This window comes from Phodopus roborovskii, unplaced genomic scaffold, assembly GCF_943737965.1.
Source record: "Phodopus roborovskii unplaced genomic scaffold, PHOROB, whole genome shotgun sequence".
Lineage (NCBI taxonomy): Eukaryota > Metazoa > Chordata > Mammalia > Rodentia > Cricetidae > Phodopus > Phodopus roborovskii.
Window position 1 is genome coordinate 12,981,783 of NW_026126482.1, and position 142,941 is coordinate 13,124,723.

Below are 142,941 nucleotides of genomic sequence, written 5' to 3' on the forward strand. Positions count from 1 at the left end.
TGGGAAGTAGCCTGGGCCTTCAGTTTGTTCTAGTTTTTAAGGGCAAAAAGAAAATGTAATTGTGACATATACAGAAAGCCAGGCTGGACATTTGCAACAGGCAAGTACTATTTACTGACGCCGAGAGATAACCCTTACATGGTCAACCAGTTAATCTTTAGCTCAGGGTCACATTCTATAGGAATTACACCAGTTTGCCTTAGGAATTTAGGGCTGTTTTAAGTGACCCGAGACCAGTTTTACTCAAGATAGTTTTAGCACTTAAAGTATTCATAGGAATACTTTCATGAAATGGCATAACTATAGTTCAGTAGCCAACTACAATATTACAGGATATAGAGTAACTTGGAAAAAGAAAGCAAAAGGGCCAAATATCTTGTAATATCTTTTTATTATTATTATTATTATTTTTAGCAGGCTTTCTCTTGACCCACCAATCAGCTTCCAAATCATGACATGGAGATTTGTTATTAGTTATGAATGATCAGCTTTATCTTATGCTTGCCCCACTATCTCTTATAACTTAATTTAACATGTTTCTTTTCATCTATGTTTTTACCTTAGGACTTTTTACCTTTCATTCTGTATGTTATGCTTTCCTGTTTCCTCTGTTTTTATCTGTCTGACTGGCCCCTGGTGTCTCCCTAGCATGTCTCCTTCTGAGCCTAGATTCCTCCTCCTACTTACTCTCCCTGTCCACCAGCCCAGCCTATTCCACTACTGCCTAGCTGTTTTTTATTAGACAAATCAGGTACCTTAGGTAGTCCCTTAGGTAGTCGAAGCAACATATCTTTTCATAGTTAAACAAATGTAGCATAAACAAATGTAGCACATCTTTACATAGTTAAACAAAAGCAACATAAGCAAATGTAATACAACTTTGCCTAGTTAAAGTAATATTCTACAACAATTATTGTAAGTTATTATTATTATTATTATTATTATTACTGTGTGTGTGTGTGTGTGTGTGTGTGTGTGTGATATGTGTGGGTGTTTACAAAGGTCAAAGGGCATTGGATCCCCTGGGGCTGGAGTTGCAGAGTTGAGCAACCTGAGTGACTTCTGGGAAACAGTAACAATGCACTCTCTTAAGCACTGGACCATCTCTCCCCCACCTGCAACTTTTCTTGTGGGTTTGAAACTCTTCTAAATGAAAGTCGAGGAAAATGGAAACAAAACATCAATACTGTGGCTAACAGTACAGAATCTTGTTAGGGGTGCTGTGTCATGAGGGGGCCTTTGGTGGGTAGGAGCCAAGAGGTCCCAGGCAGTGGGTAAGAGACAAGACACACCATGCAGACAGAGCTCATGTGGGGAGTTTTATTGGAAAAAAGAAAGAGAGAGAGGAACGAGAGAGAGAGAGACAGAGACACACAGAGAGAGAGATGGAGTAGAAAAGGAAGAGGAAGGAGGAGGAGGAGAAGAGGAGAGCAGATGGGTTCCCTTTTTAAAGGGAGCGGTGTAGTGTATGTGCACAGAGACCACACAGCAGACCAGGGTACTGAGCATGTGCATAAGGGTGATGCCAGGTCTCCAGGGGTGGGCCAGGTGTACCTGGATGCTAACAAGCTGCAGGACTGCTGTTTCAGGAACCCTGCCCTACACTGAGAGCCATCCTGGAACAGCCCTGGCTTGTCAGAGCTTAGTTCCCTAACCTGTGAGGCCCAAGGAGCTAGGTGACCTATAGAGCCTGGCCCAGAGCCATGCCCTAAGCTTTTGTCTGCTTCCTGGGTGCCAGCATGTGACCTGAATGGTGATGGGTTGTGACATAATTGGGCTTTGTTGTGACATCTAGAATGCAGGTCTACTTCATGTGGGTTTTGTGGAACTTTAGGTCAGCCCAGGGACCAGATCTGGACTGCCCTGGGCCAGACAGTACTGGTCAGGACCTGCTGGATATTATAAGAACACCCACTAAGATCTGGAATTTGACTGAGACCTCCGGGTTAAGTAGCAGAGCACCTGTGTGAATTCTCCCTGATATGCATGCTAGGAGGGAGGAGTTGGATCCTATCACTCTGCATTTTGGTTGGGAGAGAGCACACCCTACTCTGGCCTCAGGGCAATGAGCTCATAATGAAAAAAGCCCCTTTCTAGAACCAGTCCCTCCCCCACACCTGTAAGTTCCCTCTGGGTCATTGGACACCCCCCCACACACACACTCCAGTAGAGATTCCCAGATGGGTGGGGCAAGGCTGCCTGAGGGTAATGTGTTGGCCCCACCCCAGTAGTCAAACGCTGGGGACCTCGATGCCCAGACACCAAAGTTAACACTTGTCCCCAAAGTCTGTGAGCTGGAAGCTTAGTCTCCAGTGCAGCAGGAAGAATGGGCCTTCAGGATGGAATGGGTCCTGTGGGCTCTGGTTTACATGAGGTTTAATCACTCAGGGATTAATGGAGACTGGGTTGCTAAGGGTGTGGCTTTGTTAGAAAAGTGCTCATGTCTTTTGCTAGCTTGCTTAGTCTTGCCACATGTTATGACACAGCAAGGCCAGCACCTGTGAATGGCATGCCCTCTGATATCCCTGCCTCCAAAGCTATGAGGCAAGTATACTTCTTTTTAAAATACCCCAACTTGGGTATTTTGTTACAGCCATTGAAAATGGAGCAGAGCATGGGAAGTGAGCTATGGAGACCATAAAAGCCCCACACATAGAACTCAAAGAACAAGATGAGGCCCCAGGGCAAGATGAGGCAGGGGAAGATTTGGAGTGGAATACTCCACTGGGCCCAGATACACAGATTCCAGAACACACGTTTAAATGACGGGAACCTTGAAGGCCAGGTGCATTTGTGACTTTCAACATTCACGGGTGACTTCTGCCTCTCCCCACTCCCAGCAAAGGCTGGGCATCTCCCAGAGAAGTCTCCCAGTGTGTCCTCGTTCTGCACAATGCTGCAGTTACAACATAGCACCATGGAGAAACCGCTAAAGTTTTAGTGCAAAACTTTCTATTCATGATTGAAGTTGTGCATCCACATTTAGGAGCCTTTCATATCCAGTCAATTCTCTCTCTACATCCTCTCTATCTCTCTGAGACAGCGTTTATCCCACTGAGTGAGAATAAGACCACCATCACAAGTTTTGAGCCCAAATTTGAAGCAAGCTTCATCAAACACTGGCTAGGATGATGGACACTGGCCAAGCCCATACCAGGAATTCCCAGAGAATGGCCTCAAATTACATTAGTCTGGTGCTTATAAAGGTAAAACCCACTAGGCTATGTATTTCCTGCCTTTGTCCAATCAGGAGCAAGCAAACATCCTGACATACTTCCTGCCTATGCGCCTCCTTCCATGTGATCAAGCACATCCTATGCAGTTGGGGCAACCAACCTTGTTTACAGAAGTGAAAACGTGTGACTTTTATCTTACATGAACAACAGCCCCCCAACATTGCAAGAAGTTACCTGTTCTTTGTCAAGTGGGGCTTACAGGTTAGAGGCATTTTTATTTATGGATCTCTTAAGTACAGTAACTAAAACTTAACACATAACTTTGGTCCTCTAAGCATAGCCCATGTTTACTCTCCAGGGCAGTTTTGCCCAGTGCTACAGACAAGAGCTATGAGGCTGACTCAGACCTGTGCCAGCAGGGATCCTTCATCCCAACTTTCCAATTTGCATCCAGCAGGGCCCTGGGCTGTCTAAAGTCCCCTGTCAGCCTCGAAGGGTTGCACCCTCCTCCTTAAGGAACCAGAGGGGTTTTTCCACTTAGCATGTGTGCAGTTTGCCTGGCTTCTGGTGTTTTTCCAGCAGGCTCAGTCTGAATGCCTATGCCTGTCTTTGGAAGCAACCAGCATACTAAGCTAAAGATGTGTGAACATGAGGTCCTTGTTGGACACCAATAGGTCTCCTATGCACATGACCCACAGCTCACAAAAGTAAATGAATGGGCCATATGACTGATCACTTGCTAGGCATCCTTTGCCTGAGGCAGGAGAGATGCTGCCCAGATAAGACCTTGGAGCCCCAGATTAGGAGACAATGAAAATATAAAAAGTTGTCTTTTTCTAAAGGATTCAGTGGGAGGATAGAGGAAATGGCTTCGCAGTTAAGAACACTGGCTGCTCTTCCAGAGGACCTGACACCCACATGGCAATGCACAACCGTTTGTAACTCCAGTTCTAAGGAACCCATCTTCTCTAGCCTACAGGGGCACTGAATACTTGTGATGTACAGGCATACATGCAGGCAAATACTAATAAAATAAATGATAAATTAAAAACTAGGCAAATGGGGTGGAGGATGTGATTCACTCCATAGAATGTTTTATTAGCACATGAGAAGTTCTGAGTTTGATCCCTGGGCAAATGAACAGGGTAAATGGGGGTAGCACATACCCATCATATAGCATTTGAGAGATGAAAGCAGAAGGATCAAGAATTCAAGATCTTCCTCAGCTACACAGGTAGTTTTAGGCCAATCTGGACCATGGCTAAAGTTATATGCTAAGTTTTAGTTACTGTGCTTAAGAGATCCATAAAACAAAAATGCCTTTAACCTGTAAGCCCCACTTGCCCAAGGACAGGTAACTTCCTGCAATGTTGGATGATGGGAGATGTCATTCTGTAAATATGTCTCTCTTATTGGTTAATGAATAAAGCACTGTTGGCCAATAGGAAAGCAAGATAGGCGAGACTAGGAGACAAGGAGGAGAGAGGAAGTAGTAGGGAGGAGATCCAAGATAGAGTACGGAGAGAGAACGCCAGCCTCTCTCTCCGGTAAGATAAGACTACATGGAAGTACTTAGATTAATAGAAGTGGGTTAATAATTAAGACAGAGCTAGCTGATAAGAAACTAGTAACAGTCCAACAGCTTTATATCTAATACAGTGTCTCTCTGTGTGTTATTTGGGACTGGTGCAGCGCTGTCCAGGCTGCTGGAAAAACCTACTCATAACAGTTGGGGGCTGTTGTTCATGTAAGATAACAAGTCACACGTTTTCACTTCTGTAAACAAGATTGGTTGCCCCAGCTGCACAGGATGTGTTTGATTACATGGAGGGAGGTACTTAGGCAGGAAGTATGTCAGAATGTATGCTTGTCCCTGATTGGACAAAGGCAGGAAATATATAGCCTAGTGGGCTTTACCTTTATAAGCACCATACTAATGTAATTTGTGACCATTCTCTGGGGATTCTGGGAATGGACCTGGCCAGTGTCCATCATTCTGGCCAGATTTTAATAAAGTTGGTTCAAATCTGGCTTAAAACTTGTAACAGGAGTCTTATTCTTGTCCAGTAGGATTAACAGACCTTGTCAGAGCCATCTAGTATTGGTAGCCTGAAAGACCAGCTCCCAAGGTTCAAAGAAAAGTTCCACAGCATAATAGAACTGAACTGAAGGTTTGTCTGTCTGAGGGGGTGTGAAATAAATTCACACACATGCTGTACGTGTCATGTTCTTTATTTTTCTGTCCTTTTATTTTCTTCTAAGTTATAATTCTTTCTAGTTCGCCTTTGTTATTTCAATTTTCCCTTGTTTCTTTGTTCACCTAGATTAAACACACTTTTTATAGGAGGCTTGTGGTAATAAGAAAAAAAGTTACAAGAGTTACATCTCACTGGTCATAGCCCAATCCTTGGGCAAATGATAAGGACAGAACCATTTACCATGGCAACGCAAGGTTTCGAGGTCTCTGGTGTAAGACTGTGACCAGAGGTCGGGGGCACAGTGCTCGGTGAGACATGCTGTGTGACACAGGACTTTATCAGTCAGACTGGGCAAGCGAAGAATTGGCATGATTTTTTAGGTTGCTTTGTGTTGATAACCTTGGTTAGACATCTGTAACTCTGACCTTGTGCAGACCAGTAAAGTTTTTAACTTATGATCCATTTACAGAAACATTCAGTCTAGTTTGAACTTGGTGTGATATGAAAATGAGCTAATTGTGTGTAGCTTGTCTTAGACTGGGGGAGATTGTTGTTTTCTTCTGTTAGTTTGAGTGAAAGGAACAAAGCAGGCTCTTAAGTATCTCACAGTCCTCGTGGGACAATAGATCTTGTTATGAAACATATCCTAGTGTATTTTCTGTACATCAAAATTACACAGTAATAAGAATTCATCTTCCTGACCATCCATGGATATATGTGCCCATCAGATTGAGATGCAATCATGACATTACAATACATATCTTATGGAATTACACACCACAGTGCAGGTGTCAGGGGGACACCAAACCTGCTTTGCACATGTGAAATTACAGACAGGAGCAACAGTTTCCAGCATTGGTCCCACAGGCTTTGCCTGGATGGGATCTTCTTCCATCAGAGAATCATTCTTCTGGTGTGCTGACATGTGAACACTAGTTGTCACCTGCTGCAACTCCCGTGGCTTCCAACAGTCTAAAAGGTGCCAAGACTAGCTGCTGCCTGGCATTGTCTGCATTGACATATACTCTGCTAGTTTTGTGATGACCACATCTACCATTGAGTCCCCGTGGACCTCCACATCTTCTAGAAACAGGGAGATAAAGGTTTGTCCCTGGTACACTGGATAGCTCTTCTGAATTGGTGACTAATCCTTTGTGAGTAGACCTGGCCAACAAGAAGAGAACCAGTATGTCTTGGCCAAGGTAGAGTTTGATCAGACACAAATGAGGTCAACTCAGTAAGCATGGCCTGTTGTGGAATATTACTTTAACTCTGTAAATGCACGTTACATTTGTTTATGCTGCATTTGTTTAATTGTGTAAAGGTGTGTTGCTGTTTTACCTTGCCTGCTTAAGGCACCTGATTGGTCTAATGAAAAGCTGAATGACAGCTAGGCAGGAGGGGGTAGGTGAGGCTGGCTGACTGGCAGAGAGAGGACGTAGGAGGAGGAAGCTAGGCTTGGAAGAGAACAAGATGGGACAGAAAGAATGAGGACGAAAGAGAGGGAGACGCTTAGGCCAGAAGCCAAGCAGCCACCAGCACCCCAGCAAGTTAGACATGGAGGAAACAGGAAAGTAAGATACACAGAATGGAAGAAAGACAAAAAGCCCTGAGGCAAAATGTAGATAAAGAGAAACATTAAAACAAGAGCGAATATAAGCCTGAGCATTCGTAAGAATAACAAGAGCTGGTTGGTGCCCCAAAGAAAGCTGCTACAGTGGCCCTCCATGCTGTCCCCATCACATGGGATGCCTTCTCAATAGCAGTAAACAAACAAACAAACAAAAAAACATTATTTTTTATTTTGTGTGTAGGGGGCTGCAGATGAGTGCACACGTGTGTGTTTGCACATGTGGAGATCAGAGATACAACACTGAAGAAACCCTGCCTACCTCTTTAGGAAGGGTCTCTCACTGGCCTGAAGCTGACTGTGTGGCCAGTGAGTTCCAGGGATCCTTCTCTCTCCACCTCCCAGCACTGGTATAATAAACCACCATGTCAGGCATTTTATGGGGCTGCTGGGGAGTTGAACTAAGGTCCTTCTGCTTGCAAGGTAAGCACTTAGCAACAGAGCCACACACCCCTCACCCCCAGCCAGCCCCTCCTTTTCGAGCTGCTCAGAATTCCAGGAGGTTGGGGTAGGATCACTCACAACTCTGTAAGGCAGGTACCTCAACTGTCCTGTTGATTAATGAGAAAACAGAAGTTCAGAGAAATTAATGAATATATTCAGAATCATGGCCTGTGGGAGGTGACCCATGAACCTTTACTCCAGGCTTATGTGCATCTGCTGCTGGTTGCAGACCTTCCTACTTAATCTCCCATCCAGTGAGACGCCAAATCCTTCTTAAGACACAGACTAGTGCTGCTTCGGTTCAAAGTGTGGAATGCTGCAGTGATCGGAAGCATTGGTGGGCAGTGCCCTGTTGTAATCCCTCCTAGCTCCCCATCCCACACTGGTCACGTCTTGGTTTCTCTTGCATCGCAAAACTCCACAGATGTGTGGCTTGGACATACTTGATTGTGTAGAAATAATGTAGCTTCCTTAACCATTTTCTAGTTGTTAGCATCCTGGCGACTTCTAGTGCTAATTATAAATAATCTTCCAGTGAATACCTTCATACATCACTGTGCATCACTGGCCAGTCCATTGGAGGAAATTCTGCAAAAGGAATTACTGACTTAAACGGTAAGAGCTGTGTTCGGATGGACCGCTGCCCCGGCTATAAACTGTTTTCCAGAAAGCCTGTGCCAGTCTGCACGGCTGCCTCCATTTAAGGGCAGTGGGACAAGACAGAGGCCACATGACAAGCTAGGTCTGCTTAAGGCATAAGGGACAAGGGAAACTTACACAAAATCAATGCTTTGCTCTCAAGGGCAGTGAGCAGGGGCAGGGTGGGACTGAAGGAGGGTCATGGTTCATCTGCCTGTCTACAGGACAGAGCACCAAAACTAACGCCTCCAGGGAGCTAATGGCCTCTCTCAGAGGTTTGGGGATGGCCCAGTGGCAGCTTCAGAGTGGTGTGGCAAGCCCTCAGCCCTCACATCCAGGTACACACCTGCTGGGTGGTGTGCTTCGTACATGGGTACCTATTCAATGCCTTGCTCCTTCTTTATACTGTGTCATCTCTAAGTGACCTTTAGGGTGACATGAGGGATTTCCTGAGGCAAAACAAAACAAAACAAACAAACAAACAAAAAAACAAAACAAACAAACAAACAAACAAAAAACTAAACCAAAACAAGGTCATCTGGTATGTCTGAGTGCCCGGGGAGTTTGGCTGTATTTGTGGTAACCGTTCATTCCCTGCAGGAAGGCTTACTGGATTCTCCATACTCCCCTGTGCTCAAGATCTCTGATTCAGTTCCTGGGAAAAGAAGCTGCCTCGGTGCATCCTGGGAACAGTAAGTGGAGGATGGGCCGTGTTACCTACCACACTTCAGGTGCCCCTTCGGCGGGGCTGCATGTAGGAACCTCATACATTTGCTCATTCCATGTCATTTAGGGGCTAAGGCCTTTCATTCTGGGCTGTGGGGGTGGGGCCTGTACAATTCTAAATCTAATGTGTGTCCCATCAGCTTAAATTAAATAAATTAATTACATTTGCTTGTTTGATAGGCACTTGCTGAGCATCTCCCATGGGGACAAGCTGTCTGTAGCTAGAGTGTGGCCACCGGAGCCTGTGCAGTGGGAGTCACTTTGGTTAGTGACACTGTGCGCAACTTAAATGGCATTTTATTTTGGGAAGTGCTGGGAATGGAGATCAGAACTTCATGCATGCTGATAGTCTAGCATTGTGCTTCACCCCCCAGTACCCCCAACAATTTTACTTTATTTTCTATAAAAAGTCTAGACAAGGGCTGGAGAGGTGTCTCATTGACCTTCCCAGCATCCTTGTGGGGTTGCTTGCCAGCTCCAGGGGATCTGACATCCTCTTTTGACCTCTGAGAGCACACTCACTCAAGTGTATATGCTCCCATATGGACATACATGCATATATTAAAAATATCAGAAACACTTACTTTGAATTTGAAAAATTAACACAAGAAGCTGGTGAGATGGCTCGGTAGACACTTGTGGAACAACCCTGGGGACCCGAGTTCCATCTCTGGGACTCATATAGTGGAAGAAGAGAAGTGCCTTCCATAAATGGTTCCCTGACCCTCGCGTGCGTGCCGTGGTGGGTGCACACATGTTCATGAACACACAAACATAATAAGCTTTTAAGGAAATCAATAGAGGGCCATTGAGGTGGCTCAGTGGGTAGAAATGCTGCCACCAATTCTGACAACCGCACTCCATCTTTGGAAGGGTTACCAGGGTGGAAGGAGAGAAGGACATGTGCTCTGGCTCGTGAGCCTCTTCCACACACACTGCGTGTTCCTAGATAATGCCACCCCGGATGTTTTTCTAGCAGGAAGGAAGGCGGTGCCCATGAGGAGCACTGTGAGTCTGATGACTATGCTCAGTGAAGGAAGACAAGAAGCCAAGGGCTGTGATTCCATTTAAAGTACCCAGAGTGGAGAAGCCCCTTGAGACAGCCTTTGCTGAGGTCGATGAGGAATGGGGGCAGCATAGGACAGGGTACTACTAACAGCCTGTGGCTTCTTTGCGTGCAGTGAGTGATATTTTTCTGGAATCAGTGGTGATGGCTACACCATAGTGTAAATGTACTAAAAGCTACCGAAGTATAAGCACGAATAGACTTTATAGTATCTGAATATCTCAGTAATGCTATTGTAAAATTATTTATGTATTTACTTTTGCTTATTTTATATGTGCATTTGCCTGCATGTATGCATATGTACTAAATGTGTGTCAATGATGCTATTTTCTTAATAGAATCTTTTATGTCTTTACAATTTCATATATGTAAACAATGCAGCTTGATCATATGTACCCTAAAGCCCCTTCCAACTCCCCTAGGACTCCCAACACTCTCTCCCACTCTTCTTCTCAGGCACCCCTAACCTTCTCCTCTCCCCTTCACCCCCCCCCCCCGAATAATACTATTACTTTAAAAAAATAATGTGTTACCATCTATAATGAGATCTGGTGTCCTCTTCTGGGGTATAGACATGCATGCAGGCAGAACACTATATATATAATAAATAAATAAATCTTAAAAATTGCTGTGTTAAGGGGATTTTTTTTTTTTAGATTTATTTATTTGATGTGTGGGTCTTCTGCCTGAACACCTGCGGCCCACAGAGATCCATAAGAGGGCATCAGGTTCCCTAGAACTGGAGTTACAGTAAGTGCTGGGAACTGAACTTGGGTCCTCTGCAAGAAGAACAAATGCTTTTAACCACTGAGATATGTTCCCAGCTCCCATGATATTTATTTTTTTGGGGGGTGTGGATAGCAGGGTCTTCAGCAGCCTAGATGGCCTCCAACTCATTATGTAGTAGAGGATGACCTTGAACTACTGATCCTCCTGTAGGCTGGGATTCCAGATGTGCACAACTACACCCAGTCCATGCCGTGGGGGTCAGACCTGTGCATAGTAGACAAATACTCTACCCCAACCCTTCGGTTTTCTTTTTAGATTACATTTGAAGAAAGAAAAATAAGTCCCTGTTCTAGAATGCTCTCTAGCCTCAGTGACTGGCTCCACCCAAGGGTTGCCCTAGCCACAAGAACCAGTCCAAGCCAGGTTCACATCCTTTCCACTACAGTACACCTAGAACTTCCTCTCTTCTGGGCTCACTCTTTCCTCCAGGCTCAGACATAGGTCTTCTGCCTCAGCCTCTGGAATGCTGGGATTATAGATAGGCATGTATCATGCTTGGCTCATGCTTGTATCGGGAAGTGCTTTTCATAGTCTTTCCAGTAGTAGTTTCAGAATTTCACATCTCAGAGAAAGGTCTTCAATCCATTTTGAGTTTTTTGTTTTTGTTTTTGTTTTTTTATGCAGCATGAATGAACTAGCTTTATTCTTTTCCAGGTGGCTATCCAGTTTTTCCAGCATCATTTGTTGAAGAGACTGTTTCTCTCTCTAGTGCATGCCTTTGATAACTTTATACATGATTGCCTGACTGTGGCTGTGAGGGTTTGTTTCTTGGTCCTGTATTCTGTCCCATTGGTCTGATGTCTGGCTTTATGTCATCAGTATGCTCTTCCTTCCTTCCTTCCTTCCTTCCTTCCTTCCTTCTTTCCTTCCTTTCTGTTACTCTGGCTCCATAGGGTGGTTTGAAATCAAGTCTGATGATATCCCCACTATTATTATTTTTGTGTAGGATTGCTTGGATTGTGTGTGTGCTTCTATATGAACTTTAAGATTGTTTCTTCTACTTCTATGAAGAAAGAATGTCATTGGAACCTTGATGAGGATCATGTTGGCTCTGTAGATGTCTCTATACAATACAGTCATTTTCAATGTTTTAAAGCTTTCATTATAGACATCTTTCACCTCCTTGGTTGGGTTTATTTCTAGGTATTTTATTTCTTTGGGGCCACTGTGAATGGGATTCTTTTTCTGCTTCGTTCTCAGCATGCTCAATGCACTTCATTGTTTATTTTTGCAGTGCTAGAGGGCAAGCCCAAGTCCCTGTGCTTATTAACAAAGCATTCTACCACTGAGCTCCACCCCATGCCTAGCAGTTACATTTTAAACAGTATCATCTGCCTTCCCAGAACTGCCACCTGAAATTCACTTGCCCCCAGGATCACAAAGAGAGCTCTACCATGTAATCAGTATTTACTCAGAAGACTCGAGGCCCTTTTCTGGGTTTATGTATCTTATCCTAGAACTTGATTTTTCTTTGTCTCAGTTTCTTTTTGGGGTTTTGAAGAGTCTCATCTAGCCCAGGCTGCTCTCCATTTGCTATGCTAGTTAAGGATAGCCTTGAGCTTCTGATGGCCTGTCCCTCCATCTCCTGAGTGCTAGGATTATGTCTATGTATCACCACACCTGGTCAATGCAATACTGGTTTGCTTTCTACAGCTGTCAGGGGAGAATCGGTTTATTTGGCTTACATTGTTATAGTCCAACATTGAGGGAAGACAAGGCAAGAGCTCAAGGTAGGAACCTGGAGGTAGGAATGTAAGCAGATGTCACAGAGGAGCACTTCCTGCTTACTCAGCCTGCTTTCTTATACAACCCAGGACTACTGGCCCAGGAGTGGCGCTGCCCACTGCGGAATACTAAATGAGCCATCACCTCTTTGTTTCCTGTTGGGTGAGCATTCTACCAGCCGAGCTACATCCTCAGTCCAAGGATCAGAGAATTCTAAGGGTGGATGCATGATTCCTCAGTCCTTCCTGTAGCATGGAAAGGCCACTCCAGAAATGTTAGGTCACCCTGTGCCATCCAGCTCCTGTCCCAAGGCTCTTCCTAGGAAGAATGTCTATCACAGAAAGTGACATGCAGGGCTGAACGACACCATGGCTTGGCATTGCCCCTGATATCGTCTCCCAGGACTGAAGCTCAGGCCTGTACCTGCACCCGTCTTAGGACACTCAATGTTGGCTCTTCCTTGTCCTGCCTCATCCCTCCTTGGGTCTCGGGGAGATTTCCTGTGACCCCCTGGCCACATGCCCTGCCTCTCTGGGATCTGTTCTCCAGAAATGTCTCTTCCCATCTGCTGCAACTACCAGGGCGTCCTCTGAGGGGGGCCCAGGGAAGACTTAGTGATGAGAATTGGCTGTGCTAGACCTGAATTCTAGACAGACTGTTACATCTGCAAGGTGAGACCCACCCAGACAGCAGTACCTGGGGATCAGCTTCCTACCAGCAATATCAACTCCTCTTTCTAACTAAGGCTTCATGTGCTCTGGCGTGAAAGGGGCAGCAGGATTGCCCTGTTCTCCTACACCCATTCCCTCTTCAAAGTTTGTTGAGCACTTACTGTCTGCTGACACTGCAGGGCATGACCCCTGCACTCATCCATGGGTGAGCAAACCGCATGTTCTCTGCATGGAGCAGATGTATCTTCAGGTGCCTGACTGTGGGGACTCTTGTCACATGGAGGGCTCTTAGGCACTGAGTCGGTGAGGGCTGAGGAGGCTTAGGTGATAATTACAGAGAGGACTCGCTACTGGGTCTTGAGCAGTGACTAAAGATGGAATACTGCCTGGTATCAGCCTCTGCATCTTCATCTCCAAGTGGAGGGAACCTTGGATACAGTTCTATTGAGAACTGAAAGCAGATGCTGTATCTCGGGTCCCAGGTTGATGCTTTTGCATCGTGTCCTCATGGCCTTGGCTTGTGAGCCTTAGGAAACCCAGCAATGCAGTGGGAAGTGCTTAGAAGATCAGGGAGTCAGAGACTTGGGAATGTCTAGTGACCTGAGTAAGGGCACAAAGAGAGTCTCTGGCTTCTAAATTCTATACAAGGGACCCCTTGAATTCATGTGTTGGAATTCTTGGGTCTGTTAGTGATGCCAGTCTGAGATTCTTAGCAAAGAGATCAGTGGCTCTCCCATAGTTTCATAGCTATGGACTCTGAAGACCAAGGGCTGGCATAGGGAGTGAGTTCTTCATCATAGGAGGTATATAAGCAGGGTTGTGTAGACACTCCCAGGAGTTAGACACAGGATCTCCCTGATCAATCTCAGCCAGGATTGTGTGCTACATTTGTGGGTAGGGTCATAATTCTTCATGCACACCTATGAGTATGTGGGGGCAGCAGCTGTAGGTATGGCCAACATCTGTCTGTGTAGCCCAGGCTAGCCTCAAACTTGCAGCGATCTTCCTGCCTCTGCCTTCTGAGTGCTGGGGATATAGGCATGCACCACCATGCTTCTCCTGTATGTTGTAAGTAGCTGGTTGCTTTCATCACTAGTTACGCAGCAGATGTCTGCCACAGGCTTTCACTGTGTTCTGTTGGAAGCAGGAGACAGGCAGACTAGTGAGCATTGACCCTGGCATGTGCTGAGCTCCTTCTACCATAATTTCCCTTATACAGTCCTTGCATTTGCCTTCTATACATAGGCCAGGACCCAGAGAGCCTTTGCTGGATAAACCTAGTCCAGGAGGAATTGGCCAGTCCATTCTATAGGCTCAGGTTAGGAGAGGCAATGCTGGGGTCTTTAGACTCCTCAGGGAAGATGCAAAGGTCCTCCCTCACCCTCTTCCCCAGCCTGGGAGGTGAAGCTTGGATCTCCATCTCCAGGGACACTCAGACCTGCAGACCTTTCACCTGCTGCTCTACTTCCACTTGGCTTGAGTGGGCTTTGTATTCATGCCTGACTCCCAAGGTAGATGAGAAATGAGATAATATAAATTAACAGGCATCTGCCAAATGCCTAGTCTAGTGCCAAGCACAGGATTTAACCAGTGGCTCTCTGGGGTATATGTGTGTATGTGTGGAGTCCTGACTTTAGATGGCTCTCAGTTTTCATAGTGTAAGTACTCCCAGCATTTCCCATTTTGGGAGACAGTGTGCCACCAGCCAACTCAGCTAAGATTTGAACATCAGCCTTTCTAAGTTACTTTCAACTGGTTTCAACACGCACTGCCAGCCCCAAGCAGGACCCAGGAAATCGTGCCACTGGATAGCAGTACTGTCAGCATTTGCTTCCTTCTAATCATGAAGGCTGGTGTTGCCTTATGTCATACGAGTTATTGGTGCCAAAGGTTCTGGGGCCAGCAGCTTTGGAGCATCCTTCATATTTGTAACATGCATCTCTGACAGGGTACCACACCAGCAGGGTGAGGACAGAGGTCTGAACATCCTGGTGTCTTCCTTTGTATTGGTTTCCTCAGGTGAAGTGGGTCCAATGACTGTGAATCACAGGGCTAGAAGAAGGTGGGTTGTGGGTTCAAGGGTGGCTAGTGTGGGCTCATTCTTCTGTGCCCCTACAGTCATGTTTAGAGGTGCCCACGGAAGGAGCTTGTTCTTGAGTAGCTCAGAGGGTTGAGAAAGAAGCAGCATACTCCTCAGGAGAGGTAGCAACCAGCCAGTAAGTCAGGGGTTTCTGGAAACCCCTTCATGTCTGTATCTGAGGCATCTTGGGATGGTTTCTGGATTTCTGAGATTTAGAACAGAGAAAAGCCCTTTCTATTCCTCTATCTGTCTGTCTGTCTATCTATCCATCCATCCATCCATCATCCAGCCATCCATTTTTTATAGGTTTGGTTAGCCACTCTGGTCAGGGTAGAGGACCTTTGTTTTTGGGATCTGGGTTTGCTTAATCGAAAAAAATGGACACAGTGCTACTGGTACCAATCTCCGTCCGTGATACTTGAGGTGCTCCCATATCCTGGTAGTACACAAAGGCCAGGAAGACACTCTAATTTTGTGACCATATTAGCAGAGGTTTGGGCACCTGAGCGTAGGGTACCTTGGAGGCTGACTGTTCTGTCCTGGCGTATGTTCCAGGGATCGAAGCTCTAAGTCATGGTGCCTGTGGCCTGTCACCTCCAGGGGAAATAGGGCCCCTGAAGGCCCACAGTCCTGCGGACAATTTCTAAAGATCTCCTGGGCCAGGCGCCTGCATGGGACAAGAGCCGCAGGTGGAGGCCAAGGGGGAGCATCCCGCAGGTGGCGGCTCTCAGCCACAGCCAGGTGGGCGTGTCAGGCCCCGCCCCGTGCTCTGGTCTTGGGGAGGGTGGGACGAACGGAAGCCCCGCCCTCCCCGCGCTCTTGGTCGGAGCCGGTGCGGGAGCGGAGGCGCGCGGAGCCGGCAGGAGCACGCGGGAGCGCGGCCCCGCAGCGGCCCGGCCCGAGGGAGCAGCACGCAAGAGCAGAGCGGCCTGGCGACCCCCGCCCCAGCAAGGACCCCGCCCCAGCGCAACGCGGCCTTGAGAGCGGACTCCGGCCCCGGAGCGCGGCCTCGCCCGCCTAGCTCGCCCGGGTCCCCGGGCTGCGGGCATGGACAGCGCCCGCTCGCCCTGTGAGTATCGAGCCCTCCCGCCCGCCGCCTTTGTGTGCGCGCTGCGCCGCCGCAGCCCCCTCCCCGCGCGCCCCGGGCCCGCGTCCTTTGTGGAGCCGGCTCTTAGCGGGTGCTTCCCCCTGCTCCGGGCCTCCCTGTCCCCTCTGCAGCCGCCCGCGGGGCAGCCTAGCAGGGTCTCTCCCGGGCTGGCCTTGACCCCTTTCTCCAGCCTCTGTAGGTAGCCCTTCTGTAGCTCCCGTGGGCCCGCAGGGACACCTAGCAGGTCGTCCCTCCTGGAGTCCCCAGGATAGCTGGAGACAGGCCGTGTTCGCGGCTCGGGGCTGAGAAGAGCAGGGTATCCCTTTGCCATCCACGTCTTGGGGTCCGGTCTGCAGTCCCTCTCCCCGGAGCCCGCGGGGGACCGCCCGGCAGGCCACTTCTGCGGCGGGCTGGGCAGGGCGCGGGCCCAGGGGCGGCGCTGTCTCATCCCGCGGCCCAGGCAGGTGCGGCGGGGCTGGCGCTCACGCGGGGCCCGTGTGTCCTTGGCCCGCAGAGATGGACCACGATGGCGGCCGCCGAGACGCCCCCGGCGCGCTGATGGAGGCCGGGCGCGGCACGGGGTCGGCGGGCATGGCGGAGCCGCGGACGAGGGCGGCGCGGCTCGGGCCCCAGCGCTTCCTGCGGCGCAGCGTGGTGGAGTCGGACCAGGAGGAGCCGCCGGGCCTGGAGGCAGCCGAGACGCCGAGCTCGCAGCCCCCACAGCCCCTGCAGCGCCGGGTGCTTCTACTCTGCAAGACGCGCCGCCTCATCGCGGAGCGCGCCCGGGGCCGCCCCGCCGCGCCCGCGCCTGCCGTGCCCGCTGCACCATCCGACTCTCCGGGTGCCCCCTCGGACCCCGGTCCGGAGCGAGCTGCCACGCAGGAGCCCAGCCCGGATCCCACCATCGTCGCAGCTGCAGCGGCAGCCGAGCCAGTCCCCGACCGCGGCCCACGGCAGGAGGAGGCGCCAGCCCCAACCCAGGAGGACGCTGGAGCCACCGAGGCGAAGCCTGAGCCCGGGCGCGCACGCAAGGATGAGCCTGAGGTGGAGGAGGACGATGAGGACGACCTCAAGGCCGTGGCCACCTCCCTGGATGGCCGCTTCCTCAAGTTCGACATTGAGCTGGGCCGAGGCTCCTTCAAGACGGTCTACAAGGGGCTGGACACGGAGACCTGGGTGGAGGTGGCATGGTGTGAACTGCAGGTGAGGGCCTGTGCCCACAGGTGGGCTGCCAGCAAATGCGTCCTTGGGTGTGTCCTTGCTCTTGCGCAGGGCTTTAGGCAGCTCTGGGGATGGTGGTGGCTGGTATGTGTCACCCTCCGTGTGGGTACCGGCAGGACATATGCCGTATGTACGGATACCCTGTTGGTGCTGTTGCTGGACCTGTGCACAGGTTGAGGCTTGTCATCTTGGAGGTCAAGGCTGGCTGTGTGCTATGCCCAATTGTGCCCTCAGTGACAGAGGCACTGGAGTGGGCAATGGAGGTTCGTTCTGTCAGCCCCTGCCCCTCGTAGGTCCTCAGAACCCACTTTTATTGACTCAGTAGAAACTGAAGGTAGGGAGACAGAAGGCTGTGCCTGGGCTCTTTTCTAGGTGGTGTGGAAGCTCTCGGCTGTCCTCAAATTAGCATCTTCCTGTGCCCTGTAAGATGTAGGTGTGATAGCTGCAGATGTCTGCAAGGGCTTCCTCTGACTCAGGAGTGATGCTTGGTGGGCCCTTGGGGCCCTGCTGGCTAAGGCCTAGAAGCCCTGTCAATATCCTCCTTGTGTTCCAAGAGCCTGGTTTGTTCACAATTTAGATGTGTGAGTGAAAACCATGAAAAATGCCTGCTTCCTTCTATCTCTACCTCTGGTTCTGTCTCTTTTCCCCTTTCATTTTGGAAGCAGAGGCTCAGCATGCATTTTTCATAACCTTGCCCTCACGTTAGCTGTGTCAGCCCTGGCCCTGAAGATTATATAAACCGCAACCCTAGCCGTTCTGGGGCCAGTCTTGGAAGAGGAGGCAGCTCCTGTCACAAGGGGTGTTTACAGGCCCTCCCTTTCTGGGAGGGAGGGGCAGCTGTCAGGCAGGGGCCATCAGGGAGAGTGCTGGCTGGAGGTGTAAGCCTACCCTGCTGGCCTGTAAAGTTAGCTGGCCTTCCAGGGCTGATGTATCCCGGGCCAGCCTGGGTGAACTGTGTGCCAGGCTGCCATCCACTGCGGGATGCCTGCACTTTTGGCCCAGAAATGGGATCCAGGTGCCGTGTTCTCAGCACCTGCAGGGTGCTCTGCGTGTGTGCACAAGCTGGGCTCATTTCAGAGGTGTTGACTTGTCATCAGCCATTCTGAGACAGGGAGCTTCAAAGGCCTGATCTCCTCACTGCCCTTTGGTTGTTATGAAAATACTGCTGCATGACAGGGTCAGTGGTGGCCTCTGGCGACTTTCAGCAGGAGTTGAGTTTCTCCCTCATGGTTCCTATGAGAATCACGCCCATCTTTTGCCTGACATGTCCTAGACCTTGCAGAGAGGCAGCCTTGATGGTACGGATTGTGTGTGAATGGTGGGGAGCAAGGACTATGGCCCAGCATCCCGGAGTGTGCCTAGGGCCCCTGCTACCTGAAGAGGCTCAGAGGAGAGGAACCGGGGAGGGGAGATGATCCCCCCTTCTGGAGAATGGCACGATTCTTGGCTCCCCACTTTCCTGCTCCTGCCAGATGACCAGTGTGGCTCTCTGAGCACCTGCTGGTGCTGCTACTATGGAATGTCACTGAGGTAGAGGACAGAGCAGGGGTGCTGGATGTGACACAGACTTCAGTAGTTCAAGCCTGCCTATCTGGCTGAGATGTTGCAGAGGCCTAGGACGCTTGTTAATTCACCTTCCCTTTAAGGCAAGACAAGTCAGTCTGACCTTGTGGCCTGAACAGCAGAGGGTGGGACCTGGCCTGTGGCCAGGGATCTAGGTAAAAATGGGGTAGCTTCTGGGTTTTAGTGTTGTTCCTTGCTTGGGGAGTCTGGACCCCCTCCTCCCAGTAGGCAGGGAAAGTATCCTCACACCTCCTTCAGTGAGAGGTACTGTTTATGTTTGGCTCAGGCTGCAATATGGGGTTACCTTCCTCTATCTGGCCAACCCTGGGAAAGTTCACATGACAGGGCTCTGAACCATCGTAGAGCTCTCCAGGTGTGAGCTTTCACATCACAAGTCATATTGGTGATGGGACAATTGAGTGACTGCTTGAAACCAGCCAGGATGTGACTGGATGTTGCAGGATCTGGGAGGGTGCCAGAAGCCTGACTGGGCCATGGGATAAGCCCACCCTGTGTGGTATCGTGGGCTGAGGAGATAGTGGGGCAGCAGGGATTCTATAGATACCCAGATCAGGAGAGGGGACCCAGAGTCCTTGTCCTGGGTGGGGATGGGATCCCCACCCATCATATTCAGAGGACCCCAGCAGGTTATGGGCTGTAAGTTTCCTGGCTTTGTACCCACCATGTCCTGCTTTCTTCCTGAACCTCTGAAGTCTCCAGTGTTTGCAACTGTTGGGGAGGGTTCCTGGATTCTGGGTGGCATGGTCAAGGGAGGGTTTGCCAGGACTTGGTTTTCCTTTGTTTTCCTCCAGGGAGGTTAGCCTCCACTACCCTCTCTGGACACCCAGAGGGCTTTGGTCTGTTTACTCAGGTGCCTGTTGAGTGGCTGCTTCCTCTGCTCACCCTTGGTGGTGGCCTAGAGTGGCCTCCACAGTGGTAAACTGCTTGAAGTCTCTTCCCAGGCTTCCGTGCCAAGGGATGGAGCCAGCACAGTCACAGGCCTTGTGAGGAGCTTAGAGGACACTGGGTTCCCTTTAGTGACCGTGTTGAGAGATGTGACAGGGAGAGCGGTGTGTGCTTGTTCCACATCAAGGGCGGAAAGATGGCCGGCCTTCTCAACTGTAGACGTGCTCAGCTGGAGTTTGAATTGTTTGTTTTTTTAAAACTGGGGGTGAGAGCCATTTAAAAATATTTCATCCCTTGCTTGGTGGTGGCATATGCCTTTAATCCCAGCACTGGGGAGGCAGAGGCAGGCATATCTCTGTGAGTTCAAGACCAGCCTGGTCTACAGAGCTAGTTCTAGGACAGGCTCCAAAGCTACAGAGAAACCCTATCGAAAAACAAACATTTCATCCCATGTCTATCCTTTGAGTGCACTCTTGCTCCTGCTAGCAGAGCCCCTTACAGTGGCAACAGAGAAAGCAAAAACATGCCCCAAACCCTCCTTGCTCATCCTTTCTCCCTGCATTCAGGGGACTCAGTGTCCCCTGCTCTGTCTGCTACAGAAGTTCTGCCTTGTGCTGCTATTGCAGGGAGGGAACAGTCTCCCAGGTGGGGCCCTGAGCCAGTTGTGGGTCTATCCGTGAGGTGGAGGTGCTCAGTCCTTGGTCCTCGGCAAGCCTGGCTCACCCATAGCAGAACTGTTTGAGTCCTAAGCAGGAAGTGTGGGGGCGGAGACTGTGAGTCTCAGCCCTGCCTGAGCCTTGCTTGCTAAGCATGGAGGAGACAGCCTCAGGGTCCTCCAGTCTCTAAGTGGGTCCTGCTCCTGTGTTATGGGCCACAGTGCACTTCTAGAAGATCTGTGTGGTCCCACCTCATGCTCTAGCCAGATGACCAATGTCCTCAGTTGCCAGTGCTGGGAGCAGGTGTCACCCAAAGGGTCATCCTATGTGCCGTGTGCCTTGGAAGACAACTCAGGAGCCCCTGAGACTTTTCAAAGGGTTCTCTCTGCCTTCATGGCATCTAGATGAGGCAGAAGTCCCAGGCCCAGGGTGGGGAGAGCCCCAGGATCATGCTGTGATAACCTTGTACAGGAGGCCTAGCTGCTACCCGCTCTCATCCCTGGCCCCATGGTGTGGGGACAGGAGGCAGCGAGCCACAATCCCAGCAGACAGGGGTGCTTGTAGGGAGAGGACACTTTGAGACAGCGTGGCCTGATTTGGCTTGCAGTCACCTGGCCTTCTTCCTCTCCGATTTGTTTTTTAATCCCCTGGAGTGCCTAATTTCGTTTGAAGAGCTATAATTGACAACTGGTCTGTGTTAGCGCTGAACTTACTTCCTTCATGCATGCTGACCGCAGTCTTGGTTTGGTTAATGGGAAAGGTTGGTGGCTGCCTTGAAGGGCCTGTGGGTATGGCTTTTCCATCAGGTGTAGAGATGTGGGCTCTGAATGGCCTGTGGGTATGGCTTTTCCATCAGGTGTAGAGATGTGGGCTCCCACACTTGGGCCTCTCCCCCTAGCCTCACTCCTGAGTGGTATCACGAGGTGTGTGTGTGTGGTGAGCCAAGTGGTCAGCTACGGTGAGTAACAGTCCAGGCTGAGGCTGTCATTCCTGTGGTGTGGGGAGGCCCGGCGCCTGTAGAGGCAGCTGCTTCTACAGATGAGTATAAGCCTGAGGGGGGGTTTCAGAGGCTCAGGCCTTTGGAGGTGCCCAACTGAGTCTGATTTAAGATCAGATTGGCATGTGACTCAGACACAGTGGCTGTTTCTCTTCTCAGTCCCCACTGAGGACCATCTCACACATGAGGGTCAAATGGCACATGCCTTTTGTTTGACCTGCTGTCCTGGAGCTGGTGTTTCCAGCTCTGGTTATCCAGGTGCCTGTGAGGCAGCTAGATCCATATCCCATGGCGTTGGCCTGGAGCCTTCTGTGAAGGTAGCCATATCTCTGTCCATGTTCTGTGTGCATGTTCCTTACATGCACTTGCTGAGCGCTCGCACCTAAAGGTAGTTACTGGGGTAGCAGACAGGCCATATGGGGACTGGGGAGAGGGCACTGAGGGCTGGAGTTCAAGGTGACGTGTGATTGACTGCCTGGGTCCTGAACTGAGAACGGTCACAGAGCCTGGGCGCGGTCAGTGACGGTCAGGCAGGTGACTGCAGGGTTGAGCGACATCTGAGACAAGGGTGGCTCCTGAGTACTTGGCCGTGCAAAGACTAGGCAGGGTTTGAAGCTCTGTGTTTCTGGGTACCAGGTAGGGCAGGGCTCTGTGGATGAGTTGCCGCCCAGAAGAGAATCTCAAGAAAAGGGAAGATGATGGTCTAGTTCTCAACCTATGGGTCATGACCTCCTTGGGCCGGTCACATCAGATAGTTACATTACAATTCATATCAGTAGCAAAATTACAGTTGTGAAGTAGCAATGATATAATTTTATGGTTGGAGTCACTACAACGTGAGGAACTGTATTAAAGGGCCACAGCATAGAAAGGTCGAGAGCCACTGTTCCTAAAGGATCTGGCTGACATTGTAGGCTCTCATGCTCACTGGTCAGATGGACTTTTGTTCAGCCTGACTCCTGGTTCCAGGCCTGGGAGGACCCCAGCGGACAGATTAGCTCATGCGCCCAGGAGACACAGAGACACATCTGCAGATCTGAGAATGCTGTGGTGGGGACTTAGCAGACTTGTGGGAGAGAGAGGGGAATCATTTGGACTGGACAGCTGTGTGAAGGCCCTGAGGCTGGAGCCAGAACGGATGGAGGAGCTCTTGTGTGGATGGTGAGGCAGGCAGGTGGGTGGGCCTCAAGGGCAGCCTGGAGGCATGGTCAGGACTTTTGTCTGGGGTGTTCTGAGCAGAGGAGAGGGCAAGAGTACGTGGCGTGGCGGGGAGCACCCGGGAGAGTAGGGTGGGATGCAGGGTCAGCTCTGGTGCTGTCTTGATTGTGTTGGAGACAGAGTGCACACATTGGAGGCGGAGAAGGTGGGAGTGGAGAGCATGGCAGGGATGGGCCAGCAGGACACAGCACAGAGTTTTGCTGGCAGAACCCGCCTTTGGGAGGTTCAGGTATGTGTAGCCAAGGAGCATGAGGCCTTGAGCTCTAGTGGAGGCCAGGCCAGAAGGAGGTTCCTAGAGCTCCGCCCCAGCCTTGCCTGCCTCCCCCCCCCCCACCCCCCCCCCCCCCCCCCCCGGTCAGGTGCAAGTTCTGTCCATCGAGTCATACAGGAAGGGGGTAGTGCTTCCTTGCTCCATGTGCTAAGTCACAATAAGGAAGTATACTGTGGCCTCTGTTGTCATTTTTGTGTCTTCCATTTCGCCAGCCAGGAATCTAAGACGAGTTCGTAGTCTGAGCAGTGCTGGGCTGTTTGGCCTGTTCAGAGCTGGCTGCTCACCTTCCAGAAAGTTCAGTCTTACTTGTGGTTCTTCTGTGCCCTGTGGGTGTCTCTCAGGGCTTGTGGCTTGGGCCTGGCTTTGAGCCGAGGCTGCAATGTGTCCAATGTGAGTGCACAGGGCCCAGGTTACTGTAGTAATGGAGGAGAACTTGACCTGGTCCAGTGGAGATTCAGGCTGTGTGGTCTCCTTTGTGGTCTACCCTGGGCCAAAGGCCGTGGTGAAACTCTTGTCTCTCTGCAGAGCTGAGATGGATCCTAGGGCATCAGTAAGCGCTGCACCGAGCAGTGGTAGAAAAGGGGGCTTTGGGAGTGCACAGCCAGGTAAGATATGACACCGAAGATTCTGGCCCTATACCCACAGGTGCTGTGTGTATATGGGGGGGGGGCTTGCTGTCTGCTTGGGGCCTGCCACTGAGAGAGCCTTAGTGTTTTTACCTTGGGGTAGGGGGATAATGCTGGCCGTCTGTCAGAAATTGCATCCTGTAGATCATATGGATGGACCTGCAGTGGCCCTCTTCCCACTTGCATAGTAAACAACAGTTTGTAGCTGTCACGATGGATCGAGTTGATCCTGGCAGGGCTGAGCCCCAGTCCCCACCTGGGGGGGGGGTTGGGGGAGCAACAGAGCCTGGGGCACTGGGTTGTACCAACCTCATCATCCAAGTTGCAGATAAGGGCCAGGGCATGAAGCACAGCAGCTGGAGTTTCAAAAGGCAAGTCAGGACCTGGATCTGGCCACTGATATCCCAGGGTTGAAGGCTTTTGCCGAAGAGGCGGGATGGCTGGAAACTCCCTGCTTCCCAGTGTTTTGAAGTTCCAGTTTTGTTCCTGGCTCCCAGACTATTGGATTACCCCTTCCAAGCTAGCGTTCATTAAATATATGGAGCATGTCTTTCTCTGTCCTGCCAGCCAGCTTCCAAATGATACGGAGACATTATTAATTATGAAAGCCTGGCTTTAGCTTAGGCTTGTTCCACTAGCTCTTATAAATTAACCTGCCTCTATTAATCTATGTTTTACTTTCTTTCATTCTGTATGTCCAGCTGCCTCCATGTCTTGTTGGAGGCTCACTGACATAATTCATGCACTTAGGTGACTCTTCCCTGTTCCTCTCTCTGCTTGGAAGTCTTGCCTATACCTCCTGCCTAGCTATTGGCCATTCAAAATTTTTGTTACACCAATCACAGCGATGCATCTTCACACAACAAATATATATTAGAACTGTGGAAAATAATGAAAGAGAAGCAATCAGGATAGTGTGGTATTGGGAGAAGGTAGACAGATCAAAAGAACAGGAGAGAGAGCCTAGAAGAAGACCCACACAAAGAAAGGTGATGCTCTGATAAAGGAGCCCTTTTAATGGAGTAGTGAGAGGCTTTTCAGCAAACGGTGCTGGAGCAGGTAGACCTTCGAACCCAGGGCTGCAGCTCAGCATAGTGTACTTGCTGAGTGAGGCGCTAGAGTTCATCTCAGCTCTGCAGAAAGGACACAAACAAAACAAGACAAAAGGTACAGAAAGAACACATCACGTTTCAATAAACCACACAGGACCCAGAGCACTTGCCCTTCTGAAGACTAGCCTAAAAAGGATCACATCTGAGTCTAAAATGCTCAGAAGCTAGGCAGAAATCCAGGTGACCTTGGTTTTGGCAGTGACCTTTTAATTTAGATGCAGCATCTAAGACACAGCCCATGCCAAATAATTGATAAGCTGGGCTCTGTTAAAATTGGAATCTTGTCTGTGAAAGAGGATGAAGAGAGCAGCCACAGACTGGAATAAAATATTGGCCAATACCTTTGATAAAGGAGCCCAAAACACACAAAGAAGTTTCCAAAACACAGCAGTAAGAAAATAACCAGATTAAAAAAAGAACAATAGCCAGGTGTTGGTGGCGCACTCAGGAGGCAGAGGGAGGCTGGTCTCTGTGAGTTCAAGGCCAGCCTGTTCTATAGAGTGAGTTGCAGGACAGTCAAGGCTACCCAGAAAAACTGTGTCTCAATAAACCGAAAAAAAAAAGTAAATGAATGTAAAGAATTAATAAAAATGGAAAAAGTAGGCTAAAAGGCCTAAATAGACACAACACCTTGCCTGAGCGGGTGTCCATATGACCAATAAGCATGAGATTATGCTTAGCATCGTGCATTGCCAGGGAGATGCAAACTTGAGCCCCAATGAGAACACACCAACTCCTATTATAATGGCCAAAGTCAGAACAGCTGACAACACCAGATGCTAATTAGGACATGGAACAACTGGAGGGCTCCCTCATCACAACTGGAAATGCACAGTGGTGGTCCGGCAGTCTTCCCCTTAGTATTTACTCTGTCTCAAAGCATTGTAAGCCACACACCCACATTAAAAACCTGTTCATCAGTGTTGGCAATAGCTTCATTTGTTAGTGTTAAAACACAGAAGCACCCAAGACATTCTTCAGTGGATGAGTGGCTTTTGTGGTACATCCAGAAAACGGAGTATTACTTCACTAAAAAAAACAGAGCTGTCAAGCTGTAAAAGACAGGGGAGAATCCTAAAGGTACATGGGTAATGAAGGAACTGCCCCGTGCTGAGTACACCACACCAGTGTGCTAAATGAAACAGCTGCGTGCATGCTCTAAAAGGCAAAACAAAGGCTGACCAGATGGCTCAGCAGGTGAAGGCATCCAGATATAGGGAGAAAACTGACCCCTGAAGCTTCTGACCTCTGACCTCTTCCCGTGTGCCGCCTCCTAGTAAATAAGTAAATATAATTAAAAAAGTAAACTTAGCCAGGAAGGCAAGTCATGGAGGTAAAATAACGACATAAAGCAGGGATGGAGAGGGGCAGCCAGAACACAGTGAGGCTGTTCTGAGTGACAGGGATGATTGCGGGTGGCTTTCACTTGTCTGAGGGTACAGGGTGTACGGCACTGAGTGAACTGGCAGCCTTGACCGTTGTCCCCAGGGAATAATGACATGTCTATTTTGGCTTGTTGCTTGTAATAAGTGTGCCATACCTGTGGAAATTTTCCAGCACAGGGAACTCTATCCTTCCATAACCCAGAACTTCTCCATGAAACAGGGCTTGTGAAGAGAGAGGAACCCCACTCGACCAAAAATGTCCCAGAAATAAAAAGCCACTTACTATCCAGCAGTCCCAGCTGCCTTGATTGTGTGTTTTACCGTATAGTGGGTTTCATGTATGCACTTGACAGGTGTCAAGTCTCTCTTGATTTGTTGCTGGTGAAGGCTTCTGCTGCTCTGTGGTTCCACTTGGCTCAGGGATGCTGTCCTGGTCCTGAGGAGATGTTTCTAGAGAGTGTAGCTCAGCTCTTCTCTGGGGAGGTAGGGAAGGGCAGGATTGGGCCCCTTGGAACAGCAGGCAGCCCTGGGTTGGGGGGCTCTCTCAAGCAGCTGTGACCCTCACCCTGGTGTTTGAGGGCCAGCTCTGTCCTAAGAGGCTCTGGACATCAATGTTGTGATAGCCAGGGTCACGGTCCCCAGCGGAGGTAGACGGGAGAGTCTCAGTGCCTACAGCCTTAGAAGCTTTGCTCAGGGTGGCTCCAGGGGTTTCGTCAGCAGGAAGCCCTTGGCCCAAGCCTCTGCCCTACAGGACCTGGACATATCAACTAGGCTGAGTATGGTCACAGACAGGAAGGAAAGGGAAGAGGCTTGAGTTTGGTGAGAACTTCCTTGGGTGCTGAGACCCACCTATGAACCCATCTATCATGAAAACTATTTTCAGAGACAAGAAAGGCTCAGCTGGAAGGATCCTGTGAAAGGTCATTTGGCAGAGCAGTTGGATGGTAGTATCTCTGTTGCTTGGATGTCTTGCATGTGTTCAAAGTGTGGCTGCAGAGAGGCCTGGGAGGTGTTGGGTCAGCCAGACATTCCTTTAAAATGCCTACAGTGCTGTGAAGTGCTGGGCCCAATGGGGGAGTGTGGCTTGTCTCCAGCTTTCCTCTCTGCAGGGTGTCCTGTGGCCAGGGCAGGGAGGTATGCACTGGTGGAGGGGGCTGGCATTGGAGGTATTCTCATGATAGTTCCCTGCATTTCTGCAAGTGTGGCTTGTCCTGAAGCTAGATGTGGCAAGCTGGTCTTGGCCCTGTGACCCCTGTGTGTCTCAGGCCAGATGTCCTGAAAGGACCACCTCCCTCCCTCCGTCCCTTCCTCCCTCTCTCCCCTGTCCCTTCGTGTGCCTGGCTCCCAGTGTGTGCTTGTGAAAGGGCTGGGAAGACTTTCAACTGTGAGCCACCCTCATGCCAATCCTAGGTCATGCCCAGAATTGGAAAGCTAGAGATAGCCATATTAAGAGCCCCAGGGGCAGCTCGTCAGTGTTGGTAGGGGGCATAAGACATTTCTTTTCTCTTTAGCTCTCTTCATCCACATTGACATTTGACCCTATTCATTTTTGGATTGGGGGGAGGGGGAGATTTCTCTGCCTAACAACCCTGGCTGTCTTTGAACTCGGCTTTATAGATCAGGTTGTTCTCGAACTCACAGAGATCCACCTGCCTCTGCCTCCCAAGTTCTGAGATTAAAGCTGTGTGCCACTACACAGGACACTATACCTGGCTTGTCTTTTAATTCTTTTTTGTTTTTGTTTTTTGCTTTTTTTCCAGACAGGGTTTCTCTGTGTAGCTTTAGTATTTTAATTCTTAAAGGAAAACCTTTATAGGTATCTTCTTTGATCTTCCTGGCTGCTGGAGGATCTGTGGCCTTCACTGCTACAGGGGTGTCTGGGAAAGGCTTGATTTGCATAACTGTTTTTGATCTGTAACTTTGAGGCTGAGTACCCTGGATGCCCAGGATGGGGTAGAGGCTGTGGAGTAATTTCTCTTTCTAGGGGAGGGTCGGTGCTGTGTGCAAAGGAGCCCTCATCTGCCCGGGTAGGTCCCACCTGCTAGCTTGCCTGTCTGGCTTTACCCACACCTGTCCCCTGTGGTCATCCGCAGGCACTGAGGCTGCTGGCTCTCCTCCAAGTGCCCTGCTCCTTGCTCTTCACCCCCATCTGTGCCCCATTACAGCCTTTCTCTCCTCCCAGCAGTCCAGTTTCCATTTCCCTCAAACTTTAATGTTTGAAAATCCCTAGCTACTGGCAGAGGGGAGTTAGGAGCTGGGTGCTCGAGTCCCCACCCCGCATTTGTGTGCGCTTTACCTGACCCACTTTGGGTCCCTCCCTGAGTACGTCAGCAAGCATTTTCTGACAGAACAGGGACAGGTCCCCACAGAGCCGCTGCAGGCCACACCCAGGGCCCAGGCGGGTGGGTCTGTTAGATGCAGCTGGTGTGTGGCTTTGTGATTCCCATGATTGTTCTCTCTGGGTTCTCTGTTTGCGCCTGGAACCTCGTCAGTGAGGGAACTGGTGTAGTATTTGTGTGTACATCTATTTTAATCTAGAACAGTGGTTCTCAGCCTTCCTAATTCTGTGATCCTTTAATACAGCTCCTCATGTGGTGACCCCCAACATACAATTATTTTGTTGCTACTTGATAACTGTAATTTTGTCACTGATATGAATTATAGTGTAAATAGTTGATATGCAGGATATCTGATATGCAACCCCCGAGAAAGGGTCATTTGATCCTCAAAGGGTCAAGACGCACAGGTTGCGAACTGCTAGAAAAACCCTTTGCCCCTTTGTATTACCACCAAAACCCTTTGCCCCTTTGTATTACCACCGGTCAGCCTTTCAGTGCTGTCTTCCAAGAGTCTGGGCAGTGGTCTGTATAGAGACTCTGCTGGTTCTGCCTGGCGTTTTCTGCCAGTGGGATTGGATTGTATGTCTCTGGAGCAGCTGCCACGGGATGCTGCACGTGCAGGTCACAGGACTGGCCAAGCTACTGTCCCTGTGGAGACATGAGTACTTCTAGCCCAGAAATAGCTGCGCTGACACTCGTGGACGGCCTGTACTCTGGATACTGAGCAGCTCCCATCAGGGAGGGCTTCCATTTTCCCTTCTGAGGAGGAAGCAGAGGGATGTCAGGATGGTTGTTCAGACTTAATTCAGGCACTTGCCTTGAGCCCAGGACCGTGACGAAGCCTGAAGATACTGAGCAGTAGGCTGCTCTGTCTGGGGCTACTTTGTTCTAAGTTGACTTGTTGCTGCTAGGGACTCCCTAGCCTCCTGGCACTCTGAGCTCCTGGTTAGGAGACCTGGATAAGAGATCCGCCTATCATCATCCTCTGACTATGGGTAGAACCCCTGTGACTTCACAGGATGCCTGGGCCTGCCTGAATCGGGGCAGAGTATGTCTGTGCTGTTCCTCTTCTGTCCTCCCTGGACCCGCTTCTTTGGGATGACACCCTAATAGAGAGTGACGACCAAGAAGGGCTCTCTCTAGGGAAGGGGTATGGTATGGAGCCGACCACCTCCTTCCCTGACCTGATGATGGTTGTCTGATGTCACCCTTGTGGGAAGTCGTTCAGGGCCATGCTTACTGCATCTTTGCTGACATACACAGAGGTCTCACCAACTACCCAGGGCCATCTCCACCCACCCTAGCCCCACCTCCCACCTGATGCTTGTAGAGCAATATGGGCATAGGCCCACTACATTGTCAGTTGTGCCTGGGTCAGCCTTACCTGTTGTCCCCTGCTTAGCCCCTACCTCTGCCCTTCTAACTCACCCAAACATCAGTACTCTTCCAGGCTGGGCCTGGGATTACTGTCTTTGTCTGAGCCTGAGACACTAGGAGAGTCTCCTCATGTTTTGGGGATTGGTCTTCACCCGGCTGTGCCCCCGAGAAGGTGGCTAATGTCTAGAGTTTGGGGTGGGGTGCCTCCCAGCGGTTCTCATGCCTTCAAGGTTTCAATGCATCCCCTGTTCTCTTGCCTGGGCCGAACCCTTGGACTCCATTACCCCACTTTGGCAGCAGGGTTTGTGCTTCTGGCAGTCAGGGTGTATTGTAGGGGGCCATGCCATCTTTACATCACCAGACCATTTTGTTGGGCCAATTAGCAGTGAGCTGCCAGCATTGCTTCGGACAGGCCTGGGTGTTTCTCTTCCTTAACAGTTAGTTTCAGCAGAGGAGAGAATTTGGCCTTTTTGGAAGAAGGGTGGGAAACACAGCTGTGGAGGGAAGTGAGGAGGGACCAGGGTGTATGTCACTGTCCCCTTCATTTTTGGGGTAGGGTTTTAGAAACCGTGTGATCCCCAAGCCTTTGGCACAATGTCAGGGGCTGGCCAAGTGCCAGAGCTGACAGGTCATTGCTGAGTGAGGTTGCTTTAGCTCCTGGGGCTACGGGGCTAAGAGAACATGCTGAGAACTCCTGCATCCATGTGGGCAGCTTTGTCCCCAGAAAGCCAAGGCCGACTAATGCTGTGCTTGGAGGGGGAAGTCCCCTTTCTGCTTGCTGGCCTGCTGGCCTGACTCTGAGGGTGTGGTAGGTGCTGCGTGTGGGCCTCTGTCCCAGGAGTGGAGGTGATACTGCATTTGTAGGTAGTTTCATGTGGACAAGTTAAGGTAGTGAAAGGGTGGGTACAGGGAGGTATCATTCACTGTGCTAGCGTCAGGGGTTTGACATTTGTCCTAGGGTTTCTGTACCATCTGCCCATCTTTGTGATGGCCCACAGCCTAGCCCATCTAAAGTGAAAGTTCAAGGAGAAAGTGAATGGTAGGGTAGGGGCTAGGTCTGTAGTTCATTTGGCAGAGTGTTTGCTAGCATGAGTGGAGTCCTGGGCGCATTTCCCTAGCATGGAATAGACAGGGCGTGGTGTGTATACTTGTAATCCTAGCACCCAAGAAGTGGAAGCAGGTGGATCAGAAGGTCAAGGTCATTCTTGGCTACATGATGAGTATGAGGCCAACCTTGGATACACAAGACCCTGTGCCTGCCTCCCCCCCACAAAAAAAAGTGTCCCTGGGGTGGTCTTCCCTAGAAGAAAAAGGGCACCTGTAATAACAGATTGGGGAGCCAGTGCTGCAGGGACCTTTGGGGGAGCGCTCCCTCTGAGGGCTCTCTGCAGGGTGGCTCCTGCCCTTGTCACTTCCCTTCTGTAGCAGAACTCATTCGAGCAGGGCCAGGGTACCTGCCCAGCTGGCCGATAGCCCTGACTATCTTAACTTGGTAACTAGGACCTAAGCCCCAGGTGAGATGCTGGCTGAGGCCCAGACTCAGCACCTGTTTGAGTCCCCCCTTCTCCACCAAGTGGCTGCCTGCATCTCTGTGTTTACTGAGCCCCTTCCCCAGCTCCACCTCCCCTCGCTCTAGGAAGAGCCTGTGAGGTTCATTTCTGGCCTGTCTGAAATGGTCTGTCAGCCTCTGTAAATATTTGATGACCGCTGTGATAGAAAGACAAAGACCTGCTCTGTTCCCTGTAGGGGAGTGAGATGGTGACATTGGAACGTTCCAGTCCCACTGGCAGCTTCCCTGATGGCTGGCGGAAGGCTTTCAGGCAGGTTCTTTGTGTCTGTTTCCCCCAGGCCAGAGAAGAGCCCTTCTGCCTGCCAGGGTGAACTGTGGCGGCTGCCAGCTTCCCACCTGGAGAGCTGGCCGAGTGGTGAGGGTCTGAGTCTGGCTCAGGGTCTCATCCTTCTGACTGTACCTGCCTTGGCCACAGGGTCAGGCTTAGGAAAGTGGCGACCCGAGCACCGCAAAGCGTGGCCTGCTGTGCAGCTGTGTGTGTGGACAATCCTGCTTGGGCATATGTGCACACATGTGTACATACATGTTCTGCTTAGCTTCCTTGGGGCTAAGTCCTGACTTGGGGTGCTTCTGTGGTAATGAGGAGACCTTTGCAGAAGCTTTATGGAGGGGCCACCTGTCCCGTGGGCTCAGGGGACGCTCTGTATTTGGGAGGAGCAGGAACTACTTGGGGGCCCTGGGGCTCTGTGATGGGAGGGTGAGTATTTGCACGGCTGACAGCCTTTAGACAAAAGCCTCTGCGTATTTTCTCTCATCTGCGGGTGGGTCTTTGGCAGGCTTCCTGGTGGAGGCTGAATCACAAGGGTCAAAGCTGTGATTGTGAACGGTCACTGCAGCCCGCATGTCCGTCCTCCCTGCTCAGCAGCAAGACTTTCCGGGGTTTGGGGACATCAAGGTGCGCTCAAGCTGTTTTTGGCAGACACTCACAGTTGGAGGAGGTGGTGTTGGGGCTCATGGTGGAGGCAGTTCTTGGCTGGCCCTATGGGGACTATGCCCTTGTCCCCAAGCACCATGTCTGATGGCATTTGCCAGGTGTCCAGGCTGGTGTTCTGATGGCAGGTGTCAGGGCCATGTCCTGGTGCACAGTGCTAGAGTAGGGGCTGAGGGTCCCGTCTTCCCAGCCTGGTCATGGCAGCAGTGTCCCTGGTGGGTAGGTGGTGGGTTCAGGGCTTCCATCTGATTCGGATTGGGAGCCTAGAGAGTCCTTTGCTAACTTAGCTGCCGGAGGATTCAGGGCTCTACATAAATGCACAGGAAGTCTCATTTGCCCAGCAAGTATGTGGGAAGCACCAGAGGCCTGGCACAGGGAAGGTCCAAGAGCAAGGCAGCCTCCCAGAAGGCGGGTAGGTAACTTCCCCGAGCCTTAGGTCACAGTGTAGTGGAGAAGATGATGATGGGTGATGGCCATGTGCTCTGTCATATGGCTGGGAGTTGCAGCATGGCAGGGCCCAGAGAGCACCTGTCAGGTATGCTTGGCCAGTGTAGCAGGGCTGCAGGGCTGAGGAGCTGGCCGGCTTAGCCTACCTACCTTCCCTCTAGCTCTCCTAGAGCTGCAGAGCTGTGGTCAGAGCAGGTCAGGACAGGTTAGGCCAGGCTTGGTGGATCAGGGAGCACGGCTATCTAAGAGAAGACTGACCTGCTAGGCTGCAGTCTGAAGTGTGCTAACAGGTATGTTGTGCTGGTCTTTCCATCCTCAAATCCTGGCTCCCTCATGCTACTTGGTCATCCGATCAGCACTGAGCTGATTCCCCATGGCTTCCTTAGCAGATCATTTATACCAGTGTTTAGGGGATAGATACAAGCCGTGGTTGAAGAACTCTTTCCAGGGTCAGGGGCTCTCAGCATGTTGTGCAGGCTAGCCACTGCACCCTTTGGCCTCGCTGGGGCTGGCGGGGGCGGGGTGCAGCTGTGATGACTATGGGGAGAGTGGAGCCCTGTGTTAGAAGGATGAATGACTGTGATGCACCAAGGCTGACATTCGGGTTCTACCTTTGTCTCTGAGGGCCAGCCTCCTCTGTATCCTCCAGCTCCCTTTCCATATAATGTTCCCTTGACTTCCTCTCTGACCCCTTCAGTTACGGAGTCCTGGCCTCTCCCACCCCATCAGACCTGCTGACTCCCCTCCCCCTCTATTCCCTAACTTCTCTGTCCCTCCCTAGCCTCCTCTCTGTTCCTCTGGCCCTCCCTGTGGCCTGTCTGGAGCCTGGTCTCCATAGCAACAGTTGCTGCTGTGGAAGCTGGCGCCCGCTGAGTCTCATCCCGTGGGGAGGTATTTTTGGCACTGCTGAGGGATTTTATTTTATCTTTGGTGTTGACTTTTACTCTGAGTGGCACAGAGCTGGGGTAGTGCTGGAGGCATCCTGATTTTGGGGCACCTGCCCGTGTGTGTGTGTGTGTGTGTGTGTGTGTGTGTGTGTGTGTGTGTGTGTGGGCGCGCGCGCGTGTGTCTCTGTGTGTCTGTGTGTGTGAGTGCGTGCGTGTGTGTGTGTCTCTGTGTGTCTGTGTGTGTGAGTGCGTGCGTGTGTGTGCGTGTGTGTGTCTGTCTGTGTGTGTGTGTCTGTCTGTGTGTGTCTGTGTCTGTGTGATACCTGTGAGGGCCTGGCCTCCAAGGTTGATATGGGTATGTTTTGGAAAGCAGGCCTTGGGCCCTGGATATGTCAGAGGACCTGGGTGTGTGTTGGTGGAAAGAGGCACCAGGGTGGGTCTGAACCCTGGAGCATGGCCCATTTCACAGATAAGGACAGGGGCGGGCGCTGTGAAGAATGGCGTCCTGCGGGGAAGGCAGGTCTCAGCTGCTCTCATGCCGCCCTGTTCTTTTGCAGTGCTTCTGTAGGCATACTCTGTGTGCTGCTGCCGTTTGCCCCCTACCAGGTCATTTCTGCACATGCTCCTTTGAGGTCCTGGTATTGGTGTAGTTTTGACAGGTGAACCAAGGAGAGAAGGGATGTCATGGGGTGCCTTTGAGCCACCAGCAAGTGCCTGAGTGTATATGGGTCAGTGGACCTGGGGACCCTCCAACCTCCATGTGCCCTGGCCTGGGACACTCAGGGCACAGTGAGACCACCTTGGTTCCTCTCCTCATCTGAGGTGCTAGGGACCGCTCAGCGTTGGTTTGTGGTTCATTGTGAGGATGATGGCCTTGTGGCTGATGAGGAATAGGTGACATGTCCTACAAGGTCCTAGGTGGATGCATGCCTGCCCACCCTCAAGTAGCTGGCCCCAGTCATAGTCCACTATGCTGCTTTGCCCTGTGGTGTGCCCCTGGATGGAAGGTGTACACAAGGGGCTGTACCTCCTGGAGAGACATGGAGGCTCTGGATTGGGGCCTCACTTTTCATCTCCTGTCCTCATCTCCCTGGTAGATGTATGTGGCAGCAGTTGGCTGTTGTAGATTCCTGGGATGATAGAGCTGCATCCTGGGGAGATAGAGCTGCATCCTGGGAGGATAGAGCTGCATCCTGGGAGGATAGAGCTGCATCCTGGGGAGATAGAGTTGCATCCTGGGAGGATAGAGCTGCATCCTGGGGAGATAGAGCTGCATCCTGGGAGGATAGAGCTGCATCCTGGGGAGATAGAGCTGCATCCTGGGAGGATAGAGCTGCATCCTGGGGAGATAGAGCTGCATCCTGGGGGAGGGGTTGGGAGCAGCAGTGAGCTGTGTGCTATGGTTGTGTCAGACTTAGGAAAGGCGAGGAGGCTCATAGGCTTCTCTGTCTCTTTTTTTCCTGGAATGAAGGCCATAGAGATGTTCACAGTGCCAACTCAACCTTTTTCTAGTTCCTCCCTAGACCTGAGAGGCTGTCCATACATGGATTGTCCAAATCAGGAAGACTAGTCAAATGAGGAGCTAATTGAGGACTTGGGCCACAAGTTGCTGAGGGCAGCCTCAAGCAAATCAGGAAATAGAAGTATCTAACAGAGCTCACATTCACCCCTTGTTGGCAGCCAGGGCCTGTAGAACTTTATCTTGTGCTAAGACCCTTAGCTCAGGTAATGCCCCCTGGTAGCAGAGTGATGGGTTTAGTTTGTCTTTGCCTGCAATCCCTCTATAGGGAGGGGACCCGCAGCTCAGCATCCTCACAGGGCATGTCTCCTGCCTTTCACAACCCATTCAGTCTGAAGCAGGTGCTCAGTTATGCTCATGGCAGATGAGGCCAGCCCCTCCTTTTCAGTTCCTCCAGGAGTAGCCTGACAGGTGGCGGAATCTTTGGGAGAGGCGGTCACGCTTCACAGAAATGGCAATTCTCTCTTCAGTGAGTATATTGGTACAAACCCGAAGCCATTTATAGAGCAGATGCCAAAGGGAGCACTTGAGGAATTAAACTCCATGGTAACCTTGCTGTGGAAATGAAAATAGTCTCGCTGTAAACAGTCCTCTGCTGCCTGGGTCATGGCCCGGGTCCTCACACTCCTGAGGCACCGGAGGGCGCTTGCTCCCCCGCTCACCAGGTGCTGCCTTAGATTTCACCAAACTTTGCAGATGGTAGAGAATTGGTGAGACGTGGGAGAGAAGCCCCGTGCGTTCAGGGAAGCTCGGCTGTGACTTTGCTTTTCTGTGTGAAGCTTGCATTGTACCTTCGTGCATGCCATCTGCTTCCCCATCCGGGGGCATCATGCATTAGATTAGGGTCCCATGGTCCTCTGTCACTTCTCTACTGGGCCCTCCTGGGTGTCTGGTTCATTCTGCTGTTGTATCACTACGGGGACCATTCGCAGGCAAGACACAGAACAGCATGATGGTTTTCCCTGATGAGTCTAGAAGGACAGTCCTAGGCGAGTGAGTGTATGCTTTCTTTGGAGATGTCTTATGTCTTTGCCCAAGCCCCAGCCGCACCCCCACTCCATGCAAGGATGGGAAGTTTTCTCCTGCAGCTGGCATTTTTGTGTTAACATTACCTGATACTTTTTAATTTTCTGAGAAGTACTTTTGAAAACAGTACAGGAAATACATTGTCCTCATTGTCAAAAGTGAGGACTTCCGCCCACGTGTCTGGCCATTGAGCTGGTTCCTCTCCTTGCGGTGTGTACTCTGGGATGTTCACACATGTTTTGTGAGCTGCTCCCACTAACCAGGGTACAACAGCCTGCTTCTGGAGCTTTCCCAGCCTCATCTACCCAAGGCTGCAGCAGCCTGGCTGCAAAATGTGGCCCCTTGAAAATAGCTTTTTTTTCTTTCCAACAGTCTCCAGGGGAAATTTCTAGAGAGCTGCCGGGTATGTGAAGATCTCTTAAATGGAGAAACCGGCCATGAGGCCAGGTCTGTCCCAGGTGGGATGGGGCTGAGCAGCTGCAGGACATGCAGTTGTTACCATAGGTATTGTTTTCCCCACAGTGGAGGATGAACCTGAGCCCAGGTCAGGATGTGCTTGTTCTCATGCCCAATGCCACTTGGAATGTGGACAGACAGATAGATGATGACCTGACTGAACCCTACTGTACTTTGCTGCCAGTGGCCTGCAGAATGTGGTGGGTCATGGTGGCTTCAGGGCCACTCTTGGACTCCTCTCCCTGGAAGCAGACTCTGTAAGAGTCAGCTCCAAGCCTTGGGGACCTCACCTGAGAATAGCCTGGGGTCTTGGTTTATTCCTACCAATGCTGTTGTGCTTAGATCAAGGGATAATGTGCATTGTGGCAGAAGAAGGACCCTTGTGTCCAACCACAGGGTCTGCAGCTAGTGTTTTCTCTCTCTGGACCCCTTGGGTGAAGGTGGAGTGGAGTGAGTGCCTGAAGACCAAGTTTATAAATTCTTTGAAACTACATTTACATATTTATTTATGTATTTTGTGAGTGTGTGTGCACGTGCCATAGCATGTAGGTAGAAGTCAGAGGACAGTTTTCAGGGGTTGATTATAGAGCTAGGGGATTGAAGTCAGGTCACCAGGCTTGGCAACAAGTGACTTTACCTCTCCTTCTCTAATTTTTGCCAAATCTTACCAAAGATTTTTTTTTTTTCCATAAAGGGGAAGCTAACTATGGTTGAGGTGGTGGCGACATAACCTGATGTGTGGGGTGTGAGCCAGACTGCAGCCAGACATGTGCTGTTGTGTGCTGTGTGAGATGTGTTGTAAAGTGGCACAGAGTGGAGACATGTGACATGTGGCATTGATCAAGCTTCTTAAACTGGGTAGATGTGACTTAAACTCATGTAGATGTGACTGACTGGATTGGGAAAAATTTGGCAACAATTAACGTTTTCTGAATATGAAATGAAAAAAATTAATTCAAAACCGAACACATGAGTCCCAGGTGCTCCTGGCAGCCCTTGCCGGTACGTCAAGCAGCTTCGCCCTGCTCAGGGAGGGCTTCATACTGGGGGCTCGAGCAAACCCTGTCTGAAATCCCTTGGTTCAGAACTGTGGTCATGAGCTGCAGAGATTTTCCTGTGGTACAAAGTCTTTTGCTCTCATAGGGACACAGTGTAATGCAGGCTACAGGAGACCTTGTACACACACACACACACACACACACACACACACACACACACACACACCAGGAGACCTTGTCACACACACATACACCAGGAGACCTTGTCTCTCTCTCTCTCTCTAACATACACACACACACACACACACACACACACACACACACACACACACACACAACTAAAAGAAAAAATGCTTTTGTGTTACTGATAAGAGTTTCGCAATAAACTGTTCAGTGAAATTTGACTTCACCAGGGTAGGATTTCCAGCAGTTTTCTGAAAGGGCTTTAAACACACTTCTGCCATGTTGGACTGTGGAGTTATGTGAGTGGCATTCTCAGCATTGACAATTTCAAAATCAAAATGTCTGCTATGAAAAATGCTAAAGATGAGGCTGGGCGTTGGTGGTGCATGCCTTTAATCCCAGCACTTGGGAGGCAGAGGCAGGCAGATCACTGTGAGTTCAAGGACAGCCTGGTCTACAATGTGAGTTCCAGGACAGGCTTCAAAGCTATAGAGAAACCCTGTCCCGAAAAAACAAACAAAAACAAAACAAAGAAAAAAAGAAAACAAAAACAAAAAAATGCTGAAGATGCTCTATCCCATGTAGCATCAAATTTTCAGTCAAAATTTAATTCTGTATGTGAAAATAAACAAGCACCCATCTCAGTATGAAAATCTGCTTTTTTGAATAAATAATATATATGTATATATACACATACATACATGTATACACACTATGTATATAGATATGCCAACCAAAAATTCTGGGACTGTGTATTATATATACATGTTCATGTGGGGGGTACAGGTAATCATGTATTGTCTGCATGTGTATGGGTCAGAGGTCTACATCAGGAGTCTTTCTAAGTCATTCTCATTTTTTGACACAAGGTCATTCACTGAACATGGAGCTCACTGATTTGGGCAGGCTGACCCAGGGAGTTGCCCATCACTGCTTTCCTAGCACAGGGACTACACATATTCATGGCATGCCTGGCTTTTACTTGGGTTCTGGGAATTCTAACTCAAGCCCTCTAGTCTGTGCAGCAGATACCTTGCCAACTAGACCATCTCTCTGGCCTCCAAAGAATTGTTTTAAAATATAGTTTTTATGACTTACCTTTCAGCCAATGTAAAAGATCTGTAGGTCTATCTTACATATCACATTCCTAGAGTTACATACAATTTCTCAGGTGGGAATGGGTTAAGAAGCCCTGGTGTGGTGATGTAACAGCATTAGTGTGAGCTGTGATGTGTGCGTGTGTAAGATAGAATGTGGGATGCAGGACAGGTGGGAAGCTGAGGAGGCTCCAGAGTGTACGGCTACCTAGTGTTCTAGAACCTTCTTTTGCAGGTTCTGGGAAATTCCAAGGAGAGGAGTCTGGGGTCTAGGTGCTGACTCCAAACCTTGCTCATTCTGTGCTTGCCTGAGGGTATGCAGGGAGGGGGCTACTCCACAGTTTTTCTCAATCACCCACCCACTCACTTTCTTATTCTCCATCACCCACATACTCATTCACTACTCGTCACTCATTGGTTTACTGTTCATTCACTCATTCGTTCATTCCTCACTTACCTGCTCTGCTGGTTCATTTACATATTTCCTTCAGTCATTCATTCCCTTGTTCTGCATTCATTTCCTCAGCCACGTTGGCATTGCTTCCCGTCTCCTTTCTGCCCATTGTCTCTTCCATCGTGCCTTCATCTTCACTGGATCATTCACTCACGGTTTCTTCATTCACTGACTCATGTTTATTCTCGTGCTTCACTTGTGAGAGGTAGGGAATGAGGAAATGGAAAGATCTTGGACTCTTCTTCCTGGGTCCATGCGTGTGTCAGAGTGAAGTCAACAGCTAGGATAAAGAAAGGTTCTTTCTCTTCATTCTTTCACTGGGCTTGGTGTGGCCCTCCTCCTCTCTAACGGGTCTTACTGATTGGGGATGGCCCCAGAAGTATCGGGTCCCAGAGAGTCTGCCCTGTACTGACAGCGTGGACAGTGTGCCCTGTCTGTAAGGCTGCTACACTCTGTTTTGTACGTGCTGCTGATGGCCCCTGGCTGTGACATTTCTACCAGGAATACCGCTCCGAGCCTCAGAATGTGGTGCACACAGAGCTCTGGACTGTATCTTGTTACACGTGTGGTGCAGCCCGCTGGGGTGAGTTTGTAGGGAGGGGCTCAGGTTCTGACCTGACACCTGCTGTTGAGCCTGTCTGAATCTTGTTTCTCTAAGTGGGACCAGCATCAGCTTGCACATAGGGCCAAGCCCTAAGGCCAGAGTTCCTATCTCCAGGTCACTTTGTGGGCCTAGTGCATGCATGGTTGTCCCATCATGCATGACCTTAAATAACTGTCTAATCTGAGAGACAACTAAGCCACAGGTGAAGGGACATTGAGTTTTCCAACATGCAGTCATGGCATAGTTGGACGGAAAGTTTTGCTCCTGGGCATCAGCATGTGACTTGTCCTAGCGGAAGGAGGAGCAGCGCTTCGCGGAGTCTCAGGTCCAGGAGATAGAGGTGGGGGGGGGGGTCTGTTGTCACTCAGGTACCAACCTCCTTCCAGGAAGGGGACATCGGTAGAGCCCATCTCTGCATCTCAAGGAGGGAACCATGCTCTAGCTTTCCAGAGATGACTGGAGCAACACGGATGTCTATGTTTCTGCTGTGGATGCACGCTCCCAGGGGAAGGCAGCTGCTAAAGCCGGACTGTTTAGTACGCCAGGGTAATTGGCTGGTGGCTGTGAGAGGCAGGGCTGATTTCATCTGTCGTCTCATCTCATTCATTGTGTCTGTGCAATTTGGGGGTCATTATGTCATCACATGCTTGCACATGCTCGCGGCGGCAATCTTCACAGCCACTTTGTCTTTTCAGGCCTGGGTGCCCTTTAATTAGACAAGCAGTTTTTGGGGCGTTGGGCTCCAGGAAGTTTTGAGTTTGCACTTAGTTTGTTGTGCATCTATCATTATGTTTTTTTGTTTTTGTATTTTTGCAGTTATACTGGGGATTACACTGCATTTCCAGAACCTCCTAAGACTTGGTATAGATTCATACTTTCTGGGAACCTCCCAGGCTCTTGGGGATATTGTTGGGTAATTTAATTTGCCATGCGTTTTTTAGTTTTTCAAGATAGGGTTTCTCTGTGTAGCCCTGGCTGTCCTGGAACTTGCTCTGTAGACCAGGCTGTCTGCTCTCAATCTCACAGAGATCCACCTGCCTCTGCCTCTCTAGTGATGGGATTAAGGGCATGTGCCACTAGCATGTGTTTTTTTTTAAAATGTGTGCACTTGTATGCACATACAAGTGTGTGCGCATGTGAGTACATGCATGTGGAAGCCGGAAGTTAACCGTAGGCCTCATTCCTGGGCCCCTCAGGAGCCATCTTGGTATGTGTGTGTTGTACATGTGTATGTGTGCCGGCGTGTGTGTCGTGTGCTGTGTCTGCAGGCAGAGGCCAGATGAGGATGTCTGGTACTCTCCTGTCACTCTCTTTCTTGTTCTCTTCAGACAGTCTCACTCAGCCTGGAGCTAGGCTGGCAGCCAGTGAGCCCCAGTGACCCTCCTGTCTCTGCCCTTCGTGGCACTAGATCCAGGCATGTCCACCAGCACACGTGGCTTTTTACACAGGCACTGGGCATCCAAACTCGGCTCCCTGGGCTTGAGTAGCAAGTGCTCTTACTTGCTGATTCCTATCTTGTTTTTCTACAACAGGGTCTCATTAGCACAGAGCTTGCCATATAGGGTGAGCTGGCCGTAGAGCCTTAGCACAGGCTATCTCCTCCTGCCGTCTGTCAGAGCCGTGCCCTGTATGCTAGCTAGCCTCCTCTCCTTCCTGTCAAACCTTCCTCTTCCTTTTAGTCCTTTTCCTAGATTTATGACCTTTCTTCTCCATCTCAATTTTCCTTTCCCTTTTTTTTTAAACTTTTATTGATTCTTTGTGAATTTTGCATCATATATTCTGATCCCATTTCTCTCCCCATCTCCTCAAATCTGCCCTCTGCCCTTGCAAACCCACTCCCCACCATCAAAACCAAATTTAAAAGAAATCCAAAAGCAAAACAAAGAAAACAAAAATGAAAACTAAAACAAAAAAGAAGAATCTTGTCATGAAGCTATACCATGACCCGTAGAGTCACAGTTTACCCTTTAGTCCATTCATCTTTATTTGCAAGTGTTCATTGCAGTGGTCTGGCTCTAGATCTCTGGCTTCTGCTACACCACCGCTAATAGGCCCTCACTGGGAGTCCTTTTGGGTATCCTATTATCCTGTGTCATGGAGAGCCTGCAGCTTTGGATCTGTAGATCCATCCCCTTCACATGCTCCAGCAGTTCATAGATTTGGTAGATGTTGGGGTGGTCTAACTCATAGCCCACCAGCTTTCCCTCATGTCTCTACCCAGGCGAGCTCTTTTTAGCACTGCCTCAGCAGCTCACCCAACGCAGCCTACAGCAAGGAGCAGGGCCAGTTCTCCTGCTTTTGAGCCCACAGATCCTGGTCACCCTCGTTCACATTGTCCGTCAGGGCCAGCTCTATTCATTGGGATTTTCATGTGAGTTCTGGAGATAGAGCTCAGGGCCTCACACTTGCCCTTTACTGAGTGAGCCACTGCCCCTCCTACAGCTGTCCACACCTGCCTGGCATCTCATGTGACATCATTGTTCTCTTATGTATTCAGTATCAATTTCCAATTACTAATGTGCTTGTCCTTTCCATTGCTTTCTAATTTTTTTTCCTACAGTTCCAGCAGAATCTGTTTGTTCTTTGCCTGAAGATCTTTCCTTGTATCCCATTTAGCATCCGTTTGTCAGCAATGTCTGTGTCTAAAACATCTTTATTTGTTTTCTCAAGACAGGGTTTCTCTGTGTAGCAGCCCTGGCTGTCCTGAAACTCACTTTGTGGAACAGGCTGTCCTCAAACTTACAGAGATCTGCCTGTCTTTGTCTCCTGAGTGCTGGGATTAAAGGTGTGTGCTACCACTGCCTGGCCCAAGTATTCTGGGTCAGAATAATTTTTGAAATTTTAAATACATTGTGCTCCAGTGTGATGTTCTTTTTATTTAATCTGCTTGAGTTTATATGTGTTTTTTTAATTTATGGATTTTTTTTTAATCAGAGGACATTGATTTTTACGTATTTCTTTGGTTCAATTCTTTATGCTTCTACTTCCAGAAACCCATTTACAAATAGGCTAGGCATTTCCCACTGTCTTCTGAGTCATTTATTTTTTTTTTCTTTATATTATGTCCAGATTTCACTGTGTGTGTGTGTGTGTGTGTGTGTGTGTGTGTGTGTGTGTTTGTGCAGGTTCTTGTGTGTGGATGCATGTATGTGTATGAGAAGGCCTGAGTTGATATTGGATGTCTTCCTTGATTACTTTCCACCTAATATAGTGAGTCTGAGTTTCTCAGTAAACCCAGAACTCTCTGTTTCAGCTAGTCTGGTGTCTTGGGGTTTTTTTGCTGTGAAGAGATGCCAGGGCCACTGTAACTCTTATAAGGAATCATTTAATTGTGTGGCTGACAGGTTTATTCCATGGTCATCATGGTGGGAGCATGGCGGTGTGCAGGCAGACATGGTGCTGGAGGAGCTGAGAGGTCTACATGTGGATCCACAGGCAGCAGGCAGAGAGAGACACTGGGTCTGGTTTGAGCATTTGAAACCTCAAAGCCCACTCCCAGTGACATACTTCATCTAACAAGGCCACACCCACCCAACAAGGCCACATCTCCTAATAGTGCCACTTTCCATGAGTTCATGGAGGTCATTTTCATTCAAACCACCACATTTGGAAAGCCAGCTTGCTCTGGGGCTTCCCACACTTTGGGACGACAGGCAGGTCACCATGCCCACCAACTTTTACATGGGCTCTGGGGAATCCAAACTCTGGTCCATGCTTGTGGAGCCAGCACTTTACCTCATCATCACCTCAGTCCCAATGTATGGCTCACCATCCAGGTTGCTATTTCTGTCCTCACTTGTATCTATATATTGAATTCCTAGTTTTTTCTAGTTCTAGACTTTTTAGATTCTTTTTTCTACAGGTCTTAGTTTTGATTGAGGAGGCAGAGGCAGGTGGATCTCTGTGAGCTTGAGCCCAGCCTGATCTACAGAGTGAATTCTGGGACAGCCAGAGTGTTACACAAAGAAGCCCTATTTAGAAAAACCAAAAAGGAAAAAAAAATTATTCTAAGACAAATCTTTGGTATACCTATAATTTTGCCATTCATTAAAGACAAAATCAATCTTGCACACTGAGGAGATGGATGTTCTTGTTTATTTTTCATAAATTATTAAATCTTGGGGAATATTTGATATTACAGGACACAGAGCACCTTCAACACTTCTCAGACTTGATAAATACTGTGATCTTATAATTGTTGATCCTAAGGACATCATTTTACAGAAATATGTAGTAAAAATTATGGAAGTATGTCTTTGGCTTTTTCAGAAACTGTAAGAAATTATCTTAATCTCAAGCCAGAATTCATTGAATGATAGTTTTAATTCTAAGTTTTTTTAATTATGTTTTTTCCTTTGAGATTATGACATAATTTATGTCATTTCCCCCTTCTCTTTCCTCCCTCCAAATTCTCCCGTCTTCATCCTTGCTGTCTTTAGATTCATAGCCTCTTTTTTCATAAATTGTTACATCATGTGTGTATATGTGTATGTTTGTATATATGTATAGTTTTTTCCTAACCGCAACCTGCTCAGTCTGTATAATGTGATTGTACGTGTGTTTTCAGAGCTGACCTGAGCGTTTGGTACTGGATAACTAATTGATGGCTCTTCCCTGGGGAAGACATCCCCTGCTCCCATCTCAGCATTCTTTATTTGTCTGCAGTTCTTTGTGTAGTCACAACGCCTTGTGGTCTTTATCCCATCCACTTTGGCATGCCTCTTGTCCTTGTTCAGCTCTTGCTTGGGAGGCTATGTTGTTGGTAAGACTTATTGGTGTAGCTTCTAACATCGCTGGGAGACACAGTCTCAGAGTAAACCTCTTTATCCTCTGGCTCTTGCAGTCTTGCTTTAAAAAAAAAGAAAAGAAAGAAAGAAAGAAAAAGAAATACAAGTCAGCAACTAAAACAAAAATTTTTAAATCAGACATTCAAGTACAACGTGATCCAAAGAGATGCTATTTTGATACTACTCATATGCCGAGGAATGACAGGAAATATTTAAAGTCTCTATTTTCCATAATTAAACCATTGTGTTTCTGTAAGAGCAGAACTTTTGCACGTACAGTAAAAACATTGCAGTTCAAAACATACTGTAGCTTGTAATCTGTGCATAGGATTTGTTGGTGTGACAGCAGGCACAGTGCACAGTGCTTACGCAGTGTGTTCAGGGACAAGGCTGCAGTGACGGCTTGTGACTTAACACCAGCACATGCTGTCAGAAACACCACTGAGTCACTGGGCCATTGGCTTTGAATCAATGTATGGCCAGTGCATTTTCATAAGCCTTTTAAAATTACTTTCCTGTTTTAAGTTGTACTGTGTGTGTGTGTGTGTGTGTGTGTGTGTGTGTGTAATGCAGGCACACACGTGCCAGAACATGTCTGTGCCCGTCAGAAGACAACTTTGAGCAGTTGGTTCTCGTCTTCCACTGTGGGCTCCAGGGATCAAACTTGCTGAGCCTTCCATCTCACTGACCTCATAAGCCAGATTTCTGCCCCTTAAATTCACCTTCAGCTACCCCATTTGGAGTTGTAACACACAGCATAAGAAGTGGGGTCTTGGAGGAGTGAGCCAGACTGGGCTTGACACAGCAACAGAGGCCGCATTCCCAGTCCTTTTAAATGCCCAGGGTCTTGCATCTAGCCATAGATAGGCTAGTGCAGAATGGTGGTGGCAGCGATCTGTATTCCACTTGCCCTGGGATGCCCTGAAGTTTGGGACTTGGTATAAGGACAGGGCAGCTGCATGGTAAGGTAGGCTGCCAGAGTTCAACCCCAAGGGAGTGGGCAGTCCTGCCAGCCTGGCATCTGAAACTGGCTGAGCAGAATTCCACAGCCTCACCCTGAGGGAGCTGTCCCTGCTGACTGAGCTGTGCTAATCCTGCTGACCCGTGGCCGTGATGCTGTCCAAATCTATCTTTAGGTGACCCTGCAGAGAAGAGGCTGTGAGATTGGGCCTACCCTTTCTAGAAATCAGATACATGGTATGGTCGGCTGGAGGGGACTGAGCCCCTCAGGTACTCATCAGCGAGGTGCAGGATGGGCCTCAGGAGGGCTTTCCAGGGCAGGGGACTTCTGTGAGATTTCCTCCATGACTTGCATGCACTCTGAAGTCTCCATCTTTATGACCTGGCCTAGGCAGTGTCCAAGGGTTCCAAGCTCCTTATATGAAAGTAATGCTGACATCCCTTAAGAAAAGTAGCATCCTCTTCCATGAGTGAGCCTCCTCCATGGCGGCCCTCTTCTGTGATGGCCCCCTTCACAGCCGTCCTCCTTCAAAGTGGCCCTCCTTCGCTGTGACCTCCCTTTATAGTGGCCCACATGTATAGTGTCTGTCTCTGTTGTCAGCTGTCTGTCCTTGGTGCCAGGGGGTCCAATCAGGGCCAGGGCAATGTATGGGCAACCAGGCTGGCTTCTAGCCTAGCTTTGGAGAACACTGAGCCTCATATTGGGATCAGGGTGATGCTAGAGGTCAGTGCTCTTAATTCCTTTCTCACAAGAGCCTGGATAGGAAGGGTCCCTAGATGTCGCTTCAGGGGCTGGGATAAATGTGTGTGTCCCTTTCATCCGCAGGCAGGCACTCTGGGATAGGTGGTTTCCAGAGAGGTGACTTTCTGCCTCTTAGCTGACCCCTCCAAACATGTTTATGTTATCTGTTCCCACCGAACATGAATTGCCTATGTTCATTCACACCCTGGTCCCCATTGGTGAGCACACTGTAGGTGGGGCTACCATCCTGGAGGGCCTGAGGTAGCTCATGGTGGTAGTAAGGCTTAGTTTCCCCTAACCCTCTGTCTCCTCAATAGCACATAGCACGGCGAGCACTGGCAACTTTTCCGAGTGCAGCAGTAATGTTTTCTTCTGGAAAGAGTGGCTGTGGATGGTATAGTCACCCTTCACTTCTCCTGAAGTGTTTGTCACTCGTAGGCTTCCTCTAGGCTTTCTGCTTGTGTTTGTCATGATGATGCTGGTCCCTGGGAAGGTGGCCAGGTGGCATTGCTCAGAGGTGAAGCGTGGGCTGTGGCTTAGATCCCGTGGGGCCTCCATGGGGTGGAGGGGAAGCCCTTGGGTGCTGTCCTAAGGAGTGGGACAGGCTGCGTGTGAATGTGTCGTTTCCCCCCTGGAAATGTAGGTTGGTTCTGTACGCTGTGACACCTTTACCTGGAAACGAGACGCCCGCGTGCACCCGTGAGAAGAGAGGCCTGGTGTCCACTGTGGTCTCTGTGAGGTCCAAGGCCATGGGGTCAGCCATGCCTGCGTGTCTCCCATCCACTCACTGTGGCCTACCAATTGGTCCCGACAGCACACAGCTTCATTGCCTGTGCTACACCATGGGCCAGGCCTCAGAAGAGCTACTGTGTCTACATCACCATCTGTGCCATACAGCATCCCCTGCTAACTTCCGTTACCCCGGTCTTTATGTGTCTTTCCCTGGACCTTTCTTCCCAAGCTAGATAATAACGGGCCTGCTGGTTCCCACAGTTGTCCTCTCTGCCCTGTGACAGCTTTATTCTGGGAGATGAGGGCCTCCTGAAACCCAAGCCCCAGAGTAGGGACACTAGGATGCACAGAACCTGCCCTCAAACTGCCCTGCTGTGCCCATGGTAAGGAGAAAGACTTCCTGATTGGGGAGGTGGCTGCTGGTCCTGATGTAGGATGTGGGAATAGAGGTTCCAGGTGTCGTAAGTGCTGGGAAGAGTGTGAAGCCCCTCTATGGCTTGGAGAATGCCTGTGCCTTCTGATTGAATGGATACATTCTCAGGGTCCACAGACGTATGTTAGAAGACGGAGAGACTTATGCCAGCCCTGATTATCTCTTGAGATATTAAAATTTCTCAGTAGGTGCCTGGTACAGCTGCAAAAAGTTCTCCATGGTATGGAAAAGACACATTTTCAATAGTTTGTTTTCTATTTGGTCACCTGCACATTATTATTTCATAATGGCCATTCAGTTCTGAAGAAGCTCGTCGAGCCTCAGAATCTTGGGTACACAAAAATTTTATTTAAAGAGCTACTTCTCAGAATCTACAACTTTATGCCAGGGAGGGCTAGAAGAGTTTAGAAGAGATTCAGAAAACACTGCAGTATCGGTTTTGTAGGAGGGAAACTGGATTCACCTGGAGTGGGAGGTAGCCTTGTGACTGGTCTTACTTGTGAAGTGGCTGGCTGATGGGAGCTGTCTAACACTTGGATCCTATAGGAGACATTTCAGATTGAGAGAGAGTTGGTATTTCCGGGATGCTGGAAATGTCAGAGGGACTTGGTGGAGCCACTCTGGATACCCAAACTTCTGGATTTATTGTTTGCATGAACCAATAAGCCATTTAAAATAGTGAGCCCTGATAAGTTGGCAGTTTGATGTTCATATTAAAAATAAATGTAAATTACTGACTTCATTTAGGTGAGGGTATGTATCTTTCCATCAGTGACTGACTGGAGTCATAGGATCAGGCCTTAGAGAGAACAAGGCCTTGAGTCACCTGACACCCATCATTCTCTCTGTCCCTATCCCTTCCCTTCTGAAGAAAATAGCATCATTTTCAAAGGTAGCAAGGCACCAGACATTCAAGTACCTTGCCTTAGATAACTGAACTTCTTGACAAAGAAGGCTAAGTATGGGAAGTGCCTGCTGGTGCCTTTCCTGAATCGTGAGCCCCCATCTGAGCACCTGCTGGCCTCACTGGGAAGACAGTGGGATCTGGCACTGATGGCTGGAGTCTCTTTCAAAGATCGACTCTAGCTACATATCAACCCCTATCTGGATTTCTGGGATTATAGCCTATATCTGCTGTTTTTATCTGGCAGCTGTGAGGAGCACTTTGACCTTGATGGCAGTGCCGTTTTTTAAACATAGATTGGGAGGGACACTCTGGCTCCTCGTGATACACATAATTGTTGCCAGGATGAGGTTAAGAGGGGCTGGGGTTCACACTCGCAGCTCGTGTAGGAAGGAACAGAACCAGGAGCTTTCTCTTCTGGCTGTAGGGGTACCATATGTAGACTGCCAACTCTTGGGAGCATGAGACTAGCTTCCTGAGCCATCCACAAGCTGGCACCCACTGAGAACCAGAGCCTGTCCCCAGCCTGCTTGCAATGTAACTTGTGTGGCCTCATTTCATTATGTCCTCCCAGAGGACTCTTTATGCAGAGACACTGCCCCTGTCTGTACTGTGCCTTGCATAGAGCAGGGGAATCATAGTTCCCCCAGGCTGCCTGCAGAGAGGGTTCTTTCTTTTGGGGGCTGGGTGCCCTGGCTGGCATTGCCCACCTGTCTCTTTGGCCTTGTTTTTGTCTCAGTGGGTAACTGTATGTTTATTTTCTTGTCTGTTGGTGGCTTTCCCCTAAGGTTTCTTGCTTGCCTGGAACAGAGCTTGGAGGACAGAGTGGCTCACCCTCTTGGACACTGTTCCCTCTGCACTCATCCAGCTCACAGAGTTCTAGATCACGCACCTTCGCCTGCTTCAGACTGAGAGAGGGAAGTCAGTGAGCATTCATTGGCTGCAGCAGGGCTAGTAGACCTGGTTCAAGCCCAGGGACTTGAGAATGGAGGAAAGCCCTGTATTCCAGAACCATGTGGAGTGTGCAGGGACACTGAGCCTTCTGGGGCACTAGGGTACCTCTGGGGGGTGAGGGGACAAAAGAGACACAGGTGTGTAGTTGGAGCTTTGTACTACCTGACCAGATGCCTGCTGGCCACAGGATGGTGGCATCACTGGGTGTCATACTTAGTGACATGAGGGAGATGAATCTTTGAGTAGGCCTGAGCTCTTCAGGGACCTCCAACTCCATTCTGTCAAACTAGTTGGAACCCAAACCCAGTGCATAGGATAGCTCTGGGCCCAGACTCCAGTGCCTTTATTTGCTTAAAAACTGATTGGGAGCTGGAGAGATGGCTGAGCTGTTAAGAGCACTTGTTCTTCAAGGATCCAGGTCAATTCCCAGCACCCACTTGATGGCTCACAGCCATCTGTAACTCCAGTCGCAGGGGATCCAACACTCTCCTTTGACCTCAGCAGGTGCCAGGCACGCACATGGTACACAAACATACATGCAAAGCAAAGTATCCATACATGTTAAAAGGAAAAATTTAAAAATGATTGCACTGGGTTACATAAGGTCATTTTTGTGGGAGTATATGATGAACTTTGAGCATATTTCCCATGTCTCCTCCCCTTTGAGGCCCCTCCTCTTCCCAGTGGTTCCCTTTGTTCTCCTAAATGGGTTCACTTTGGTGTCACCTGTATGTACATGGTTTTGTGCATCTGCATGGATCTGAGCACCCACAGATGAAAGCAAACTTGTACTCCTGTCTTCCTATGAAGACGTAATTCTCTTTTATGACTATTCCAATTACATCAGTTTTCTACAAACAACACATCTTCATTCTTTATGACTTAAAGAAAACCCTCTCATGTTCCTTTGGTTTGACTCAGACCACAAGCATATCCTCTGGAAAGGCTTGCCACCAGTTGCACTGTGCCGGGGCTAGCCAGTGCTAGCCAGCACCCTACCACTGCAGCCTGAATATGGTTCTCTTCCCTCGATACAGAAAGACACTGCACTCTTCCAGGAACAGCAGATGTGGCCCCTTTGGGCCCCGACTCCCTCAGCCATTACCCACTGGGGCTGTTGTGATGTCACTGTGGCCCTGCGTTGCTACAGGAGTGGCCCTGCAGACACTCTGCACTTTCTAGGCAGCAACCTCCAAGACAGGGTTTCTTTGTATAGCCCAGGTTTTGCTGGAACATGCTCTGTAGAGCAGGCTGGCCTCCCCAAGTGCTGGGATAAAGGCGTGTGCCACCACTGCCCAACCACCTCTGACTTTCTTAATACCAAAAGCCCCTTCTGGTGTGTGCCTCCAGGTTGCCCTGAAGCATGGATTGGCCCATCAGACCTGATATGAGCACCCCAAATGGCCCACTCCCAACATTGGAGGCTGCCAATTTGTCTTCCCTTTGCATGACCAACCAGTAGTGGAACAATGAATGAACATGACTTATAGGGAGTGGGCCATGCTCAGAAGAGCATGTGAGAGCCAGTCTTAAATGACCAAGGGGCGTGGCACCTTGGTAAAACATCCTGGTGGCATGAAACATATAATAAAGTCTTTGCCCAACTTTCTGTCCCAGTCCTAGAGGCACCATGGCTAACAGCCTTCGACTCGGGTGTCTTTAATTTATTGCTTCTAGCTATTTAGCATCAGTAATAGTATCGCAGGCCCTGGGTTCTGTAACTAGCAACACATGTATGCATGCACATGTATACACATCATACATGCATGTACATACACATGGGGAAAACAATGAACTGTAGCCTATGCAAAGTGTCATGTCCCACTTTCTGTTTGTGTTCCTTTTGTTATTTACTTGGTCACTGCACTTTTAGCCATATGCTGCTGTTGGTTGATGGTGGATACTGCAAAAATAACTTAGATTTTAATGGTGCTCTGAGACTTCTCTCGGGTTACTAACTAGACCCAAGGTAAGGGAATTGGAGACAGGTTATTACTGCCCTGAGAAGGCTTTGTGGGTACCCTGGCCGGCCCAGGATCCATCATCTTTTCAGCTGCCTCATCAGTGACCAGAAAGGTCAATTCAGCTACATTTCTTTTCTATGTGTTTGTAATATGTGTGAGTAGGTGCGATTTTTGTGCATGTGTCTACATACAAGACTATATTTCTTTGTAGAGGCTGGAGGATGTTGGGTGTCCGGCTCTATCATTCTCCAACTTATTCACTTGAGATAGGATCTCTCACTGACCCTGGAGTTAGGCTGGTGGACAAACAAGCTTTTCAGTCCTATTATAGGACTGTGTGTGGGAGTCCTAGGTGCATACAACTGTAGCTGCCCTTTTACATAGGTGCTGGGGATTTGAACTCGTGCTTGTACAATAAACTCTTTGCCTGTTGAGCTGCTTCCCCAACCCTGATGTATCCATTTCTGTTTGCAGTAGCTCAGTTCATCTAGAGGGCATGGGAAGTCACCCTTGAGTTCCTGCATGTGGGAAGATGAGTCTGGTCAGCCTGGATAGGTGTGCGTTTGGCTGGGTATAGAATTCCGCATTTGGCTGGGTATAGAATTCCTAGTCGGCACTTTGAGGCTGCTGCCGCCCTCCCCACAGCCAGTATTGCTGATTCCATCCACTGTCTCCTGGGCCATTTCTTTACAGATAGGGAATTTTTTCAGGCCTCGGGATTCTGAGGTTTCACTGGGTCAGGTCTGGAGGGTAGGTCAGCTTTCATTTACTGACCTGACTTCAGTAGGCCCTTTCATCCTAAATCAAATTCCTTTTAATTCAGGGAAATGCTATCCCTCTGTGTATATTTCATGATGTCTCCTCCTAGAGCCACAGTTACATAGTTGTCTTCCAGATAATTCTTTCATATCTTTTAATATTTCTCTCTCTCTCTCTCTTTTTTTTTTCCTTTTAGACTTACCTTTCTCATTTGGTCTTTGAATAGTTTTAACTTTTTATATTTTAGTTACATTTTAAGAATTGAAGTATTATTTATAAACCGTGAAATATGCACATTAAAATGTCAAGTTGGTGGCTGGGGAGATGGCTCCGTTGTTTAATCACTCTCTGTGAAAGCATTGTAACAAGAGTTTACCACTGTAATACAGTGGGTAGATAAACTGGGTGAATGGAGCCTAACCCCATTTCTCTTGAGGCAGAAACAGAGAATCCCTGCAGCAAACTACTTAGCTAGAGTAGGCAAATCAGTGGGCTCTGGGTTTCAGAGAGAGACCCTGTCTCCGTATATAATGTGTAGAGTGAGTGAGGCCAGATGGATGTGGTAGCTAACCCCTTCAGTCCCTGTGCTCACAAAGACAGAGGCAGGCAGGTTTCTGTGAGTTTGTAGCCAGTCAGGGCTACAAAGAGAGACCTTGTCTTGACCCATTCCGCCCCCAAAGAAAGCTCTGGTTTTCATATACTTGTGCACCTGAACACGCGTGTGTGCGTGCACCTCCCCCCAAGACGCTTGAGTTGGGACATGGCTGTAGCTGAGTTTTAGGGCATTTGAGTAGCAAGAACCAAGGCTTACTACTTGGGGATGATTCCCTACCTAGTTCTTCCCAAACTAACAAAAAACAAACAAACAAACAAACAAAAAAACATCCTTCACCACCCCCCAAACCACCTACCAAGTAAGTTCTCAGCTCCAGACCCTGCCCACTCCAGAGGCAGCCATTGTTCTGAAGGTGACCCTGTTGTTACTAGTTTGTCTAATACTAGTTCCCTGTCAAATGGGTTCCCACTAGATACATACTTATGTCTGACTTCTTTAGTTTGGACTGATGCTTTTGGGACTCACACAGAATGTTTTCCCATCAAGGATTTTTTCCTTCTAATTGTTGAGGTGTATACTGTTTTTGTGGGGGCGACACCAAAGTGTTTCTGTTCACCGGTGGCATCCTTATGCTGAGCTGGGTGGGGCTGTGGCGGAGCAGCCCCTGTGCCCATCTTTTAAGGACTGGTATTTCCTTTCTCTCCCTGGATCTTCTCTAGGAGGGGAGTGATGGGACCCAGAGCCAGAAGGAAGCTGCTGAGGGATTGGCCATTTCTGTAGGTTATTTGGTGAAGCATCTGTGTCTGCATCAGTTATAGAAGTTCTGTCTTCATTCAAGGGCCATGTCCTCTGTCAGATGTGTGGATCGGGAAAGCTTTGCTTTCATTATCGTAGATAAACAGTGATTTTTGTAAGTGGAACATGTTACCATTTTATTGTCTAGATTAGCGATTAACCTTTTTTTTTTTTTTTTGGATACTTCCTATTTCATGATTTATATATTAAACAAGGTCATCACAGCTTTCAAAATTTGTAAGAACTCTTTTCTGGATGGTTCCTTTTAAAAACAGAAGTTTGTTCTTGTATGTTCAGGTTCACATCTGGGGTCCTTATGGGGAGAACATTAGTTAGATGTTTTTGAAGTCTCCGAATGATTGTCTTTCTGGTACTGGTTGCAACTGGTGATTTCTCTTGGCTGTTTGGCTTTGTTGATGATGGCTATTGTCTAGTCCCATTGATGAGCAAAGGGTCAGACAAGGGTCTGTGCTATGGGGCAGGGGTTTGGCCTAATAGGTACAGCTGCCATGTGGGGAATAATTTCTTAACATAGTGACTCTTGTCATGATCCTATGGGCCATCGCTTCTATTGGCCTCTGGCTTGACATTGTGTGGGGCCTTCCAAAAGGATCTTGGGAATCTTTGCTTATATTTTGTTTCAGCTCAGATCTCTCCCTGGTCTATCTCAAACCACCTGCTTCCTGTCTCCTGGCATTCCTCCAAGTTTCTGTGTTCTGGGTTTAGTTGTGTTAATAGTTTCCTTTGGAAATATAAACACCTCTCTTCTCACACTCCTGTGGCTCTGGGGGCTGTGGCTGGGGAGGCAGGATTAGATGATGATGTCGGGCACCACTTAAGTGGAGCTCAGATGTCACTGTCCTTATGGAGTGGGGAGAGGTCACCCTAAGACCCACGGCCGGTGGCATCTAATCAGATGAGCTTGGAAGCACAGAGCAGCACCTGGGGCATGTGAGCTCTTGTATTTGTTTTGAGTGCTTCAGGGTGAGAATCCAGTGATGGATTTTCAAAAGGGAAGGACCAGGGTCTCAGTAGGCTACAGGGGTTAATGAGTCTAAGCTGAGCTCACACTTCTGTTAAAAAGTTTCATGATAGCGATGAGGTGGGGTTTTTTGTTTGTTTTTTGCTTTCCTTTAATCTGAGACAGGCTCTCATGTAGCTCAGGCTAACCTCTAACTTGATACACAGCTGAAGATAACCTAATTCTCCTGCCTCTACCTACCAAGTACTGTGCAGGCCACTGGGCCTTGTTCATTGAGTGCTGGGGGTTGAAGTACAGGGCTTTGGGCATGGTGGGCCAGCACTGTGTATGTGGGACTACATCCCTAGACCTACAGCGATAGGTGTTTACTGCTCTGTTGTAAACTTTGGGACAGCAGATTAGCTCTGATGCCTCGGCCAGACACTGTGGCCCAAGGCCAGGTGAAGCATGTCTCTTCCTGCTCCAAGGGCCGAGCTGCCTGCTCTCAGGATTGGCTTTGCCAAGTCGGTCCTCCATCGTCTCAGTGCTGGTCTCTGGCATGTGTCATCTCCCGAGACGTGAGCAGCTCCCCCTCCCCCCCACTGACATTTCATCCCTCCAGCAAGTTCTCTGAGAGTAAGTGATCACTGGAGAGAGCAAAGGCCTCCGAGGTGTTTGAAAGGAAAAAGTGCAAAATCTTGGCAGCATGGGTTGTGAGCTGCTTCTGGCATCCTGGAGCGATTTCTGTCTAACAAAGGGGCCCCAGGCAGGGGCTGCATTTGAGCTTGTGAGTTGTGCCACTGGTCACTATGGGCAGAAAAAAAGGGTGGACTCTGCTACATGTCACTGCTGAGGCCTCTCCTGTTCCCCCTGACACCTGCTGCTCTTGGCTCGAAGAAGGGAGAGCAGCAGACAAGGCCAGAGCACCGCCTGCCTACCCACCCACCCAGTGCATCTGTCTCTGGCTCTAGGACCGGAAGCTCACCAAGCTTGAACGGCAGCGGTTCAAAGAGGAGGCGGAGATGCTGAAAGGCCTGCAGCACCCCAACATCGTGCGCTTCTATGACTTCTGGGAGTCCAGCGCCAAGGGCAAGAGATGTATCGTGCTAGTAACAGAGCTGATGACCTCGGGGACGCTGAAGACGTAAGTGCTGCACACATGTGGGCTGGGGTAGCCTTGGGCGCAGGGCTGTGACAGCTAGAGTGACAGAGGTATTGGAATGCTTGGGCTAATCTGGCTTGTGTCTATGATCCAGTGTCCATTCAGATACTGCTTTTGAGTGACACTTTCCCTGGGCCATGGCAAGCCCATTCCCCAAGTGAGAAGAATCAAACCTAGTGTCTTCCTGGCATTTGGCTCCCTCTGGCTTCTTGTGACAAATGAGACTGGGTCTCATGACCACACGACTGTTCCCACTCTCCCTTCCTGTGTGGGACACTGGAAGGCTGTTTACTTCTCAATGACATGATTCCTTTGTCTGCTCTGTCTGGGACCTTAATTCTGGCCAATGTCTGTTTGCCTAGAGGCCAGCCTGGCACATTCTAGTGTCCTGGAAGCATAATGCAGACGTTAAGGGCCAAACAGAACACAGCAAGGGATTGGAAGCTAGGTGGCCATGGCAGTTTGCCACTCTTCCCTGAGGTCTGTACTATGGGGGTGAGGGAATGTCCCCTCTGGGTGGCCATAGCTTGGATTCCTCTGAATCATTTTAACCCTGAGGCTGTAAGTAGGACCTTGATAGCCTCTGCTTCTGGGCAGCTTCACTCTCATGTGAAGATTCAGTGAGGGAAATCCTAGTTCCCATGCTCACCTGTCACCACCTCCTGGGTAAGACCCAGGCTCATCGCACAGGTAGCTTGTTGCATGGATAGCCTGGCCTTCTTGACCTTTGACTATAGGTATTCCTCTGTGACACTCTAGTCTGGGACCCTGCTCCATTTGGTGGCTTTTTATTACGTCGAGGAGATTAAGGCTATGCTTGGCATGGGTTTGGTAGCAAGGGCTCCAGTAAAAAGAGCCAGCAGAGGGCTGGGGTCCTGGCTCACTTACCTGCTCCAGGCCTGGATCCAGCTGAGCTACCCTGGTAGGGGAAGAGCTGTTAGCATCTTCCCTTTCCCTTCACTGCCTCTCCCACATAGCTGCCAGATGCATATGGCTGGGCTTTGCCAGATGGGGGCTTCCCGTGGGCAGCAGCGGGTGAGCTGCTCGGTGAGTTCTGCCCTTCCCACAGGTACCTGAAGCGGTTCAAGGTGATGAAGCCCAAGGTACTGAGAAGCTGGTGCCGGCAGATCCTGAAGGGCCTGCTGTTCCTGCATACAAGGACACCCCCAATCATTCACCGAGACCTCAAGTGTGACAACATCTTCATCACTGGACCCACTGGCTCTGTGAAGATTGGTGACTTAGGCCTGGCCACCCTTAAAAGAGCATCATTTGCCAAAAGTGTGATAGGTGAGTCTGTTTCTTCTCCCTGGGGCCATAGGGGACCACATGCCATTCAAGGAGCCACTGATACCTGGTTTTGCTCAGGTACAGACAGGGTATCCAAGACGTCTCAGGGATTCTGGTGACTCAGCCAGAAGACCTGCCTAGTGGGGAACACACTTCCAGCTTGCCTGGAGATACTGGCTTTGTTTCCCACTGAGACCTCTTCTGTCAGACTTAGGGGTGGGGTGGTCGCTGCATCAGATCCCTGGCTGTATTGGGTACCACCTATGATTGTCTGCCAACAGTGGTGAGCTAGATGCCAACTTCAGAGCTGTGGTGGACACCACAGCTGCTCAGCAAGGAGGAAGTAGTATTGCCACAGAGGAATAACACTGCTGGTGGCGGGTGGCATTGGACCTATCCCAGCAACCAGAGGGAGGAGTACCCCAAGGCTGTGGGCCACAAACAACACCTTGGAATGCCTGTTCAGAAAGGTGGATCAGAGGCCCAGCATGGTGTCTGCATGGTGTTGGAAGGTGGCGCTGGGGGTTTGGGTGTTTTCTTGTCCTCAGGCCTTGGCTCCAGGCCTCTCCTCCTCTGAGAGACATCCCTGGCCAACTTTGGGGGATGTTGCTCTGGGTCCTGGTGATAATAGCCTACAACTATAGGGGGATCTGGATGGCGTGTGCCCAACTCTGAAGTGACTAGCATAGCACTGTCTTCCAGGTACTGGGAAGGATTGCGCAGGCTTTGAAAACAACATGCAGAGGGGCTGCGCTAAAAATTGCTTTGGGGCTCATAAGTGTCTTGAAATCAAGTGTGCCCCTCCATCGAGGTTGATTACCCACAAGGACAGGACAAGGAGTGGTTGGCCTCAAGTCCCCATGAATTGTTTTGAGAACAAAGGTGGCTTGTTTGGTACTCTTGGAGAACTGCTTTATTTGCATTAATGTTTTTGGAATGAGGTATTTAGGGTAGCTGTTTAGGCAATAGCCCAAGGAGCCTAGATCTCTGGTCTCCTTATAGTAGAATAGAGTGGTGGGGAGCTGGACTGACCTGAGTCTCTGTTTTCTATCTGTGAAAGTAGGTGGAATTAGGCTGGGAAGACAGCTCAACTAGTAAGAGCACTTGCAGCATAACCATAAGGACCTGAGTTCAAATCCCCAGTACCTAGATTTAAAAAGCCAAGCATTGGAGCTGGAGAGAGATGGTTTGGCAGTTTAAAAGCATGGATTGATTTTCTAGAAGACCCACGTTTAGTTTCCAGCACCGACATCAGGTGACTCACAACTACAGCTCCAGATGATTTGGCTTGTTAGCACCCATGCCCCCACACACCTTAAATAGTATATGTATTTTAAGCCTGACATGGTTACATGTATGTTTATAACCCTAGCACTGCAGGGATACAAGGATTGCTGGGACTTGCTGGCCACCAGCCTAGCTCCAGGTTCAGTGATCCATCCTGTCTCAAGAGACTAGGTGGAGACTGACAGGGCAGGACACCAGACATCATCTGACTTTTGTGTGTGTACATGTATACATACACCACACACACACCACAAACACGTGCATGCGTGTGCGCACACACACACCCCTCTTCACATAAAAAGAAGAGAAATGGTTGGGGGCTCGGGGCTGTGGGGTGTTGTAGTCTGGCTCTGAGCTCTGGGAAGTTTCTAGCCAGGTTTTGTTTTGCAAGCCTTAGACTCTGACAGGTGATAGAAGGACCCACCTCAGAAATGAATGTTCAGAGCAAAATTCATTCCACTTAAGGAAGCTGAGTGCCCATGTCCCACAGCTGTGAGCTCTTTGGCTTTTTGGAAACAAGGCCTCCTGTTTCTGGCTTGGGTGATAAGAGTAAGTTGAGAGGAAGGCCAGGTGTTTCTGGAAGGCCCAGGAAGGCACTGAACCCTCATGAGTACCCAGCTCTGTGGGGTGTCCTTTGAGACCCTGGCTTTTGTTTAATGAAGCCCAGGAAGTTAAATTAGGAAGCCTAGGAACAGGAGTATGTCAAGATGCTTCTCGTGGGGCGGGGGAGGAGAAGCGGGGCTCACTTTGGGGGATTCCCATGGGCGCTGCTGCAGAGTCCTGTTCCCCCTAAGTACCAGCATCTGGGAATGCCGAGGCCAGGTGGGGGCTTGTTACCCTGGTAACCCCAGGTTCTGCAAATGGAGCTTCTCCTTGGGCCTGTTAGTAGAAGATGAATGCTGGCACTCAGATCCCTTCCTCCTCTTGTGTGGTGGTCTAGGATGCCAGCGCATGGGATGGCCGCATGAGCCTTCCTAACTCAAGAAACTCAATTCAGAAAGCCCATCACAGACACGCCCAGAGATCCCCATGCCCCCTTTTGCATGATCTGAGAATGAAGTAGATATCATAGTGCCTGTGTTATAGCCAAAGCAGAGCCTTGGGGCTGTGGGTGTCTGACCCAAGAGGCCTTCTTGGAGCTGATAGGGAGCAGGGATTGACCGAGACCTTGCTTTGCCGATCTCTGAAATAGTGGAGACAGGTGAAGGCCCATGTGGTATTCCGTCCTGGTGACCAGGGCTCTGTGGGGACCCTGGTCCTGAGCTCTGGGCAGTTTCTGATAAGGTTTTGTAAATTTGCCCTTGAAGACTGAAATGGGAAAGAGGCCAGGTTGAATTGAGGATAGCTAAAAGAGCAACAGGTTGGTCCTGGATGGGCTTGGCATCCAGGTAGAGAGAAGGAGGGGGCCTGGCTGTTGGGTACCATGTGGATGTAACACTAAGTAATAAAGGAGTTCCAGGCAGTGTAGGGTCCGCCTAGGAGGTGGAGATAGATTCTGCCTGCCCAGTGAGGAGATGGGCAAGGGCTAGTTGTTAATTTGTTCTTGTTATAACAAAAATCAAAAAGATAAGGGAAATCCAGGAGATAGAGCTTTTGAGTCCTGTCTTTCATTATAGACTCATGGGCTATAGGGTTAAGCTAGAATGGGTCTCTCCCTACTCCACCACCAGGCTTCAGCACACGTTCTCCTGTTCATTAGGGGGCAGAGATGCCTTGTAACCACAGCTAACATTACTTCTCCATTAGAAGAAGGTGGCCAAGGGCTGTACCGCAGGTGTTGCCTGACTCTGGCATGAGGAGCTTGGTGAGCAATGGTGTAAGGAAGTTCCCTAGCCCCTGGCAAAACAGCTGGGCCTGGGCTGGGTGGGGTGGGGACTTAGACTTTTACTTTTACATGGACGCATCTGCAGGGACCTGGGCGTACCTGGGCTGCCTTGGGCCCAGGGTAAGGTACTGTGCAGCTGAGGGCTGAACATGAAATAGGTCAGTAGATGGGACAGCCACCCGACAATTGCATGTGTATAATGCATGTGTGTGCTTGAACACATGTACATGCTATTTCTAAAATTCAGATTTAATTGGTAAGATGGAAAGGAAGAATGAGTCAACTGCACTCATGTTCAGGGATTATTAGGCCTCCTATGCTAGTTCCAACTCAACCCATTTCCCAGAGCAGGTTGTCTGGGATACTTCTTACAGAGCAGGATCTTTGGTGCTTGCCAGTGCCTACAGAGTCCAAGTCCGGGGATACTGCTGTCTGTTCACCCTAATGCCATGTGGCCAGCTAGTGAGTAGAGTCTCTGCTAGAAGAGTGGGGGCCCCTGTGTGTGCTAAGGAGTGGCTGGCCCAGCTCAAAGTCCTGGAAGCTGGACTTTTGTCACAGTCCTGTCTAGGGCCCAGGACACACCCCTGGCATCTCTTTGTTGGCCCCTCCAGCAGGAAAAGGCTTTGTGGTTTCCCTTGTTATCACAGGACAACTTGTCCCACACAGTCCCTGGCAGAGGCATCATGGGGTGGCATTATGGGCAATAGAAGTGGCCCTAGGGAGGGAGCCTTTCCTTCCTCACACTTGGGGTTTTCGGCCAGGACAGCTGTCCCATTCGCTGTGAGGCAGCTGCCACCATGGCGGACCCTCCTGAGTGGCCACTGTGCTCTAGACCCATGTAACCCCTCAGGGTGTACTGGGGTCTCAGGGACATGTGAAGGGGTGGGAAGGGCCTGGGCTCCGATCCACTTGTAGACTACCCCTGCCTGGGACCTCTCTGTCATGCATTCTGTGGTCTAAGAAATGCGTTCACTACTCTGTGACAAGGGGTGGGATGAAAGTTCTCAGCACCAGGCCTCTTCCTGCCGCTGCTATCTCTGATGCACTTTTTCTACAGTCTGTGTTCTTTTATATGAATCCAAACTTTTTTTTTTATATTTCTTCATGTTTTGGTTAGACTCACAATGTATATTAAACTGAAAAAAATGGGCAAGAGACCCCCAACATGGGGCTGCTTAGAGGTTAAAGCGTTTGCCACCTACGCTTGACTACTGGAGTTCAGGTCCCCAGCACTTACCACAAAGTAAGATAGAGTGACAGCCAGGTAGAGTGGCAGCCTGCCTGTGATCCCATGAGTCAGGAAGCAGAGATGGAACCCTCAAAGCAAGCAGGCTAGCTAGACTAGCTGAATTTTAATTAAAAGGTGGTCTATTTTATTTATTCATTCATTCAGTTTGTTTATTGTGTATTGGTGTTGCTTTCTGTCACTGGCTAGCTAGCTAGCTTACTCAGCTCCAGGGGAGTGAGAGACCCTGACTCAAAGGAGAAGGAGAAAACCAGATGCAGGGGATGGCACCTGAGAAATGACAGCATGAGGTTATCCTCTGGGCTCCACATGCATGTGCATACATGTTCCTGCTGCCACAGCAAGCATCGTTTTACTCTTACCGTGTTTGTTGTGTTACAAGAAGTCCTCATCTTTTACTGTGTTTGGTACATTGCAAGCCAACCTTTACTTAACATCTCTGTGGGATGTGCCAGGTGGGTGCCATTTGTTCACCGTCCCCCAAAGTGGTATTTGCATGTCACAATTATTGTTAGTTATACTCCAAAAACCTCTCTGGGGACACTTGGGGCCTTCTTGGGTTTTGCAATTAGAGGCAGCTTTGGAGTAACCAAAGGTTTATGTCATCTCTGGGGAGACTTGAGAACTGGCTGGTGCTGACCTGTTTGTTTTCAGATGCACAGTATCCACACATAAGCCAGGGTGTGTTCAAATAATAGGCATGCCCGCCAGGATGCTCTGTTTTCCAACCCTGTGGGTTGGAATTGTACTAAAAACTGGTGTCTAGCCCTGAGCTATACAGTGAGGTTTTGGACACTTCAGTTTGTAGGGCACATCTGCTTGAATCCTGGGGCCCGCTGGCCTTACTGGCGTCCTGAATGTGGTAAGCGACAGGTAATGGAGGAGGCTGGGAGCATCTAATGGGGCCAAGGGGCCAGGATCAGTAATAGCTGTGTCTGCTACTCCTGGTACAGGTACCCCTGAATTCATGGCACCTGAAATGTACGAGGAGCACTACGACGAGTCAGTTGATGTCTACGCCTTCGGGATGTGCATGCTGGAGATGGCCACCTCAGAGTATCCCTATTCGGAGTGCCAGAACGCTGCCCAGATCTATCGCAAGGTCACCTGTGTGAGTCTACTCAGCCGCCTTGTTAGTAAGGACACTGCCTCCATTAGTCCTTTGGGCAGTTGTGTAAGAAAAGGAGTAAGCATGGACACCCTACAGTGGGGACCCTGAGGCTTGCCTGGGTGAGAAGTCTGGCCCTGGGGTCTGTTACCTACACGGAGACCCAGGAAGAAGGAAACCGAGGCTTGGGAGACTGCAGCTCTGCTGAGGTTTCCTTCCAGCAAGTGCGCCCCTGCCAGGGAGCCCCATCTTCTTTATCTTAGGATCCCAGTTTGCTCTCCTTCTTGCCAAGCCGTCGTCTTAGCCAAGCACGTCTCTAGGCAGCTGTCAGCACCGGGCAGCCTGGGAGCCTCACTCCCTGTATTGCTGTCACTGTGATTTTGGAGTTGATTCGGAGGCTTCAGCTGTGCAAACAGATCGGGCTGTCCTTTCTCACTGTGGTGGCCCCTGCGCTGGTGAAACAAACACAGCTTCTGAGGTGGAGCAGCTGGGTCGGGCTCTTCTGTGTTGGCTCTCATGAAGTCTCTGTCATCCTTTCTGTCAAGGAGAGGCCAGCAGGCCTTTGGGCTGTCCTCTGACCTTGGCTGTTGTGACCCCCCAGAGTCCTTCCTGCATCCTCCTCTGGCAGTCCAGTGGGACCCTGTGCTTTGTCTGTTCGTCTCTACTCCAGGTGCCTGTGTGGCAGAGGTTACTGCTGCAGGAGGGTGGGGAGCCACGCGCGCCCAGGCACCCATGCAGCTCCACCCTAGGCCCATCCACCCTGATGAGCCCCCTCTTGCAGATGGTGTGCAGCTCTTGCCTTTTGCTGTTAGGTCCAAATTATGTCACTTGAGTTGCCCTGAGCTTCTCCTGTGTGCACTGTAGATAGGCGATGACAGGCAAGAGCCTCAGGGTGGTGCCTGGTCCAGAAGCCCACACAGGTATAAAGTTACTTCAGGGAGTCAGGGGCTATATGCCAAGCAGGGTGTTGAAGGCCAGAGAGATCTTAGTGGTATCGTGTGGCATATGGGAAAGGAACCTTGGGCTTCAGGCTTGTCCTGTACATGGTAGGGAGTGGTTTGTAATCTGGGCTGGGGACAGGAAGGGGTATCTTAGGCAGAAGACTGGACATGCCCCTCATTCTGGCTAGCAGACAGCACAAGGCTAGACCTTCTGGGATTCTTTACTCTTGTCTGCCTCAAGTGGGGCTTCAACAGCCAGGCTCAGCAGTGAATTTCACTTCTTCTATCATCCCCTTCTTCTCCCTCCCTCCCTTCCTCCTTTATGCTTTCTATTCTCTGGGTAAAACAAAAATGGTAGTTTTTTAAAGACTGAATCTTGTTGAAGGATGAAGCCTGGGAGGGTTGAAGCCTTCAGGGTATTTTATTTTTTGTAATTAGTTGCTTCCTTCCCCCTGCAATTGAGCAGATTGTAGATGAACCCTGCCAGCTCCTGCTTCTGATATGGGAGCTATCCTGCTCTCTGAGTGGTCAGTGGTTCCCTCTCTCGCAAGACTCCTCCTGGCCTCTGGCCAGAAGCAGTGACCGCAAACAGTGCTCTTGACTCTCTGGGGAGGGGTTGGTGTGGAGAAGCCCAGGTGTGGGTTGAGAGGCTTGACTCTGTGGGAAGTGTGGAGACCACTGTGGCTGAGGCTCTTCACCAAGCTGAGGGCCAGCTTGTATGGGAGGCTCTGGGGGCTCTGCTCCAGAGTCTCTGTGGCCAAGGAGAGGAACAGATTTGTGGACACTCGCTGCTGGATCTGAAGCCTCAGCTGCAGCATCAGCATCTGCAGCCAAGGTGGAGCTTGTGCCACATGTCTTTGCCAGATGTGGTCCTTGTGACAACATGGATGGGGGTCCTTGGCCTGAGTTTGAGCTGGGGATGCTTTACACACCCAAGATGTCCTCTCCAGACCTGAGTGTGAGGAACATTGGCCTCTGGTCTTGTGCTGAAGGGAAGAGCTTAGACTGTCGCAAGGCTTCCTGTCACTGGTCTGATTCTTACCCCTTCTGCTTTCAAGCCTGGGGCTTGAATGTGATGTATCCATAGGCCTAGAGTTTTCATTCAAGTTGGAAACATCTTGACTATCATTTCTCTAGTATGTTCTGTCTTGTCTGTCTGTCTCTGTGTGTGTGTGTGTCTGTGTGTCTGTTTCCCCATGTAGTTTTTGTGTGTGTTAGTTTGTGTGTGTGTGTGTGTGTGTGCGTGTGTGTGTGTGTGTTTGTGTGAGCAGGTGCCTGCGAGTGTTTTCACCCATTCAGGCATGCGTGGGGCCCAGAAGTTATCAAGGTGTCTTCCTCAATTGACTCTCCACATTACTTTTTGAGACAGGGTCTCCAACTGAACCTAGAGCTGTAGACTGGTTGTCCTGTGAGTCCCCATGATCTGACTGTCTCTGCCTCTCCCAGTGCTGGGGTTATAGTCACATGCCAGCAAGCCTGGATTCTACCTGAGTGCTGGACATCTGAACTCAGGTCCAGGTGCTTACATAGCGACCATTGACTGCCTAAGCCATCATGTGTGTCAAGAGTGTCTTTTCCCTCCCTGCTCCCACCCTGCCCTTCTGGAGCCCTGCCTTTATGTATGTCCTGTGCCAGCCTGCACCCTGGCGGGTCACAGATTCTCAAGTGTAGGGGACAGAGCTGTGTGTCCATTTGCTCCTCTGCTCCATTTCCAACAGCTCTGCTGTGCTGTCTTCTCTTCTGTGAGGGTTCCATTTCTAGTCAGTTGTTTGTATCTATAATTTCTGCCTGTTACGAGAAGGGTTCTTCTCCCCACTACTGAACGGCTGCTGTGAGTTTTACCCCCACCCCTTGCCTCTAACTTGCAGCACATTTCTGTTGACTTCTTGCCTTCTAGCGTTCCTAGTGGTTTTTGTGTAATCACACAGTGCACCATTACCGTATCCCCTCAGGCTCAGCCTGAAGGCCCTGGGTGTTTCTTTGCCAAGATCTGTGGTGCTGAGGAGTTACTCATCTTGGTTTTAAGGAAAGGCTTGGGGAGATTATAGATATGGGCTCATTATCACACTTTCCTTTCTAGAACTCGGCCTCATAGCCCTCTCAGCTTCTCGGAACACAGCTCCACCCTCAATGAGGCCCTAGATTCTGCTGGGTCCCAGGACTCAGGCTGGGAAGTACCCTGGGTACTGAGCCATGGGAGACACTGGGGTGTTGTGGATGGTGCTTCTGGCTCTGGGTGGTGGCAGATAACTCTGCTCTGTTCTCAGGGCATCAAGCCGGCCAGCTTCGAGAAGGTGCACGATCCGGAGATCAAGGAGATCATCGGAGAGTGCATCTGCAAGAACAAAGAGGAAAGGTGAGCTCCGGCACCCTGGGCTCCGGTGTTCTCCAGCTGATGTTGGTCCAGCTGGCATTTGGGGCTGCATTCTCCCTGCGAACTTCCCAGGTCAGGCAGACTGACTCAAGCTATGTGATACCAGGCTTGTCAGTTGCTGTGAGCCATGTAGCGCTCACATCCTTTCCTGCCTCCTGAGATAAGCTCCTAACCCAGCCTGAAGTGCTGGGTACCCAGACCCTTGCTCTGTCCCCATTTCCATGACCTTAAGGAACATCTCCACACCCAGGTTCCTCATGTGCCTCAGTCCTGTCAGCTCTAATGAACAGTCAGCGGGCTGTATGTAGGAGCGTACTTATCTGTCCATCTCTCAGGCTGCAGATTTCATCTCTGGATCTCCCCAGTTGCTCTACAAAGCCAATTCCTCAAAACAGGACTGCCCTTCCCGGATGGACAACCAGGAAGCTAGGGGTGCCTTCCTAGCCCTCAAAACAAGCTGGGGTGTACTCACCCATCCACACAACATTCTCACCAGTAGACAGGGATGGGTAGCTGGTGTTCATTGCCCAATTTACAATTGAGGATGCTGCATGATCAGTTCATTTGTACTAGAGAACAGACCAGACCCGGTGGGTGCGATGTGTGTTTGGGAGGCATGACTTCCTGCAGCTGGAAGTGATCGTTTAGTAACACCCAGTGCCAGATGACCTGGCCCCCTGGATGGAGCCTCCCATGGCTGGGTTCTTGCTTCAAACCCCTAGGTCTAGCAAGTCCTTACTTCTCTCTGTCTGCCTCTATTCTTCCACACCCCCTTCCTCCCTGCTAACCTTGTTGCTACAGCGAGGCCCAGGGACCCTGGGTTCTTTGTGTGTTTGGGATTCTACTTCCTCTCATTCCCCAAGCCAGGAGTCTCTGATGTGGATAGAGCACTCACCTGCACCTCAGCAGGGTTTCTATCTGCCTAGCAGATGGCCTGGTACAGGGGGTGATTTCTTTTGGGGGAGGTAGATGTCTTAAAACATTGTGACAAGAAATAAGAGCATGAGCAGGTGTTGGTGACTCGCGCCTTTGATCCCAGCACTCAGGAGGCAGAGGCAGGCGGATCCCTGTGAGTTTGAGGCCAGCCTGGTCTACACAGCTAGTTCTAGGACAGGCTCCAAAACAATACAGAGAAATCCAGTCTCGGGAAAAAAGAAAAAAGGACAAAGAAAAAAAAAAAGAAACAAGAGCATATCAGATGCTAATTTCTCAGCATCTACTGGAAATTAAGGACTGCTGGTGTGCATACCCGTGTCCTACCTTGCGGGCAGAGCCTGCCCAACTGGAATGCAGTGGGAGAACCTTCTAACGTAACCTGCTGGGTGCTGGGTGGTGACCTGATATTAGATATTAGATATGTAGATATTAGATATGTAGATGGGTGTGGAAGCCCCTTGCCCTGAGCCTTATCTGGGAATTGCTCTCCCTCCAGATATGAGATCAAGGACCTACTGAGCCATGCCTTCTTTGCGGAAGACACAGGCGTCCGGGTGGAACTTGCAGAGGAGGACCATGGCAGGAAGTCTACCATAGCCCTGCGGCTTTGGGTGGAAGACCCCAAGAAACTGAAGGGCAAGCCCAAAGACAATGGAGCCATAGAGTTTACCTTTGACCTGGAGAAAGAGACCCCTGATGAGGTGGCCCAGGAAATGGTAATGTGTACGCAAAGGGGCCCAGACTACCCTTGGGCGAGTTTGAGTTTAAAAAACAAAAAATCACAAATCAATTGCTTTTCCTGAAGGGCATGCACCCCCCCCCCCCAGGGAAATGGCCAGCATGCCTGGGAGGGCTGGGGACAGTCCTGAGAAAGGGTTTGGGGTCCCTGCTGTGTGGTCAGGTGTGTACAGTGACAGGAGGGCTAAGGATCTCCACTGTGCAGGACCTGGGAAACGAGAGGAGCATCTGGGACATTGTTCAGGGAAAGAATCAGATGGTAAGGGGGAGGGAGTGAAGGGCCTTGCTTGCCTTAACCGAGCTCCTGCCAGCTTGTCCCAGGGCTGTGGCTTTGAACAATCCCTCCTGTGGTGGAGATGCTCTTGTATTGTTTTGGGTCCTGTTACATTAACACCTCAAGGGGTGATGGAAGAGCACAGGTGTGTCCTACTGCCCGACTTGTGGGTGAGGAGGGGGACTTCTCTCTGCCTGGGATGTCATACTGGGCCTCAGGAGGGGACTCTACAACGTGTAAAGTACATGGCGAGTTTAATTTTTACACAGAGGTCAATGCAGGAAGAGAGAAGTCGCCTGGCAGCAGGGCTCAGCATCCATGGTTCCTGGGGAGCTGGGGTGGAAAGGAGACACTTAGTGTGAGACACGGCTGGGGTAAAGTTGTCCCATGGTGTCGGTGCCACAGCTGCAGGATGGGGTCTCGGGTCCAGCTTCTGGAGGGAAGAGACCTCCAACGACTGCTGGTGTTCTAGACAGGGCTGCATCTTCCTGTGCAGCAGCTGTGTGGTGTAGTATGGAAGAGGATGGATGTGGCATACTATTGCCGAGCTAAAGCCGAGGCTGGCTTCTCTGGGGAAGGCTGTACCATCACCCCAAGGGGCACAAAATGGTCACCCATGTGACCTGGTCCACCCACCCTCTTTACAAAGCTTGCCTCCGATCCCATCCCCGCCAGAGGAGCTTCTGCTCTGAACACATCTCATGGGACTCTTTAGCTCCATGCTCTTGGAGGACCTTACATGGCTCACGGTTGTGGCCAGTGGTACCTATATATGGTATACTGTGTTTTTCCAGTTCAGCTGGTTACCAGCACACATGTTGCTATTCTCGAATGCTAATGGCCGTCTCTCCATGCTTTTTATTGAGAACAGTAAGCATCATGTGAGGTGGCATGCCAGCTGCAGACAGTGTGGCAGCCAGGGTTTAGTGTCTACCACTTCCTGAGAACATACTGTGGATGCAGTACTGTTCAGTTGGTACTGGCCCGGGGAATGGAAGACATGGGAAGGAGGATTAGAGGGAGTCTCCTGTGTGTATCAGATGAAGGAGCCCTGGGGAAACCACACTGTTCTGACCTTGCAAGGAGTGTCTTTGGGGGCCACCAGAGGTAAAAATGGGGATTGTGATTGGTCATTGTGGTTTCAACATGACTGAGTCTCTTCAAGTAAAATATCATCTCTTGCCTTCAAACGAGGCCAGGGCTGCATTACAAATGTGATTCTGCCTGCTCTGTACTGGGCCAGGCAGAGCATGAGGGATTTTGGAGCTGAGCCTTGAGATCAAGGGCCACAGGATGGCTACAATATGATAAGGGTGTGTGTGAGTGATTGCAGCATGGGTGGTCAGTCCAGGATGATGTTCAGGATCCCTGACAGGTAGATTCTGAGTGTCCGGGCTCCACCCAGACCTTAGCTTTCCCGGGTTGTGTTCAGTTCCCTGAAGACAGTGTCCTAACCCAACTGTACCCTGTGTATCCTTTCTGGGTGCTTCTTAGCTGCTTCTGAAACAGCTGACACCCAAGGCTCTATCCTGTCATAACGTAGAGGACAGGGCTTCCCACAGGATAGGGCCATTGTGGGTCAGTCACCTCAGTTGGTCCCTGGCATTTGGCTGAACTCCCAGGCTATGTCCCCACATCAGTCCCAGGGAAGTCCCTGGGCCTAGCACCCCCTCCTGAATCTCCCTACCTACACACACATTATCTCCTTCTCCCCGCTCTGCCTCCAACTGCATTTTCTTTCCATTATAAGGCATTCGGTCTATAAAAAGGGCATCCATGTAGAAAGGACATGACTTGTATCAACTTAAATAATGAATGCCAGGTGGTGGTGGTGGCGGCGGCGGCGCACACCTTTATAATACCAGCACTGAGGAGGCAGAGGCAGAGGCAGGTGGATCTTTGAATTTGAGGCCAGCCTGGTTTACAAAGCAGGTCCTAGAACAGCAGGGGACTACACAGAGAAACCCTGTCTCAAAAATCCAAATTAATAATAATAATAACAATAATAATAAACAATGTGTATCTCCATTCTACCAAGCCTGGTTGCCACATGTGACAAATTGAAAGCCATACATCCTCCCTATGAGGGCTGTTTTGTGAACAGCCACACATGGGCCCATCATAGCTCTGCCATGCTCTTAGTGGGCCTCGGGGTGGGTCCTTGACCCCAGGAAGCTTATCAAGGTATCATGTAGCGAAGGACCCAAGTTCCCTGCTGGTGGGTCTCCACAGACAGCAGCTTATGGTGTGGCTTCACCCAGAACAGTAATGCCTGAGAGAAAAGGGGAGTGGGAGGGATGGGGACATGCAGAGACAGTCATGGGAAGGAAGAAATGGAGGGTGGTGAGACCCTCCACGCCCCCCTGGTTCCAGCAGGATACCTGTCCTTCTTGCCCCCACAGGTGGTCTGCTTAGGGAAGATGTGTGCTAGGATTTGTAGGAACGCCCTTGGCAGCATCTCTGTTTGTTGCTCATTCTGATGTTCAGATGTCCTGGATTTGCCCCAGTACCAGCTCCCATGTCACTTTGCACGTCCCTGTCCTTCCCTGAGCATGTCCAGGCACTTGGCTCAACCTCCTTGTTCTCCTGCCCAGCCCTGAGCTACTGAGCCAGTGGCAGCTCTGGTTTCCTGTGGCCTCTTAGGATTGTGGATGTTGGTTTGGGCCCTCAGGGTAGACACAGCTCACAGGGACATGTTATCTGCAGCACATTCATACACAAGTGCCACCCTTGTGCCTCAGGGATCATATCTGCTTCACTGATAGCGAAGGGACCCAGCTGTGGTCAGGAATATGCCACGGGTCTATTCCACATTCCTGCCTTCCTGTGTGGGGGAGCCTGGCTGACCCACACAGCCACCATCCTCTAGCTGTGCTGCCCATCACATCTGTTTTTTGGTATTGCCAGTTCTCACACTAGGACACCCCCTGTATCCCTACCCTGCAGTGTTCAGTCGAGAGCCCACCTAGTCTCTTCTAAAATTTATTTATTTTTCTTGTTGGTCATAGGGGTGTACACCTTTTTAAATCTCCGCTCTCAGGAAGCAGAAGCAGGTAGATCTCTGAGTTCAAGGCCAGCATGGTCTACATAGTGAGTTCCAGGCCAGCTAGGGATACACAGTGAAACCCTATCTTTAAAAAAAAAAAAATCTATTTTTTTCTTTCTTTTAAAAAAGATTTGTTTTAGTTTATGTGTATGGGGCATAGGGGTGGTGATAGTGGTAATACATATGTGTGCTGTGCACCCAGAGTCCAGAAGAGGGTGTTAGATCCCCTGGAGCTGGAATTACTAGTGGTTTTGAGCCACCTAGCATGGGTGCTGGGAACAGAACTCTGGTCTTCTTAAAATTGAGCTATCTGTTCAGAACCCCACTCAGTCTCTCTACAACTGAGGTCTTCACCAAGGGAAGGAACCCAGTCCTGACTTCTACTAGTCCCAGTCAGCCCCTATAGTTGAGCCAGAACAGAGCCTTAGTAGGGACCCCTGTCTCAGGAAGTGACTTTGCCACAGTGAGCTCACTGTGTACTGGAGACCGTGGAATGCTCTCCTGGTGAAGGGAGTTTAGGATTTTGCCAGACCCAAATGTTTCTCATACTGCTTTCTGATGACCAAATGGGTCTCCTCCTTCCAGGCTGGTAAAGGTTTTCTAGGTCCTTGCACATTTGCTGGGCAGGAACTGCCACCCCACAGCTGGGGTCTGTGAACTCCACAGGCGGGCGTTGTGAGTCATCACTCATTCGGGAACTGAGGAGTCCAGGGAACTACAGTAGATGGTAGCGGTGGTCCTGAGCAGTGTGTCTGTATGTGTAAGTGGTACATGAAGGATGGCTGATCCCCAAGACGCTTGACTACATGTCTGCCTTTGCAGATTGATTCTGGATTTTTCCATGAGAGTGATGTGAAGATTGTGGCCAAGTCCATCCGTGACCGGGTAGCACTAATACAATGGCGCCGGGAGAGAATTTGGCCTGCACTGCAGTCTCAGGAGCCAAAGGACTCGGGCAGCCCTGACAAGGCCAAGGGTCTGCCAGTACCCCTACAGGTCCAGGTGACCTACCATGCACAGAGTGGGCAGCCTGGACTGCCAGAACCCGAGGAACCTGAGGCTGACCAGCATCTCCTGCCTCCTACCTTACCAGCTAGCGTTACCTCCTTAGCCTGTAAGTACCTGGAATGGCGTCACCATAGCCCACTGTGTCCTTCCTTCCACCACCACAAGCATAACCAGCTTCAGGGCAAAGCAAAACAGAGTGCTTATCTTTTTATTACAACACTTGTGAGAAAGGCAGGTACCTGCCTCAGTCTGGTGAGCTCCAGGCTGCCCTTGGGTAGCTAGGTAGTTGGTTCCAGCTGTAGGTGGTCCCCTGAAGCTTTGACCAGGCTTTGGTCTCCTGTTCCAGGGTCACTCCCTGCTAGCCACCTTGGTGCCAGAATACACAGTGATCTTTTAAGGGCATGTCCTAGGGTGATAGGGTAACAGATGGCCTCCAGGTGCTAGGTAGGACACACGGGTCCTGGTTCCTTGGCCAGTCCAGGCTTAGTCCCACTGCCTGCCCTAGAGGGGTATGGATAATTGTTTTGGGAAAAGGATTGGATTTTCCCTACATTCCTCAATGAGTTGTGACCAGATGGTTAAGGCTTGCTGGAGTCTGGCTTCTCAGGTCAGATGTCCAATGGCCTAGTAAGGTCTGAGGGAGCCAGTTCCTCCTCAGCTCCACCTGTGGATCTGTGGACTGGCAACTGGTTCTTTATTCTCTCTCAGAGGAGCAGTCCTGGCATCATGGCAGCTTACAAAGCCCAAGTGAGGTACCATTACCCAGTTTTTGGAGGGGTGGCTGTGCAGTGGACTGAGTGGTGGCTGTCTTGGCTAGGAGTGTTTATCACTGGGATTTTCAGTCTCTGCTACCATCTTCAGTAGAAGCTTCTGAGACCATTTGTCCATTTTCAGGATGTTGTTTCTCTTGAGGTGGATTGGATGCAGGCTTCATCAGAGACTGTCCTGAGAGTATCCAGTACCTTATCAGGATAGGCAGTCTGTGTCCCGTTTGCCTTCGGTGTTTGAAAATTCAGCAGTGAGCTGAGACAGGAGACATGGCTTTGCCCACTCTGGGAACCAGCCTGGAGCAGATCAGCAGAACCCAGCGACCTGCCTGGGCCAACACTTGAGATCTTTCATGTGGAAAGACTGAAGCCCTGTTTATTTAATATGCAACCCCCTTCACTCATGGCTCAAATAGCTTCCAAGACGACTACTGAAATGCAGATGAGTGGCCCTCACTTTGAAGTACTTTGCCCACTGTTTCCTTCACTCCAAGCTGAGCTCTGCATTTGTACTTTAAAGAGACCCAGTTTGGGTCCTCTAAACAATGTCCCTCTTGTGGTCAGGGTGACCCAATATGAGAAAATCCCATAGTGATTGGAGAGTAGGCGATGAGTACTAAGGATTTACAGGCCAGCCACTTATCCTCCTAGAGGCAACAGATGCTACAGCTCTTTTAACTGTCTCTCAGTGATGATCTGCATGTATCATCCACATGTGGACACAGAGGCAGATACATAGCACATATGTACAGATGCATACCCACTGTGTATGCCCTTATATACAGAGAATCCATGCATATAAACATACACACACATACATCTCACATATCATACTGACACCTATACACATGTGGACACAGGTGTACAGGTATTCACGCACATGGATGAGAACGTGTACACCTCCACACATGGAAATACATGTGTGAACATTTACGTGAACATACTCAATAGGCAGTGGTGACACATACCTTTAATCCCAGCACTCAGGAGGTAGAGGCAGCAGATCTCTGAGTTGGAGGCCAGTCTGGTCTACAGAGTGAGTTCTAGGACAACCAGGGCTACACAGAGAAACTCTGTCTTAACAAAAACAAAACACAAAAATGAATATACTCATATATGTTTGCATATGTGATGGGAAGATACATATGTGAACACATACAAGCACACCTGCATTCCTCGTTCCTCAGCAGTGGACAGCACCCTCAAATGCCTTCTGCAATCTGCTCTGGGCTTTTTGTCTTCATTTTCTCACCTGGCTGCAAGAATTTGACAGTGGTTGTCCATTCTGTGCTTTCATGGCTGATGAGGATGCCAGACAACACATTGCCTGAGCAGGACCTGCACTTAACAGAATCAACACACATCTGCACGTGCACGCGCACACACTCATACACAACACACTCTCATGCACCTGTGTTGGGCCACACCAGCTTTCAATATTCTTCCTCCAATAGCCCCAACTGAACTGAGCAGGTAGCTTCTACTGCCACAACACTTAAGTTGAGGACCATGACAACACAACTAGTGTGTGTGTGTGTGTGTATGTGTGTGTGTGTGTGTGTGTGTGTGGTGATGGTAACCATCCCCAAATGAAATTTTAATTATACAAGTAATCTATACAAATCACTTGCAATATTTAAAGTGTTGCACACATGGCTGGAGTTGGTGCCTCTTGAATCTCATTAGCCTGAGGACCACCTTCCTTCCCCCCTCCCCCACTCTGTTCTCTGCCTCCTCCCTTCCTGTCTGTCTAGGTATAAATAGTCACCTTAATGAGCAGCTGGCTCATTAAAAACTAGAGCTGCTTGTCTAATTGGTTTTGCCCAATTAAACCTCAGCATCCTATGTCTTCCTAGGTTAAAATCACTCTTTGGAAAAATTGTTAGTGCAGAGCCACAAGACTCACCCCTCACTTGGCTTAAACTGTCAGTGGACAGAGGACTCACTCTGAAATGCAGCCCCTTGTGAAAATAGTTGGTGTTTTGGTAGCAAGTTGTAAAGGCTTTTAGAATCTGGAAGCAGTAAACTCAAAGTGCCATTTCGGATGGGTTTCCGGTTTTCACTCTTCACTGACTGACTATGTGGGCAGCCTGCCTCGCCAAGAACCATCAGAGAAGGGCAGTCTCTGCACCTGCATACCAGAGTGGGCCGGGAATGACGAGATTTGCTTCTGGTGGGCTAGCCAACCTTGCCTATCCCAGCATCAGGCCAGGGGCACGGAAGGCCCCAGGCCTCATGCTGCTTGCTGTGTAGCAGGTGGCAGCTTAGACAGTGTTCATGAAAACAACCCAAGACTTAGTCTTGCAGAAAGAATCCAGGAACAAGCCACTATGCTTGCCTGCAGTGCCAGGGGGTGGCATTTAGAGGTATACACACTAAATTCTACTTCTGTCCTCCCCAGCGGACAGCACCTTCGACAGTGGCCAGGGCTCCACTGTGTACTCAGACTCCCAGAGCAGCCAGCAGAGTATGGTGCTCAGCTCCCTTGTGGACACGATTCCAACCCCAGCCTCCTGTGTGTGCAGCCCCCCTGTGAGTGAGGGGCCTGGCCTGACCCACAGCCTGCCTGCACTAGGGGCCTTTCAGCAGCCGGCCACTGTGGTAAGTTTGAGAGCCACCCCTGCTCTGGCCTCTTTACCTCTCGTCTAGGCTGTGCTGAGTATGGTCAGGGTTAGAGCTCCCAGCCATATTTCTCTTGGGAGATGTGAAGATGCATGCAGTCCATGGAGGTCGCTCTTTGCTGGGAGCCGAAGAGTCTTACAAGATGAGAAGAACTGGATGGACAGAGAATGTGGAGTATCCAGGAACAGGCCTTAGGGTACCCCTGGCTCGGGGAATTGTGGTAGAACCAGCCAGCCTCATCCTGAGCTTGTCACTGATAGCACACAGGGGCCTGATTCTGGCACATCGGGCTCTTTCCCAGCGATGATGGAAATGTAACCCTTGTGCTAATGGAGCTTTGGATTGTTATCTCTGCCCAGCCTCCTGGGGAACATTCAAGACCCCCTGGTGTGTCTCCCTCAGAAAGTGGTAGCTGTAGAAAGTCAGGGGCATGAACAAGGCAAGAGAGGCTCAGGCTTTGAGGATCCCTGACAGGTGGTGTGTGAGGTCTGGGAAGTGGATGATGGAATGGTTAAGCAGGGCATCCATTTTTGTTTTATGTTTGTGTGTGTGGCATGTGCAGGTACGTGCTCCCTTACAGGTACACGTGGAGGCTTGAGACCGATGTTGGGAGTCTGTGCCTTAGTTTTTCAGACAGCTTGGAGCTCACTGGCTGGCCAGCAAGTCCCCAGGATCCTCCTGTCCCTGCCTCCCAGAACTGAGATCACAGGTGTGCTTTGCTGCCTGCCCATTTACCTAGGTGCTAAGGATCCAAACTCAAGTCCTTGTGCTCCCATGGCAAGTCCTGGATTTTTGCATTTTTTTCCTAAACATTGAAAAATGCTTGTTACACAGTCCTAAGAGAATTTGCCTGTGACCCGGGTGGTGGAGCTGAGTCCTCAGATGGTGATTTAGACCCCATGAGTGGGCTCTGTTTTTCCCCAGTCACTTGGGAACCCCTAACTGGTAAGTTGGTAGCTTCTGTTGTCACACAGTCTTGGACTGTGGTGGCTTCTTGGCACCGGCTAAATGCTGGTGCTATGATCTCTGCCCTCTGAGTATACAGGTTCTTGTCTTCCCCATGTCCACATGGGATTGAGCAGTTAGAAGGGCCTAGCAGGCCTTCTGGAAAATCGACTGACACTGAGGATTGTGTCTGCCTCTGCTTTCCTGAGCCCTGGGATTGACTGTGATGTGCACATTTGCAATTTTATCCATTTCAAAAAATGAAATGAGGTTTGATTTTTTTTTTTAAATGGCCTAAAGACTTCATACAGGAGAACTTGCTGCTCCAGAGGCTGCTGAGCTGGGGCTGAGCCAGAATGTCCTGCCTGCCTCTCACATACCTTCAATCATAGTTAGGGCTACCTTGGGCCAAGGGATGTACTAGCTGTCCTATGGGTCCTCATTGATTCAGCCAATCTCACCATCCACATGTGAATCAGGAGACTGAGCAGACAAACCACAGGTGCAGTCTCAGGACCAGGGCTCTTGGTCCTCTTTCCCTGCCTCTTGATGTAAAGACAACTTAGAAAAGATGGCTTGTAGAGGGTACATCCTGACCTCTTTGTATTTCCTGAAGAAGGCTGCTGTGGCGATGTGCCTCTGGGGTCCAGTGGGGTAAACAGACAGAGATGAGGAGGAGGAGGAACTGGGAGACCATCAGGAGTGAAGAGTCACCAGGCCCTGCCAAAGCTCCTGAGCCAGGGACAGTGGCCAGAGTCTGTCCTGGCCTGGTCTTATTGGATCAACTCATCTATAACTTTAGCTAAACCCAGCTCTGAGACTTGATCCCAAACATGCCTGTTTCCCAGGAGGAAATGAGAATGTGTTTTGGAAACCCCTACCCCTGTGCCACACAACACATCCTAGAGAAGTCTGTTGAACAGTAGTGGACATCAGACCCTGTTCCAAACCACGACCTTGTGTTCAGATGTTTCCCCGCAGACCTCCACTGCCAGGGTCCTCATTGCTGTGAAGTAAATCCGGGACAACCAGCACTTTTCCCATAAGTACTCTAGGCTCTGCCTCTGCACACTGAATAGCCTGGAGAGCTGAACTTAGTAACACATGGTGGCTCACAACCATCTGTAACTCTCGTACCATGGGATCTGATGCCCAGTTCTGACCTCCTCAGGTACCAGGCATGTGCCTGGTACACAGCCATATATGCAAGCAAAACATCATACCCATAAAATCAAAAAAACAAAACAAAACCCCTACAGAATATTGACAAAGTAGCAGCAATCCTTAACCTTGGCACCCTTGAGCTGACTTCCCATTCTTTTTCTAGCAGCATGGACCAGTGCCCTCTCTATGCACGGCCCTGTTTCTGTCCCCTTGTGGCTGAGTTCCAAAGAGCCTCTCCTTGCCAAGGGCCTCACTGTTCTGGTTTTGTTCCTGTGCTTGTGTGTTCTGCTACCTCTCCGGCAGCCACAAGCTGTGTGTTCCCATCTCTCCATAGTCTGAAATATCCATACTTGTTCATCCTTTGTAGTCTGGATAGTCTCTGTAAATATTTGGCCCACAGCCTAGCACTTAAGGAGTCTTTCTCCATGGTGCTGAAAAACCTCTGTGATGATCTCTTTACATGGTTGCATAATACTCCACGGGGTGAGCTGTGGCCATCTGTGGCCTTTCAGCATTGTTGGTGGTGTTGTAGGGCTGTCACACTTGGCTTCTGCAGAATCACCTTCCTGGGAACAGGGCTCCTGGTGGAGAGGAGGCTGGGCACAGGGACAAGAAGGGCCAAGGGCAGCCCCTGAATATAGCTTCTACATTCTCTGCAGCCTGGCCTGTCAGTGGGCCCTGTGCCACCCCCTGCCCGCCCTCCACTCATCCAGCAGCATTTTCCAGAACCTTCCATGAGCTTCACTCCTGTGCTACCACCACCTAGCACCCCTGTACCCACAGGCCCAAGCCAGCCAGCACCCCCAGTCCAGCAGGTGAGTGTGACACTTCATTTTATCCTCTTAAATTGTCCCTTTATGGAGGGACAATTTAGGACAAAGCCTGAAGGTTGTAGCCTGTGTGACTGTATGAGTGTGTGTGTGTGTGTGTGTGTGTGTGTGTGTGTGTGTGTTTCAGATCTGCAGTTTGTAATGTAAGGCCTGCACATGGAAAACTCTGCTTACTCAGAATGTTTTTTTGTAAGCTGGCTCCAGATTAGCAGGAACTTGGTGGTCTGTGTATGTTTGTGTGAGCAGTGTATGGATGTATGCTGTGAATATAGTTCACTGAGAGTTGTATGTGAAAACATGAAGTTGTGAAGTTGCGTAGTAGTGTGTGTATATGCAAGTGATGTGGCTGTGTGTGTGAATCCCAGTGCGTATGTGGGAGTGTAAATGCAGGTGAATGAGTGTGAGCAGAGAGCATGTATGTGTTGGGGTCACTGTGGATTTCTTTTGTGTCTGAGCACAAGGCTCCCTTTTCTTCCTCCAGCCTCTTCCAATGGCCCAGCCACCTACCCTGCCACAGGTCCTGGCCCCACAGCCAGTGGGTACTGTCCAGCCAGTGCCCTCCCATCTGCCTCCATACCTGGCTCCAACCTCCCAGGTAGTGGCTCCTGTTCAGCTAAAGCCTCTCCAGATGCCGCAGCCACCTCTGCAACCTCTTGCTCAAGTCCCTCCACAGGTACCTCTGGGCCATACCTGGGGTGGTACCTGGGGTGGTACCAGGTATCAGGGCTCACCTGGGTACCAGGTACCAGGACATGGGCTGGGCCTGTTCATGCATGTTACAAGGGGCTAGTGACTAGGGAGGTAGGCTTGGAGCATGGTATCATATCCTGGGTATTACATGTCTGGTGCCTCACAGCTGCTCCTGTGACCACCAAGCAGGTCAGGAACCCTGGGGCAGCCTCCTTTGTCTTGTTTCCCTCTCCCTCCAGCTTCACCTTTTCTTTGCCCAGGCAAGCTATGGTCCCTCGGAGTGGGTGGGGCAGCTGTCATCCCACTATCTAGTGGATTGCCATCCAGGATAGGAAAAGGGTTAGTCCAAGCCAAGGGCAGAACACTCCTTGTGACCACAGAGTGGGCATAGAAAGCCATTTGCTTGCTTCAGATGACAGTTCTGTAGAGCTCCAAGAAGCAAGCTGAGGGCAGCGCCTTACAGGTACATTGGTCACCACAGGTGGCGTTTAGCTGTTTGTCACAGGCATCACAGTGGATCTGTACATTTTCATGCCCTCATAATTGTACAGAGGTGTAATTAACATGATACTTGTGAGCAAGGAAAAAGAAAGCACTACTTAGGGGATAGCTGTCCAGTCCGAAGTGTTTAACCCACCGTGTCAGGTTCCGCCTGATACTGAGAGAACAGAACAAATAGAAGGCTCTGGACTGTCTGCTGTTGAGAGGCTGAATGCCACAGGGAGAGGCATTGCCTCATCTATCAAAGAAGGTCATACTGACAACCCTCCAAGGGGTTAGCTTCCATGGAGTTCATAGGATGAGACTTCAGGCTGACGGGAGACTAGGTAACTGGGCCAGCCTGGGACTTTGATAATCTCAGTGTTCGCAGATGGAAGTGCTCCGAAGCTCCGGGGGCTGTGCTCGTTCTCTGGTTCGTCTCATCTGAGCACTCCTGGCTCCCTTGGAGATTTGGACACACAGGCCGGTCCATGCTGGGGTCAAGGGGGAGTCCAGCAGGCAGGTCTCCATTGTGCTTGAACACATTTATAATGCTGTACAATGACTTGCTTGGAATCATCTCATCGCCAGCAGCTGTTTGGAGGCTGAGCTGCCTCCCGCTGAGGCTGCGGGCCCCTGGATGGCAGCCTGACTAACATGCCACTATACCTTTTTCAGATGCCTCAAATGCCTGTGGTTCCCCCCATCGCTCCCTTGGCAGGACTTGATGGCCTCCCTCAAACCCTCACTGACCTGCCAGCTGCAAACGTGGCTCCTGTGCCACCACCTCAGTATTTCTCACCTGCTGTGATCTTGCCAAGCCTCACAACACCCCTGCCCACGTCACCGGCCCTGCCTCTGCAGGCTGTCAAGCTGCCTCATCCCCCTGGAGCACCCCTGACTGTGCCCTGCCAGACCATCGTGCCAAATGCACCAGCTGCTATCCCCCTGCTGGCTGTGGCCCCACAGGGTGTGGCTGCACTGCCCATCCATCCAGCAGTGGCCCAGATCCCAGCCCAGCTCCCAGCCCAGCTCCCAGCTCAGCTCCCAGCCCAGCTCCCAGCCCAGCTCCCAGCCCAGCTCCCAGCCCAGCTCCCAGCCCAGCCCGTGTACCCAGCAGCCTTTCCCCAGATGGCACCTGGAGACATCCCTCCCTCACCTCACCACACAGTGCAGAGCTTACGGGCCACCCCTCCACAGCTGGTCTCACCTGTGCCTCCTCAGCCTGTACAGCCCAGTGTCATCCATCTACCTGAGCAGGCTGCTCCAGTTGCTGCCTCAGGGACCCAGGTAATCCACCCGTGGGAATGGGCTTACTACTCACTGCCTGGTTCAAGAGACACGAGCAGTTCCCTTCACAGGACCATGGCTCCTGTTAGTACCTGGACTCAAGGGGGGCCTAGGACTAGACAGGGGGACAGTTCTGTCCTGTGGTTAACCTTTCTTCTTTTTTTAAAGTTATGTTTAGATTTATTTATTTAATTTCATGTGTGTGAATGTTTTTGCCTACATGTGTATATGTGTGCTGTCTGTGTGTCTGCCTGGTGTTGGCAGAGGTCAGGAGAGGGTGTCAGATTCCTTGGAATTGGCAGTCACACCCAGGTCCTCTGCAAGAGCAGCAAGTGCCTTTAGCTCCTAAGCCATCTCTCCAGCCCCCGGTTAACCTTTCTTATGAAGAGAATGTTGGAGACAGAGGCCTGAGCCAGTGTGGGGCATCTGCTGCCTTCTCCGGAGCTGTGAGCGTCAGGATGCCTGTGTCCCAAGCTCCTTGCCTGCCTGTGCTTTGTGGTTGAGCACTCCCTCACCCTCATGCCAGTGCTGGCAGTCCTATTGGCTTGTAGTGGCTCCTCTGGGTACCAGGATTGCATGCACCCCAGGCTAAAACTTACCAGAGGACAAAGCAAGGCAGAATGGGCATTCCTGTGTGAACAGAGAGGAAACAGAACAGAGAGCGTAAGGGTGCATTTGCTGCTTGGCTGCCTGCCGAGTGGAAGATGATTCTTGCAGGACAGGTAACTGCCCTGGTGTCAAGTGAGGGTTCATACAGTGTGCCAAGGGATGCTGTGGTGTGTAGGGAGATGTACCTTGTGGCAGGAGGCCTGCCATTGTAGTTTCACACACCTGCACAGGACATTCATGTTTGGGGTTCCTAGTCTATTCTGTTTAAACCCAAGTGAGGGGGAGGAAGAAGAGACCCGAGCTTCCCACTTGAATCCCCTCATCAGAGGCCTTCTTCACTTGGGTGTCTCCCATTGGGTACCTGATGAAATCTCCACCTGGCAGCCCCCCCCCAACACACACACTTGAGCATCTCTCCACCAGATACTTTCACCTTGGGGCTTCTCCAAACCTGACCTCACCCCAACTCTAAGCCCTGACAGCTCTGAAGCTGAGGCATGTCCCCTGCCATCTGAACTTCAGGTTGCTCTGATGTGGACCAGCCCCTCCTGGCTTTGCTGTGAACAGCAAAGGGTCCAGGGGAGCAGCCTGGTGCCGGGTGCTACGTGGCTTGGTCTTGTGCTGCTCAGCTTGGAGCTGCTCACTCATATGATTTTCCACTCTCATTTCTGGAGGCACTTGTGCTTGGAGATGGTGGGAGTAGTGTTTATTGGCCAGCGGAAAGCATTTGTCTAAAAAGCCAGAGGGAGGAAACATGTTGGCCTTGTGTTCTCATTGAGTGAATTGCTAGAATGAGAAGGTGTCCATGGCTGTTAAGCTTCAGTGGTTGACAGGGGTGAGGCTAAGCAGCAAGAGAGCAGGCTCTAGCACCATCTGTGTATTCTGGGCCTTGTTTTCTGCTGCTGGCCTTTCTGGGCTCTGGGGTTGCTACAGACTGGTGGGTTCTTCAACTGACTGGATTTTAGAGCTTCTAGAAGTTTATTTTTCATTTTTAAAGAAGATTTTTTTAAAATTATGTATATGTCTATGTTTAGGTATGTTCATATATATGAGTGGAGATGCCCACAGAGGCCGGAGGCATTGGATCCCTATAGAACTGGAGTTACAGGCTATTGTGAGCTGCCCAACATGGGTTCTGGAAACCAAACTTGGGTCCTTTGCAAGAGCAGTGTGTGCTCCAATACCGAGCCATCTCTCCATCCAGGCCATTGTTTGTTTATGTAATAAGAGGAGCTGTTCATGTGTGCCACAGTACACATGTAGAGGTCATAGGGAAACTTGCAGAAGTTGGGTTTTTTCCCTTCTACCATGTGGGTCCTAGGAATTAAACCCAGGTCATCAGATTTGGTGGCAAGGCCTTTACCCACTAAGCCATCTTGCTGACTGTCTTAGTTAGGGTTACGATTGCTGTGATAAGACACCATGACCAAAGGCAACTTGGGGAGAAAAGGGTTAATTGGCTTATATTTCCACATCAGTGTTCATCATTGAAAGAAGTCAGAGCAGGAACCTGGAGGCAGGAACTGATGCAGAGGCCATGGAGGGGGTGCTGTTTATTGGCTTGTTCCTCATGGCCTGTTATAGAACCCAGGACTACCAGTCCAAGGGAAGCCACACCCACAATGGGCTGAGCCCTCCCCCATAAATCGCTAATTAAGAAAATGCCTGCAGCCTGATTTTTATAAGGCATTTTCTCAACTGAGGTGCCCTCCTCTCTAATGACTGGCTTGTGACAGGTTGACATAAAACTAGGAGTACTGACTTCCTCCCTCTAAAATTGTTTTTAAATTACATCAAGCCTCTAGAAGTTTATTGATGATTTGGGCTGACTGCCCCACAGGCAACCCTTCCAGCAGAGGGTGTGTGTCCACGAGAAAAGTGTATTCTCTGATCTTGTAGGGGCTGCTGACCAAGTGTAGTCTAAGTGAGTGTTGCAGTTCCCTTTCCTGAGAGACAAATGACTGTTTTCCCAGCCTCTCGGCCCACCTGAGGCCATGGATGGTGTGTCCCCCACTGACATCTATCTTACTTTTCACACTGACAGGCTATAAGAGAAACACCCACAGGGGAAAGTCAGCCAGAATCCTACATCTCCTTCTGAGAGATGGCAGGTGTTGGGCTCTCTCAGGGAGACCTGTGACTGGGAACAGCTACCCCACACTGTGAACTGGGTAGAAGGCCAGATAAGGACGTTGCTGTCCGAGGGAGACAGCCATAGCCCAGCCTAGATACTAAGTGTGTGTTGCTTATTCTAAGTGTCTGGGCTTATTTTGAAGTTCCTAAGAGTCTAGATCTGTATATTCCCACGTGGAGGTGTGCAAGGGGAGGCTCATGTCTGTTTGTCTCTGCCAAATCCACATTGCAGATGTGCTCTAAAACAAGGAATGCCTTTGGGGAGCAGGTGGGTCAGAGAGAGAAACATTCCTTATTTTCCTAACCCTGTGTGCTCTCTGATGCACCTGGGCACAGCCCCTGCCATTGCCCCCTGGTACGCAGCCTGCATCCTTATCCCTTGTGCCCCCAGGTCTTGCTGGGCCACCCTCCTTCGTACGCTGCGGATGTTGCTGCTCCAGTCTCTGCTGTGTCCCTGCCGCCTGCTGTCCTTTCCCCCCCTCTTCCAGATTCTCTGCTGCCTACTGTCCCTGAGCTCCTGCCCAAGCTCCCCAGCTCCCTGGCCCCCACAGTGGCCGCAGCCTCTCAGAGTGTGCCCACCCAGACCTCTACGCTACTCCCGCCAACAAACCCACCTCTGCCCGCTGGGCCTGCAGTCTCTGGTCCCTGCCCTCCTGTCCAGCTGATGGTGGAGGTGGCTCAAGAGGTGTGTGCCCTTGTCCCTTGCCCACGCCACCTGGGGGCTCAGCACTAGAGGTGAGGGGGGCACAGTGTGCTCTGGGACACATCCAAGCTGCTCTGCCTCTCTGTCTATACTGACCCTCACCAGGATGGAGAGTATGGGTTTCCCACAGAGAGACTATACAGCTTGCCCAGAGCTTTTACAAACCCTGTGTGTCCTTTTAGGGGAATGATCAAAGTAGGTTAGCAGTTTGTGGAAGGAAGCAACCCTGGGTTTCAGGGATCTGCTTGCTTCTAAACCTTCCAAGATCACCCTGCCACACACTGGGCCCTGTGCGGGGAGAACCTCAGAGAAGGTAGGGGAGGCAGCTGCATGCTGGGCCTGGTTTCACCGAGGGGAGAGGTAGGTCAGCACAATGTAACCCTGTTCTCTTTACTCTGTATCTATTTTAGGAGCAGGTCTCACAAGACAAGCCCCCTGGCCCCCCACAGAGCTGTGAGAGGTACTGCTCTGCCTTGCTCTCAGGATGGGTGGGCGGGTGCAGGCTGGGGAGCTTGGCCCAGCCCATTACCTGCCTGGCTCTTTCGTTCAGATCCTGCCCCAGTTTGCTAGCACACCATCAGGTTTTTTTTTTTTTTTTTTAAACAGGCACTACCCCCCTTTTCCAAATCTGACCCAATAGTGGCTCAGGGACCATCTCTCTGGTCCTTGTTATCCAGGATGAATCCTGGTTGTTGTCAGCCCCCACTGGGCTATGGGTCCCAGCTCTAACCCTTGTGCTGAGGACATTCCAGAAGGGGAGGGCCCTGGGCAGAGTCTCAGTGCCCTCAGTGCCAAGGCCTCTGTGTCCAGGCTTCTCTTCTGTGCTCTGGGGTTGTGATGTTGTTCTTATAGAGGTGGGGTGAGAGGTAGCGTGGATCCCATCATCCCAGAAGACTGGATGTTGTTGCCTGTGTTGGAAGCTCAGCAGACCCACAGTCCTCACAACAGCTTAGAGCTTCTGATGTTTTGTTTGCTCCCCTGGGGAAAATAAGGCATGCAGACCCATTGCACAGGCAAAAGGCCCAGAGAAGCAAGGTCATACAGCCCACCCCTGGGAAGCTGGCACTTCCCTCCGGCCCGTGAGTGGTACAGGATGGGTACTGGGGGAGGAGCGCTCTCAGCATCCTCTTGCAGGCTGGGTGCCATCTCTGCAGGTCACAGCTTTGGGCACTTAAAGTTTTAAAGCCCCAAGACTAGCCTGACTAGAGTGGGTTTTCTGGTTATCCAGTTATACTGATAACATTCTTGGTTTTTGCTCCAGCTTCGGAGGTTCTGAAGTCACCTCTGGAAGAGACCTGAGTGACAGCTGTGAAGGCACCTTTGGAGGGGGCAGGCTGGAGGGCAGGGCTGCTCGGAAACACCACCGCAGGTCCACTCGTGCACGTTCCCGGCAGGAGAGGGCCAGCCGGCCTCGGCTCACTATCCTGAATGTGAGTGGCTGTGGTTAAGGGCACGTGGGTTTGAAGCCATCTACAATCTGATCACAACTTCCTGCAGGTGTGTAACACCGGGGACAAGATGGTGGAGTGTCAGCTGGAAACGCATAACCATAAGATGGTGACCTTCAAGTTTGACCTTGATGGAGATGCTCCTGATGAGATTGCCACATACATGGTAAGGCTGGGTCAGGGGAAGAGGCAGCCTTCCTGAGGTCCTTAGACTCTTGTAGGACTTAACATGCTGAGTTTAGTCCTCCATGGAGGTGTTTGGCTGGCCTGTGAGTTAGGCCCAGAGCCTAGCAGCTGTCCCCAGAGCTGTGGGTATCCAGGTAGAATATCAGCTTCCTGCAGGTGGTTTCTGTGGGCTCCTTCCCCTAGCTCCTGTGTGGGGACAATTCAGGGATGTTAGCCACACCTTTTCCTGTCCTTTAGAGGAAAAGGAGGAATTTGCTGGGGTACCTGGATAAACAAAGGCCCTGTGGTCCCTGCTTAGAGTTGTCCGTCAGCCTCATTGGCTTCTGAAAGTGCAGACACAGCCCTGGACTGCTTCCCAATCCCAGTAGCTTTGCTAACACCCCTACCCGGAGCCAGCCCTCCCTGCCAGAGAGAGCACACTGGGGGCCCCTTCTTACCTGCCGTATTCTTTAGATTTCTTGTCTATGTTTCCACGAAGTACTGCTCTGTCCCCAGCATCTAGCCCTACCAGAAGTGGGGACCGCGGATCTCAAACCGTCTACAAAAGCACAGAAGACCATCGCAGGAAGACTCCCTGACCTGTCTGTGACCTCAGTAGGGCAGACATCGTCCTTAGACCCTCAGTCACATGTTCATGTGTTAACAAAGCCATGTTCATGGTGGGGGCACAAGCCTTTAGTCCCAGCACTCGGGAGGCAGAGGCAGGCAGACTCTGAGCTCGAGGCCAACCTGGTCTACAAAGCTACACAGAGAAACCCTGTCTCACGAAAAAAAAAAAAAGAAGCCATGTTGGCACTGGGCCAGTGCTGTGGCCCATCATACAAGTATATCTAGTGTAACTGTCAGAGAATATGGAACTTAGCTTAAAGTAGTTTAAAGGGCTGCACTGACTAGTGGCCACTGCATAGACATCTCAGTTAGATGTCAACAGTAAGTAGCCTTGTGGTTATGCCACCCTGGCCCTGGCTTCATTCAATATGGATGTGAGGTTTCTCAGGAAAATCCTCAGATGAGCTCTTCCTCAAGCCAGGGCAGGCCACGGTCCCCTCCCTCAGGGTGAGAGAAAAGATGATTCCAGTGTCTACTACCATGGCCAGGAAGGCTGGCCAGAACGATTGCAGCAGGCAGCAGAGAACAGACTTGGCTGTAAACGAAGCAGGGGTCGGGGAGCGGGGTGAGGGTTGGGAAAGTAAGGGAAGCACAAGAGTGCCAAAGCCAGTTGTGTGGTCAGGTTGTGAGGACACTGAGCATGTGTGCCCCGTGTTCTGGCCACTGACGTCCAGGATGGTCAGAGAGGGTGACCTGGCCCTCAGATGCCCATCCACACTTATGCTGAGGGCTGCCTTCATCTCAGTCTTCTAGAAGTGACATCAGATACTCTGTAGCCAAAGGGAAACCCGGGCTACACCCATTAACCTTGTCCTTGTGGAGGATGTGTTAGAGGCTTCAATATCAAAGCTGGTGACAAGGAGCTTTGTCAGACATGGTGGCCAGAGCGTTCTCCCTTGACTGACTTAGTAGGACTCTTGCTGTAACTGAATTAGGTCCAAAGCAGAAGGGACCGAGGTCAAGGCCTGGTGAGGAGTGAAGGAGATGCCTAAATGTGGTTTGGTCAGGAGGGACCTTTGGACAAAGCATCTGGGTGGTTTCTCAAAAGCTTTCCCCCAACTAAGCAGGGTGTAACTGCACAGGTGGCCCATGTGCAGTCGCTGCTTCCTGATGGCCCCTGATGGCCCCTGCCCCTGTGTCAGGGTTGGAGGCATCAGGAGATGCCATTTGAAGCGCAGCTGTAGATGGTGAAATAGGGTGTTTCTTAGTTACTTGTCTCACTGCCCTGACAAAAGCAAGGAAGGGGGGTTTAATTTAGCTCACCGCATGGTGGGGAAGGGTCATGGCAACTGGAACTTGTCACATGGCACCCACAGTCAGGGAGCAGAGAGAGATGGATGCTGGTGGCCAGCCAGCTTTTTCCTTTGTATTCAGTCTGGGACTCTAGGCCATGGCGTGCCTCCCACATTTAGGATGAGTCTTCCCACCTCAGTGACCCTAGGGCAGGAACTCCATCATAAACATGCCCAGAGGTTTGTCTTATAGACGATTCCAGGTCCTTTGGTTTGATAATATTAATCACCACCACAGGTGTTATTCAGGCGTGCTTTGCCCCATCTGGGACCATCTTAGCACGTGAAGGATGCTCCATTGCTTGGGTCATGGGCTCTTTAATCTTGTAAAGAGGAAACCTGATGTTTGAATTAACTTTGCTTTCATTTAAATTTATACTTGAACCCTGAAGTTTTAGGTTTTTCTCTGTTTTATTTTAAATGTATTATTGATCTCTTTAATTTCAAAACATATACCTATCAGGAAGCTGTAGTTTTGCACAGATTAGAATACTTCATATGCTCTTGCATGCCTCAGCCTGTATCACACACCTGGGTGCTCTGACTACAGCCACTGAACTCTGTCCACTCTACCCTCAGGCAGCTCTGCCCTTACAGGCTACAAGCCACACTCAGGGTAGCTAAGAAGGCAGCCTCATCCTCATCTGGGAGAGTGACTGTGCTCACGGGGGTGTTGTCTAGGTGGCTGGAAGAATTCTGTTCTTCAGCCATCTTGTTGTAGGAGCTACAGGCCCATCCACAGAGGATGGATGGTCCAGACATATGTGAGTCTATACATTTGTTTGGATGGGAGGAAATGCTGTGGTTAGAAAGGGCAGATACTGAAGACCTCTGAGAAAGAGGACAGCTGACTTCTCTGTTGGAGCTCTTTGCTCAGGGAGAGGTAAATCATGTTGAATCTGCCTGAGGTAGCCACGATACAATGGGCTATAGTCACCCACAGGAACATTAAGGACAGTGACTGTATTCTGGTGAGCCCAGCTCAGAGGCCTGTGTTATCCAAGCTATGATGTAAGCTTTCTAGTCATCCCCATACCCCAGACCTGGGCTGTTCTTGTTGTCCCCACTGCTGGGTGAAGTGGGGAAGACCCTTCACATTCCATAAGAACTCCTTGGCCATGAGGAGCCAGCCATTGGCAGCATTATAGAGTCGTGCGTTCCTGGACTCAGTCCTGGCCTGCCAGGAAGACAGTTTCTGACATGAGTGGATGCCGGACTGTGCTTAGCCACCAAGATGCAAGACAATTAACTAGAGAGATTGTGGTGGTGTTCTTAGTGGGACAGCAGCAAGGCTAGGACCCAGACATGTGCCTAGAGTGTCAGTCCAGTTGAGTCCAGCTTAGCCAACTTTGACAGAGCAAGAGCTCTGTGAAGATGACTTGAGAAGAAGGTAAACTGGAAAGGTTTCTGGGGAACCAGTCATGGTGGTGCACGCCTTTAATCTCAGCACTTTGGGAGACAGAGGCAGGGTGTCTATGTGAGTTAAAGGCCAGCCTCATCTACATAGTGAGTTCCAGGACAGCCAAGGCTACTCGGTGAGACCCTGTCTTAAAATAAATAATAATATGTATTATTACTCTAGGGAAAATAGTTGTGGTCCATTGTGTAGTGCTTGTGTCCCAGTACTAGTGTACCTATGTTTCTTGGAGATTGTTGAGCTAGCCTGGGGTTCCATGAGCAGCTATTGTTCCAGGACAGCGGACAGCTGCATGGGGCTCTCTGGTTGTGTGGGATAGCATTTTCAGACTCAACTGCATTCTTGTGTCTTTGAGGCCATGAACTTTCCCCCTTGGCTGTTCAGCTTTGACCAGGGGACACAACCTTTGTCATCTCTTCCCTTAGGATCTAGGGCAGGATAGAGGTATGTGTATCCCTGATAGAGCCCCCGTGCAGCCATGGTCTACGGGAGATTGTCCCATGTCCCTCTGCAGGTAGAGCATGACTTCATCCTGCCTGCCGAGCGAGAGACATTCATTGAACAGATGAAGGATGTCATGGACAAGGCCGAAGACATGCTCAGTGAGGACACAGATGCTGATCATGGCTCTGATACAGGGATCAGCCCTCCACACCTGGGTACCTGTGGTGTGGCCACAGGGGAGGTGAGATCCCAGGTCCCCAGAGCATGCTGGTAGATGCAGCAGGCAGGAGGCTCAGAAAAAAGCTCTCAGTGAGCATGGCTGCTGACCTGCAATCCCTTTTCCTCATGTAGGAGAACGGCCAGTCCCAAGCCAACGCCCCTGTCTATCAGCAGAATGGTAAGTCTGTCCCAGCAGCTGTACCTGGCAGAATAGCCAGCCTTGGGGAAGAACTGTGTCCCTGCCCCCTCTGTGCTCTAAAGCAGGCATTTGACTGAAGGTCCCTGTTGAGCATAGCAGCAAGGACTTTGGCCACTGCACTGAGATTGTGGGAGTGGCGAAGAGGCTCCCTCAGCTGGTAATGGCTATTCTGTCCCAGCAGCCTCTAGCTGCCACCACTTCCTTCAAGACTGGTGGTACAGGCGCCCCAAGAACTGAATCAGGCTCTTCTGAGAGTCCGAGGCTGTCAGTGAGGCTCCCTGGGCTGGGTGCCCGCCCTATGCCCTTCTGGTTGAGAGGGACAGATGGGAGCCCTTCCGGAAGGCCTCCTCAGCAAGGGGCCTGGAGGGTCATCTGAGCAATGGAAGGGAGCTGTTTAGGGTTGTAAGTGAGAGCTCGAATCCCCTGCCCACTCCTCCTGGAGAAAACTCCACAGGTGGAATGTGCTTCCTGGAGCTCTTCATGGTCTGGTACAGTAGTAGGGTCTCCTGGCCTAGGGGTTTGGCTCCCTCTCAGCGCCTCTTTATGCTCTGCTTCTCAGTCTTGCACACGGGGAAGAGGTGGTTTATCATCTGTCCAGTGGCTGAGCACCCAGCAACAGACATTTCTGAATCATCACCCCCACTCCCTCCGAGCTCTTTGCAGCCAGAAGCCAGCCAAGGTAGGAACACACAGCCCAGACCCATTCTGTAGCAACTGAGAAGCTTCTGTCTGAGCAGCCCTGTGCTAGGATATGTTGGGTACCTGCCATCATGCAAGGGGCTGCTGCCACCCCATACTGTCACTCCAAAGCTCGGGCAGCAGACAGGGCCATGTTACCATTTGTATGTTTGTGTGTGTGTGTGTGTTTGTGTGTGTGTGTGTGTGTGTGTGTGTGTGTGTGTGTGTGTTTCTGGATCAGCCACCAGTCAGCATGGACTCGAGCTGGCCTTATTATCTTAACCACTTAGGTGATGGTGTGCTGATGGGCTCTGGGCCCTTCCTCCCGTCTGTCCCATCTGGTAGTATACCCATGGTGAACAGGCTCTCTGAACTCTACTTTGTATGGGGAGGTGGGATTCTGAGACCACCTAATTCTCAGTTGTCACATGGATGATAGTGGTACTCATCTCCTCCTGAGACTGCCTGCACCTATCCCCACAGATGTCTGTAAACTTACTCTTTCACATGGTTGGTTAAGTCTTGATTTTTATGGTACTTAGAAGGATGAACTACTCATTGGAACAAACTTAAGGTTTAATTTCTCATCACTTGGCAATGAAGAGTTGATCATTAAAAAAGATTTTGGTGGGTTTCCATCATGCTACACTTAAGAAAAGGATATGTAAGTTAGTTTCTTCTCCTTATGTTTCCAGTTAATTCCTTCATACTTTTGAAGACTTATTACCACAGGAGAAGGTCATTTTAATAGTAAAACCTAGTGAGATATATATATATATATATATATATATATATATATATATATATACATACACACACACACACACACACACACACACACACACACACACACACTAGGAGGAGGTGTGTTCTGGCCAGGGGGATGGGCCCAGCCTAGACTGAGAAGCCAGGGGCCATTGACCTTACCTGGAAGGCTTACTTTCAAAACAAGGGTCCCTTCGCACATTCCATCTTCCCAGTTCAAGGAAAAGCCTGTCACAAGGCAGGTAAATTTCAATGTGCCACGGATTAGAAGGACTGCCGAGTGTACAGTATGTCATTAATGAGTAGTGATGTGGGATAAGAGCATGGTGTTAAACCCTTCATCTACATGCTGAACAACCCTGGAAACTATTCATAGCAAGTTTGTATATGGTGGGGGTCTTGAGTGGAGAAGTGGGTGACAGATGTGTTCATTTGCATTAACTATCCACAGAGGAAGACCAAAAAACTTGATGAGTTGTGCAAATTACACTTTGAAGGCACTGGAAACCTGAAGATGGTGAAAATGTATCAGATCCTAGTCAGTAATTATCAGGCCCTAGTTATAAACCAGACACAAGACCACTCTTGGCCCCTTTGCCGCTGAGAGCATCTCCCAGTCTGTAGGACTGTCTGAGTCAGGCTGCAGCAGCCACACTGGAGAGAAATGAGGTATAAAGTCCAGGCACTCGGTGTGGTCCTGCTGTAGCGGTGTCCCAGTGAGGGCCTGGCCCGCAGACAGAGGCAGTGAGTCTTAGAGCTGCAGGAGCACACACCTGAGACCGGCTGATTTTCCTGAGTTCTCTACTGCCTGGCCCCGCTTATCACAGTCATAAAGATGGCTGGTTTCTGACCAGTGGTTCAGAGCAGGAAGTCCTAGGGACCCAAGGACATCATGAAGGTACAAAAATGGAAGGATAAGCTGAATTTTTTGATGCACTCTCAGCTGGTGTGTATGTGTGCACAGGTGACTCCCCAGGTGGCATATAAAACTGGAAACTAAGCTAAGGGATAAACCCCACCCAGGTTCCTGACTGACCTCTAAGTGACTGTACCAGTTTCCAATAGATTAGTCCTGCAAAAGTATTGAAAATTGAACCAACTTGTAACCATGGCCCATAGAAAGCAGACTGCAATTTTCAGGATACTACTCCTGGTCATGTTGACCATCTGCTAAAGCAAAATGACCAGCATTCACTGTAACAGAAAAAAAAAAAAAAAAAAAAAAAAAAAAAAAAAGACAATAAGGTTTCACATGTTCAAGATAGTGAAAATAGAACCAAAATTACTTGGCAAGTAGAAACCTAGGAAATGTCAGTTTCATGGAAAAAGCCAACCTGCCCAGTAACAAGGTGACACAGATGCTGTCTGATCTAGCAGCTCAAAGCAGCCATTATAAATGTGTCTGAACAATCGCAAGCATTCTTGAAATTGTAAGTAGAAGGTGTCAGGGCAAAACAGATACAGAGAACAAATGCATGCAAGTCCTAACACCGAAAATCGAAGTAGCCAAATGATCTGACTGGAACAAAGGGAAGAGAAGTAGGGTAAAGTAGCTGAGTTTCCAGGACCTGCCAAAGCATTTGACATCGTGCCAGAGTTCAGGAGAAGAAAGGGTACAGAAAGAAGATGAAGAGAAATTAATGCTGAGATTTTCCAGAGGTGGAGCCGAACAAACCCCAAGCAGATAAGACTGGAGAAAACCATGAACGCAGCACCAGTCTACTGGAAACTAAAAAGAAAAAAGTGAGGGCAGCCAGCAAAATGATGTTGCCTAAAGGAAGTGCATAGGCACATGGCTGCAGACTTCTCAGCAGAAGTGGTGATGTCCAGAAGCAAGCTGACAGACAGTTGAAAGGGGGTGAGGTGAAAGTAAGTACTCATGACCCAACTCTGCCTTCAGACAAAATGACCCTTGGAAATAGAGATACAGTGTTGCCATTTTCAAATAAAGATGGCTAGGAGAATTTGCTGCCAATGCATCTACTCTGTGAGATCCAGGGTCTTTAAACAGAAGGGAGACAATCCCAGCCAGTACCGGCAGGACAAAGGAAGAACAACAGTGGGGTGGGGGGTTAATAACGGGCTGTCCTCTCTTGAGTCCTTTGAAACATGTGGCAGTTGAAGTTTCAGAACCATAACATCAGTTGAACTTCCCATGTATGTACATTATGTGATAGAGCTGCAAGAAGGCAGGCAAAGTGAGCTGTGTTTGCAAGATGTCTGTGTTCCAGCTGAGGTGGCTCTGAATGGACTGTGTGTGCCAACCAAGGCTAAGAAGACCGGAAAGTGGAGCATGTGCTTTGGAATCCCTAGCATAGCCATTAAAAGAATTGTTCAAAAAGATGTACTCAAAATCCTAACAGATAAAGTCAAGCAAAAAAGAGTCAAGTAACCCAAAAGGAAGAGAAAATGAAGATAAACAATCTTTAAAAAAACAGGGGAAGAAAATCCCTAGAAAATAATAAAATGATAGACTTTAAGCAGATGAAATACCATTGTCTCAGTGAAATGGCAATGATGATAAAAATGGGGTAAGAAACACAACAATGTGAATTAAATAGATTATCTACTAGAAACTTAGCAGTATGTTAGGTAAACAGGTGGACGAGGGCTGGAGAGATGGTTCTGTGGTTAAGAGCACTTGCTGCTCTTGCAGAGGACCTAAGCTTGGTCCTCAGCACCTATACAGTGGCTCACAGCTGCCTGTATCTTCAGTTTCAGGAGATCCAACACCCTTGTTTGACCTTCCCAGGCACCAGGCACGCATATTGAGGGTCACATATATGTTGCATGTGGGCAAACACTCAGATACATAAACTTAAAAAATAATCTTTAAAAAAGGAGGGTGTGTGGTAGAAGATAGTCTGTAAATACACTTCAAAAGATTGCTGGAGTTGCTGTTTTAACTTCAAACAAAATAGACTTCTGATCAAAGAAAATTATCAGTGTTACGAAGTCATGTTCCACATTCATTAAAGGTTCGCTTTCGAAAAAACACATACATTTAAAGCCCTAAACATGAGTGTATCTAGTAACAGAACTTTAAACCTAACAGAACTAGGCCTGGCATGGAAACACAAGCCTGTAGTCCCAGCTCAGGGAGTCTGAGGCAGATCACCAGTTTGAAGCCAGCCTGGGCTATATGTAGATAGTGAAACCCTACTTTAAAAAAAAAATAAAATAAAATAAAAAAATTTTACAGGAAAAGACCTCACCAGAACTAAAAGTAGAAGCAGACAGTCTGCAACTGTAGTGGAGAAAGAGAAAAACCAGCCACAGTAGCCAGCTGGACCTACTTGACATTTGTAGATCATTGTGCATGGGTGGAATGCACTCTTTCTCAGACATGTAGAGCAAGTACCTTGAGTTATAAAAAAGAAATGGAACATGAAAAAAGTCAACATTGTACTGACTACAGTCTCTGATACAATGTAACCAAGAGTTGAGTCATGGTATCTACAGTGGAAAAAAAAAAATAGCCCTAAGGAGAGTCAGGACATTTTGAATGAATGAAAGAATATAGCATTAAATTTTATGAGACGTGGCTAAAGTTACAAGGAAATATTACAGCACTAAAAAGTTAACAACTCAACCTTCTACCTTGAGAAATGAGGACAGTGAATACAGAATAAATCCAAAGACAGTGAAACCAGGAAAATGAAGAGCAGACACAAGAAACATTTTAAAATGTACAGATAAGTAAAACAGATAAAACCAGTGAAGACAGAAACTGGTTCTCTGAAAAAAAAAATCACAAATGATGTTATAAACCTCTAGTAAAACTAACAAAAAAGATATAAAATATCAATCTTGGGACTAAAAGAACATATTACAGATAAAGGGTGCTGTTGGAGATAATGAGCAAGCCTTACAGTTGTAGACTAAACAACTTAAATGAAAAGGACTAGTTAATTCTGCAAAATTCACCAACTGCTAAAACTCACCTACTACGGAAAAGATGTACCACCCCACATCAATTAGAAAGAACGAATCTGCTGGGCCCTTGGGAGGCAGAGGCCGAGGCAGGCAGATCTCAGTGAGTTCCAAGCCAGCCAGGTCTACAAAATGAGTTCTGGGACAGCCAGGACACAAAGAAACCTAGTCTCAAAAACCAAGGGGAGAGAGACAGAGACAGAGAATCTATAGGTCAAATCTCCCCCAGATACTTCTCAAACCCAGGCAGACCTCTTCCCCCCCCCCCCCCCCAAGGTCACTGGACAGGCCAGCCTCATTTCTTTTACAAACTTGAGGAAGAATTACTGCTTTCAGCCTGGGTCATCTTTTCACTGAAGATATTGAATAATGACTCATTCATAGACCAGAAAGTAAACTTTGAACTTAAACCTCACATCATACACAAAAAAATCAGTTATAAATCAAATATAAAATACTTTATGTGTGATGTTTTTATTGGCAAGTTTATTTTTAATTTAAAGTTTAAAATATCTGTAAAGTGAAAAATTATGTGACTTGTAGAAGAAAGCCAAGGAATTCTGTTTCTCCAGGTTTTCTTAGCTCAGTGTTGCCTAGAATGCCAAGAGCCCTGGTTCCAACCTTCAGGCAGGTGTAGTGATGCCCTCTGTAACCTCAGCCTGCAGAAACAAGGAATGAGAGGTTCAAGGTCATCCTCAGCTACATAGTGAGTTCAAGACCATCCTGAGACCCCAACTCAAAAGAAGAAGAAAAAGAGTAAAACCTTTTGTTCTAATTGAGGAAACACACAAACCAGAGAGAAGATTCCAGCAGCGCATATAACCAGCAGTGATTCCTGCCCAGCAGACATTAAGAGTTCTTACAGAAGAAAGGGTAAACTTGAGCAGCTCAGTTGATGGGCTGGTATGCCATAGGAGAGGCTAGATCACGCACCACAGAGAGGGCAGTCACATTAGTCACAAGAAAATACAATTGAAAAATGCACAAAGGACGTTAACTCAGCGGGTATACATGCTCGCCACCACGCCTAGTGACCCAAGTTAGATCCAGAAGAGAAAACTGACTTCCGCAAGGTTTCTTCTGATTTCTACTCCCTTGCCATGGCATGTGTGCATGCTCACAAACAGACATAAAAACAAAACAAAAAGACTGAGAGTTTTGTGGAGGATGTGGAGAAATGGGAAGCCATCTGTACAATTGGTGAAAATGTAAATTAGTACAGATATTATAGGAAGCAGCATGCAGGTTCCTCAAGAAGTCAAAAGTAGAACTGTTATATGAGTCAGCAGTCCCATATCAGGGTGTGTTCAAATGAATTGAAAGCAAATTCTGGAAGAAATATCTGCTCTTCTGTGTTCATGCAACATCACTGGCAGTAGTCAAAGACATGGAAACAAATGGATTGTCAATGGATGATTGGATAAAGAGAACATGTGTATACCCACTAGACCTGCTATTGAGACATTAAAAAGGAAATCCTGCCATTGGCAGCAACATGAATGTGCCGGGGGGGGGGGGGGTCTTATGTTGAACGAAATGCTTCCCCTAACACCATCACTTTGTAAATTTGTGTTCAAGTTTTGTCGAGATAAACAGTGTGGACAGATAGGTGGTAGAAAAAAGGTCATGCCAGATGGTGGGAAAGGGTGGTATGGAACTATAGGCTATTTTGTAGTAGCAGAGATCCATAGGTGAGAACCATTCCTTGAGAGCTGATGGCAATGGTCATGACGACTGGAGCTTGGCCTCCTGGAGGAACAAAGATGAGTTTGCAGGTGCCCTAGCCAGGTACTCAGTGTAGACAGGGAAGGACTGGTTGAAGAAGGTCAGGGTAAGTGATGCCAATCATTCCCTTTTTTCTTTTAGACCCAGCGCCCTATCCAGACCAGCTGTCCTTGAAGGACAAACCTAGTTTCCCAGCTGCTCAGCAGCTCCTGAGCCAGGCAGGCTCCAGCAACCCTCCTGGTGGAGCATCAGCCCCCTTGGCCCCATCTTCCCCTCCTGTGACTACTGTAATCCCGGCAGCACCAGCCACCAGCACCGTGCCAGAGTCAGCATCAGGGACTGCCATGCAGGCAGGGGGTCCAGGCACCCATCAAGGACCAGCCAGTATCCATGAGTCCCTCCAGCCACTGGTTGAAACTCACCATACCCAGTGTGCTGCCCAGCCCCTTAGTACTGGCCAAGGACCTTGCACTCCAGCTCCAGAAGCCTCTCGCTGCTCCACAGGTCTGGGGGAGCCCATCTCAGCCAGGGAGGTCAGCACGCTAGGGGAGCCCCTGCCTGCTTCTGTGCCAGAGCCCAGTCCCCCCACTGGGGCCACACAGCCTGTATCCGGTCAGCCACCACTCCCACCGCCCATCACCGTGGGAACAATCAGCCTGGCAGCTCCCCAGCTCCCCAGTCCCCCCCTGGGGCCTACTGCTCCCCCACCACCACCCTCAGCCTTGGAATCCGATGGGGAAGGGCCACCCCCTAGGGTAGGCTTTGTGGACAACACCATCAAGAGCCTGGATGAGAAACTGCGGACTCTGCTCTATCAGGAGCATGTGCCCACCTCCTCAGCCTCGGCTGGGACTCCCATGGAGGCAGGCGATAGAGACTTCACCTTGGAGCCCCTTCGAGGAGACCTGCCCTCAGCTTTGAGTGACAGGACCCCAAGCCTCACCCAGCAGGCCCAGTCCTCAGTGAGTAGCTTGATTCACCCCAATTCCCACTCCCTGGCCATAGCTGGAGGTGGGCAGGCATTCCAGTTATGCAGGGCCTGGCTGGCTCTTGTTAGCGTACCCATGGTACATGTGCCAAGCGACTAAGCTCAATTTGTTCACGCGCAGGAGGCGGGACAGGCTAGGGACAGCTCCAGCAGTACAGGGGTCATACATCAGTGGTGCAGGGTTTAGTTGCTAAGGTGCTGATAAGCCAAGCTCACAGTTCTTCCCTTTTTCTTCTTCTTTATCTTCTTCCAGTTGGAAAAGTCAGAAACGGCCCCTGCAGGATGGGCCCTGGCCCAGCGGGAACAGGGTGCATCTTCTCCGATGACAGGTAACACCTCAAGGGCAAGGTGATTCAGGCTACACTCTGCAGGTGCCACAATCCTCCTGGAGCCCAGAGCCTGTGCATCCTCATACTTCCAGAGATGAAATCGCCCACCAAGTTTCAGAGGGAACTGCTCTCACAATCCAAAGAAAAATCCTGTCCTGTCTGGGAACATGAAAGCTAGAATAAGGGAGCAGGGTGCCAGGGCCCTGTAAGAAACATCTAGGCTGCTAAAGAGGTAGAGAGTGGTCCCAACCTCACTGCTTTCCTCAGTTGCCCCAGCAGCTGTGACCTTGAGGAAAACTCTTGCTTTGGCTCATAGGTTTCTGTGATATATGTAGAGATCAGAGGATAACCTAAAGCAGTTGGTCCCCTCCTTCCACCATGAGGATCTTGGGAATTAAATTTAAGCCATCAGACTTGGTGGCAAGTATCTTAACCCACTGAACTATCTCACCAGCCCCCCCCCCTTTCTTTTCTTTTCTTTTCTTTCTTTTGAGATAGCTGTGTAGCCCAGGCTAGCCTTGAACTTGCATTGATCCCTGCCTCAGCCATCCAAGTCGCTGAGATCACTCGGCTCTTGGTTTGTTACCAGACATTTGAGTCTCCACCCTAGGGGTCTGGTCTACCTTCTGAGGTGCCAGGGTTCCTCAGCTGGATTTCTTAGGGATTGGCAAGGTAAGAGTTATTGTTAGTAGCAGGTGGCTCCTCAAGTTTAAGCTGCCTTCACAGAGAGAGGTACAGTCCAGCTCCACCTGGTGGACCCAAAGAGCGGCTCTGTTAGCTCCTGGGCTGGTGCTCTAAGAGGTCAGAGGCAGTGCTACTATTGCCCCAACCCAGTGCCAGCCTCGAGCCGAGATTGGCATCCCAGATCTCTTAATAAGAAGAGGTAATGGAGCCTGTGTGTCCTATAAGGGGTGTCACCTGCAATCACAAATCCACATGCTTCTCAGAGTTCAGAAGCCATGGTAGGCAGTAGAGGGATTGTTCTAGAAGGCTGACTCATAATCCAAGTCCAAATGGGTGAACTTTGTAGCAGGCATAGAAGTAGGAGGGATGCAGTTGGTAGTGAGCCCCTGTCACTGGAGGTATGCAAAGATGAGAAGAGGGATTCAGTGTTGCCTACAAGTTGAGGACAGGTAGTAGAGACTGGATTCGGGTCTCTCTGGGATTGTGAGGGTCTTAGAGTATGCAGAGTATACTTGTGTGAGTCCATGTGTCTGTATATGGTTCTGTCTCGGCATGTGGTGGCTCCCCAGTCCCCTTGGAGGCTTCATTGACATCTGTGCAACACCCCACCCACCAGTATGTGGCCCAGCTCTGGCCCCAGCCTACCTGTGACTTTCCTGTACCGTGAAAGGGTCTCTGCTCACGCATACTTTTCTCTGGGCTTTTCTCCATGCCTCTTCATAGCAGCCCAAGGAAGCTTGCCAGAAACATTGTACTGTCCCACTCTGAAAACAGAGACCTAGGGGAGTGGTATGTGTCCCTCTGTGAATGTGTGTGTGTGTGCGCGTGCGCGTGTGCGCGCGCGCACGCACGCACGCATGCATACCAGGCATTCCCTAGCCCCCACAGATGTAGGACTGGGATCTGCTCTCCTGCATCCTCAGATCTGGAAACAGTTTCTGCCACCGAAGTGCTGAGTACCCAAAGCAAGAGTGCGCCGTTCGGCGCCTCTCCCTTTCCTCAGGCTTGTGGATGTCCTCCAGGATGTAGTGTCCCCAAGATAGGGCACCACAGTGCATTCTCAGTCTTCAGATCCTCTGCGATGTCACTTCTCCCTGCCCAGCAGCACACTCCCTCCGTGTGTGCCCCTGGGCTGTGAGCCATCATTTACTGTTCTCTCTCCAGCCTCAATAATGCTATCATGTTCCTACAGCAGAGTCATCTTCCAGCAACACACTGGGCTGTGACAGTGATACAGGGCAGGTGGCTTCAGACTCCCCCACGGCACCCATTGTCCCCCAGGTAAAGGTGACTCTTAACACACAGTAGCCAGAAGGGAGCAGAGGTTTCTAACCTCAGCTGGTTCTCATGGACTCTTCATATCCATCCTTTCCTCAGGATGCCTCTGTCTCTTCCATCCCTACACACATGGATCCCAAAGATCAGAACAGTAGCGTTCCCAGAGAAGCCTCCATTGCACCCGTGCAGAATTGCCTGGGGACCTTGACAGAGAGCAGCCCAGCCCAGATGCGTGGCGCTCGGGTCTCCGGGTCCCCTCATAAACGACTAGGGCAGCAGGACAGCAGTTCTCCAGCCAAAACTGTGGGCCGCTTCTCCGTGGTCAGCACACAGGATGAGTGGACTCTAGCCTCACCTCACAGCCTGCGGTACTCCGCCCCACCTGACGTCTACCTGGACGAGATCCCCTCCAGCCCTGATGTGAAGCTGGCCGTGCGACGGGTACAGACGGCTTCCTCCATCGAGGTTGGCGTTGAGGAGCCTGCCTCCAGTGACTCTGGGGATGAGTGCCCGAGAAGGAGGCCCCAGGTGCAGAAGCAATCCTCCCTGCCGGGTAGTGGTGGTGTGGCAAGTGACTTTGTGAAGAAGGCCACTGCCTTCCTGCATAGGTCTTCAAGGGCTGGCTCGCTGGGTCCTGAGACACCCAGCAGGGCAGGTGTAAAGGTCCCTACCATCAGCATCACATCCTTCCACTCGCAGTCATCCTACATCAGCAGTGACAATGACTCAGAGTTTGAGGATGCAGACATAAAGAAGGAACTGCGCAGTCTGCGGGAAAAGTACGTTTTGGGGGACATGGATCACCTGGTCGGGTGTGTGTAGGGAACTCACCTGGATAGCTTGACGGGTACAGCTCACTTGACCAGTATGTAATGGTGAGGCTCACCATTATCTGGGGGCAAGGCTTATCTGGCCAGAGTGGGGCTCGTCCAGCTAGCATCAGGAGGGGATGGCGGCCACAGGCCGGCATGGTTGGGAGGACCAGGCTGGGTCCGGTCAGTAATGTTAGATGAAATTTAGGTCCTGGCCATGAGGTGTCCACTGGTGGGTGTGTAATGGGACAGGGAAGGGGCCTCTTTACTTCTGCCCTCCAAACTGAGGAAAGAGTCCCCATCTAGAATATCTTTGCCCTGGGCCGGCCACACTCGGCCACCTGCATGATTTCTGGCTCTTCTGAGTGTGAAATCATCCCTTCTTCCTCTGTCACCTATGGAAGCATTTGCTAGGGGTTAGGAGACCTGTCCCTTTCTTCAGACTTTTCTCCCTCCCCTCCCTCCCTCTCTACTAATCTCTCCTTGTCTCAGAATCTGTCTCTGTCACCGTTCCTCTCTGGTTGTCTCTCGCCCCTCAGTCTGCTCCTCTGTGGTCAAGGATCACTAATGCCCTAAGCTGTCTTTTGGGGGTGGAAGGGTGGAGCTTAACAGGGGAGCTCCTGAGCACCAGTGGCTGAAGGGCAGAGGTTTGTTGCCGTTGTCTAAATGAGCTCAGGAACTACAGGTACCCTGTGAGGAGGAGACAGACAGTGAAACTGCAGTTTCTGCAAAATTGTGTGGAGGGCAGGCCATGAAGACTGCCAGCCTTGGTACTCTTGGCAAGGTTGTCCCAAGCGGCCATAGTGGAACTTTTGTTGGGGTGAGAGTGAAGAACTGGGCCCCGGCTGAGACCTCAGAACAGGTCTGTGCTCAGAACCCTAAGGAGGGGTCTTGTGCACTGACCCCAGCAGCCCCACAGGCAGCCAGCCTCCTCTGGGGACACTGCTCTCTCTCTCTCTCTCTCTCTCTCTCTCTCTCTGCATTGGCAGGGAGAGCCACTCCCACTGGGTCTTTATTGATTGGTTTGAGTGAGTGAATGGCTATTGAGACAATTTAGTGGTCATGATTCTGGGTATCTGAAAACTTGAACTAATCATTGAACATTATCCTTCGCCTTGTTCCCACCTTGCTTAGATAGTGGCGTTGAAAGCCTGCAAAGCAGCCCAGCCTTTCCCCACAAGGGAAGCCCACCTGCCTTGCCTCCTCTCTCCTGCTCCAGGCACCTGAAGGAAATCTCTGAGCTACAGAGCCAGCAGAAGCAAGAGATTGAGGCCCTGTACCACCGCTTGGGCAAGCCACTCCCTCCCAATGTGGGGTTCTTCCACACGGCTCCTCCCATGGGTCGCAGGAGAAAAACCAGCAAGAGCAAATTGAAGGCTGGCAAGCTGCTGAACCCACTGGTGCAACAGCTCAAGGTTGTGGCCTCCAGCACAGGTCTGTTGCTTCTAGGGGAAGACTGTACCTGGGCTGAGGAGGGAGGGTACTGGTGAACCCCAAATTAGCCTGAGAGGCTAGCTCTGGGTTGGTGCAATATCTCCAGACCTGGGAGAGTATGTGGGGTTTTCTTCTTCCTAGACCTCCTTTTTACTGGAGCTGAGAGTCTCTGCAAACCCAGGGTAGCCCCAGGCCTCCACACTAGGGCCCAATGGAAAGGCCTGTGTGAGAATAGGGGCTGTTTGGAGCCAGGCCTTGGCCCTTTGTGGAAGAAAGGAGCCACTCCTGAGCCACATTGCACCTAGGAAGCCCCAGCCCTCCATCCCTGCTCCTCCATACAGGATATAGCCTGGGATGGATGGAAGTGACTGCTTCCTCTGGCCTTTTCACTCAGGCACACGTTAGCTCCTGCTCACTGGGTATCAGGTGGCTGCCTTTGTGGGCAAGGAGAGGATGGGTTGTTCTCCAGGCCTTGCAATAGTGGTACCCAGTTCCTGGTGCTGCAGAGGCCAGGCACCAGTCAGCATCTTTTGCATACCAGGGTTCCTTTGAGCCTTCTGGAACTGTGCTGCAGGGTATACTCTGAGTGGGGAGGACCCATAAACTCCAGTCTCCAAATATGACAGATGGGAAGGCATTAGTGAATTGCCTGCAAGCACTCCCTAATTGTGAGCCACCTGCACAGTGCCAATCCCAAAGCTAGGGGGAGGCTCTGCAGTGACTCACTCAAGGCTACTTTGAGCCCTCCTCTGGCATGGCACTGGGATTAGTAAAGGGGGACACTTTCTTTGATCAGCCCCAGCACTTTAGACCAGGAGCCTGTCAGGACACTAGTTTTCTTCAGGAGACTCAACTTCCCCAAGGTCACCCAGCAGAGAGCAGGAAGCCAACCCAGCCACACCCTTCCCTGCCCATTGGCGCCTCATGGTGCCTGTCACCTCTTCTCCCCCCCTCGCCCAGGTCATTTGTCTGACTCCAGCAGAGGCCCTCCCACTAAGGACCCTGCCCACGCCAGCACGCCCCCGGGCACCAAGGCAGTTCAGACCCAGCAGCCCTGCTCCGTCCGGGCCTCCCTGTCCACAGACATCTGCTCCGGTTTAGCCAGTGATGGAGGCGGAGCGCGTGGCCAAGGTGATTTCCAGCTTGCCTGTCTCCAAGCATGTGCCAGCCACGTAGGGCCTCAGTGATGTCCCAGAAGCACGCCTGTGTGTGTAGAGGGGGCCAGAGCTACGACTAAGGCTGCTAAGCAGCTTTATAAAAACAAACAAAGAAAAAAAAAAAGTAAAGGTGTAGTCTTTGAATACAAAGAATGGAATTGTCCCGCCATGTAAGCGGCTCAGAGGCAGGTGATGGGTTTGCTAACGTGGACCTCAGGAAGTGGCCGGGACCAGGAGGGATCAGCCCGATGACTGGGGAGGGAACTGGGCCTGGCATCTTGCTGTGTTGTGCGATGCCTGTTCCTAGGCCCTGGCTACCCTGCCCTGCCTGCTTCCCACAGCAGAGCCAGACGGTGGTAAACACCGGGTCCTTCCAAAGTCCACAGGACGGCTAGGGGACAAGGGCTCAGCTCTCAGGCTGGGATGTCGGCTCATCACTGCTGTGGACGGCAGCAGCTGCTCGATAAGGCGTTTTCCTGTCCTCACCATCTCTGTCCAGAGAAATCATGGTGACTGTTAAAGGTGCCCCACCTGCCCCACCCCTCCTCCTCCGGGCCGCTTCTCTTCTGTTCCTACTGTTGCTTCCTCCCACTCTGTGGTCAGTGGCTTTGGTGCTTGGGCTGGGCTAGATGGAGCCATGGATGTTAAGTTACAAGGCTGGTGTGGCTGTTGGTGTGGAGGAGGAATCGCAGCAACCTGTACTTGATAAGTGTCTCTCTGTTTTCTTCCCTTTATATTCATTTGCAGGCTGGACGGTTTACCACCCAACGTCTGAGAGAGGGGCCTATAAGTCTAGTAGCAAGCCTCGTGCTCGATTCCTCAGTGGACCCGTATCTGTGTCCATCTGTCTGTATTTGTTCTTTTGTATTTTCCCACCTCCTGGCCCTTGGTTTCTCCCCCCACCCCACCCCGTCTTCATTACCTCTCATGCATTTCATAGGATGCCACTCCGACCCCTTGAGGTCACCTCCATGTAAAAGGTGGACCCCACAAGCCTTTCCCACTGCACACAGTGTCCATAGTCACCCAGCTACAGACAGCTGTGTGCATGCTCTTGGATGCGCCCAGGCACCAAAATCATGCGCAGCAGCATACCTACCTCTTCCATGGCCCTCCACCCCACATACACCAGGGCGCTCCGCACACTTCCATTACCTCATTCCTTTTCTTTGGATGTTGGACGTAGTTTTCTTTTGTGTTGCAATTGTGGCCAGTATAAATGTCTGCTGTCTCCCAGTTTCAATGACAACAAAAAGACAACCCCAACCTTCTCCAGATACCCAGTGTGTTGTTACACATGTACCTGGACTCCCACAACACGCATGTAGCAGACTGATAAAGCCCTCATGTCCCTGGAGGGTGTGACTTCTGTGTAGGGCCAAAGCCCCGCCCCCAGCCCCATCTCACCCTCTTTCCCATTCCCTGCATGAGGAGATGCTAAAAGTGTGCTTCAGGGGGATTGGGGGAATAATCAGTGGCGCAGCACTTGCCTAGCATGCCAAAGGAAGGCCCCAGGCCCCACCCCATGCACTGCAAAAACAAAGAACTTGCTAGGGCTCCCTGGTCCTCCACCGCACCATGCAGGGAGGGCTAGTCCCCTCTGCCATCTCCCCACACCCTCCGCTCACTCCAGCTCAAAAAGATGAACAAATACCTGCTCCATTCCACATAGCTCTTGCGTTGGAGCCTACACCCTGCCTGGGTCCCTGTTCTTTCCCACCCAGCTGGGACACTCTGTTCCGTATGTCTTCAGCTGACCCCTGTGACACGAGGGATGAAGCCAGTGAGGCAGCTCCTCCAGTTCCCACCACTGCCACCTCCCTCACACCCTGGGACACTCGTGTTTCTAGTACCCAGGGATGATCACCTGCTGGGACCAGCTCTCCCTGGTGTGATTTGTTTTTAACCCTCACAATGATTGGCAAATCGATCCAAAGTTGTGGAGCTTTTAGGTTTTTGTGTTTTTAACAGAAAAAAAAAAGTTTTTTGACAATTGGATTGGAGATGCTGGTTTGGGGCACATGACTTTTTGCTTGTACAATAAAGATACATTGTGCTTGTGGGGACCCAGAGACCATGTCTGTGGTAGGTGACCATTGCCATTCCCTACTCCTTGCATCAGAGGCCCATGGCGGGTCATCCTTCCCCGGGGCACATGGCTATGTGGAAGTGCCAGGGGCTTCCCGACATCTTCTTGTCTGTTCGTAGTCTGCCCACTTGTGGCACAGTGGCATCTGGCTTGCAGTGCGACTCTAGCTTCTGGTCAGTTGTTGAGTTGAGGATGAGAAGGGCGGGGAGGGCTCCCTTTGTGCGTCCCTCACATACCTTTGCAGCAGGCGGGGTCTGTTCCCATCCACCAGCTTCGGTCTGGCTCCTGGCTGTGCCTGGTGGGCACTCAACTTATATGAGGATGGTCACTAGGTGTGACAACACCTGGAACTCTGGGTATGTCCTGCCTTCATGGCAGAGCACATGGCAGTTTGTTAAAGTCATCGGTCACATCTCTGAGAAGAGCTTTTCGGGTGCTGTTTTTAAATGGTGTCCATTGGTTTTATTGTGAGTTATTGGACTGAGATTAAAAACAAAACAGTGGGGGAGAGGGGGCTTGGCCAGGTTGTTTCAGGTGCTGTCTGCACATGGATCGCTGGTCCACAGCCTGGCCTATCGTGGCAGGCTGGGCTGGCTCAGCATTCTGTGACCCCTGTATGTTCTCCAGTGGCTGCCAGGCAGCGCTTAGGGGAGTTCCTGCTCTGGTACTTTCATAGTGGTACACAGAAGGGAGAGTCTTGGGCCGTCGTCACTCTGTGAAAATGAAGCGCTAAAGGCCCTTTCATCTTTCATGCTGCTGGCCTCTGAGCTTTAGGGATCTAGGGCTCTCCTTGAGACTTCCACTTCTATGTCTATGTGCTGGTTTCTGGATAAACTGCAAGAGTTTATCCTGGAGAGGAGATGTGAGACCTGTGGAATTGAGCATGGAGGGCGGGGTGGGGGAGATCAGAGCTTCGTGTGGGAGAGGACAAATGGTGGAAGGGCGGAGCCTGGCCAAGGGGCTGAGAGGAGAGGAGGGCTCTGGGGGCAGAGTGTGCAGGTGGCTGGTAGGATGCTAGAGTATGCCTGCCTCTGTGAAGCTGTGTGACCAGGGCTGACCTTGATCAAGCCTACCAGACAGTACCAATTTGTGTCTTTCTAGAGACTTTCTAGAGACAGAAGGCTCTAAGAAAACAAAGATCTGGGCTTCCAAAGAAGGAAAGAGCCCCAGAAGGGCAGGCTGAGCTCAAGTCACTGAGTGGGCTGGAGGGCCTGTCTCTGATTCCAGGCAGAGCATCAAAGAGCTCCAGAGGCTGAGCTGAACACAAGACAGGGGGCAGGTGGAGTTGGGCTGTGGGCGGAAAGGCCTTATCTGAGAGTTCTGTTGCTGTGAAGAGATACCATTGACCACAACAACTCGTAAAAGAAAGCATTTAACTGGGGTTTACTTATAGTTCCAGAGGTTTAGTCCCTTGTCGTCATGGCGCGGAACATGGTGGCAGCAGGCAGATGCGGATCTGGAGAAGGATCTGAGAGTTCTAGATCTAGATCCACAGGCAGCAGGAAGAGAGAGACACTGTGCCTGGCTTGGGCTTTTAAAATTTCAAAGCCCACCCACAGTAACACATTTCCTCCAACAAGGCCAGGGCTCCTAATCCTTCTCAAGTAGTGCCACCCCCTGATGAGTAAGCATTCAAATATATGATCCTTTGGGGCCATTCTTAGTCAAACCAGCACAGGCCTCTAGGGAGTGCAGTGCCTTCATCAGTTCCCTTCCCCCAGCCTGGGCAGGGTCCTGGCACAGACGCAATGACTCACTTGCAGGTCCCTCCCTGTGGTAGACAGTGGCACTGAGTCCATCATACTTACCCTAAAACCAGTGGCCATAGAACTGAGGAGGAGAGGTCCAAGTCAGAACCCAAGGCTGCACTTGGGCATCTGTTGTTGAGCAACCGTGGGTACAGCCTACTGAGACACTTCCTTTGTTTCCGGCCATGCTCTGGCAGGCACCGGCTGTGCCACAAGACACACGAGGTCTCGCAGTGTGTTGTTCCCTCGTCCCGTTCTCATTTGTCTCAAACCCGGTACAGGGACCCTGTGCAGCCTCCCCAACCTTCTTCCTCTCTGCGATGCTCTTATCTCTTGCTGGTGGTGAGAGAATCCAGTGAGGCTCCCCAGCAGCGCACGCAGGAGACCCCTCCACACTCTGTGGCCTAGCTTACCACTGAGGGCTGTGAAAGCATGCCTGTTAGCTCCAGGGTTATGCAGCTCAAAGCCAAGTGAAAAAACTGTCCCTAAACCATGCTGGACTGAACCAAGACAACTTGTTTCTGAACTGATGCTTCATGGGTAGTTCTTAGTTGTTGTCTCCACTTGAGACTAGGATTGTTTAATATAGAAACAGCTCTTGAGGGTGTTTTGGCCTTTGGCATCAATTGGGCGGAGGGGCTAGTGGTCTGTAGTTAGAGTTGGCCTGTGGGAAGTTGGGATGGGGATGAAACTGAGCCACCTTGACTGGTTATAGGAAACACTGGGTCGTCCCAGGAGGGCTAACTCCCCAAGGAGACCTGTTCCTGTGAGCCTCATCAATATTTGAATAATGGGATGCAGAGAACAGATGTGAGGATCTGTCCCCTCTAGCCTGAAGCTCCTCTTTTAAGTATCTGTCCTAGACTCTCCTCCTGGAGCTTTGCATCTCCCATGCTTGAGAAGTCCTTGTTGCCAGCCAAGGTCTTGAGGGTGGTGGCTGTGGAACTGTGGAGAGGGCGTGCTGTCAACCCATGCGTAGTTCATGGTTTGAACCAAAGCAATAAGCAGAGAGCTCACCTCACTCACTGTGGGGGACAAGTGGGACATCCAGGGAGGCCGTCCTGCTTCTGACTGGCTTGGTCTGCTCACCCAGTGCTACCCTGAGTAAGAGCCTGCAAGTATCTATCCTGGCACAGTAGAGATGGGGCCACGCTTGTTCATCAGATACCCCAGGTAGACGTGCTGCCCATGGTATATTGAGAGCCATCTAGGGATTTGCAGGACGGACTGTAGAGTCCTGGGTGCTCCCCTAGGCTCTGCACCAAGTCCTGCCAGAGAGCAGTATGGCCTTAGTGTTGACACAGGATGACAAACACTGGCCGATTTGTCCAGAGGCTGGCACTGCCTACTCTGATCATCCGGAGCCAGTGCAGGAGGGATATGGAGGGTGGGAGCTGATGGCCATGGACACTTGAGTCTGGAACCCAGGAAGGCCAGCCACAGCAGTCCATCTGTCACTCTACCCAGTATGACAATAGCCAGGACTGAGTCCCAAATCCGTAGCCCCTTTTCCTCTAAAAGTAGGTTAAGGTTCCTTCCCCCCAACACACAGTATCTTCCAGATCCCTCCTGTTTATCTCCCCACTTTTCCATCTGAAACTGGAATTACTCAACAAAACACCCCATTTTCCCACTGCAGCCTTAGAAACCTTACAGGATAAAACTAAATCTATTGCAGCTGTGCTTCAGGTCCAATACTCACAGCTTGGGCTGAACTCTGGCCAGGGTGTGGCCAGCATTTATGTACTACTCCATCCCTCATGGCAAGAGTGCCAGCCCCTCTAGAAAAGTTGTAAGGGTTAGCCAGTCGCACCCCCTTCCTGAGGCTGTGTTTGGGAGAGGGGGAGCTAGAGGCTAGAGTACAGACCTGCTGTGCTAATGTGGATTTGCCAAATGACCTTGGGGAAGGCTGAGTTCTTCCTTGCCAGTTGTAGCTCCCAGAGTGGCCCTAGGTTAAGGGAGAATAGCAGCCCGCACTGTAGCCCAGGCTGGCCCTGGGTCACTGGTTTACTCCACCCCTCTAGATTCTTCCAGATGTTGCATTGTCTGTTGCCCACCTGACCCCAGACAGACTCAGGACAGTAGGGTGAGAGCTGCTTTGTGGTGGTCCCATAAGGGTGTTTCCTGTGCCCCTAGGGAAAGTGAGCTGGTAGAGAAGAGGTGTGGTGTCTCCCCAAATCCACATCAACCCCAAGATAGACTCTAATATCCCTGCTAGAGTCCCCTATCTGGCTTGGTCCAAGGCAGCCATCTGGGATCCAGAATTGGCCTCAAACCTGCAAAACAATGTATCTTTTTGCACTTGGAAAACCTCTGGTGGCCTTGGTGGCCAGCCCAGGCTGAGCCTGGCTCCATTCGGGGACCCCATGGCTGACTTTCAGTGGGTTTCCCTGCCTCAACCAGTGGGGCTCCCAAAGGCCTGGTGTTTGACGCCCAAGCAGTGTGCTTTGCGATTATTCCTTTTTTTCTTTTTCTTTTTTTTTTTTTTCCTTTCTCTTTTTCTGAAATATGCTATTAGAGACAGAACACTCCTCCCTGAAGCTTGGGACTTGCCCTGGCACCTCTACCTCCTCATCGAAGGCCATGAAAGCCTACACACGAACTCTGGGGGGTACCACCCCATTCTCGTTCTCCCGGCCAGGCTGGCCTCCCTCTCCAACTGCTGCCTGTGTCTGTCCCTCCCTGCACACTGATGACTTTTGCTTACGTGTGGTAGTGTGATCGGTGTGTGCTGTTCTGCCTAACCCTGTGGTCTTGTGTCCTTTGTTTTTCCCTTACAGGGTCAGCCCTGAAGCGTCTCTGCCTAGGCAAAGAACACAGCAGTAGTAATTATCTGGGTTTTGTTTTTAACCCCTTTGTCCCCTCTCATCGCATGGGCTTTGTCGTGGCTAGTGCACATCAGGGCCTCCCACCGAAGCGTGGCCTGCTCTGCCCCTGACCCTGACCCTGACCCACAGGGTTCTGCTTTGCTTCTGCCTGTCTGGATAGCTACTCCCTCCCAACTCCTCTTTGTGTCTCCATGGTTCCTAGAGTTTGTGCCATCTTGCCAGTCACCTCTTAATAGGCCTGCCCTTCTCCACAGGGTCCACATAGCACTGTTTAGCAATTGGGTCCTTTTCCAAAACCTAAGGTGTCATTGTTTCTTTGAGGTGTTAACTACGAGTGCTTCCTGAGGAGAGATACCAAGACTGGATGGGTATTAGTCGACCTGGGCCAGTCCCACACATCCCTTTGCTCTTTCTTGTCTTTTTTTTTTATAATCCCCCCATCTCTCTTTCTCTCCCTCTCCCTCCCTTCCCCCCCCCCCCTCGGCTGAAAACCTCATGTAGCAATGGCTGTGTGTTGAGTCTCATCACTAACGTGTAACCCATTGTTTATGCATTCCCATCGCTGGCCACTAAAGTTCATTACCTTTTGGAACAGCTTGTTTGAAGAGATGGTCATTAGCTGCTTGGGTTTTTTGGTGAGGTGTATAAACATTTTAAATTGGCTTATTCAAAATTGCTAGATGGAATTACATGCATGGGTAGGGGGGAGGAGGGGAGGGAGCAATTCAATAAGTCCTGTGTTATCCATAAAAAACAACCTTTCATAGAAGCAGCCAAGCTCTCTAGTCTGCAGAGCGACTCCTGGCTCCCTACCTCTCAGTATCACCAAGCTGTGGCTTGGAGGGTATGGAGCCCACCCCAGGGACTCTAGGCGTGGTATCTTTTATTACCACCTTTCCAAATGATTGGATGAGAAAAGGCACCATTTCCTTGTCTTGAGTTCCAAACTCCTAACCAACTAAAACATACAGGAACACAATGAATAGTCTGCTGGAAGGCTCGTGGTGGCACTTGGGTACTGAGCATTCTGCAAAGTAGGCCAGAATCTGACCCTGTCCCTGGATGCCAGTGCCCATGTGTATCTGGCTGTGCCATGTGTTTGGCTGTGGTGGACTCTTAATGGAGACTGCCAGTCTTCCTCCCTGGCCTGACTTAAGAAACAAGTGAGGCTGCCTGGCACAGCCCAGTCGCCCATAGCCTACGCAGTGCCTCACGGTGTCGAACACCAGGCAGCAAGGCCCACTGATGCAGACCGCCTCTTGAAGCAAGGTGTTGCTTGGCCAGAGTGAAGCCATTGATTATCCCAGCCATCATGTGAGAATGACTGCGGCCAGCCTGTCAGTGGTGCTGAGTGAGTGCGTGACGTCACCAATCCTGGCCTATATGACTCCCCAGGGTCTTCCACCAGCAGCCTGGCCCCAGGCCCTGAGCCAGGTCCCCAGCCCACCCTGCACGTCCAGGCGCAGGTGAACAACAGCAACAACAAGAAAGGCACCTTCACGGATGATCTGCACAAACTGGTAGACGAATGGACAACAAAGGCAGTGGAGGCGACGCAGATGAAGCCCACACTCAACCAGCTGAAGCAGACACAGAAGCTGCATGACATGGAGGTCCCTGGCGAGGCGCGGGCTGTGAGTGAGCAGGGGCACAGGCTCTACTGGGAGGGACATGGTAGGCATAGTGGCTGTGGCCATGAGCCGGAATCTTATGTGCAAGATGGCCATCATGCTAAAAGTACTTGCCTTTCATGATCAGGGTCCATCTTCTCCAAAAGAATTAGGCCTTTCTGGGTGGTGGTGGCGGCACACACCCTTGATCCCAGCACTTGGGAAGCGGGGGAGGGTGGGGGGGGCTAGAGGGGGGTATCTCTCTCTCTGAGTTTTAGGCCAGCCCGGTCGACAGAGTGAGGGACAGCAGGACAGCCAGAGCTACACAGAGAAACCCTGCCTCAAAAAAAAAAAAAAAAAAAAAAAAAAAAAAAATAGGTCTTTGCCCCTGTAATGATTGGGAGGTAAAATGACTTCCTGTGGTCCATGTGGCCATCAGAGGACAGGCTGAGCCTGGACTTAGAACTCAGGTACAGCAGAATCCCTGAGTTAGCAGCCCTAAGTAGTCAATATACCCTCATTGTGGACAGACATACCTCCATCTGCGTTACATCCATTTGTCTCCAGGCTATAGAAAGGGTGGGTGTGTGTACTCCTCACTCCTCAGGAGCAACCACATCCAGCTGGGGCCAACACGGGGCAGGGCAGGTAGATACCCTCGCAGGTCTTGGCACACATTGAGATTTGGGGAGAGCTAGCTGTAGGAGAGTCCCCACTTTGCCAGCTTTTGTGAGGAATTTCTGGAAGGTTGGTGTTATTTCTACTTTAATATGATTCATGAAATTCACGGATGAACCCATCTGGGCTGAAGTATCTTGTGGGTGTTGTTTTTAATATGGAAAACATCCCTCTGTGAACTTAGGCTTTGAATCTTCCCAAACACACAAGGGAACTGGAAGCCTGCAGTGAGCATCGAATGCCACCGCCTACAGCAGGCGACACTGGCAGAACTCATCACACATCTGTCCATCTCTTGGAAGGCTTGCCTTAGAAACCTGGCTTCTTCTCCATTTCTAACACTGTTGAGTGTTCTGGTTTTGATAGTCTTGTTAAATTCTGCATCCCTGGTAACTGCCACTTCATCCCTAACTGCCTAAACTTTCAGATCAGTTGCCATTTAATCACTGTAATGCCTCTTATTGCTGTTTGCATGATCCCAAGCTGTGTGTTGTTCCTGGTATTGATTATGCCTCCCCGCTTCCCTCCGTGCGTCATTCTGTCTCTGTTCCCCCTCTGTGTGCCTGTCCTTCCTCCCCCTCCTGCCTTTTATCCTCATATCTTAAGGCTTTGTTAATTTCATGAGCCATTTTAAAGAACTGTATTAGCTTTGATGTCCTATGTCATCTATTTTATTCATTTATAACTCTTACTATTTCTCTCTCTGGCTTAAAGATCTCTAGAAAGATTCTTAGGTTTGACTATGAGTCGGTAGCAGAGTGTATTCCTAGTGTAGTGAGGACCCTGGTTTGTCCCCCAACATTAGATCGAAAAAGAAAAACTTCTCAAACTGGATAGGCCACTGAATTCTAGCCTTTCTAGCTCTTGCAGAGGACCCAAGTTCAGTTCCTAACACCTATGTTTCCAGGCTCACAAGGGCTTCTAAGTCCAGCTGCAGAGCATCCGGGGCCCTTGTGTGTCCTCCTAGACACCTCTACAGACACACATACACATGAATAAAAATAAATGAAAAATGTAAAGAGTTTACAGTTCTTGGGGCTGGAGAGATGACTCAGTGCTTAAGAGCCCTGGCTGCTCTTTCAAAGGACCCAGTTTCAATTCCCAGCACCTAAATGTAGCTCATAACTATAATTTCATTTCTGGGGATCTTACACCCTCACACAGACATACATGCAGGCACAACACTAATGTACATATAATAAAAATAAATAAATCATTTTTAAAAGTTTATGGTTCTCAGCCAAATATTTCAACTGTGCATCTTATTTACACGGTATCCTCTGGTTTCCTGTTTTCTTCTCGCCACAGCTTTGCTCCTTAGTTCCTTGTCTTGTAAGGTTTTAATATGTGGAGGACATTGTGTTGGAGAAATAGTTTGTAAAAATAACTTAAAATCTAGACTTTATTGCCTTTGAGCACATGTTCTTATTGTTAACAGGCATCTTCTATAAAGTGCATGGTCAAGATTATTAATTATTTAAAGTTGACTTATCTATATTTCTATTAGATTTGTAGAAGTCTGTTATATCTATTTTGTCTTGTGTTACATATATATTCTACCAAAATGCTCTTCTCTCTCTCTCTCTCTCTCTCTCTCTCTCTCTCTCTCTCTCTCTCTCTCTCTCTCGTGTGTGTGTGTGTGTGTGTGTGTAGTGTATGTAGTTATGTGTGGACAAGTTTATGAAACCAAATGTCAGCATCTGGTGTTTTCTCTGTCCCTCCTTACCTTCCCTCTTTTGGAACAGGGTCTCTCTCACTGAGCCTGGTGCTCGCCAGATTGCCTGGCCAGTGAGCTCCAGGCATCCACCTGTCTCTGCCCCTAGCACTGGGCACATGCCACCATACCAGGCTGCAGGCACGAGGAGTCTAAGCTCACACCCTCACACTTACAGTAATTCTTACAGGTCCCCAGCACCCTCTTTTACTTTCCTAGTGGTGAGCATGAAACAGAAGACGTTTAGTTTGATTTTTTTTTTTCTGAAAGCTTTGCTGTTTTAGCTGTTGTATACATAGTATACTCATTGTAGTACCTTTCTCTCCAGTCTGTACTGTGTGGAAACAACAGTCTCCTCATGCCTTACTGCAGCTTCGTTAAAAGCTTATTATCTGGTGGGATAGGACATCCACTGCTGAACTTCAAGAGTCTCTCCATCTTTCTGGGTCCTAAACATTTGCAGGTCTTAGATAACCCACTGGAGTTTCTCTTGGCAGTAGATTAAGTCTGTCAATGAACTGGATAGGTTTACCGTATTACTAGTCTAGAGTGTTCCATGAACTTGGCATCTGTTTCTTTACATCTTTGTAGATTGTTAATCTCTCTCATTAAATCCATCTCAAGGTGGTTGACGATTAGGAGTGCTTTTATGAACTGTGCAGTCTTGGAAACTTTGTGTCCCAGTTGTGTGTGTGAAATGTGACCAATTCTGGTGCCTAGAAAGCTGTAATCCTGTGAAATTTGCTTGTTCAGCCTTTCCTGTGAGTTTCTCCACACAAAATCGTATCATTTGCAGTTAAGCAGTTTTTCTTTTTTTGTCTCGTCTTGGCTGGGTCCCCTCGAAGTGTTGACCGGAAGCATGAAGGAGCTTTGAGGGGGAGCGCCTAACATTGCCCCCTCTGCAAGTATGGCTGCTGGCTCCAAGGCGGCCTTCACTGCTGAGCATGCCTTCTGTAAAAGTGTGGCGAGTCTCCATCCTGCCTTGTGTGGAGGACACTGGCTGGGGTGTGTACTGTCATGTGTGTGTTTGTGGTTCAGAGGATGGAAGCCAGGGCCTCGTATGTGCTAGGCAAGTGCTCACCAGGGAACTCTGGCATGTCCCTTCCAGTGGGGCTTCTCCTGGAGTAAGGTGGGATGTCTGTGAAGTATCAAAGTCCATTGTACTATGGTGTTAAACCTTTTATAGTTACTATCTTCGATTTCCCAACTGCCAGTTCTTGATCTCTCTCGATGTAGTCACATCCAATTCTGTCATCAGAGGTGCTGTTTCTAGAAGCTATCAACTGCCCCTTCCCCTGCCTCTAAGGCCACTGTACCTGGCTGAGAGTACAGAGGGCTGCCCCAGAATTCCCACCCCTACATGCCTCCTGGGCCACTCTAGGTGCATAGTGTTACTAGGCCATCAAACTAGATGCCATGGTGTCAGCTGGGTGGAAATGTGAGCCACTCGTGTACCCTTCCACAGCCTGCAGGCTCTGCTCCAAACCCACTCTGGCTTGTGGACAGCTGGAGCCTGTGGCCCACAAGTGCCTAGACCTCAGTGTGGCAAGCAGGGGAGGGAGGGCAGCTGTTTCCCACACCGACACTTGGACTGCACAAGGAGACCAACTGACTGCAGGCCCCTGAGCCTTCCTCTTTGTCTCTGTGTCTCATAGACAACTGTGCCTCGAGCAGGAGTGGGGACGCCGTGTCTGGCCCCAGCACCTGGCCCTCTGTCCACCACAGCCATTCCTGGAGCCACCCCAGCCCTGCCTGTGCCCATACCAGGTACTGTCCACTCCAGCCTCTCGGGCCTTCCCTGTGCACTGCCTCTGAGTCAGTATGGAGGCCTGCTCCCTGTCCCTGTGTCCTGGGGCCCCTGGGTGGCCTCAGGGACCCCACAGGGGGCTTGGAGCACTCAAAGCCCCACTAAGGTCCCTATGCTGCCAGTGTTCCTTCGGCCGCCTGTTATCAGCATGCCAGGCCCCCGACTGCACATCACATAGCCCTCTGCCCTGGCCTGGCCAGATGGAGCACTCTGAAGCGTGTGGAAGAGCCCAGTTGTGGTTTGGCCTCCTCATGGCTCCTCCACATGGGTACAGGGCACAGAGCCCCAGCCCAGGGGACATGAGAGGGCAGCAAGACCCTACCCCTGCTGCCTCAGACCCCATCACTCTTAGGTCCCTGCAGTCTACACAGGCAGTGTCTTCACACCCATTGCCTGCCCTTCATTGAGGATTAGAACCTCATCATCCCCCTGCAGCAGCCCAGTGCCTTGAATCCCAGCTTTTCTGTTTCCTGATGGAAAGACATGTTTAAAAAGGCCATTGGTCTGCAAAGGCGGCTTGCATTACAGTTGTGTGCGTTGCTGTCCCACAGTGTTATGTCGCAGAGACGGGAATGGGGTACAGATATGAAGCTGATGGTTAGTTCTCGTGTAAACGCCTTCTTAAAAGCAGAGACTAAAGTGAACCTTGACAATGTGACCTGCAGATGCTGAACGAGCTCAGCATTTGATAGGGTGAGGTCACCCTGGGCATCTTCGGTAACAGCCACAGGGCCCACCTGAAGTTGTTCCCCCTGTGAGGAGTGTCAGCAGCTTTATTGAGCCGTGAGGACCCTGCCAAGAAACAAACGGGTGAATGGCCGATAGCCAGCAGGCTGTATGCGCACCATACACATAGACACTACCATTCAGCTCAGGGTCCCACTTTCTTCCTTGTCCGTGGTTTTCACAAAGACCTGTGCCCTGCCCATCCTTCCCTGCAGATCCCTCTCCAGGCCATCCTCGGGCCTGCCTACTGAGGGGTGGAACACTTCTGGAGGTTTCCGTGACACTTGTCCTGGGGGGAGGGGGGTGAAAGTCCCCTGACTCCCTCTGAGCAAATGTTTTATGCCTCCAATTGGAGGGTGAGCTACCAGGGGTGACCCCAATGTGAACTGTACAGTTGAGCCATACTCATGAGAACCAGCTAAATTATTTTGGATGAAATACACTATTCCATCAATTCAGTTAGAGTTGAATTTTCAGGGGGCTGAGCAGAGTCTTCTGCCAGGCTACAATACTGCAATAAGAGATTTCTGTTCTCTGCGTCTGGTCTGAAAACCACACAGGCCCACTTCTTAGTGAAGTGGACCCCGCCTTCTCTCACTCCTCTTGCGCCCAAGTCCTTTCCTCCTATGATGCTAGTGGCATGGGATCCCTAAGAGACTGTACTGCGAAGGAGAAAAATAAACGTTTGCTTGAAAATACTTTGAGATGACAGCTTTTTTTCTTGCCCTCTATTTATATCAAAGCCTAACTGACTGGCCTCGTAAAAGATAGGTACAGGGGCCAGGTGGGCCTGTCCTGGCCTCTGCTTGGAGCCAGCAGCCATGCGTTCTTTACCCCGGAGGGTGGAGCTCATAGGGCTGGGAGACAAGAGCCAAGCCTCTGGTGGGGTTGCCAGTCTCCTAGCACTGCATCTGCTGGGTGTGGCCCAGGCCTGTTATCACCAGGCCATTATCCCAAGCCTGGCATTGCAGCCTACTCTGCAGGCTGTTGGCTGGGCTGCAAGCCACTCTGTATCTGCATTGCTTTCGGAAGTGTAGGTAGAAAGGGTGCATCTCTCAGAAGACAGATTGCATTTCCAGTCCCATCACAGCTGGTAGTAGGTCCTTGAAAACCCAGTTTGTGTGAGTCATAGGAACTCCTGGCCATCCCCTTCCTCTCGGTGGGTGGGGCTTCAGGCTCTGGGGCTTGTTGAGCAGAGTTCACATGAGAGGCACTATCCTTTCGGGGATCTCAGGTGGTAAGGTGATGGTTTATGGAGAAGACTTGCACTGTGGTGGTCCAGCCAGCCCTCCATGGATAGCTGTGTGTGTGTGTGTGTGTGTGTGCGCGCACTGCAGACCTGGCCCTGACAACATGGGGTCTGCTCTGCTAGAGGTGGCTGTCTCAGGGTGCAGCACTAGGCTTCACGCCTGTTTGAAGACTCCTGCGGCTGTGTCACTGTACCTCATCTTGGCACTGGCCCTATTCACAAGCAGAAATTGATGGTCACTATTTTCTCCCAGGACTTCAAGACCAGCTCAGTCCAGGATGGTCCGGGGGAGCAGGGGTGAGAGTCTTGTCTTTCTGGGCATAGGTGGCCATTGCTGAGTGTCTGTCTGTCCTTAGAGGAAGAGATCCAGACGACAGTCAGCCATGCTCTGTGCAGAGACACGACTCTATGATGCAGCCTCATCCTGGCATGGCTCTGGCCCACCGTTCCACCTTCGTTTTAGGAGCTTCTGGGAAAGGGGCCAGGTGCCTAGAGGCAGGGCTGTGTGCGCGGGCATGAGGGCCCAGCCTTGGGTGACAGGCCAGTGCCTCGGAGGTCTGTAGTGAGCTGTGGCCATTTTGTTTTCTAGATCCTGAGAGTGAAAAACCCGACTGAGCCGGCCTCTACGCCAGGCCCACACTGCATCATCCAGGCGAAGAAGTGACAGACTCCATCCAGGGCAGCCACTCCTCTAGTCCACTCACGCTGTTTTGTAACCACTTTCTAACCATTTTTTTTATTCACAATTGGAAACACAAATGTAATGCAAGAATAAAACATATTTTGGGGGAGATGGGACTTGGGTATTTCAAACTTCCTCCTTTCCAGGGGCCCCTCTCGGCAGGCAGGTGATAGATGAGAAGGGTAGAGTGGGGTTCAGTCCATTCCCTGCAAGGCCCTGGAGGCTCATTACCCAGTGTCCCTTCTAGGCACAGACTCAAGGTCCCTTTTGCTCACGCTCAGCTCCATGTCACATGGTCTTTTCTCTGGCCCAGGGAGACTAGTCATCTGTCCCCATCAAAGGAAGAGCACCACGGAGGTCTGAAAGTAACCCTCCATTCCAGGACCCGTGGGTACCATCAAGAAAGGAACCAGCCACCATGGGGCCTGGCACCTCCTGGGGGTGGAGGGCAGGACCACCAGGTCCAGGAAGAGCTCTACACCTCCCGTGGTGGTGTATGTCAAAAGTGAGCAGGAAAACAGCCTGGGAAGGTGGCCCCATCAGTAAAATGCTTGACCTGAGTTCAGTCTTCAGAACTTAGAGACAAAAGTTCATGAATGGTGGCCCACACTTGCAATCCCAGTGCTATGGAGGCAGAAACAGAAGGTCTGTGGAACTCACTGGATAGCACTCTAGCCTATTTGAACAGTTCCGAGCCAGGGAGAGAACCTGCCTCTGACAGATAAGCAGGCTCAGTGGGTAACATGCTTACACAAGCTCGTGTACCTGAGTACAGATCCCAAGTGCACTATCACACATGTGTATGTGTACACAGAGAGAGAGAGAGGAGAGAGAGACCATATATTCAAAAAGAACAGGGAGAACACTCAACCACACCTGACAGTGTCCTCTGGCTTCCACACACATGAATTCTTGTGCACTCTCAAAGAAATGCCAACAACCTCTGAGTTGCCTTGACCGGAAAACATGTTGTGGAAATAATTTACAAATAGACTGGCCCTGCCTACAGTAATGAGTCTGAGACAGAGCTCCTAGGGTTTTGAACATCAAAGCATGACAGAGCTAGGTCTAGGTGTTGTTAGTCTCCAGCTGCAGTTCGTGGTGTACTCCAGCAGTGCATGGAAGCAAAGCGTTAGCAGCTGGAGTTCAGAGCATCCTCCAGCCTAGTGTGAAAGCGTATGTTCACAATATCTGGAATCTGTTACTACTAAAGACCATGGATACTATGACATTAAGGGGGTTTCCAACATCTCTAGATGCCAGTCATATCATCACGACCATGCTCAGCCCCTGAAATGTAAAGTATGCCTTGTTGAAGGCCCAGTTGATTCTCGAGGACCCAAGGAAAACTAGGCATACAGAGCTCCACATTCCCCCAAGACACCCCAGCAGTCGAAGTCATGAGACTACGTCTGCTTCAAGCACACATGTAATTTGGTGGCCTAGACTGGGAGCCCAGCCTTAACTTGTAGGAATCAAGCAAACGGTGCCTTAGATATTCAGGGTTGCCATATAAAATGCCATAGACTGGTTAGCTAACTTGTGTATTGTGCACAATTCCAGGGGCTAGGATGTCCAAGATAAGTGCTTATGCAACAGCTAAATCGTAGAGCTGCTATCTTGCTTTGTACATAGTACCCATCATGCTCTGTGCCCCTGTGACCTCTCTCTACACAGAAAGATTACATCTGTGCTCCTTCTAGTCTTAGCAGATGAGGGCCCAACTTTTTTTTTAAGGTTTTTCATTTGATTAAAAATATAGCAACATAATCTCATCAGTTGATCACTCTTTACCAGTACATGTAAAAGTAGTTCAAGAATCCCACTCTCACGATTGCATTTGATCTTCATAAACTTGCTGTCTCCCCATACATTCACATGGTGATTGGGTCTTCAGTGTCAGAATTTAGAGGGCCATAGCTTTCGGTGTATAGAACATGGCTCACTGACTTTGGCACACAGTACTTTCTAAGGTGGAAACAGTCTGTACTTGCTTGTCTCTACTTAAACCTTAAAACTAACAAGTGAATGCCAATTATATAAAGAGAATGAGAGGAAGGAGAGGAGAAATCCAAAGGCAGAAAACTCAGAGCATGAAGGCTTAAGTTTGTATCTCCATCAGCAGTGTAACAAAAGCTGGACAGACACATGCCTCTTGTCCCTAACCTCAGCACTAAGGATTCAGAGACAGGCAGATGCCTGGAGCTCAATGGTCGGGCAGCCTAGGAAGATTGATGAGCTCCAGATTCAGTGAGACACCTTGTCTCAAAAATAAGATGGAGAACAATCACAAAAGACACCCAGTGCCAGCCCCTGTCATCCACTTGCACACATATACATGCTTGCACAAACATACATATACCATCACCATATACTGAAAGAAAAAATTAAATCCAGTATAAGTAATAAAAATATAAGACAGAAACAATCAGTAATAGTTTTAAAACTGGAACTTAGGAAATCTCACTAGGAGGCATGAGGTCTAAATAACAAGAAGGCGACATCAGGTTGTCCACATACATTAGAGGAACTCACAGGGAATATTATGAACAATTTTGCCAATCAATTTGAAAAGTTAGGAGAAATGAATGTGCTGCTTTCTCAAGAAAAAACAGTCTGAATGGTCCGATATGTATGAAAAAAAATTTTTAATTAAAAGCTTCTCAAGGGCCATCAAGATGGATCAGTAGGTAAAAGTACTTGTCACCGAGCCTAAGGACCTGAGCTCAGACCTTGGAACCCACATAGTAGAATGACCAACTTCTACAAGTTGTCCTCTGACCCCTATATGTGTATACCCGCAAACACTTGAAAAACAAACTCCCATGAAGAAACCCCCGGCTGTGCATGCCTCTCATGAATTCCCTATGTGTTTAAGGAAGAAATAACAACTCTACACAAACTTCCAGTTATTTCTGCTACCCTTGTTCTACTTACTACTTGAGGCAAAGTATGAAAGGGACAAGTATCTCTCCTGAACATAAATACAGAACTCTATAAACAACATAGCAAATGGAACACAGCAAACATGGGGAGCTTAAGGCCTTGTCTTGGAATTCGTGTCAGAAATTCGTGGAAGGTTCAACTTTCAAAAATCAGTATTAACTGGTTATAACACTAAAAAATATGAAACATTTACAGATACATGCCTGGCCACGTATACATCTTCAAAAGACAGGTGAATTGTAGTTCACTAAGTTAAAAGGCTTCATACACATTCTGCACATTCACGGTAACAAGGTTTAAAAAAAAGTGCACCAGGCGGTGATGGTGCACGCCTTTAATGCCAGCCAGGTCTATTACAAAGAAACCCTGTCTCGCAAAAGAAAGAAGCCATGAGAAGTTAATAGCTGCTTAGAGAGGAACAATCATTTTTCTTCAGGGTTCTGAGCACCACTAAATTGTTCATGATCCAATAAATAACTCCCCCCCCCCACACACACACACACATGAGGCTGGTGGAGAGGACTAATGGTAAAATATTTGTTTAGCATGTAGAAGGACCTAGATTCACTTCTCAGTAGTGCAAAAATAAAATAATAAAAAAGAACCCCTACCCATTCACACACAAGCAAGCCTAATTATGCACAGTGTGCTATTTAACATTTTGAAGAGACATAAAATTAGGAGGGAAGAATGTTGGGGAAAAGAGGGTTTCAAAGGGCATGGGGGAGGGATAAAAGAGGGTGATGGGGTGAATATGCTCAAAACACACAATATGCATATATGAAACTGTAATTGTCAAAAAAATAAGCAAAAACTTTGTTAAAAATCAGAGCTAAGAGAATGAAAGAGGAGCCACAGGCTGGTGACAATTGACTTGTGTTTAGAACATAATGAATTCTAACAATGGTATTGTGATTGTGCCAGATTTTTTAATGAGCAAAGGATTTAAAGGAACACTCCACCGAAGGAAAGATGGTGTGTGGGCTGGGAAATGCAGCTCAAATCCACAGGGAGACACTGGGAAATGCAGCTTAAATTCCCAAGGGGTTACTACTGCATTCCTCTTGAAACTGGAAACCACACAGACTGGCTGTGCCACCTGCTGAGTAGCCTGTGGTGGCCCCCCCCCCCCCCCCGCTGTCCTCCACCACCAGTCCAAGTGAGGAAAGCACAGGTTACAGGTGTGATTTGTCTCAACAAAAGAGAAGGTCTGGCCTTTTCATTTACATGTGCTTGCTTACCTTAGCTGAATATTTGCATATTGTAAAAAATAAAATGGTCCATTTTTAAAACAGAAAAGCTTTAAGTCAACTTAGGGCCAGATACTGGGAAACAGGAAACCCTGTACCTCTGTAAAAAATAAATAAATAAATAAATAAATAAATAAATAAATAAATAAATAAAAATTATATATATATATATATATATATATATATATAAAATCTCCTGAACTCAGAGATCCCCATTCCTCTGCCTCCTGAATGCCAGGATTAAAGGCATGTGCCACCATGCCCAGCTTTAGAGTAGATTATCATTAACAGCCACGCTTGTCTAATGACTTGCAGCTGTGACAAAGTTCATGGACCTAAATAGCATTAAAACGGACAGGGTATAAAACACAGAGATAAGCCCACAAATGATCTTTGTTGAGAAGTAGACAGATGTAAGTGGCAGTTGGCACGTAGGACTGCACCCCGAGTACTCAGCCAATGAGGAAAGGAGGGAGGGACCTGCATTCAGGGCTATATCAATGCTCCCTGCACTCAATCCTCATGCCAGCCATTTGTCTACACTGTCGTCCACCTTGCAAGATCATAAAATAAGCTACCTCGCTTTCACTGCTCCAAGCCTCCAGTGCTCATTACAAAAGAGGATCCTCATTCCCCACAAAGTGAATGTTCCCATGAGCTGTGATGACCCAGAACTGGAAACTATCCAACTGTGCCAAGGGCTGGCAGACAAAGCCATAAGCACATGGCGGGCCAGTCCTACATTCCTGTACTGTGCAGCAGCGGGGGAAGAATGAGCTCCTGACCTGTGTGACCATCAACACTGTCAATCTCAAGAGAATTAATTACATCCAAGTGAAGGAAACACTCCTCAAAAGGATCCCATGCCTCAAACCCGTGCATGTCTGGTGAGAAAGAATACAAACTGACCCGTGCTGATGGGAGCTGATCAGAAATGTCTGGGAGGGACTGGGGGATGACAGAGCATGAGTGAAGGGGGAAAGTTCACCACCTTGGCCATGGTGAGTTTTCTCCAGTGTGTATACACATCGACACTTACCCAAAGGTACATGTTGGGTGTTACAGCTTATGTATGTTACACCTCAATAAAACTGCCACCCTTCAGCATCCCACACATACCTTCAGGGTTGAGTCCAGAGCTTTCTTTCTCCCTGTTTTGTCACTTGGTTGCACATCTGGCTGTAGTCTCCTCCTATAAAGATGCCAGCCAGATGTGATAGGGCCCGCTGTAGTGGTCTCAGCTTAGTTCTTCAAAGCCTATCTTCAAATACTTCATGGCCACATCACCCTGAACGCACCTGATATTGTCCAAATACTTCCCATTCTGAGGGACTAAGGGTATGGATTGAAAAAGCACAAATCAGGTCATTCTGGATGATAGAGGAACCAAGTAATAATAATCGTGAAAGCCCGGGGGAAATGAACTTAGATGGGAAGAGGGTTTATTTTGGCTCTTAGTTCTAGATGATTCATTTCTGACAGGCAGTCCAGGCTTTGGGACCTGAAGCAAGGCAGATAAGGAGCATATTGAGAAGCAAAATATCTTATCTCTGAATAGCTGAGAGGAAGCACCCAAAGTCTCCTTCAAAGTATACCTCCATTGACCTTCAAATTCCCATTGGGGATGGGGAGTTGGCTCAGAGGGCAACATGCTACCATTCAAGAATGAGGACCTGAATTTGATCCCCATCATGCATGTTTTAAAAGAAATAAAAAGATCGGTGTGGCTGGCTGTGATCCCAGCACTGGGAGGGTCATATTTGGTCCTTCGGGTCATTGGCTAGACAGTCTAGCAGAATTGGTGAGTTCCAGGCTCAGTGAGAGACCTTCCCTCAAAGAGTAAGGTACAAAGTAACTGAAAAAGGCACCTTGAATTGACCCCTGACACACATGTGCGTGTGTGCACACACTTACTAGGCTCCACCGCCTAAGAGCCCCGTCATCTCCCAGCTGTGCCTTGGGTATACTGGTTCCTCTTGCTGTGGTGGTGGAAGCCCAGGCTGAAGCTACTTCAGGGAGGCGATGATTGTTTTAAGTGGTGGTTTCACAGCATGGTGGCTAAAGCAGCTTGGGCTGTGCCAGTGGGCACTCCTTCAGGAAGGCTTGGTCACATCATGGCAGACAAGACACAGAGAGCTTGGGCTGGAATCAGAACTAGATATCACTTTCAAGGCCACCTCTAGTGACTTCACTAGTGAGGCCACGGTCTCAATGATTCCACAACGTCTTAAGCAGCTCACACAACCAGCTGAGAACCAAATGTTCAACCCTCAGCCTGTGGAGGACACTTCCCATTCCAACTGTAACAGCCAGGACCCCATCTTAAGCATAAACACCTTCGGGGGATACAGGCCCTTAGCTGGCCATTGCCAGAGCTGGTCCTTGAACATTCCTCCGACTAAGTATGACGTTGATGGAACCGCATCCTGTCTGTTTACAGACTGGCTCTGGTTCACAAGGCCTCTGTGTGTGGCCTGGGCAGAGGGGCCACTGCATCCCCCATGAAAGCCAGCCTAGCCTGCAGCTCTGGCTGAATCATCAAAGGGATTCATGAGGTTCTGTCACGTGCTTTCTATGGCCAGAGATTCGCCTCTCATTCCTACACAGGAAATCCTTCGCTCTCTTGTCACACTCAGAGTGTAGACATGCTGACTCCCAGTTTTGAAAGTTCAAGGGTGAAGTACCCAGAAGGACATCCTCATGAATCCCATGGAGGATGCTACTGATCAGGGGCTGTGACAGAATATCCCTCGGGGCTGATGTCATTTCTTTCCAGAGGTGTTTGGAAAGGGCTAAAAATAATTGCAGAGTATATTTTGAAAACTTCTGGAAAGTGCAGGAGTGGGCCTATAATTATCTTGTTCTTACAAGCTGTTGCTCTTTTTTGTGCAATTATGTGGTCAGTAGTCAGCAGGAGAAAATGATGTGTTTGTGCTTTGTGCCGGGGAGCCAATATCAAAAGCAGCCCCTACCCCCACCAGGAACAGTCAATGCCAATCAAGTAAAACAGTAATTGGATTCTGTTTCTTGTCAGAGGTGGGAGTTGGGCTGTTAAGCACCCAGAATTTGACACTGAAGCTTCCTGGGAACATCTATGTGCCAGATTCTCTGCCAGTCTGTCTGTCTGGGAGGGAAATTGAGGCCTACAGACCTCCAGGTTTGCACCCTGTACAGGTGGGACATTATTCAGACTGTTTTTGTTTGCATTGACCTTTTCATCTTTTTTTTAAGATTTTATTTACTTATTATGTACACAGTGTTCTAAAGGGTGCCAGATCTTATTGGTTGTGAGCCACCATGTGATTGCTAGAATTGAACTCAGGACCTCTGGAAGAACAGCCAGTGCTCTTAACCTCTGAGCCATCTCTCCAGCCCCTGCATTGAACTTTTCAAGCAAGCAGGCAATGTCTCCATGGAACTGGGTGTCTGTGGTGCTCAGGAAGAGTGGCAGGTTGGGGAGGTTATCAATGCCTGTGGCTTTGAGCACACCCTCACAAGCTCTGGCCTCCTTGATGATCTCTATGTGGCCTCCAAACCCAAGCTCCACAAAGTTCTCAGGTTTACATGTGGACAAGGAGTCTCTGAGACAGTTGGGCATCTTCAGCACCTGGCTGTCCCTTAGCACAGGCAGCTCACCACATGGGCCTGCTACAAGACACATGAGGTAGGGCCAAAGTAAGGTATTCTCTTTGTCCTTTGTGTTACTGTAAGAAAATACCGGACACTGGCAATTTTCTATGGACGTGTGTGTGTGTATATATATATGTATGATGCACACACACACACACACACACATATGCACACATACTATATATATATGTATGTGTGTGTGTGTATATATATATAGTATGTGTGCATATACGTGTGTGTGTGTGTGTGTGTGTGTGTGTGTGTGTGTGTATGGGAATATGTGTGCTACAGCTCATGTGGAAGTCAGAGGTCAACTTTTGGGAGCAGGGTCTCACTTTCCACCTTGAGGTTCTGTTGTTCATGGTCAGTTGGCCCACAAGCTTTTGGGGGATCCTCCAGTCTCCGCTCCCGTTTTACCTTATGCATGTTGGAATTAACAGATGTGTGCTTCTGCATCTGGCTTTATCTGGTGATCCAGACTCCTGACTTCACAATTACATGGCAAGAACTTTATCCATTGAGCCATTTCCAAGACTGGATAATTTGCAAAGATCAGAAATATCCTTCTTAATATTCTGGAGGCTGTAAATCTCCTCTGGCATCCGGGCGCTGGCACTGATGTCTACAGAGGGTGTTCCACCGCTTCAGAAATGGCACCAGAAGTGATGGACATAACTCAGTGTTTTGAATGCTTGCCTAGCAGGCACCAAGCCCTGGTTGCCCTGCACTGTGTATAAATTAGGGATGACGGCACACGCCTATAATCCCAACACTCAGGAGACAGAGGCAAGAGGAGCAGACATCCAAGGTCATTCTCCGCTATGCAATGAGTTCAAGGCCAGTTTGAGCTACCTAAGACTCTTGTCCTCAAAGCAAAACAAGGTGGTGCCTGGTTGCCGTGTTCTTACTTGGCAGAAGACAGGTCTGTTGGGCACTTTTGTAGAGCGGTGACCAAGATACATAGCGGCAACAGCTTGAGAGAGGGAAGGCTTCCTTGGGCTCATAGTTTCAGGGGATGTCAGCCCATTATGAAGGAGAGAGCATGGCGGCACAGCTCCATCCATGACAGTGAGAGTGACATTCTGTCAGACCGGGAAGCAGGTTGGAACTAAGAATAGAGCTGTGACCTTCCAAAGTTCATCCTTTGTGATCCACTTCTGCTGGGTAAGCCTACTTCCAACCAGGGCGCAAGTGCTCAGGTATGAGCCTGTGGGGTGTTTATATTGAAGCCATAGTAGAGAATGAGCACTGGGGCTCTGTAGCTTCCCCTGCCCCTTTGGGGAGCATTCACCCATCCATGGGGTCATTTGTTCATTTCCCATGTGCTAACATCACCACAGCTAGGGTTGGTTTCAACAAATCAGTTTTGGAGAAGGCATTTTGAAATCTTTGCAGGAGACAAGGATTTGAGGTAATTTGCTGTTGTTTGTTTGTTTTTGAGATAGGGTTTCTCTGTGTAACAGCTGTCCTGGAACTTGCTTTGTAGACCAGGCTGGCCTCAAACTCAGAGACACAGGGATCCCCCTGCCTCTGCCTTTTGAGTGCTGGCATTAAAGGTGTGCGCCACTACTTCCCTGCCAGTTTTCCTGTTTTCTAAATGTCATCCAGTCCCATGAGGAACAAATGTCTCCACGTTCAGTGGCCCTGGACCGCTTGAGGGCATGCCTTGGTTAGACTGTTGCTTCCTAAAAGCAGCTCCTGTTAAAGAAATGCCGTCCTGGTGCTGACGGGATGGCTCACAAGTTAAGAGCACATGGCTGCTCTTCCAGAGGACCTGAGTTCACTTCCCAGCAACCACGCAGTGACTCACAACCATCTATAATGAGATCTGGTGCCCTCTTCTGGCATGTGGGCATACATGTAGCCAGAACACTGTATACATAATTAAAAATAAAGAAAAATCTTTAAAAAGAAAAGAAATGCTCTCCCTCTCTGCATCCCAGGCTTGGGTGACCTCAAGGACTCTCATTGTCCATGTATCCATGACCCTTGTTTACCTGGAGGACTCGCACTGTCCATATCCCATGATCCTTATTTACTGTTCACCTTTCCAAACACTGCCTCTGGAACGGATCACTGAGGCAGAACAGTTTGTCCCCCAGAAAGGGCAAACGAAAGCACTTGCTGTGACCGGCACCCACTGGCAGACTTCCTCTACCTTCAAGTCAACTCACTTGAAGGCATCAAAAGCATCTGCCAGCTTGCTGCTGCTCCAGCCTGAGCAGGGCTGGGGTCAGCTTGCAGGACTCCAGCAGGGGACAGTTCAGCTGTGTCCACCCCATCCCCCTACTCCCCATCCCCATCCTCCTACCCCCTTACCCTCCCACAGTCATACTCCCCATCCCCCCATACTCATCCCTACCCCCCTCCCCTTCACCCCTTCCCTTCCCCTCCACTGCAGGACTAAGGGAGACTTTGGGTCCCTGTAGAGGGCTGCTTAGGTCACAGAGCAACTAATTTCTTGCAACGCCTCTGCATCTCCAAGTAGTTGCTTTTAACATATTAAAAGGTAGTTGAAGAGGTTAAATTTTTGTTAAAAAAGAAAAAAAACTGGTCTGTACTATAATCTGTTGTACTATGCTACACTGAGAATGCTTTCTTTTAAATGTCTGCAGAGCTTTTCATTATGGATTTTCAGAGTAGTTCATAAACATGAATTAAGCGACTGCCAACTGCTGTGTGGTCCAGGAGGATAAACACAATCGATGCAGAGCGGCTGGTCCATGGCTTCTGGTAACACAGGATGCAACACAGCAAAGTGTGGCTGAGGCAGTCACGCTGAGGTGACTCTGCAGCTTGAGAAGGCAGCTTCTCAACTCCCACACACTCAAAGGGGAAGTCGCTGAGTGGCTAACCCCAGCAGGAGAGGCACCAATGAGGCCTTGCTCAGTCTAGGAGTGAGTTCATGGCAGACTTCGCTGTGGGCAGAGCCCAAGCACCCTGGCCCTGCATCAGGAGAGAGAGCTCATGAGTTCAGCAAAGCAGGGTGGCTGGTGAGGGAGGCCTGGATATGGCATTCGCTGGCTGCCAAACACCAGTCCGGACATAATTCTGATTTCCCTTGCCTCTATCTCCCCAGAAGACTAACAAAGCAACAAGGGAATACCTCATTCAAGTGTTTCTGTGAAAAACATCAACTTTGTTCATTACAATACTGGTTAGACCTGTGGCTGGGGTGTAGCTCAGTGGCAAAATGCTCACCTAACATGTGCAAGGTTCAGCTTCAGTCCTTAGCACTCCCAAGAGAAAAAACATGGTGTGTGTAACACACACCTCACTCAGCATGTGATTCAGGGAGAACCATAAGAGGTAAACACAGTCATAGCCCTCACCCCAAGGGTGTACAGTTCAATGGCTGTGGATATCAGGAGCCGCACACAATAACAAGCCCTATTACACATTGAGTTTTCCCTAAACATACATGAGAAACTTTAATTTATAAATTAGACACAATAAGAGGTAATAAAACAGAATGATTTAAATATATGCATTGTAAGATCGAACGACGTAGCTCAGTTGATAGAATATTTGCCTGGCATGCACAAGGTATCTCAGTTGATAGAGCGCTTGCCTAGTGTGCACAAGATTTGGGTTCAATCCTAGCAGTGAATAGCCAGCATGGCTGCACATGCCTGGAATTCCAGTGCTTGGGAGACAGAAACAGGAGGATCTAGAGTTGAAGGATCTGGACCTGTGAGATGCTTTGGTGGGTAAAATGCTTGTCCCACAAGCCTGACAACCTGACTTTGGTCCCTGAGAGGAAGAGTAAGATTCTTGCAAAGAGAGAATTAATTCTACAAGTTGTCCCCTACATGGCCACCTCTACATACATACCATGTACATACAAAAGAATAGTAAATAAAAATTAAAAAAAAACATTCAAGGTCATATTTCTCTACATAATAGGTTTGAGGCTGGGCCAGGCTTCAGGAGACTTTGACTCAAAGGAAGAAATAATCTGATAAAAGTTTGCACTTTGTGGTGATTATTATATACGGACAACTTGAACATAAGCATGTGTTGTCACAATACTCAATCTAATTGCACAAATGGTTATTAATGACTAACAGGCAGGTATTGTATACAGCATGGACATGCTAGACAAAAGAATAGTTAAGCCTACATGGGACAATGTAAAATTTCATCATACCACCCAGAATGGTATACAATCTAAAACTTATAAATTATTAGCTGCTGGAATTTTCCATGGGAAATTTTCTGATCAGAGTAGACCACAAGTAACAGAAACCATAGCAACCATGAATAAATGGGGAGGGAATTAGCAAAGACACATCTAGAGTCAGCTTTGAGTGATATGAAAACTCCTGAAGGATAGAGGGTAGCCTGAGTCAAAGGCCGATACCTAGTAGAGTGCTCTGTGTCTAGAGACAGGAGCATGTGCCCTCTGAGACATAGGGTGCTGATACAGCTGTTCAGCAGAAGTCCCTTCAATGGCCTCCCTTTCTCATGCCTCCCAGAGCCAAACAACAACCATACTGGTGACAACTCTTGGGGGGGGGGGACACAGCTAGTTGGGCACAGATGGTCAGTAGCTGTCAGCAGGAAGGGAACAGGAGAAGGTCATGTTAGAAAACCAGTTCAGAAGAGCCCAGCTCCTGCTATCTTTTCTGGAAATAGTAGGCACAGAACCACTCACCACCCACTGTGCTCCTGAGCCCCACAGAGGCCAGTGGGAAAGACTGGACCAATCAGAAGACGGACCAAGGCGAGAGACTGAGGGAGAAACCAATGAGGGATTCTGACTAGTGAGGAGCAACTAATGAGGAAAATGAACAATTAGGGAGAGAGGCCAAGAGAAGGCGCATCAATGAAGGGGAAAGAGGCCGGAGAGGAGAGGGAGAACAGAGGGAGGGAGGGGAGAGGGGAGAGGGAGACAGAGGTGGCCAGGGAACAAGACTCACAGTGAGACACAGACCAATGAAAGCAGCAGAGCCCCCTCTGGCCCCTGCTTGGTGTCTGGCTGTGATTCTGCCTCTGAATCTCAGGTTCCCTTGTCAGGGTCTGGAGCAAGGTGCAGCTGCCCTCCTCTTCAGGGCCGGCTGTAGGCAGACCAGCCCAGCCTGCATGTGCATTTGCTCACCCTGTGGGAAAGATTAAGAAGCCATATGGGGTTCCTGCATCCAGACAACTAATTTGGACCTCACCCTGTGTGTGTGTGTGTGTGTGTGTGTGTGTGTGTGTGTGTGTGTGCATGCCTGTGTGCGTGCATGCGCGAGCTCCCTCTGTTAAAGAGATAATCAGATTCTCCTAGGAAACCAAAGAGAAAGAGAAGGAGCCAACAGCAACCTGGAAAGCCCATTGTCTGGTGCAGGCCTCGGGTCAGTAGCAAGGAACAGGTCAGGCTGCTCACTGGCATCCCACTTAGAACTTAAGTGCTGGAGTGTGAATCTCCAGGACAAAGTGTTCGCTGCTTAAGGTCTGCTCCCTAGTTCATGGTCAACCTCCTGGCCCTCTCAACATTCCATTGTGCATTGTTTTGTTCCAATCCAATAGGAAGTAGGCGACCAGCTACTGCACTCACATGGTACATAAACATACGTGCAAGCCAAACACCCATACACACAAAACACACTTTTAAAAACAAAAACACACAAGCTTGTCTCCGTCTCTCTTCCCTGGAGTTTTTCTCTTTTTCTGCTTTTCTTTCCCAATCTTGTAGGTTGAGGAAACCAGGACATTTGTCCTATGTAAAGATCCCCATCCTGGAATAAGCTGACTGCTTCCTCCCAATGTCATTTATCGTGTCCCTCTGTCTCCACACTCCCTTGGTGTCTTAAGTAGAGTTTCTATTGCGTTAAGAGACATCATGAGCACAGCTACTCTTATAAAGAAAGCATTTCCCTGGGGCCGGCTTATGGTTAGGAGGTTCAGTCCTTTAGTATCACGATGGAGAAGGATGGCAGTATAAAGGTGTAAAACCCTCAGAATGAGGAGTCTTCCAGGTTCGGTCGATACCCCAAGAACTCAATGTCCAGTCCAGTTGCTGCAACACGCAAGAGGCTTTAATGAACAGGAAACGTTTGCACAAACGGGCTCCTCCAGCACACAGGCTAGAGAGAAGCCCCCTCCCCCGGGCACAGGTGTTTTTAAAGGCAAACCCACAAGCTTAGGGAGGGGGTGGGACCCTCTGTCCATTGAGTATGTGACCCTTTGAGGCCGGATGGTCTCCCTATTAGGGTCAGCAGACCTTAGGGCCTCAGGGTGTGCTAATTAATTTTGTCTGGGCAAACCAGAGTTGCAGCTCTCTCTTTGTTTCCTAAGGACCCTATTCACCACCTGCTGACTCACAGGAAAGGAGGGGCAATGTGAATTCTTGTTATCTCAGGGCCTTGTGAGGGGAAGTTAGTAAATTCCAAGGAACAGATATTGGTTTCCAGGTTAGTCCTTCATTTCAAGTGAGGGGTTTCTTTAACTTTTTTGTCTTTCAAAGGCAGACACAGTGCTAGATTAGTAGCTGACAGTCCCACATCTTGCAGGCAACAGGAAGTCGACTGAGGCATTGGGCAGTATTCTGAGTATAATAAACCTCAAAGCCCACCCCCACAGTGACACACTTCCTCCAACAAAGCCACACCTCCTGATAGCGCCACTCCCTGTGAGACTGTGGGGGAATTACATTCAAACCAGCACACTTGGTCAGCGCCCATGTGGTATACAATCTGTAACCACCTCTCAGGAGATGCCGTGTGCTACGTGTACGGAAGCTAATAAGGCATCAACCTGAGTCCTTACAAGGTTGATTAATCATGGGGTGAGCTGTAGAAGATAGTAAGAGTTGGGAGGGAGGATTGATGAGGTGGCTTAGTGGCTAGAGTACCTGATGGTACTCTAGGACCTGAGTTTGGATCACAGACCCACATCAGACCATAAAAATCTAGGCACGTCAGCTCATGTCTGTAACCCCAGACTTGGGTGGGCAGAAACAAGAAGTCCCTGAAGCTCATTAGCCAGCCAGTCTAGCTGTTGATAAGATTCAGTGAACAACTCTTGTTTCAAAATACAAAGGTTGAGGAGGAGCTCATGAACCCCCACCCATAACTGAAGAGCTGTGGACAGTTGATGGCTAGGGGAGGAGGGAGTCAATTTTCTTTAAGGTTGTTGTGCCTGGTAGGTTGACCATGCTCCAGTGGATGATCCACACCCATGAGTATATGGGAAGTTCAATTTGAGTTAAAAAAAAAAAAAAAGAGGGCATGAAATTGGAAGAATAAAGGGGTTAGGGTGGATCTGGTAGGAATGAGTGGATATGAACAAAATACATTATACACATGCATGAAACTCTCAAAATAATTAATGGAAATATTATATTAATAGTAAAATAGGGTTTGGATAGATGGATCAGTGGTTAAGAGCACTCTGCTCTTATAGAGGTCATGGTCTTAGTTCCTAGAGCCCACGTGGCAGTCCACAGCCATCTGTAACTACAGTTCCAAAAGGTCTGACACCTCCATGGGTGCTGGGCACACATTGTGAACAGACATACTATCATAAAAAATAAACAAATCTTTAAAAACGTAATACAGATTGAGAGTATGATGAAGGCAAACACCTAACAACCTTGGCTTTCACAGGTACACATGCACATACTACACAAATATACTACACATATATAACAACACATAGACACACACATTTAAAAATAAGACAGGATAGGGGCGGGAGAGAGTCCGTAGTTTAAAACACTTATTGCTCTTGCAGAGGACCCAGGTTCAATTCCCAGAACCCACATGGTGGCTCACAACCATCTGTAACTTCAGTTCCAAGAGATCTGACACGCTCCTCTGACCTCCAAGGACACTAGGCATGCATTAGGTACACATACATATATGCAGGCCAAACATTCAACCCCATAGAAAAATCTGAAAATAAAACAAAACAGTAAGGAGGGTTAACAATAGGGAGTTCTTTCACTGGCCTTTGCATTCAATGGCTTTGATAATATTTGTGTGAATTAGGCCAGGTATAAAACATATTTCTTCTATTTGATAAAGACTATGGTAAAACAAACAAAAACAAAAATCCCTTAGACCCCTAAGAGCTAACCTGTGTTTTTAAGTAGCCCTGATCTGACGGAAGTCCTGTTGAGTAAGAGTGTGGGTAGGGTGGGAGACTGGCAGTTTGAAAACACATCAGAATGTTTGGAGTGGCAGCTGTCACTCACAATAATCTCCAGGTCTGGGCAGCTGCAGAGTGCGGGGCTTAGGCAGCCAAGCCCCAGCTGTCCTCAGCAGCTGCCTTGTTCAGCAATGGAGAAAGCCACATGTCTCCTGGCTTAGCATGCTCCTGCCCCTCATGATGCCCCTGGCTAGCTTACCATAGGCCACCTCTGCTGTATTTGGGACTTGCAGAGTCATTGCTGAGATCTGATACAGAGCTACTGACTGCCAAGGACATTAATAGGACAACTGGCAAAATGTGAATGGTTCTGAGAACTAGGTGTTTGTGACTTAGCACCATGAATAGCGACTGTTTTAAACAGTAAAAGAAAATGTCCTTGTGTGGGGGGAGGTCAGGGAGGAGTGTCATGTTATTTTCAAGTGATTTGGGACAAGCTTTTTGAAATCTGCTTCTGCCTATTTTGCAGCTTCATAATTGTTTCAAAAATTTTAAAAAGTGACTACATATACCATATATATGTAAATGCACAGTCATATATTCAAACTTGGTTGTATTATCCCATTAAGACAACAATATGCAAGAATATTGGTGCAGAGATGTTGCAACACCGAAGATGAAAAATCAAGCTCCAAAGCCTTATCTCTTTTAAGATTTCCTTTCCACGTTAGTTGCTTTTTTTCGTTGCTGAAACCAAATACTTGACAAACAAATTAGAGGAGAAAGGTTGCTTTTTTTTTTTTTTTTTTTTTTTTTGTTTTGGTTTGGTTTTTGTTTTGTTGTTTTTGTTTACAGTTGGAGGAGCTGGCCTCCATCCTGGAAGGGAAGGTATGGCACCATGGTAATAAGAGAGTAAATAAATCTCAGGCTTCCCATCTTGGAAAAGGAAGCAGAGAGCAGACAGGAAATGCGGCTGAACAATGAGCCTTTAAGGACCACCCCCAGTGGCTACTTCCTTAAGGGGCTCCTCCTCCTAAAGGCTCTATAATCTTCCAGAACAGAGCCATCAACTGGGGACCGAGTGCTCAGGTACCTGGGCCTGTAAGGAACACCCACACCCAAACCACCACGCTTGTATACAAGTAAAAGAAAAACGTAGTTGGCCGTTTTTACTCTTGGGGCTTTATGGGGAGGGGGACCACCCAGCTCACAAATCACACTCTTATTCCTACTTATGAATGCCGGCCTTAGCTTGGCTTGTTTCTTGCCAGCTTTTCTTAAATTATCCCGTCTACCTTTTGCCCTGCCCCCCCCCCCAAGGTTTCTCTGTAGCTTTGGAGCCTGTCCTGGAAATAGCTCTGTAGACCAGTCTGTCCTCGAACTCACAAAGACCTGCCTGCCTCTGAGTGCAGGGATTAAAGGCCTGCACCACCAACTCCTGGTGCCTCTGGGCTTTTATCTTTATTTTATATACCCTTCTTGACTTCTTACTCTGTGGCGTGCTGTGTAGCTGGGTGCCGAGCCCCTGGGGTCCGAGCCCCTGGGGACCTCTCTCCTTCTTTTGACTATCCCCACCCAGATTTCTCCTCTGCCTGCCAGCCCCGCCTATCCCTGCTCCTGCCTCACTATTGGCCTCTCCGTTCTTTATTAGGACCACTGGGTGTTTTAGACAGGCTCAGTAACACAGCTTCACAAAGTTCAACAAATGCAGCATAAACAGGTCACACACTGGAAAATAATGTTCTACCACATAATTCTATGCTTAAAAAACAATTTAGCTGAGTGTCTGCCTGCTTATAATCCCAACTCCCAGGAGACAGAGGTAGGCAGATCCCTGAGTTCAAGGCTAACCAAGTCTACACAGAGAGACACTATCTCAAAAAAAAAAAAAAAAAAAAAAAAGAAAATTTAAAGGGTAGGCGTTTAGAGTTGAACTAAATGCTTATTTATTCATTTCAATGTACACAGGAAGATTTATGAGTAATCCCCCACTCCCTCCAATATTTAACCCTTATTTGTTGTCCCAATGCAAGCTGTGAGCTGACACGGGACTTCACAGTTGGTGGCACTTGTAAAAATAAGCTAAGCCTGCTGAGCGACCTAAGCATGACAGATACAAGCTGTAAGCCATGTACATCCCAGACACAGGAGAGCCAGGGCTGCCTCAGGCTCTGAGTCTGCTGACTGCCTGGCTGGCCCTCGAGGGTGGTGGGCAGGGAGGGCACTCATTGGTCGAGGCTGCGGGCATCTCTAATGTAGCGGCTGGCGCCTCCCCAAGAGCGGGGGGGGGGGGCTGGGCGGGCACAGAGGCTGGCCTGGAAACTGGCCCACCAGATGGAAAGCGCACGTCACACCGCGCCTCTCCCGGACTAAAGGCTCTTTATGCACAAGACAGCCTGGCACTAGGAACACTGTATTCATTCTCTTGTAGCTGCCTAGCTGCCCATCACACGTGCCAAGAGAGAATGAATGTCGCACAGCACGCAGACTGCCATGTAGTCATGTTTTATTTTCTCCCCAACTCCTTCTCCTCCTGTATCAGAGCTGCCCAGGGGCTGCTGGAGGCGGTGCATTAAGAACTTGCACTTGCGGAGGAGACACATTTCTCTTTTACTAACGAGGCAGAGGCCTTCCTCTTCAAAGCTGAGATCAATTTCTAGCTTGTGCTGTGCCAGCAAAAGCCGTGCCTCAGTGCAACGAAATCCCTTCCTCCTCCCACCAGTACGCTAAGGAGCTCTAGGGAGAGGAAGCGGGCAAAGCAGGATTCTGTCACACAGCACCGGGTGTTTCACACTGAAGGCTCCAAGACCAACAACACAAATGCCTCCACCTCCTTAGGTGTTTCCAGTTAAGGACTTGAGCCCTAGGGGTCGAACCTGCAAAAAAACGCAAATGCCTGTCCTAGAGATATGGTTCATCAGTCAAGAATGTTTGCCGTTCTGGCTAAAGATCTGGGTTTGGTTCCTAGCACCTACATCCATATACTCACAACTGTCTGTAGTCTGTAACATACATCTATGAGTGTGTGTGTGTGTGTGTGTGTGTGTGTGTGTGCGCGCGCGTGTGTGTGCATGCGCTCATGTACACACACAAACTCAGGAACATGTATAGGCACAAAAGAGTTTTTTAAATGAATAGCACATGAATAAGCAGCGTGAAAATTTCAGGCAGAATAATTTGCATGTGATTCACAGCTGCTAAGAGGAAAACATGGTCCTTCCCAGGCAGTGGAACCTGCGGGTACAGGGGTTTGTGGGGGGAAGTTAGGTGGCGGAGGGGTGGGCCCTCGAAGGGGCTCTTGGCACACTCCCGCACTCCCCACTCTCTCCTCAGCTGCCAGGAGGTGAACAGGCCTCCTCCACCATTACCCTCTATGGCTCTTGTTCTGGTTTGTTTTTTCTCTATCAGTTAAAGAATTAAAAGGCAGGGGCAAATATCTCAAGTGCAGCCGATAGCATTATCAGACACAGCGGCAGAATCGGCTGGTAAAGACAGGCTTTTATTAGGGGGTGAGGAAACACAGCTGAGGTACACAGAGGAAGACTCTCGGCAAAGTGTTGCGGGGGGGGGGGGCTCTCTTAGGAAGCTGAGGTGTGGTCTCCCTATGAGGGATATAGCTTTAAGGGTCTTCCTCCCCCAATTTAGGGTTGGCCAGGTTGAACAAAGACAGGCAGGCTAATAGGCACAGGTTTGAAGTAAACACACCCTTGTCTGGCCTTGGATTTTGTTGCATCAGCGCACAGTCCACAGGCATGGGGTTCTTTGAAGCTGCCAGGCTTTTGTCTTTGATCAAGAGGGTGAAGGAGTCAGCCATCTTGGAAGCCCAGCATCTTTATTATCTAGTCATGTCCCCTCTTCCTGTTTGTCTGTCTGTCTGTCTGTCAGTCAGTCAAGGAACTGCCTAACTCATAGTTCCTCGTTACCACATAGTTCCTCGTTACTACATACTTCCTGCGATGGTGTTCAGCTTTCACCTGGCCCCCAAAACAGCAAAGCCAATGCCCTATGGGCTGAATCCCTAAAAACACAAGCCCGAATTATTTTCTTTCTTTGAATTTATTTATTTTGTGTATATGTCACAGAAGCAGAAAGTTAACCCAGTATTCCCCAAAAGTTAGGGGAACATTAGAAATACTTGAAAAAAATGAAAACTGCAATTAAAAATTTTAATTAAAAAAATTGTAAACACACAAAATTTAAACCACACCCTAAACACAAGAAAAAGATGGAAAACTGCATCAATACACAGCATAATCAAGTTTCTCAAAATTAGGTATAAAGAGAAAATGTGACAAAAGTGACAAGCCGTAACCATGTATATCGTATGCTGCATGCTTTTTTTCTAATAAAATGTTGTAAAAATTCATCACAGAGAGAGAGAGAGAGAAATGTAAAACATGCCTCTGAGTAAAAGTTCATGTCAACAGGACATGCATAACAAACAGAAAAGTTGTATGTACAGGGAAGGGAGAAGAATCTTAGAGAAATGGAGGGCGTTGACACTCAGTGAAAGTGTCGGTCAGAAACAAGTGTGAGCCTGTGCTGGTGGCACAGGTGTGTGTGTGTGTGTGATCCCGTCAGACGCAGGAGGACCAGGCACCCCAGCAAGTCTCCTCAGGAAACAAACCTAGCCCCAAACTGGATCCTCCAACACAAGAAAGAAACAGAATAGCAAAGCACCACGGTAGGACTCTCTGTTTCTGGTCTGGAGTTTGGCAGTCACTATTCCTTCCTAACAAGCGGAAAAATCATCGTTCCGTTTCTTTATCCGCTCCAGTTAAGATTGCAAGGCAAATGGGTGGATTGGAGGGCAGACATAGCATCACAGTATACAATACAGGAACTGAAGTCCATCATCGTTAGAAAAATCCCTCCCACCGGAAGTGCCGCCTGTAAGGAACCCAGAACGGTACCTGGCTTCCTGGATCGCATCATTGTGGGTGAATTGAGAATGGCAGCTTTGTGGACACAGTCACAGTGCACCCCACACTTACTTGCGACTTCCCGGATGGGGCATCACTTGGCCTCAGAGGAGAATCCTCTCTCACCGCAGGCAGGGAAGAGGAAGGGAGCAGCAATTGAAAACAACAGAGGCCGAGGCTCTGCCCTTGACATATCCAGCCCTGGACCACTCTCCAAACCAGATGGTGGCTCGCTAAGGAGAGAGGCCACTCATGGAACTGTCTTCACTACAATTACTGATCATCATAGATCAAAAGAAATCCTTTTACACAAAGAAGTTCAAAATCAAATTTCTGTTGATTTAGAAACAATGCATTCTGCTTCCTGGTATTTCATGTATCAGAACAAGTTCATGGTAACTAATATGATGTTTTGACTTTTGTTTTAGGATGTTTTAATACAAATATCCAGGGACGAGTTCTTTGATTGAGTACATGTGAGAGACAGGCTGTTCAGCCATGCATTTGGACTGTCAGCTGCTGGAGAAGGCTGGGCAAGAAGCCCTTCAGTAGGTGGACCCCTAGGGATGCTGCTGAGGGATAAAGCTAGGGAGTCTGGCTTCCTGCCCTGAAAGCATCACATTACTCAACTTGTATTTGGCACCTAGGGTGAACAGAGCAGAGGGAGGGGACCCCTTCTTCATCATGGGCAGGGTTGGTGAGATGGTTTCTCAGGAAGGGGAGACTCCTGGGGCACTGCACACAGCACTGCACAGTTACACATGCAAGCAAAACAGCCATACACATATAATAAAAATAAAGCTTAAAAAAAAACCCACCTGTTTCCATCTCTCTGAAGACCCACTGCACCTGTGTCTGCTAACCCAGAGAGAAGCACGGATGGCTCATGCTCTGCTAGGCTGATCCATCCCTGGTGCATGATGAGACTGCCAAGCAGCCACAATGTAGGAGTCAACCTAACAAGTCCATCAATGGATGAATGGTCAATGACAACGTAGCATATCTTAACAGTAGAATACGCCCAGACATTAAAAATAAGAGACAGGACAGCTGGGCGGTGGTGGCGCTCACCTTTAATCCCAGTACTCCTGGAGACAGAGGCAGGTAGATCTCTATGGGTTCGAGGCCAGACTGGTCTACAAAGCAAGTTCTAGGACAGGTTCCAAAGCTACAGAGAAAACCTGTCTTGGAGGGAGAATGGGGGGACAGCCAGGACTATGCAAAGAAAATTGTCTCAAAAAAGAGAACCAGGCATAGTGGATCACACCTTTAGTCCTAGCACTTGGGTAGCACAGGTAGGAAGATCTCTATGAGTTCAAGGCCAGCCTGGTCTACATAGTTCCAGGACAGCCAGAGCTACATAGTAAGATCCTGTCTCAACTCCCTGCTCCCCAAGAGAGAAAATTCTGTCATTTGTGACAATGTGGATTAATCTGAAGGACAAATCACAATAGATAAAATAGGGCAAGCCCAGAAAGACAAGTATAATACAGTCTTACTTATTTATGGAATAAAAAGTGTCAGCTGATAAAAGCAGAGAATAGAATGAGAGTCTCCAGGCTGGGGGCAAGATAGGTGGGGTCAAGGGAGGCAGGGTGGGCCGTTCAGGTTGAGGTCTGCTGAACAGCAATATGACAATAATGTATAGAACATTTCAACGAGACATGGACGTATTTCTAATTCCTCTTCAGAAAAGGGTTAAGTGATGTGATAGTCCTGTTAATTTAAGAATTCCAGTGTTACCCATCTATGAACCCTGCAACCGTCCCAACTGGTCTGGCAAGATATGGCCATGGGTGCAATCAATAGTGGCACAAATGTTATGGAGTTGTCTAACCACTCTCTGAGGATTTTAAGGGCCAGGAGGAAAAACATACCTGATAAGTCAATCTGACCACAAACCCATGCCTGGGAGCTCTCAGGTCCCAGGAGTGACTCTGTTGCTAAGTTGACATAGTGTCTCTTAAATTCATGTCTCTATATGTAAAGATGAATATAGCTCTTCATCCTCATCAGAGAAGCTTCTTGGTGCAGGGGACAGCTGTTAATGCAGAAACTCACAACTGGTCAAAGTGTAGAGAAGAAAATGTATTTTGAGTGCTTGGCCATGTATGGTACATTGGCATTGGAATCCCCTCCTCTCGAAACTGAGGGGCCATCACAGAGGAGGAGGCAGGGCCATTGCAAGAGCGAGAAGCCAGGATGAATGCTTTGAAATAGTTGACTCGGAGTGTGAGCTCATAGCAGCCAGGGTTGCCTGCTCAAGACCTGCACAAGATCAAACCCATCAACATTCCCCCACGACAGCTGATCCATCTAGGGGAGGGAGAGCAGGTTTTCTAACTATACTTCAGTGGATGACCCCATCACCATGAGTAAGATTATTTAAGAAAACATAAAGTTGGGAGGAGTATTGGGGTAGAAAGTAGATCTGGGAGGAGTTAGGTAGTAAATATGATCAAAACACTTAATATGCACACATGAAATTCCCAAAGAACTAGTAAAAAAAATCTACTTTTTTATATTCCACATTATTGGGCCAACAAGATGGCTCAGGAATACAGGCACTTGCTGCCAAGCCTGAAGACCTGAGTTCAATCCCTGGTACCCACATAGTGGAAGAAGAGAACCAGCTCCCACAAGTTATTCTCTGACATCCAAAGATGTGCCATGCCACATACCTGAATATACACACAAGAGATAAATGTAATTTAATTTAAGAAAGAGATCCACATTATATGTTTACTATCAGAACACCACATTGTATTCCCCAGATATGTGTAATTATAATGTGTCAAATAATATTAGATTTTAAAACTAAAGAAGCATTTTTACTTAAAGATATCGTCTAGGAGGAAAGATAGAGGGCAAAATGCACACACTGAAAGACCAAAAGAACTGGAACATGAAGAGAGCACAGGAAACAGTAACCAATACCTACAAATGGTTGGAAGTCACTAGAAGAGACAGTGAATCCACTAGTAATTTGTATGTTATATATAAAACACGTTTGATGCAGGTTTATATCTGTAGAGGTGGAGCCTTGCTGGAGGAAGTACATCACTGGGAGGTGGACCTTAAGTTATAAAGTCCTGCTTCCTGTTCTGCTTCTGCTCTTCTATGTGGTGTGGCATCCAGACTCCTGCTGGTGTGCCTCTTCCCTGCCACAATGGCTCTGGAGCCACAAGCCCCAACAAACCCTTTCTCCCTGAATTTGCTTTTGTCAAGACATTTTGTCACAGCAACAGAAACAAAACTCAGACAGCACTCACCTTATTTTTTGGGTAGAGGATCTCTCAC

General features: G+C 49.4%; 1 protein-coding gene across 1 annotated transcript; it reads left to right on the plus strand.

Moving 5' to 3' along the window:
• Positions 1-16,074: 16,074 nt before the first annotated feature.
• Positions 16,075-118,926, plus strand: Wnk2 (WNK lysine deficient protein kinase 2). Its single transcript, XM_051194315.1, has 30 exons — positions 16,075-16,213; positions 16,746-17,434; positions 55,593-55,765; positions 56,853-57,073; positions 62,385-62,542; positions 65,748-65,836; positions 67,287-67,506; positions 71,671-71,962; positions 75,025-75,224; positions 78,014-78,169; positions 78,666-78,857; positions 80,033-80,644; positions 83,778-84,071; positions 84,500-84,549; positions 85,351-85,519; positions 85,587-85,703; positions 89,556-89,726; positions 89,837-89,882; positions 90,463-90,582; positions 97,146-97,966; positions 98,246-98,321; positions 100,198-100,286; positions 100,383-101,062; positions 102,315-102,529; positions 103,490-103,660; positions 104,434-104,532; positions 110,304-110,348; positions 111,747-111,985; positions 116,009-116,120; positions 118,725-118,926. The coding sequence occupies exons 2-30, from the start codon at positions 16,748-16,750 to the stop codon at positions 118,748-118,750; spliced, it is 6,540 nt and encodes a 2,179-aa protein (XP_051050272.1). The 5' UTR covers positions 16,075-16,213; positions 16,746-16,747; the 3' UTR covers positions 118,751-118,926.
• The last annotated feature ends 24,015 nt before the right edge of the window (positions 118,927-142,941 follow it).

Excerpts from the sequence above, each read along its gene's own strand:
- Wnk2 (XM_051194315.1), top strand. The coding sequence starts at position 16,748 with ATGGACCACGATGGCGGCCGCCGAGACGCCCCCGGCGCGCTGATGGAG. Across the intron at positions 17,435-55,592 it reads TGGCATGGTGTGAACTGCAG|GACCGGAAGCTCACCAAGCT; the intron begins GTGAGGGCCTGT and ends CTCTGGCTCTAG. Across the intron at positions 75,225-78,013 it reads TTCAGCAGCCGGCCACTGTG|CCTGGCCTGTCAGTGGGCCC; the intron begins GTAAGTTTGAGA and ends CATTCTCTGCAG.